This window comes from Serinus canaria, chromosome 7, assembly GCF_022539315.1.
Source record: "Serinus canaria isolate serCan28SL12 chromosome 7, serCan2020, whole genome shotgun sequence".
In the NCBI taxonomy this organism is placed as follows: Eukaryota; Metazoa; Chordata; class Aves; order Passeriformes; family Fringillidae; genus Serinus; species Serinus canaria.
In genome coordinates this window covers 14,257,465-14,401,034 of record NC_066321.1, presented here as the reverse complement: position 1 = coordinate 14,401,034, position 143,570 = coordinate 14,257,465, and the positions used below count along the sequence as shown (strand labels likewise).

The window sequence follows — 143,570 nt, the reverse complement described above, 5'->3', positions numbered from 1 at the left end:
TCATGCACCAGAACAAGATTTTCTCTATCTCAGGCTCTCTGGGAGACCTCAGTCAAGACTTACCCATTACTAACTCTCATCTCCCAGCTGCTGCCCTACTTGTTCACAGAACAATGACCATGTTATCTTAAGTTTATGCCATCTTTATGTTATCTTCACCTAATAGACAATTCCAGAACCTGTGTAAGCCATCCCAAATGCAGAGGTGGGACCATCCCTCTCAGCGGCAGACCTCTCATCAGACTGCATTTTCCTAGACACAAACCCTACCAGAGTAACCCAGAGCTCACTCACAGTTTCTTTGAAACCCTTGATAGGAGAAGAAGGAGAATTTAAAGAATCCCCAGACAAGCTGAAGGGGTATGTTATGCTCATGCTTTAGCAAGAGACACCAGGACATCAGGAGTCCCTGCTATCATTTGAGTTTGAAACATTTTGATAGTAAACCATGACATAAAACAGAGGGAAAAGGAGGGAAAGTGAGTAACTCACTCCATATTATTTGTTGCGTTTCTGTTGTGTCAAGTCATTTGAGACTGATTTAGCTTGACTGGGGCGATTTTGCATTTTTTACACAAATTCTTGCAGCCACCACTCCTTTAATGGGCACACTTGTACCCCTGACTGACTGTCTGGGAGCTTTGTGTAGTCTCTGGGATGATCACAACAGAGGGTGCTTCCCTTCACACACGGAATTTCACAAAGACCAGAACACTAGTTAGCTATTTTAGTATGTTCAAAATCATATCTTTCCTACTTTTACATTTGCTCTCCCTGCAGAGTTCTCAGAATGTGTGGCAAAGTTATCAGGATCTTATTGTCAGGGGAGAATCTTGGTGGGGAAACTGAGGCATGGGCTTAGCAGGGTATGCTCTACTTTACAGGTTGGTGTCAGAGCTGGGAAGAATCCAGCTCCTCGCACCCTTGTGGGTAGCAATAGTCAATATTTCCTGAGAGTTTTCTCCATGGCATGCCTCCAAATGGAATCCTCTCAGCAAAGTTGGACTCATACCCCAAAATAAGTGCCGATACCCTCAACGGAGTCTGTAATTATTCTCTTTTCTGCCTGGCTGCCCTCTCTCCTGCCTTCCCTCCGGGCCTGGACACCTGTGTTGAACTGTGATCGCCTCCTCGTTTATGGCAAACAAGTCTGGATTATCCCACTGTATATTTTTAAGGCATTTTGAAAAAATCTGTTTTCTTTTTTCTCTGATTTTTTTGCCTTGCCGTGTGTTTTTAATTGGATCCACTGCCCTTCCTCCCCTGCTTGTTAATGCTTTTCTTTGGGGAAGCACAAGTTTTTAACAGCCCTGCAAATGCTCACTCCTCTTGGCTAAGCCAAGTCCATTTCTTGGGGATAACCTGTCTCTGACCTACTTTTAAGTTTTACAGCAAATGTTCTCCTTTCAGCTCAGCCTACTACTGTCCAAACCCAGACCATGCAGACACCATTCGTACACTTGCAGGAGAGCAGAGCAAAGTCACACCTGGCAGCTGGTCTCTTCAGGAAGGCTAGGTGCTTCCCTGGAGCATCTTCCCTGGAGATCACCCACCCATCCACCCACTCCTAGAGTACCTGCACTCAGAGATGGCTCTTGCTGGGGCTCAGGTCTCCTTTCATGCCTCCATGCAAATCTTTTTCTGCAGTGCCTCCAGCCCAGAGCCAGGCACTGGTGTCAAGGCTTTCATCCTTTTCAGTTTCTTGGTGCCCCGCACCCGTTTTCTTCAGGGAACATTCCTCTGGTTCTAGCCAGGCTCCTTTCCAGGGGGAAACGATTCAGGTGGCTTTGCTCCCTTTGTCTTTGCCAAAGGCTTACATTCCTGCTGACCAGGGTGTCACAGCAGGGAGCAGGGGCAGGAGGCCATGGTCTCTGCACCCTGGCTATGGTTACAGGGCACTGGGCATAGAGCAGCCAAGCAAGGACAAATTCACGTGGCTTTCACTGAGAGATCCAGCAAACACATTTTCTACTGATGACTGTGTGCTAATTAGCAACACTGCCCAGCCCAAGGTAGAGGATGCTTTGACTCATTAACAATGGTAATGATTAACTAAATTTCCCATCTTCCAGCTGGAGTTCAGGATCTTGCCTTCACCTCAGACTCCAGTAGTGGAGGACATATTTAGTGGCTCTGTCCATGCTGTTCCAAGACAGGGTTGCTGCAGAAACACATGCAATACCTTCCAACTCCCATCCCTCCTCAGGAAAAAGGACAGACGTGCTCAGCAAGTCCCCCTTAGGCAGCTTAATGTTCTTACAATGGGAACAGGAAAGCAAATTTCTGCCCCATATACCTTAGTACCACTATGGTCTTGGTTTGCGGACCTATGATGTCTTTGCCTTTTGCAGCTGGGCAACAGAGATCCAAGCTTTGGACATCTTTGAAGCTTCAAGAATAGGTTTGATGGTCTCATTCAATCTTCTGAACTAACCCACTGCCACAAGTACGGTGATTTAAGGCACAGTGGGAGATAGCACACAAGAGAAGGAAAAAAACCACCACAGGTTATGCATGTGATCAGTAGCCTCAGGAGCTTTCTATCCATTGCAACCAGATCTGCAAGGAGCATTTCCAGGCCTCCATAACGTTGCCTTGCCTGTCAGATCAAGAAAAAGTGGTTGCTATGATACCACAAACCATATTTCTCAGGCTGAGATGTGCCAGAATTTCAAACAGATGTGGCAGTGCAAACAAGAAGCCCCCTTGGGAGCCTGCCAGGAGGCTCAGACAATGCAGCAGCATCCACACATGGTTAGGAGCCACGCCGAGCCAGCCCAGCAATAATGGCCTGTGCATGTACTTTCTGGCCTTCCTTGCAGCTGAGCCCAGAGCAACTCAGCAAACAGTGGGACTGGAAAGCTTTGAAAGAAAACTGCTGAGCAGGGAACTCTGCTGAAATAGCACCTGCCTTTTTTTTTTTTTTTTTTTTTTTTTTAATCTGCCTTCTTTTCTCTCTCTCTCTCTCTCTCTCTGATTTTTTTTTCTTTCTCTTTTCTTTTTTTCTTTTAGGGCCATGTTTATAGCTCTTTTCTTGCTGCTTGGAAATGCTAACCCCAGGCCTGTTTGGCATTTGCTCTTGGCCTGAGCCTTCACATGAAGATCCTCTGTAAATGGGCTAATGTTGGTTTCATTTCCACTCTGAAAGCAAGAAGGGATCCTTCTGTTTCACTAACGCTTTCTTCTCTGGCTGTAACAGAGAGGGCTGGAGTGGGGCAGGAGGGGGGATTTGGCTGGAAATGCCACTGGCCAGATTGGAGAGGTTCTGTCTGCAGGAACAGGTTGACTTTGTCAAACGGTTCGCCTGAAAGCAAGGTTTCCCAGGGAAATGTGCCAGCTCATCTTTCACGTCAAAAGGTCAGAAACCCACTTCCAGCGAATTTGGACATTTTGAGGTTTCACTCAGAAGTGGAATGAATTATTTTTATTAGGAGTGGGTTTTTCAAAGAGAGGGAATACCTCTCCCTAGACTAACTAGGAGACTAAGAAAAACAAATCCACTTGGGGCTCAGTGGCCTTTCTTGGGGTCTGAAATGAGAGTGCACCACTTTCAGCTGCACACAGGTGGGAAACAGTTGTTCTCCACTTACTGTCTCCATGTCGGCTGTTTAGGCAATTTGAGGAAAGAGCAACCAGTCTCTGGGGGACAAAGGGAAGAGAGATTAGTGAAGACAGAGGGGCCAAAGAAAGAGTGTGAGACAAAGAGAGGTACAGGTAGATGAAGATGTTTGTCTCTGTCAATCCATAGTTTTTCTCTCCAGTTTTAGTATACTTTTAGTATACTTTTTTTTTTTTAACTATTCTTTTGATCTCCTACAGTTCTAGAATGTTACAGGGTATGGTCTGTAGCTCCTAATCTACACTGGGATTAGAAAGCAACAAGTCTGTTGCTCTGGGAGAAGGCAGAAAAATGCTGGCATAAGAACAGACATTAGACAATATTTTTTTCCTCTGTTTCAAAAGACTAGGGAAGCCAGTATGGACCCCAAAAGAGGTGTTAAAGCAACTAGAACTACCCTCAGTTTTATCTCAGCTGCAGTTTGCTGGTCATTGTGTTAAACTGAATTAGGTGGTACATGGAAATATCTTGACCCTAAGTCTTCTCCATTCCCAGCCCTTTCATTACCTTCTGTGGGAGTTTGGTATCAGGGCAAAGATGAATTTAGCTCTGTTGTAACATCACTTCAACAATTTCTGTGGTAAAGTGAAAAAGAATTGTTCACTTGGATGGTTTAATTCTGCTGCTGATGGTGCACAGAGGAAAAGGGCATTTGTATTTGAACAGAGTGGGAGATGAATACCTGGAAAGAGCGGGAAAAGAAAAACCCTGTTTTCTGTCTTGTGTTTGGGTCCCCAGGCAATTCTGAGCACTGAGCTCACTCCTGAATTCCAAGTAGTAGATGGGCTAATGCAGTCACCGGATCTCTGATTATTTTATTGAGAGCACTCATGAGAACAATCCATGGATTACAGACCTGTTCTTGGCATTTTTGCAGGTGTGTGGGCAGCTGAGGACAGGACAAAGGAGAAAGGAATAGTGCATGGTTGTGGAAGACCAGAGGGTCAGTCTGGGGAAGCTCAAAGGAGCTGCTTGAAATTTTTTACATTAAATACATTTCCCATAAGAAGTTCTTTTGACACTGAATGCTGAGGACGCCAGAAGCAGGGAAGAGGATGATTCACTGAGGCTGGTGCCTATTAAAAACCAAGGTCTATAGGGCAGCCTTCTCAGCTAGTACTTTGAGGAACTCATTAATAGGAATGGGAGGTCCCAATTACAGGATGGTTAGCACCGTAACTTTCTTATATTATTTCCCCAGGCAACTTGCCAGTGACCACGGAAGAAGAGCCTGCTCAGCTGGGTGGACATTTGACAAAATGCTTGGGAATTCACTGGCATGCCTCTGACACAGGCAAATGGGGAAGCAAAATGACTGTCAGGGGGTTACACTCAGCCAAGGGGACATTTTCTGCAGTGTTCTCTCAGAAACAAATTTATCAAAATGAGAACTAAAACACTGGGCTGGATTCAAGCTGGACTCCTCCACTGCTGTCCAACCCTGATGAGCTCACAGTAGAGAGATTTCACTACCGAGAACAGGAGACAGTGAGTGACAGGTCTCACAAAGAGCAGTTTGAAATTCTCTCCTAGGGAGTAAATATCATGTTTACCAGAGCTGTCAGCACCCACTGCCCAGCTTTGCACACCTGCAGATGACTTCCTCCTGAATTTGATTCCCCTCCCTCTGTCTTTCTTTAGATGAGCAAGGTGGGAAGGGTGTAATTTATTGTATCTATTTATGTATTTATCTATTTATTTGGCATAGTGCACGTAAATCAATTCCTCCTTTGCCGTCCTGGCAGGGTTTCAGGGAGGGAGCAGGAGGATGCGTGGGAGCGGAGGCTCCTGAATGGTTGCACACAACTCCCTGACTCTTTCCTGGCACGGAAACACGGTTTCCCAGCACTGGGTTTCCATATTGCTCTGCTGGAAGAAACAGAGCCGGGCATGCTCTCTCTAGGCCTGATCTTATCTGAAATCGCTCCCATCGCTGCATTGCGCAGATACGGGATGGCTGCGGAGAGCCCGACTTTGGCAGCCTTCAGCAAGATGTATGGGAGCCCTGATTTTCACATACCCTGCAGCACCTTTTGTCTCCTTCACATCTTTTTTCCTCCCTTTGATCTAAGAGAGACAGAGCTTCTGCCTTTATTCCCTTGGTAGGTTTCAGGCCCTGAAGGATTTATGATCATTGAGTCATGATCATATAGAATTTGATTCAAAGTCAGAGACCTCTTCTTCTGTCTGCCCTTATTTCTCTTCAAGAAATAAGTTTCCAACCTGAACCTGACCCAGGAGAGGAAAAATGATACAACCAGTATCAGGGCAGAATCTGAAATTGCCTGGCAGGTAAAAAGGTAATTTGTGTGAGAATAACATATTGGCATCTAAGCCCAACAGGCAATTACCCACCGGTGGTGCTCATGGTGGACCAGAGCCAGAGTGTAGACTCAGAGCTGGATCAGAACTCACCTCTTCCTTCACTAAAGTGAAACCACTGATTATTCTGTATCTGGGCCCCCACTAGCAGCGAGCCTGTGTCAGTTTTGCAGTAGTGTTCAATCTGGGAAACCTTTATCTGGAGCCATAAACTTAATTTTTGAGATCAAGCAATTAGATTGTGTCAGTTAAGAATGGATTTGCCCTACTCTCTTTTGTCTCTGCATGTTAAGAGGCAGGTGCCAGCAGCACTACTTAGGAATGCCTACTACTTAGGTCTGGGAGAGACAGAAGAGTGGAAAAAAGCTGCTTGGGATACATGTTCTTTGTATGTGTGCTCCTTTTCCCTTAATCCACACTTTTTCTGTTCCTTCAGCAGTTTTCCTGCTGCCTCTGCCTGCCATCCTCACACTCGAGCTTCATCACTGAGCCATTGCCTTGGTGGCCCAGAGAAGAATCCACAGGGCACACATCAGCAGGGCTTTCTGATCAGCTGCAGGAGCATGGCAGGATTTTCCTCACATCCTTTTATACAATGCTTTAGAGCAGCCGAGCAGCAGAGCAGAGCTGCAGCATCCAGCAAGGCAGTGCTGGCTCAGCCAGGCAATCTCTGGTCTTTTCTGAATAAGGGTCTTGTGGCTTAGCCGAGGCAATGACAGGTTTCAGCCATGATCCTGCCCCTTCCTAGCAAACCTACCTTCTGAACAGCAAATTGGCAGACCAGCCAGGTTGGCTGGACCCCAGGCCGTCCTGGATCCCTTCCCTGACTTCTCATCATGCGTGTTTTAAATTACTGTTTAAATCAAAGATGTCAGTGATTCAGGCCAAAGGGCTTTGCTGAGAGGTAATCTCATACTTTTTTTCTGGCATCCTTCCTTGTGCTGATCCCAGCACTGAAGGCTTGGGGATCATGAAGGGGCTGGAGGGGCTACCTCTCCATGCTCACAGAGCACACAGCCCACTTCTTTGGAGGACCAGAACATTTTTCTAACATTTCTTACTATAGGAAGGACACAAGTCAAACATTACATGCCAGATACTTCCTGGATTTTGACATGTTGCAAGTTGTAGCTTTTAGGCTTATTTGCGTGTTTGTTTGTTTGTTTGTTCTTCTCCAAAAGAGTTCCAGGGACTTGGGTTCAGGGTGGGTGTATGCAAATGTGTGGATGCTGCATGGACTATGAGAGCAAATTTAGTTTTGCAGTATTTGGCTTCAGTGACCCAGCTGCTCTGCTGTTCCTCTCCCTGGGAATGAGGTCACCTCCTGGTGCTGTGGCTGCACCCATGCCCCACCAGCAATCCCAGTGTGAGCTGAATGACACTTTCAAACTCACTGCAGACTAGAAGGAGCCTTTTAGAGCACTGCCCAGCTTCTCTAAACTTGGACTGTAGGACCTCAAAATGAGGGAGAAGGAATCTAATATCTGCTGCCAAACTCTGCAGGAGAGGGAAACTCCCTTCTAAGCACAGTGGATATTAATGTTTACTCCCTCCTCTATGACAGCATATCCCTCTTAGGGACACTACCTATACCATAGGTTATATCTGAATGGCCTCTGCTGTTATAGCTTCTCCTGTTTTGGAAGGTATTTCAGTAATTATCTGCAGTACTGAATTCCCTTGGTTGGACAGAAAGGGAAACATTTCCTTCTCTGTCACCTTTAATTGCATTGCACCTCCCCTTCATTTCTCATCCACAGCAATGCTAACGGGATGCCTCTGGTGGGATGCTTGGCATAGTGGATTGGTATTACATTCTACTCCAGGTTCAAGCAGGGGCTAGCTGAGTATGATTTGGGGGAGGGAACTGTAGAGTGTTAATCAAGCTGTACATTTGCCTTTAGTTTATGGATTAATTTAAAGTGTATAAATCAATACTTGCTCTGGCACAGCTCTGCCCCATCTTCAGCTTTGCCCAAGAAGTTATCTATCAGGGCTTATTTCTGCTTTACCCTCCTCTCGAGTTCCTCTTCTTGCCTCTGTCTTATTGCATGTCTATCTCAGCCTCTTCAGTTCTGGTGGAATTTTGTTAGACTTAAGAGTCTTTTTTACAAAAGTCCAATAAAATATGATCACGGCTTTATAAAGTGCATGAACGTGAAAAAGTGAAAGCCGTAAATGCCATGTCCATCTGAAAAAACCCAGCCCACAGACCAATACTCTCAGCCATGAGTGAAGCTCCTGGAGTTAGTCTGAAGGGCACAAACAATTCTATTTCCACTTCTGGCAAAATCTTCCATCTCAGCATCTCAGTAGCAATCTCTGTATCCCTTCTGCAGGGAATGTTTCTCCCAACCCCCAACTTGGCTATAACACAGCACTCTTACTCTCCAGATTTCTATCCTCACCAGTCCCTGCCAGGGATTTGTGTCCAGATCAATCTTTTCTTGCACTTTTTTTTTCTGTCCTAAGGCCTGAACAGCTGCATCTCATTCTGAGAAGCAGAAAAGTCCCCAGTGGGCGGGAAGGATGTCTCTTCATTGTGATCTAACCTACTGTTGTCTTTTGACACCTGATTGCTTCTCTTCCACTTTCTAAATGCTGAATCCCAATGGTTCTAGCCCTGTACTGTCAGTCATGTCCTGTTCCTGCACTGTTTCACAGACTGTACAACACTGACTTAAAATTTATAATCCAGCACTTAAAAAAAATTAAAATAAATAATTAAATATAGATATGTCAGTATAGGTCTCAGTTGGTTCCTTAATATTTTTTTGTATTAAAAAAATATATATATAAATGTTATCAAGCACTTGTCTCATATCTGTTTTCAGTGGCCAGTCTCTGCTTCCTGTGGCCTCCTAGGAACTTCCATGGTAATATTCTGCTTAATATCAACACCTCACTGGTTCTATGAGATTTCTGTGGATAGATACTGTCCAAGGTTTCTTGCAAGTCTGATTTTTAATGACATCTATTCAGACATGCATCTGGACATCAGCAATATTAAAAAACAATCTAGGTTTCTCTCTTTCAGCTAGAAGTACAATAGGAGGGGATGTTTATGTCATAGGGATATCTGCCTTTCCTGAACTTCTAAATCAGTTACTCCCATCAAAAATTAAATCACAGCCACCCCCAGTCTCCAACAAAGATTTAGTAACAAAGAACTGTTAGACAGATGTAGTAATAGGACAAATCCTATTACTAAGGATTTATCTGTGTACCAAAACAGGCATTACCCATTATTCTCTGGAATCTATTAAAATTAAACAGTAGATCCAACTTGACATAACTTTTGCAGATTTCAAGTTCAGAGCCAGAGAGCTAAGAAAAACTAGAGCACAAAGCCCAAACACCTTCCAATTTGAGAGAAGGCTGGAAAGAGGTAGGAACCCACAGTCACACGATTTTTAATCATATTTTTCTTAGGTAAGGACATATTCTCCTTTGTGAAGTAGACTCTGAGTGACTTGGGAGACCAGTTCAAGTTTATCCACTATTTTTCTTATTTAGTCTACAATGTTTCTGAGATTAGGTCGTTGGGACTTTCTTCTTTCAAGAGCTAGGGTATCCATGCACACACCTAGACTGTACATGTAGAAGGGAAGAGCCTGGTTCCAGTTTTATGCTCGGAAGAAAGACAGAGTACCAAACAAATTCAAAGATGGTGAGAAAATGTTGCTTTGTACATCTGACACCTGACTGAAGCACACCAGGGGGATTTTGTTCATTTACCAGGTCTTTTGTCCTATCAATGTTTCTCAGTTTCTTGGAATGGGCAATTCCAATATTTGAGAGCAGGCCATTTAGTGCCAATGGGCAAAGGGATATACTCCATTTCTGTTCCCCTGGGATATCCATTCTCCAAAAGAAGAGACCTGGCCAAGAGAAAATTGTGGACATTCCGAGCAGGCTAGAGCTTTATTTCTGGGGTTCACAGCCATTCAGTCAGCTGCACAGTGAACTCTGTCTGGGAGGAGATCCCTGCAGGAATGTCTTTATACATGGACAGTATCAATGTCTACAGTTTCTGCCTGACACCCTTTTTCTTGGATGACCAGGCACCTCCAGCTCTTCATGCCATCAGTCTCTGGACCCTTTTCATATCTCTTTCCTGAACAAAAGAAGCAAACTAATGATACTATAATGAAAGAAACTAGAGGTGATAATTAATGAAAGAGCAGAAATTAAATCCGTGTGAGGCAAGGGCAACTTCATGTAATGCAGGTCTAAGGGATGATCAGCTCCAAAGTCCAGAGGTGACCTCAGAGCTTCTGCAACATCTTTCCTCCAAAATAAAAGACTTGAAAACTACACTATATTCGCAGGGGTTAGTCCTTATTTTAAGGTGCTTCCCCTCCCTTCAAAAACACAAACAACCCACACCTTCATAACTTGAAGAGTTGAGTTTGTGGAGGAGAAGTTCAGGTTTTATTTTGTCCCACCTCTATTTGAAAGGTTCAGCCATGGGTTAACCTCCATGCCCTGTAACATTTCAGAGCAATCAGGGAAGACAGACAGATGGAAACACCGGGGGATGGAGGGAAGCTGATTTATATGCAGCTGAAACACAGCCGTGGGGCTGCTGCCAAGCCATATAGATGTGGTGGCAACACAAACAGAGACACGCAGAACAGCCTGTGCAAATATAAACACTGCCACACGTGATGAGGGTTCACTAAGTTCATGCAAACACCAGGGAAGGAAAAGAAAAAAGATACTTAACTGGGGAGGCAAGTGTAAAGATTATGTCAGGCACAGGAGCTCTGTTAAACAAGAAAACAAAAAGGAAGTGCCTCTTTTCTTGTTCTGAAGAAAATCACGCAAAGATAATAGGAATTTGCAACAGATTTAAAGGACACAGGCTGTCTTCTTGTGTCATCAGGAGATATTCTTAACACTTCTGTCAATAACAGTTGCTACCAGTGATCAGTTTTCCTCTCCTGTCTAGATCTGGTGGTCTGGTAGTTCCTTAAATCGTATGTCTCAGATTGATCATTATGTTTGTTACTCTGTCACTTCAGGACTGTTTCGAAATGTCGAAGGCTCATTACCAAAAGCTGGCCTGGCACTTTCAGTATCACTCCAGTGAACTGGCATTTCTTCTCCAGCTTTCCCATGTGAATCTGCACCAAGCTCAGCAGAGAGTAGAAGTCATCATCCGCTACAAGGGGCCTGCATGGAAGAAATTTGTGGAGCTGGGTATAGTGCCTAGAGGTTATGAATTGCAGGGTAGAAACCACTAAAGTAATTATTGCTGACTGCTATCCTAGGACAGAAGGGACATGGAAACTAAATACTCAGCCATATCTAGGACGTCTCCTCTACCACCACGAATCCTCCTGGCCACACATGTAATAACAAACCGTATTCTTGCTTTGGGCTATCGTGTTGCAGAGATGCCAGTGCAGCATTTTTTAGCAGCACTAAACTGCAGAAAATATTGTATTCCAGATAATTTGTTTTCCAAGATAGTCTGCCTTTCTTTCACAGAAAAAGCAAGTCCAGCACTTCTTCTTCTGCGCATACCCCCTCTTTTCATATCCCAATGTCCCTCTAACGCCTGCCTCTTTGCTGCCATCCTTTGGCAGCCTCCAGGTAGAAAAAGGACAGAGAATCACAGACTGCCATCTGTGAAACCTTCAAATATCCCCATCAAAAGCTAAGCACTCAACAAACAAAGCTGTGGTGTCTTACCAAGGGCCCAAAGGGACACCGCAATTTCCTCTGGGCTGGGAGATTAGATGGTTAGAGCGCAGGACTGCAAGCCAGAAGGCTTCCATCCAAGCCCAGCCACTGACTCAAAGTCCATAACCACCTACAGGCCTTTGCCAAATACAGCTGTAAGCAGAAAGTTATAACCATGAGACTGATGAGACACAGTGTCCTCTTGTTTAGTGCTGTCCATAATATTGACCTGAACAGACCACACTGGTTAGTTGAAACTGGTTGAGATATCCTTGAACAAGGGGCCCTCCCATCATACCCATAGCTGCAGAGACACTCTTGGCTGTTGGCACCCTCTGTTCACCCACAGAAATCAGCTCCGAGGATGCTGAGAATATTCCAGCCTTTTAGTGAGCCTTGCCCTTTCCATGGAGTGAATCTGCCCTGGAAAAAAAAAAGGGTGATGAGATTATGATGCTGAAATTCCATCTATTTTATATCCTATAGTTTCTTGTTTCAATGGAATGTTTATATCCATATGGGGTTACTTGGATACTAACCATTTGCATTCTCTCTTCCAGATGGATGAGGCTGTGCTGGAATCGCTCATGTGCTAATCAACCCACCTGCAATAATATATAAACATACACTATTTCAAGATCTCGATCTATCATGGTGCTTTCCTTCAGACTCTTACTTTCTTGCTAGTTCTTTCCCTTTTCTTTGGTGTCTTAACCTCTCCAAGTCTTTCCCAACAGTTGTTAGACACCGTTGTTAACTCATCTACAAGACGACTGTGCCGTTTGCTCTCCAGACAGGTTGAGAAATGGAAATGAAGTGACTATTGCTTTTTGCATCATATTTTTTGATAAGGAGATGGAGTGAACTCTAAAATATAGCAGCATGAAAGTCATTTGTCTTTTCAAAAATGCATCAAGATGTCTCCACATCTGTTTACATTCTCCAGTTCTACATCTCATCTCCATAGGGACTGAACAACTCTGTTTGGTCTCACATTAAAGTCTGGATATTTGTTCTGACTCCTTGTGAAGGCTGTACAACCCAAAGCACAGTCCTTTTGGATGCCTCCCCATTCCAGAAAGATCACATTTCACTTTTTTTTTTTTTCCTTTTTTGCGTTTATTAAGTGCTCTCCATAGCGTGAAGAAGGTTCAGTTGACAGCCCTGGAAATGGAGGTTCTCTGCTTAGACGTAGTAGATGCAATATAAGTATCACCACCCCACCCACTGGAAACAAGACTTCATCTTGAAACCTCAGAAAAAAGAAGCAAATTAAGTTCACTCTCCATCACCAAAAGTTAGCTCTTCTGCTGTTGCAATACATAAAAGTGGCAGTTTTGAAGAAAAGGAAGATCTGGCCAAGTCTTGCTTACCCTCTTTGGATTAGATCACAGAATCATAGAATCATTTCAGTTAGAAAAGACTTTTACATCCCTGGTAACTCCTGTGCAAAGATCCTTCTACCTCTTTGAGACAGGTGTACCTTGGGTGTTGCCAGCAGGCCTGCTGTTGTCTAAACTGACCCATTATCAAAAAACCCAAAATTCTGCTGGTGACACCAGGCTCAGAGCCAGATATTGATCTGCTGGGCTCTTCCAGTTTCTTTCCTCATCATTCCCTCCAACTGGATGCATAAAGAACACCAGTTGCACTCCTGATCTCTTAACCAGTCACCCCAAGATCCTGAAGTATCTCTTGATATCACCTATTCTACCTCTTCCATTAACAATCAGCCAAAACCTCACATTTCACCAACTTTCATTGGTTCCAGAGAGAAACTCTGCCAGCAATGAATCAGATTTGCTTCCAAACTAACCACCAGCATCAACATCAGCCCATGCAGTCCTTTGAAGATCTGGAAGGCCAATATGAATCCACATTTCTCCTGGTCGCCTTATGCATACTGTTCAGTTCTGGCAATTCCCCAGCTCAGCTGGAATTCACAGCCGAGCCAAGACTAGTGCCAGGATGCACTGGGCACATGGGAGGGCCAGCAGTGAGCCTGGCAGCAATCATGGCCTCAAATAATTTAAATGTAAATAAATAAATAAATAAATTATGAAAGAGAATCAACTGCTGTATAAAGCTTTTTCAGTTTTTCAGCCATCTCCTTTCATATTTTGTTCCCACATACATTTAAGGACTCCACAAGGAATATACAAATTTGTGATGCTATCCCCCTTGAAATCTATCTTTAAAGCTTCCCTTCTTTATGACATGGAAGGCAGCCTCAGCACTTGTTAGAGCTCTGAACTCCTGAGGCACCTGACAGTCACATTCCACAGTTCTCACTGCTCAGAATCTCTATGCATTTTTCTGTCCCTTCTCTTTACAAGGGTTATAGTTTTGCTTAGGAAGTTTATTGAATAATCTAATGTTGACTTATGAAAGAACTTCATGAACACCAATTAGTATAAAAAAACCCATCCATTTTAAACATGATGCACTTATTCTCTGTCTCACTTTCAAAGAGAGAAGATCTATTCTGTGGAAAAGGTAAGCCTGGGAAATGTCTTTTAAGGAATAAGATGGGCAGATCAGGCTGGGAAACAGCTACAAGTGATTCTCTCTTTCCTGGAAATAGCCTCTAAAAGGCACTAATGTTAGCAATGATGCTACAGTTCAATAAAAGGAGGTCTTGAATTGCCCACATCACTTTTCTTTTTTTAAGAATTGTGCCTCACACATAAACCATAGAACAAAATAAAAGCTGAAGGAGGACTCTGAGCTGTCCTCCTCATGCTGTATAACTTCTGAAATCCATTGGATCTCTTTCCCTCCCAGAATCATTGTTTCAGTAATCAGAAAAGAGTGAGGATGGTTGAGTGGTATTTACAGCTGTCAGTGATTTCACGAGCTGTTGTAAACATCCCTTCCCCTTTAAAGCATGTTGAGAAGCATGTTGAGAATATATAGATTATATATATATATGTATATATATATATATATATATAGTGTGTCATGAGAATATATTGACCATATACTGTCACGGTCAGTGCCATTTTAGTAGAAATGAAATTGTATTTAAGGCCCCGTGGCTGACTGTGAGAGATTGGTTTCCATCATAAAAACTGAAATGCTTTATTGATAACATGTTTTATGAGCCTAGCTGTTAGCCTTGGGGGTGTCATCACACTGTAACCTTCCAGCTCTTTCCCTCTGGAATGAATCGAAGGCGGCTGGAGCACTAATTTATTACAAAGACAGGTGCTGGAGCAACAGGAGAGAAGGCAAGACAGCAAGAAAGAAAGGAAGAAAAAAAGCACAAGCAAGATGGAGAGACTGACCAACTTAACTACAGGACAGTATTTGCCTGGGCTGTAATTTGTTTGCATGCCAGATGTCCACACCGTTAGGCTGACAGCCTTGCAGAGGGTGGGAAGTCCAACACTGCCCAAAGCCAAAACCAAGAAAATTTAAAAACATAAACCCAAGAATTACTTTGCTGTTTATTTCCTTCACCAGTGAAAACTGTGTCCCTCCAGATTATAGCTGACCATCCCATACACTAACACTTTTCCCTGCAAACATGTGATTGGAGTCCTCCTCTTTAGCCAGACCAGCTGAAAAAATGGATTTTAATGTAGTAGGGTGAGGGAATTGTAAAACACACCTCTCTAATTAGTTTATGAGTTTGAGAGTGAAGGACTTGGGTGAAGAAATGTCATGATGTCACTTCTATGATATTTGAACAGGCTTATTTATATACCTCACCTTAGATCTTTTCCTCTTGCACCCATCTTCCTTTCTTCACCTCTCACTTCCCCCCCACCACCACTGTTTCTTTCTTGCTTCTTGCCAAGTCCATCACATACCCGGGGTCAAACAGACAGCTCTGCAGATGGGTTGATGATACTGCAAAACACTCAGGATGAGATGTTTCTGTCTGGCCTACAGATGGGAGACTCATAAACACTCGATACACCCAGTCCCCCATTACTGGTTTAACAGCTTTTCTACTGGAAAGCCAAGAGCTTCCCCAGGCAATGCAGGGAGTTGCCACATGTTCAGAATAGTAATAATTCCTTTAAAAGCTCATGTGTTTTCAGGCTAACAGAAGAACCAAAATTCTTTTCTTCTTAGTATGTTTGCAGTCGTTGCAAAACGATCCATCTGGATGGGCTCTTGTGTGGGTACTGGCAGGCCCTGTCAATTGGATGTATGTGAGTGTGAATGATGCTTTTTGCCTTAAGTCATAGAGATTGATTGCACTTAAAATATTCTTCATCAGGATCTTCTGTCCCTGATGATCCCATGCCACAGCTCACCAGAGATGCCACCACTTCCTCTGCCTGATTTTTCAGCGCAGTGTTTCTGAGAGGTGCCTATATCCCTGCAAACACCAGGTGGGGAAAAGAGGCTGTTCCATACCTCCAGAGTGCTACTCCATCCTGCACAGAGCAATGGACCTCTTTGAAACCAGAATGTCCTGGAGCAGGACATAATTAGGAGCTTCCTTTTTTACTGTGAGATTCCAAGTTTGATCTTAGGGCATCCACATTTGTCAGAAAGTCACAGGAGATTCTTCCTGTGTGAGGCCTAGAAGTGTTTGAGTATCCTGCTGGAAGAATCAGTCTTCTTGAATTCCTTTGGCTAACCTGAAATTGAGATGGTCAAACAGTGATCAGGAGCCATGAGGAACAGTGAACATGATAAAATAATCCTTTATCTACCTTACTTTTTCATGAAGTGCCAGGAAGAGAACACCTTGCCTCTGTCTGATGACACCCCAAGGACTGAGGGCTTAAGTTTAGACCACATCAGTCTGCGACAGTGAAGGATTCCAGTCTGCATTTAGTAGGAAAAAGCTCATTAGCCTTGCTTGTCTGGCTGAGTTACTGAGAAGAGAAATTGCATTCTTCTTCCTGAATCCCTTTTGTGGTTTGAGTTTGACAGAGCATCCTTCTTTCCACACCAGAAATACTTAAGTAGTGTTGTTCTGTACCACCTCCTGTCCTAGCTATAGTCATATTTTTTGTATATTATATATGTAAATCCCTAAGGAAACTGTAAAAAGTTCAGCAGACCTTGGTGAAAGCAAACTGGCTTCTCAATGAGACAGAAATGAGGTGTGCTGAGAAAAGAACACCTCTAAAGGGAAATTCAGAGAGTTGTTCCCTGAGTCTTGTGCCAAATTCTTTTGTAGCCTCAAGGTCTTGGTGTCCAACAGAGACTACATCACTCTTAGGAAGCGGCTAGAAAACATAATTGAAAGTGCTAAAATGCCATTGTGTACACAGCCTCTATCCCTGACCTCAAACATATTTTGAATCACCAGCTCTCAAAAGATGTATAACACACACAAGAAAGATCTAGAGCAGAAACATGGAAGGATTTCCTCATAGAAAACACTTAGAAATAAACCCTCTGATTTAGATCACTGTCAAATAAGGTAAAGAAAGGAATATAAAACTATGACTGAAATGTACCTAATGTCCTCATCACACTCCTAGAAGGAGGGATTTTCACCTCTTTCTACAGCACATGTCTAGCTTGAAATTTGCAAGCTGCTCTTGTCACATCTTCATGCGAACACCTTGGATTACTCACAAGGTTTAAATTTTGGCACCTTGCCTCAGTATGTTCCTGAATCAATTCCGCAGTGTGAAGAACTGCAAGAGGACAGGACTGCCCCGTTCAAGGCAGTGAGGCTCTGTGGAGAGCAAAGCAGCTGTTGTGATATCCAATCTCATTCACTCACTCATCCTACCTTCATTCTTAGAGCCATAGTTAGTTCAAACCAGAGAGTGTTATTCCTTAAGCTGAATTCAATCCCTGTGACACTGGATCCAGGCCATCTATGCTTGGGATGTCTCTCTGTCCTTCCCTCAAGAGCATTTTAGACAAAGCTGTGCTACATTAAGCAAACTAACAGCCTCCGTTGCTCCAGACCCCACAGTGGTCCCCGTCATTGACATGAACATTTCCAGAGAAAATCAGGGTTTTATTCAGAAGAAGCTGATATTTGCTGTAGGACTTATGCAAAAGCCATTTGTGGTTAGATATTTGTATATTGAAGCTGCCTTTAAAAATTTTAGTTTCATAAAAGGCTTTGTCATCTCCAAAAAAAATACTGACACATTTACATTAAAACCAGAATTCTTGGAAAACTGTTTCGTCTTCTGTTAGCTGCAAATGAAAGAAGAAAAAGTCCACATTGGTAATTCTTTTGTCAACAATACAGCACAAAGGCCTTGGTGTCTTCTGAAGTCTTGTCAAGTACTTACTGTTACTCACATGGTAGAAAACAACTTTTTTATCTTCTTTAATGGAGTACAGAAGAATATTTATGTAATGAATCAGATGGAGAAGACTGGAAGGGCTCTTTCTTATCTACATTGATGTTCATCCCCCCAGCTTTAGCCATTTGTAAATTAGATGCTTAAATTAAATAGCTGTCTAGATTATTCTGTTCATGAAGAAAGGTAGACATTTTCAAGCAGGAATAGCCTCTATCTTTGGGACAGGCTGGGATGAATATTCCTTAGAGACACACATCTTTCCCCAGTGCCTAAACTGGAATCTGTATAGAGTGCTATAGTAAATACCTAAAGACTAGACCAGAGGAGATAAACCATATCTTGAGACTGCCCTCCAATATAACATTAACCAGACCACTCACTGGATGACCTCCTTCATTTTATCCTGTTTTTTAACCTTCTGGGTCGTTCTCTCTCTGGCAAAGCTGTATCAGACACTTATGGGACAGCCGAGGGATTTTGCCAGCCTATCACTGTGTTGATAGATCTTGTTGTTTCATGTCACCACAAGAGCAGTCTTCTCCCCTTTCCACATCTGTCCCTTCTGCACTCTGATTGAGTTCTGGGGACTTTCCCATCCTGTGTCACTTCATCTGGTCACAAAGCCACAACCCTCGTTTGCCACAGCCTTGTTTGCCAAATATGTTGCATAAGGTTCAACTTTGTGGGTTTCCTCCAGAACAAGAATACAAAGATCTTCTGTGGCAGCAGAAACAATTTTCTCTCTCAGGGTGCACTAGATATGGGCTTTGGCCTCTTTATTTCCTAGGGAAAACAGAGTTTAAACTTGAGCAGGATCCTGGAACAGGAGAAAGGTGCTCAGAAATCCCTGAAAGTACTAAAAGGAGATTATTTTAGTACTAGGTTCTGAGGTAAGAGCCAGGGTATGCCTGGAGATACTGCCAGCAGTCTCTCCTAGCCGCCACTCCAATAATATCCCGGATGAGGGGCTGCTGACCCTTGCTTGGTGCAGGTCACATTTCCCATCTCCCAACACCTGAAATCCCTGCTGTGTCCCCACTGTTCTCCCTGTACCTTTGGCCATCCCAGCAGGGCCTCTGCATGGCAGTGACAGGACCAATAAATGAGCCAGGGTAACTTATTCAATTGTGTCTTGCTCCACACCTACTGTTAAGCAGGAGACTCTGGATTAGACACAGCTGCCTGGAGAATGGACACATCTAGTCTGGTGGGAGCAAACTACCAAAAAGGTACTGAGGCTATGCAGCCTATAGCAGGAAGCAGCCTTTACTGTACACACTTTGGACGTGAGGAACCAAGGGAGAACATTTAGCTCTCATGGTTAGCTGTGTTCCCCCAGTGTGTTCAAGATAAAATGTTCTGTGGACAACATCTTGGCTTATCACTGAGCAACATTTCTCCCCCTCATTCTGTTAATGGCAACCTAGAGGGAAATATTTGGTGTTCTCCCTGTGCAGTCATGGCAGTTCCAAGAAGGGCATACTTAAGGTCTGTGGCCTGCCCCAGGCGTTGTTCAGCTTAAGGCAGCTGTCAACGAGCTAGAAGATTGTATGAGAACATTTGGCAGCTGGGCTGGGTCTGAACACATCTGGCCCTGCAACCTGGGGAAAGCAAGAACAGGGTAAGTAATTATGCTGTTTCCCCCATGTTATCTAAACATGTTACCCTCTGCAAATTTATTAATCCCTAGAGAATTTCTTCATTAACTCATCCAGAGTTCCCTGGAAGCTCATCTCCATCCATGTCCATCTACATGCAGATGGACATACAGTCCATCCAGATCAACTACATGCCACAGGAGGAACTGCCTACTTTTGTCTGATTCTGACGTGGCCCTCCCAACCCCATTTGGTGTACACCTCACAAGTGTCTTCCTCTGTCCTCCTGCATGCTCATGGATGGTTCTGCATCCCCCTGCACGAGTACCACTCACATTTGGTAGCTGTGACCAGTGAGCAGGGGCCTGTGCAGTGAAAGAGTTAAGGTTCAGCTCCTTGTCCATCCTGCTCCAGCCCCTCTTTTGCAGAGTTAATACTCCACACATGGTCTGTACCAGACAGGTATTTGAGACAAGATAGCGATCAACTGACACATTTGGAGTCACAAACTGGCTGGGAGTGCTGGTCCCTGAGCTCCCCTCGAGTGCACAGGAGGAAAGGCACTGAGCGTGAAGGAAGGAGACGGCTCAGCATGTTGGAGCATGACGTCTGCTCCTGCTTCTCCTCGGCACCACTCAGGAGGAAGCAAGTAAGCTTTCTTCAGGCTTTCCTAAATCAAAAGTGTGTGAATAGCTGAGGCTGGGGAAGAACTTGTCCCCTGCCAACAAATACATACACGATCGTTTCTTCCATCCATATCTCCTCAGGGCAACTGAGTTTCTGGTTGAGCCCAGTGCTGAGTCATTGAGGTATAAATTCAATGAATATAAAAACCTTCCTCTGTGACAGCAATCCAAGAAAACACAAATGAGCAGAAGAGATGGAAAGAAATAAGAAAGCTAAGAATGTATCAGGGATGACAGCCCCAGAGAAAGTCCTACAGAAGATATCTCAGTACCCTCTCTCTGCAACAGCCCCAGCAGCTCAGAGTCATCCCTTTCCTGAAATCTCCACTAAAACTAATCCAAAATATTAATGCTTGTTCCAGAGTGGTGCCAAGGAGCCCTCCTACTTATATCAAGAGACTGCAGAGAGCTTGCACCTGGCAGGATGAGGTCTTTCGGGTCTCGGAGGGGAGATCCCACTTTATGGCTGGAGGTGAATGACAGCCACCTGAGCCCTTGTCCCACGCTGTGAAGGGTGGCAGGGCTGCTGTCTGAGCTGCTCTGGCCAATTTTTACAATGGTACCATTATCCATCAGCCATCTGGCAGGCGTAGCCTTTATTTTTTCTGCATCCAGCCCTGTGTTGGCAGATGTTAGGTGAAAAGGAAGGTTGGCAGGGGGAGACTTGACATCTTGTCCCTTCTCCCCTTTGCTAACATTCCTTTGGCTTGTAAGTCTGATAAACCAGTGATGGGAGAAGATTATCATCAGATAAGTTCTTTGCAATGGCACAGTTTTTAATTTCTTTTAAGACTTAAATGGCAACATACAAGTACATTTCCCAGGAACCAGGAAGGAAAAGCCTAACTGTAAAAGCAACTAGGGAAAACCCTGGTTTAGGGTTTTTGTTCAGTTGTAGGTAGGAATGTCACATCCTCCAAAATATCTCTGAGGGTCACTGATGTTCTTGATTCTTAAAAAACCTCTCACAAGTGCCAAGGGCAATGCAGGGGGTGTAGTGCAGAGGGAGGATGAAGGTCTTCAACAAATTACTGTCACACAGGTTTCACAACCAGTGTGCTGACAGGGGCTAACCTGCTCCACAGACTCATTTCCTGGAAGACAAGAGTGCATCTTCCCCAAATATGGCTTGACTGCCTCAGCTGAAGATGCTGTTATTCATTACTTCAAGACCCAAAGCAGGGACTGAGGTCCCATTGTTCTCAGCACTGTATTAACAGAACGAGGACGAGACGGGCTCTGGTAACCAAACCCAGCAGAAGAGGGGCTCCATCACACCCAGCCCCACCACTGGGTGGTCTCAGCAGAGCTTGTGCTCTTCTGGGGAGATGGCTTGAGTGGCCAGCATTTCTCTGAGTGGCTCAGTACTAAAAAAAAGTGAAGACAGAAGTAAAACCCGGCAGGCAGCGGAGCTGCCCAAGGCACTTGCCTGCACCACAGAGCAGTGCTCCTCTCCAAAAGGGCTCAGTGGCTTCTGCCAAGGGCAGACTCATCGAGAAACTTGTCCAAAGACAGCGTGTCTCGCTCTCCGAGTTTAACGTGATGCCTTTTGGTCTCTGCAATTCCCCTAGCACCTCTCAAAGGCGAATGGATTTGATTTTGGCAGCCGTTCAGTGGGCCACATGTTCAGCTGATCTGGATGATGTGATTGTTTTTGGGAGGACTTTCCAGGAACATTAAAATTGCCTGGAGGATGTGTGTAGCTGGCTGGAGCAGGCTGGTCTGAAAGCAGGAACCCATCCAGCTGTGACGAGTTACGGTCCCAGGTGCCGTCGGTTGGTCCTGTCGTGTCTTCAGCAGGGTGTGCCTCCACCTCCAGCCAGGACAGACACCCTGGACACACACAGCCCCTGGGAATGGCAGCTGAAAGGAGACACTCTGGCCCTGCATGAGCTGTGTGAGTCCTGACTTTGCTCCACATAAACGAGTGAAAGAGAAGGAGCAGGGCTCAGCTTTCAGATGTGGGAAGGAAAGGCAGGCTGTGTCCCTGCTGGAGCAATTTCAGAGAAGTGGCACAGAGCTGCACACCCAGCACTCAAAAGGGCTCAGAGGAACAAAACATGAGGATTTTTTTTGAGTTAGCTGATGGTGAGGAAAGTAAAGTGCTGCTCTTTGGAGTGAAATGCAGGGCACTTTTCCAGCAGAAGGATCTTGAGCCTGAACCTCAGCCCAAGGATCTGTCATGAGTAATGGCTGGGTGTCACACTGGCTACTGGCAACCAGAGGCACTGAGACCCCTGGTCTGGCAGGAGCACATTCAGATCAGACTCTGCTCCTTGCAGCAGAGACTAAAGTAGATAATGCAACATAGAGATTTCCACTATCATATTTATCTGATAACACAGCAAAAATAGGTCTCCTTGACAGGATACCTTTTTGTCCTCAGAAAAAATAAAAAGCAGACAGTACTACACCAGCTTCTCCAGAGAGTATGGAAAAACAAATTTTAAAACCTTCACATTTGACTTGTGAGATTTAAAATGACCAGCAAGTGAAGAATTTCTAAGTAAGGACATCTGAGTAAAATGAACACAGTCCCAACTGCCTGATCTTTCACCTAACAGTCAAGTCCTTACTTCAGGAGACTTTTTCTCAGAAAGCTCCCTCCTGTCCATCTCTCAGCACCCACCTATAGAACTGTTCATTTGGCCACCTCAAAGGAAAGGCACAGACAGACCTTTCAGTGGAGGAATACTGAGCTCACATGAGGACACCTTTTAGTCTTTAGTAATGCAAACCTTCCCACACAAACACTCAACACTTCCTCGGAGCCTCGTCACATTTCTTCCTTATTTGTAATGGGCTTCAGCAAAACTCATTGTCCATCAAATCCATGTGTCCAAGATCATGTAGTAGGAATCCTAGTGTGTGTGAAAGCACTTGCATTTTGCTGCTAGATGTCTTAGCTAAAATGCAAATTAGCTGTCACTCTTCAGTAAATTATGTGGTACTAGGATTTACTCTGCTTCCCTTTTTTCCCTTGTGTTACAAATAAACACGAGGGAAGGATGGCCTCTCCTACACATCTAGAGATGCTGATAGCTCCGTCAGGCAGCAAGATTTGGCTGGGCCTTTCTGTTTATAATAGCTTACAAATCTTGCAGCTTAAAAACTACAAACCACATGAACATGCAGCTTAATCACTTAGCTCCACATGATTGAGGGAACCCACTAAAACCTAAGCACAGCAGAGGAACTCAACAGGAAACAGACGTCAGGTGGGATACGAAAAGAGAACTGACAGTCTGGGGGGAGCTGATCCCTCTACAGCTAGAAATCTATTCAGAACTGCCTCAGGTAGGAGCCATAGCTCATTTCCTTAAAAGTCTTTGCTAGAGAGATGCCATCTTTCTTTGTTATCATATGCTGGTTTTAGCACCCTCAAATCCAGGGGCACTTGAATCTCAAATACTATGTTCTTCTCTGATGGGTTGCCACAACTGCTACAAAGACTGCTTGCATCTTGCCCTGCGACCTTCTGATGAGTGGAAATAATGTTTTACTACCAGTAATTACAGCAAGAGAAAACGAATTACTCGTCACAAGCTTGAGCTACAATAAAGCAGTTGATGCTGGGTCTCCCGAGACAATTAATACAGCTCAGCTTGGAGAACAACATGACTGTGAGAGCTCAAAGCCAGCTGGAAGACTGCAAACAGACCAACAAAATGGCAAAGTCAGCAGTTACTACCTTTTCCTGGCTAGTTGTGTATCTCATGCCAAAGAGAGGTGACAACCTGCAGTCACTTTATGGGCTTTAATCACAAACAGTGCTCTCAGCAAGAGAACCCAACAACCCACAGCTTCCCTGCTGCAGTCCCATAAAGCACCAACCCAACACGGACAGCCTGCCAGCACCCCGGCTGCACTAAGTGGGTGTATCAAACATCAGCTCAACACTGTTTCTGTGCACAACAGGACATTTGTTCCTAGGTTCAGTCACCTCTACAGCTTGATCCAGCCTTTGAAAAACATGTGAATGTGGTATTATCACTTGGGCTTGAGCATGACCTCAGGCATGAGGGAATCTGACTGCTGGAAGGAAGACCTGGAGCCAGCACCAAAATCAGTGAGTGCAAATGGCTGCAATAGGCCTAAACTCCAGAGAGATGCTGGGAAAAAAAATTGTCAAAATCTCAGGCTGTCTCATGCATATCAGCCAGCAATTGGTGGGCAAAGCACCATTTCTCAAGGCTGCTGGTCCTTCTCTTTGGCCCTCTGTCTAAGTGTGACTAAGTGCTTGCTGAGGAGCTCTGCTCCTGGGGTCAAAACCTGAGATATAATGCAAGGCAGAAACATAACACACGGCACAACTGTCTACCAGGCACATCTGGATGCAGTGTAAATCTCACCTCTTTGTCATTTATTGCTCCCTCTGGGAAGTTCAGATCTGTGCAACAACAACAAAAATCAAAACAAAATTGTGATTAGTGATGTGGAAATGTTGTTGCAGGTTGAGACCCTGCAAAATATGGACTGGTTTAGATAATGTAGGTGAAATGCCCAACTCTCTCCAAAACAGAAGACCTCTTCAAGCAGGTTTTCCTTCCTCCAGAGGAAGGAAAAAAGACACAATGAACTGTGAGACTTTTCTCATTGGAGATTACCCCACCTGCTTTTTCCTGGATAAAACCCTGCAAGTTACTGTCTTCTATAGTTTCAATGGACTTCCCATTCTCCTCTCTCCATTCTTGTCACCTCTGATGCAACAACTGTGACAGCTTCTCAGATCTCAGCTTAGCAAATATTCCATATCCCCACCAATACATCTTCTAAATTTCCCCACTGTGTCCTTTTCCAGCTGTTTTGCTGGACATGATGTCACTCACATGACACTGTCCACTCTCACCCCGCCATAAGCATCCCAAAAGTTTATCCTACTCTCCTGCCATCACAGTATGTTTCACAAGAAGCTGACACCAGGCTCTCCTCTCCTCACGTGGCCCATATCTAGCAGATTATGTATAAGCACAGATGGCTCTGCACTGGCGGCTAATTAGGGATTGTTCCTTTTCATCTGGTCACTGGGGCTTGTCATGGGCAGGGGCTGCCTGACTCCTTCCTCTTTGATTTCAGAGGGTTTTGGAAGAAGTTACCAGGCAGAAGTGATGGTGGATGAGGTTTTCATGAATGCCTCATTTTACATGGCCTGCAGGGTGATCTGTAGCTGTGCAAACAAACCCATCATTCTTCAAGGATCTTCTCCTGTTTACACCAGGCAGCAGGGCTAAGCAGAATGTACAGAAATGTGACCCAAATCTCCAATCCCCAGGACAATGATGGAAGTGGATTTAGAGTAGGGATGGCTATGTTTCTCCTACCAGCTCACTGGCTCTGTCAAGTCCCTGACTACAGTGAGTGAATAAGCTCAGCATGTGACACAAGCCAGTGCATAATGAGACATTTTTATCACCCCCTTCTCAGAGGTACATCACATCCAGGCACCACTCTGCCCTGCTGGGGATGATGCACAAGAAAAGTTCAGCACAGAGCAGCTTATGCCTCCACATAGACACTTTCTCCATCACTGCCTGCCTGTGGCTGTAGAGCATGGGCCAGAATGGTGCACACAGATCCTTTCTAGGTGCCTTTGAACAGCCTTTTCAAGCTACTACAACTTCTGTCTCACTGCTCTGCTTCCCTCCCTCCCCCACTTAGCCTCTCTGGCTGAGGTAGCCTAGGCCACAGAGATGGGGCAAACAGTGGGCAGCAGGAGAACCTAAAAGACACCATCTATATGGACAGAATGCCAAGAGTGGACACTACACTAGAAAAGCTTTTTTGGAAGTGTGGGGAGAGCAAAGAGAGTGCCCCAAAAGCCATCAGTGTCACAGTGGTGGAGCAGTGCCTCCCACAGCAAAGGAGATGAGAGGAGGAGATGATTTCAAAGCAACGTCAAGCTCCAGCTCCACAGGAGGACCAGCTACAGGACGAGCAGACTCCTCACGCACATTAACCCCGTAGCAAAGAGCAGGCTTCACAAACTCCTCAGCACATCTGGTCACACTCTCTAATCTAGCATGGCTCATCCCACTGCCTCCATTCCCCTCGGGAACACGGTCTGCCGGCAGTTCATGGGAGGGCTGAGCTGATGGTGTGATTCTTTCCTACGTTAGCCTTTAAGAGGGAAAATAACCCTCAACTGGGATATCCAACACCTAATAAAAATTACCTTAAAGAGACTTCTGACAATATTCCTTAGACCTTATATTTTAGTTACATGTTTAGTTATTTCTGGTGGCAGGGGCAATTCCTGTGCAAGTGAGGCATTTTCCAATGTGGAAACACCTCTGTGGGCAGAGGAATGAACTGTCTGGTTGCAATATCTCACGCACATATTCCTTAGACGGCCATGACCAAGCCCCTGCTGACTTGGAATAAGTGAGACAAGCAAACAGACCTTTAACTCTGCTGTGGAGTAGCATCTCAGCAGGCGAGTGCTCCTTCGCCCTTCCCATGAGCATCCTGGCATCTTCAGCATCCCTGGCGTGCAGAAATTCTTCCTCATCAAGAACATGATCTCACTGTTTCAGCGGTTACACAAATGCAGCAAGGAGATGGCCTCTGCCCCCAGAGAGTCTATAATCATGTGTAAAATGCTGGACAGGGAACACAGTTTGATTGAAAGAGAGTGTGAAGGAATAATAAGATAATACTGTAATATGTCCTTGGCCTGACTCCCTTTCCTCAGTGTGTTACTCTCTCAACCCTGATGATGTGGTGTCTCATTTACAATTCTGGAAATGCAGGCCATATATATCCTTGTAACTAAAAGATCAAGAACCATAGGACCATACTCCGAAGTCTGCCTGGCACAAGTCAGTTCAGCTTGGCTTATAACTAAATTCTCTTCCCCCCTCCATCCTGTGGTAGTCATCTCCAGAATCCTTACCAGGAATGAGACATGCTATTCCCCAGGCCAAGCTTCAGAAACAGAGGTATGAGCTGGCCAAGTAAAAGGACATGTTTATCATGCCTAGTGTCTAAGACTAAGAAGTTGAAGCTAACACTTGTCTATGACTGTGGGGAAAGTCAGTGTCAGAGACTAGGCTTTCCTGTCCAGGGACCATGCCAGGAGATAAAAAGAAGTGTTTTTTCAGGTTAGGATTAGTCTTTATTGTATACCTGTTACACTTTTTAGCACATCATTCAGAATTAGTTGTCACCTAAGGCTCAGCTTTGTGAGAGTGTGCAGGCACATACATAATAATGTCCTGTGCTGTGTGCACTTGTGAGTCTTGACGAGGTGTGAGGCGCGTTGGCTGCACATGCAAACAGCCCCCATCACGCACAGGGGAAGCCTTTCCAACAAACATAAATGTTCTTTTTCAACCAGTGCATGGCTGGTGCTGCATACAGTGTCCTGTCAAAAATGACCAGTAGAAAATCACTGCAGTGTTCAGCAGAGGGCTTCTGGCACTGCGTGCTTGAGGAGGATCAAGCTGGCTCCCGCTGAGACACAGACATTCAGCCACAGCTTCTTATCCTACACTCACTACCAAGCTGGAGAGAAGTTGATATCTTCACCAGTGGTGTCTTTGACCACTTTTGAGTTACAGCTTGAAGGTAATCCACTGGAGGCCTTTATCTTCAGTGCCATGGCTTGTAGTCTGAGGAACTTGGATCTGGGAGGCCTGGATAGCCCAGGGTTCCTGTGAGTCACTACTCCTCTGAATTATGAGGTAGCAATTATAATTAGCAACTTCCAGTTACATGATCACATTGCCCAGACGTGTCTTTACTGTGAGATGCTGCAATGGCAGAAATGTCACATTTGTTTGCTTGCGCTTCTGTCCTTCCCCTCTGCTGCCGTGGGATGTCTGCAGTGAGAGCAGGGAAAGGGGTTTATTTTTTTTGGGTGATATAAAGTGAGGGGGGAACAATGAGACCAGAACTGCGGATTTGACCTTGAGTGCTGGGAGAAAACATAACACACAGTCTGTATAAAGTTTCCTCTTGAAGAAAAACAATAATAATAATAAAAATCTTTTTGTTCCTCCACCAGAGAAGACTGTAAAAATTTGCTCCTGCAAAGCTGAAGTGAATTTCACAGCCAGATCGAGGTCATTCAGAAACTGTTGCCAGGTCAAGTTTTCACTTTGAACATTTTCACAGTTAAAGGAGGATCCAGAACGTGTGAGAAAACACAGCCCCAGATTTTCAACTTTAAACTGCTTGTTGCTTTAACTATAAGATGCAAAGAGAGGAGGATTGGGGACACTGCAGTGGCAGGGCTTGGGTAATTTGTTTATCTAGAAAATTTGTGCATCTGCTCTTCTGAGTGAAGTTCTCACTGGCTTTTTTTTTTTTTTATCTTTACTCAATTTTCCAGCTGTGTAGCACAAAGCACGAGCAGGTCAACAGCTCTGCCGAAGATCACAGAGGGAGTCAGTGGCTCTGGAGAGATCAGAGCCAGGACCCCACTGTGTGCCAACTCTTTGTGCTTCCCTCTGCTTTTAAAATTCATTTCAACCCCAGGTGCTAAAACAAGGTGAAACAGGACAAATTCCAGACTCTGACTTTGGCAGAAGCTTATGAAGGACACAGTTAAAATGCCACCACAATGCTGTGACACCAGACACCACAGACTGAATGGTGCACAGTCATATTTATTCTTAAGGGTATGGGCATTTCCACATCCCCATGACTTTACAGTAGCTTTTCAACCCACTGGCCCATTTCAAACTCAATCTGACAGCACTGCAGGGTGCTCCAAGATGCAACATTTCTACAGTTTTCCTGAAAACTGGCAACCAGATAAAGAAGAGAGCTGGAGATTAGTAAATCTAATAGGCTATAGGAAAAAGGGACTCATTCACAGCATTGGCCACCAGCAAACCATCCCAGAAAGAGCAGGGAGGGTGCAGGGGGCACAAACCAGAGGTTTGTGACTGCACTTGCACAAGGAAGCTAAAGAGGGCTGGGGCTCAAGCATTGGCATGGAACTGTGAGCACACTCCCCAGCACAGCTGCCACGGCATCTGCTAAGCCTTTGGATAGGGACCTCAGGCAAGAGACAGGCCCAGGCACAAGATGGGTTACATTCTCCTCTTTTGGGGTGGGGACACACACTCTGCAGTTCCACAGATGTGATCTGTGACTTGGGATCCTCCAGACTGACACTAAGTGTTCCTTCTTTTTCCTAACTGGACAATTAACCCATTAAAAGTGATCTCTGCCTTTTCCTCTAAATTACTATTTCTTTGTGCTCAGTTTAAATCTTTTAATTTTTTAAATGGATAGGGAAAAAATTATTTAGAGGGCCGTTTTGAGGTATTTGGAGAAGAAAAAGCCAAGCTTGACTATTTTGCCAGCAGTGGATCTCGATCTGTTATTGTAGGGTCACTCGAAAGTAATGGCTGGCAAGGGTGAAAGTAATTTGCAAGCCCAGAGCTACGCTGATTAATTGTGGCCAAGCTGCGCAGCAATAGTAGGGTCTTTTATTGGGAGGTCACCAAAGGGTACAGGGCTGAACAGAACGGATCATTACTGGAGGGCTGCTGGTTAATAGGAACTATAGAGCTGTTTATGAACAGGGGGCTCGGCTGGTCTGAACAGGATATTCATGAAGACTGTGCTACAAAATGGTTCGTTGTTGTGGTCATGCGCTCTGGGCTGCTCATATTCGTGGGTGCACTTGTGTGGGCATGTTCGGTTTATTTAGAAAATAAGGGCATTGAAGCACTTGTTTTCTGAGGAGGAAAAAAAAAGTACAGAGTAAGAATTACTCCAACTGTGCAAATATTGAAGAGAAAGAAAGGAGAATGTCTCATTGTCCATTTTACAAGTCTTTAAATGACAAAGCAAAGATGTGAAACACTGGGCAGAGCTGTGCTTGCTATCGCCTGGGGTCCCCAGCACAGCAGAGGGCTGCTAAACCAATAATCTTGCTTTCCTGACCTTGAAGCCTTCTAACAAATCTTTTCTACTTTAGCAGAATTGGTTTCAGAAAACTAGGCTGTGTCATCTGGTACTCTGGTAATGTCCTCATTTAACAGATGCAAGGCCAAATCCTGCTCATGCCTTCACTGGCAGAGTCCCATTACTTTTGGTGAGAATGCTCTGGCTGAGAGCAGACCATGACACTTTTCCCATTAATTTCATTCCCCCTTCCTACTGTGTCTGATTTTACAGTGCCCTAGAAACTGAGAAACCTGTATGTCTTCAGCCATTTGATGTGCAGGAAATGTAGTCTCTTAACTAATCTGTTCCCTCAACAGAGAGGGTTTTTTTGCGTGGTTTGTTTTGTTGAGTTTTTTGGTAGATATTGCCTTTCAGGGCTTATGGAAACTGGTTACGGCAGAGAGGAAAAAGACTAGTGATTGTAACGCAGCAGCCACATCATGCTTGGTTAAAATGGTTGCCAGGCAGCCTCAGTAACAGAATTCACAAGTCCAAACTTTATGTAAGGCCACTCTCCAGCAACCTCTTCAGGCAGAAGTGGCCCTTCTGGTTCATCCACCAGCTGGAACAGATGCAGTCATGACTGAGCCTAAGACATCCCATGCAGGGTGCAGCTGTACCAGGGTGACTGCAGCCACCCGCTCCTGCCTGGGCCCTGGAAGCTGAGCAGCCATCAGCCAAAGGGCTCACAAGCCTGCTGGAAAAGCAGTGGACTCCAAGGCACAAAAGCCAGGCTGTTTTAGAGGAACACTGCCAACACTGAAGCAGTCACCACTTGGTCAACTGACCCTGGAAAGGTCAACATCCACCAAAACTCTCAGATCTGGGAACATCTCAAATCTTCCACACCTATCTGGGAACATCTCAGATCTTCCACACCTAACTTTAACCACGAAAAAGCTCCACAACTACTTTCAACCAGACAATCAACTTATAAACGCATAAGGACAGATGTGATGGAGTCTGCAAGGACAGGCTGCTGCATTCATATTTTTCATTTCTTCATGACAAGGGTGGTAAGGCATTGGAACAGGCTGCCCAGAAAAGTGGTGGCTACCTCAGCCCTGGAAGTGTTCAAGGCCACAACAGGGCTTTGAGCAACCTGGTCTAGTGGAAGATATCCCTGCCCATGGCAGAGAGTTGGAATGAGATAACCTTTAATGCCTCTTTTGACCCCAAAAATTTTACTGTGCTATGCCTCTATGAGTGTCAGTAGAGGATGAGGTGAAGGTTTTATACAACTCTAACTGTGATCTCCTCCAAAATTTTCCACAATTAGACTTGAAATATGTTTGGGCTTTGGAAGGTTTCAGCAGAGAGTGTGACATGGTTTGGAAAGATGAGATTTTAAGAGGCAGACAAGAAGGACATCAAGAAAGAGATGGGAAATCAGGCAATGTGCTATTCACAGACTTGGAGACCTCAGAAAAGCATCAAGGATCTGGCAACAAGTAGTGACTTCAGGCAGAGCTAGAGCTAGAGCACAGAGAATAGCTACAGGAGCCAGTCACCTGGGAAAGCTGCTACAGTAAAGTTTATGTTGGATCAGACTGTCCTCAGGGATTTCTGCAGGAAGATTGAAGAGTCTGCTGAAAACTCCGGAAAAAGAGTGCAAATGGGCTATAAAAATGAAGGCACGTGGGAGGAATGATTTTTTTCCTTTGGCCGAAACTTAATGCAGAGACTTTTGTTCACAGATAAAGTTCTTGTCCTGAGGAAGAATCCATCATTCTGGTATATGAATGCTGGCAGAGACGGCATCATTACCAGAATGCTTGTTAATTGTGGTCCTTCCAAATGTGACCAAGAAAGGGTTCTCCAGCTCCCTTATGTGACAGGAGAGGGAGATCCCTGCTCCTCTTCCTAACTATTGTAAATTGCTTGGTCTTCATGGCACTGTCCTCTGAGTCTACCCTGTCAAGCTGGTCTACATTTGACTTGAGCCCTCAACCACCTGTTGCCCATTTTGTACTCACTGGTTCAATCTCATGTTCCAATCTGTAATGTGAAAATTAACTGCCCTAGAGGAAGCCAAATATTTTAAGGCACCGTTTATACCAGACTTGTTTCAGACAGAGGGATGGTGACCAAAGGTCCACAGATTCCAGTGGAATGTACAGCCCACAGCTGTGAAGCAGGTCTCCCAGAATTTTCTTTTGTAGGATGGCTGTGCTTTCTTGCCCTGTTGCCTTCACTGTCCTCTTGCCAAACAGCACAGAGTTGGCTGGCATTTTCCCAGGACCACTGTGAGAAGTGCCCTCAAAGACGCGATGTCACGTGTGCCAGACCATGCCTTAGGTCTGAGCGAGTTCCTGTCAGCCTGATATGCAGGGGAAATGCTGAATTAATTCCCGATGCCGACACATGCATCCCAACACAAAGATGTTACCCGCTGGCACGAGTGTTTTGAGTCACAGCATTTCCCCAGGCTGCAAAAGCACAACACTCATGTGCTCATATCCCAGCAAAGATCCACAAGGGTGCTGGCTCCTGCTGTGAGACCCATGTGCTTCATTCAACCTCCCAGTGACTCTCTGAGGAGTTAGGACCAATTCAAGGCATAAGTTGCTCTGACTTTCTCTCTCCCTCTCTCTTAGACTACCACAGCACAGGTGTGAAAGGAAAATAGGAAAACTGCAGAGAAAGCCATATGCCCCAGGTTGTGAAACTTGGTTGATAGGAGGCAGTGGAGATTCCCTCCTCAAGAAAAGAAAAAGGGAGGAGTGCAGGGGGGAAAAAATAGAAATGATGACTTGGACCAAGTTCAGGCTTTTGATGTGTGCTCTGAGTCTGGGAGCCCAAGAGACACTTGTACATTGAAGGCCTCACTATTTCTGTGCTGGGCAGAGACTCTGCTTTCCCTCAACTCCTTCCTGGATTGTTGCATCTGCTCTAATTTCAACATGCCTTTTTAGGCATGTGCTCTAATACTCCTTTTTATGCATCTAATTTAATAGTACTTATTATTTCCTTTAACACTGAGTGAAACAATCTTTAGGGCCAGTCTCAACCCTATGGACCAGTGTGTCCCATGGCTGTTCATCAGATGGCGGCAGGGACTCTTGCTGGGGTATACATGAGCAATGCCAGGCAGCAAGCAGGGCAGAAATGGGAGTTGGGATGCTTCCTAGGGAAAACAAGGGGAAGAGATGTGTTGTTCAAAGGGTGAAAATGCCTCCCCTCACCAAGGAGGTAGGGGAGTTAAGGTGGCAGACTGGCAGTGAGGCCCTTCAGTGCTTGCTCTGTGCTCTTTTGCAAAGTGCACTTTCGTGCACTTACTGCACAAGTGAGAGAACAAGTGGACCACTGCTGCAAGCCATCTGCCAGTAGTGCCAGGGAGATCTGTCCCTGGCTCACAAACACCACCCGTGTCTCTTTGCTGTGATGGCCATGCCGGTCTATCTTAAGGGAGCCAGCAACTGGAAAGCAGAGGAGGAAGATGGAAAAGGGAGGTAAAAAAATCTGTTGGTCCTGGATGGACATACAGACAGAAAATTATTGCCTCTAGAATCCTGGGGGACAGGTAAATTGCAGGGGAAGCTATAATATGCCATAAAATTAATATCTCTAGTTGAGGCTGTGATTTGACACAGGCAGGAGAGTTACGAATTTTAGTCCAAGAGTCAGTATTACTTTAGTTGTCCCTTGAGGATCAGGATTCACAGGCAGGAGGCAAAGTAGATGTTGTATAAAAATGTTTCCCCACTAGTAAGAGGGTTTTTCTGTTCTTCACTGAGGGGCCTGCATAATACACAGTTTTAGGAAGGGCATTTGGTAGAAAACATAAAATCTATCACATTACAGGTGAGACTATGTGGGATCCAAAGTTTTGATGTGTCTGAAGTAAGACAGCTCTGAAAATTAAGATAACTGGGTCAATGACAAAATGTGTTTAATACCTTTGAAGTTTTGCTTCTGATGAGTATTTGGGTTCTCAGCCCTCTGACTTTGGATAGGAGAGGGGGTGTCAAGCAGGAAATGTCAAGCAAAGGCAATGAGAGCAGGGAATAAACTTGGCTGCAGTGCAAGGCAGACACTAGTCAGGGATTTCAGCACTGCAGGAGACTGGAAAGGACAGTGGCCTCAGAAAGAGGCACCAGAAGAAGGAGCTGGTTGGAGAAAAGCCAAGGGCCTTTTGACATCTCTGTTCTCTTCCCTAATTGCTACACCCCTTTAAATAAATAAATAAATATCCTCTGACACATGAGGAACAGTCTGACTTATGAGAGCTACTCCAAATTGCTCTGTTTATCCACTAGATCCACCCATGCAAGAGCATGCTCCCAGGAGATCAGGAGGCATAGCTCAGTCCAGAGCCACAAGAGAGCACCCCTTAATACTTCTTTGCCTTGAGCAACAGCTTTAGACAATTATCCGCAGTCCTGTGTCCTGCACCCCACCTCTGCTGTGCTCCAGACCATCAAGATTAACAAAACAAGGCACTGAAATTCAGCCTCAGAGGAGGTGGCAAATTGGCAAGCCAAGATGGGACCTGCTTGTGGGAGCAAGCTCTGTCATTGAGGGAGTGAAGCCATCTACCCTCCCTGAACACGCATGTTGTCCTCTTCATCACACTGGGGACAGAGGTGTCCCAGCAACAGCTGCAAGTCACAAAGGATTTGTTGTAGAGGAAAAGCAAGGCCAAAATACACACACAGGTTGCCGTGCAAGAGCTGATCTTCTACTTGTCAGCAGTGTAACCGTCTGGAAAAGTATAATTATTATAAATGTAATTAATAGTGATCTGGGAAGATTATAACTTTCTCTCCCTATTCTTCTTTCTCCCTCCCACCCCCCCTTCCAAACTTTCTGGTTGTGCTTATTTTGGCAACCCTAAAATAGTAATTTGATGCAAACCCTGGCCACAAATCCAATGGAGCTTGATAGGCTTTAAATGAGGGGAGGGGGGATAGGCAGGGGTGATGGCTTTAATAACTGTTCTTGGAGAAAGGCCATTGATGTGTTTTCATTACTCAGAAGAAAAAGAAAGCCAGAAAGAAAACAAGTGGTAGGACAGGCATTAGAAAATAACTATGAATAATTATAGAGTGGGGGTAAGAAGTCCAGGGAATTACTTCAGGGATATAATCATGAGCCCACATCCAGGCCAGTTACTGGTGGCTGAGAAGAGGATATATCCAAGCAGGGTTTGAGGGCCTCTCCGGTTTGGGACCATCTCCATCCAGTCTTGCATGAGCCCGCAAACGCATCACAGAACCTGCTGTCCCCAGAGTTTCAGAAGGACCCTGAAATGCTTCATGCATTTCTGATCTTACAGCACTCTGCAGACCTTCAGGGATGAGGCTCCATGCATGTGTCTGGGATGGGACAGTGACAGGATATTTTCCTTTCCCATCGGGTAAGCTGAGGCTCTATGCTGCAGCCTTAATTTGGTGAGGACCTTAATTGTCCTTTGAACAATGCAACTGCTCACTGTGGGTATTTAATGAAGGCAGCTGCACAGAAGCATCCCACAAGCAGAAAGCTCTGCAAGAAATCAAGGTGTGATAGTCACAGGCAGGAGAGTTCTCCCTATTTAAAAAGAGTATAAATGGTAACAGCCAGCACTTGCTATCCACAGATCCCAGAGTAGTTTGGGTGTCCCTGGAAACTTCTGCAGCACCTCAGCAGAAGAGACAGGAGGGTTTCTGAGAACTCTTCAGAATCAGGCTATAGGGACTATGTTTTGTCATCCCTAGAAAGCCTCCTAACCATCCATACTCACTTCTGTCAATGGTGCAGCCAGACACCCATCCATGAGTCTCTCCATGACTATTAAAGTCCCTGCCCTTCAGACAGCGGGTTTGGTGTGTTCCTGGTGGTAACACTGATTCAGAGAAGAACATTTTAAGGCACATGGCATCACAAAAAGAGATGAAAAGCCTATATCCATCTTGGCTCATGCACAGAGCAGAAGGGAATCCAGAGTGGTTGAAAGATGAAAAAAGAAAAAATGAAATCAGCAGGGCTCCAAGAGGGTATTTTCATGCCAGCTCCTCAGGCACTATGCAAAGGTTCAGGAATGAACGTGCACAGAGCAGGCTTGGAGGGAGGTCACAGTCAGGAGTCATCTCCTCCAGGTAAAGTACTCCTCACTGCTCTTCATGAGGCCAGCGGCAGGTATATGACCACAGAGGCAAAGGACATCCCACCTCCACCCAACACACCCTGTAAGGGACTTCAAGATCCTCAGTCAACTGCAAACATATTTTCTACCTTGAATCATTATCCAAGTACTCAGAACATGTAAAACCTTACACAGGCAGAAAGTAGTATCCTTCTTAGGACAACTCCTTCTAGGAGATGCCCCTCTCCTGCCACAGCAACAATCTATTGCATTTCTGTGTCACCCATCACCATGGCACCCACACGCACAGCAAGGTTTCTAGAGCACCTGAGTCTGTGCTAGAGAGACAAGGCAAGCCCCAGTATTTTATTTCACTACAAGGTAAATAATTAGCCAATACCTCCAGAAGACAGCAGGCTAGGGCATCTGTTCAAGTTTCCCAGAGACCATCTGAATTTATATTCTTTCTTTATTTACACTACTTTTTCTCCTGGTTATTGATGATGTTTCTCATTTGTTTTTATTAGATGCAGGTGTTTTCTGCACTTCAGCTGGGAGCACTTTCCCTTTTCAGCCAATTTCGGATCTACTTTGTGTCTCAGCCACCTTTTGACTGTGATACTGGAGAGGCAGAAAAAGAGAGAAGGAGATACTGAGTTTTGCTGCCTCAGCAGATGTGTGTTAAAGTGTTTTAGTGATTCAGCCAGTGTGTCTGCCTGAGGCCAAAGGAGAGGCATTGTCTGAATCTAAAACAATTAATAACAAAAAAACAATGTGGGCAGCAAGAAGCGGGGGAAGGTGGAGGTGGAAAGCGAGTGAATCACATGGATATTTCCAGCTTGCAGAACACCTTGACAAGATCTCCAGCCACTTACAAAGACGGCCCTTAAAGTTCATCCTGTCCCCTCCGAGACACAAAAGCCTCAGCAGTCCTGTTGCACAGATAAGGGAAATTGAAGCTTCTTTTGCAACTCATTCCCAGTCATGGAGCACCTCTCCCCAGAGCCAGACTGCACTTTTCCAATGCCCCAGGGAAGCAGGTACATAAGTGGCACCATGGCCACTTATGTACCTGCATGGCCCAGCAACAAGTGGGGCAGGAGACTCACTCACAGCCCCACTTGTTGCTGGGCCATGCACGGTGCTGCGAGGGACACTGAACTGCTCACTCCATACTCAGGTCCTTGAGAGAGCCACCAGCAACACAATGACCTCTGCTCTCTGCCCCAGCCAGGAAGGTGCAAAGGGGAACCTGTATTGTCTGCTCGTGATGAAACATCTGTCTTTTCCCTCTTAGCAGAAGAAATTAACTTTATCTGTGCTCAGGCAAGAGGAATTTGTCCCCTGAGCTATTTCTCCCTCTATCATTTAAACATCCAGAGCAGCCTTTATGCTTCAGTCCTTGTGAAAGTCTCTAAGGAAGGACCTCCTGATGCCCAAGATCTGATGTCCCTCGCTTACTGAATCTCCCCACTTTGCACCCCAAGCTGACCTGTGTGGGCCACTGGGAGGTGGAGGCACCCCAGTCACCCGTCACCGCTGGAAATCTTGGCAGCTGAGCCCTGATAATGTGAAACAGAGGCAACACGGCCCCGCAGAACACCCAGGCACTGATCTGGTGGGGGGAGACTCCATTTCTACATGCGGTTTAAAATTGATACCCCCATGAGGCATGTTAGAAAGCAAAACATTGATGCTGTCTTCACTGGAAGCATCGGTTGCTTTGTTTTTTTAATGACACAGAAAGCTGCTTGCAAAGAGATAATTTCATTCAGCCTAGCCCTTGCTGGATGTGGAAGGAAGTCCTTAGAGGTGACTCTCCAACGTATCCAGTATGCCACCTAGCCCTCGCTAACTCTACTACATCCACTGCTGTGGGATGGGCTGCGGGATCCTGCTGGAAAGGGGCTCCCAGCATGAAGCTGCAAACACTTTTTGGGGTTATCACGGCAAGCAAGAAGGCACTGTCCAAGGGAAGAACAAATATCTTGGAAAGAAATCACATTTTACTTTTACACTCAACACAGTCTCCATGCAAAGTGAAATACTGTGCTGATATCTGCACCTCCTGCTGGTGCTCATCTCTCCTTTCTGCACTTCTGTCTCCGACTTGTCCCATCAGTTCTACTTCTGTTGCTTGTCGTTTTTCCCTCCAAGCTTTGCAGAAGTACTGGCTTTTTCTTTTTTTTCAGAACGATGCTTCAGGTACCTGATTTCACAACTATTCAGTGTTTTTTAACGTTTGCTCATGAAAAAAAAATTATACATTCTCCTGTATAAGCATTATTTTGTTAATGAGTTTCATATTAGAAAAATCGGACAATGGTTTTGGAGGGAGAAGAAAAAAGTATCTTACTTTTGTATCTGTCATTCAGCTCCTAATCTTTCTAGATAGCCTTAACATTTTTTTTATGTTCTAAGTGCTTCCAAAACACACAGATTAGCCCAAACTGATTAAAGTATGTGTTCCATCCTCTTTATCATACCCAAAAAAGTCAGTGCTTTTGCATATTACTGAGATTATCATAATGAAGTGTAACATATCTGATATGTTACGCGCAGTAACTGCTTTCCAAATAATTATTTCTCTTTTTGCAGCAGAGCTATATGTAACACATAGAGTCTATAGCAATGAAATACATGAGAAGACACTAACAGAAACGTTGGTTTCCTCTCAACGCTCTCTGTTCACTCCCTCGAAATAAGAGAGCATGTCTTATAAACATAAAACATGATTGTGATCTCCCTGAAGAGCACAAGCCAGGAGAAATGTGATCTTTGTTAGTTGCAGGCTCTCCCACAGCTCACGGCCAGCCATTCGCTGAACACCGTCCTGTGGCTGTCTTATGCTGCCAGGGTAGTGGGAGTTTTTTGGTGTCAGCAGAAGATGCCATAAAGACAGACCTTGTGAAAAGCATGGAGAGAGCACAGACCAGGGGTCATCTGCAACTCCATCCCAACTGCTGACCTCGGTGGTTCAGTACAGGTGGCAGCCCGAAGATCCCCATAGCTGAGACTACTTTCATAAAATGGGGGGAAATCTGCCAAGAGGGCACCTCTCACAGCTAAAATATTGTCATTTCTTTGCTGAGGATACAACTCAGTTTCCAGGCTAGCTTTTGTGGATGAGTGTCCTCACAGGACAGCACAGGAGTGAAATGAGGGTGGCTGCAAGACAACTTCACGTGACCTGGGTTTTGGCCCAAGAGAAATTTCCCGGACAGCCCTAAGTTAGAGCAGCTTCCCCTGGGATCCCTCGCAGGATCTCTGCCCCGTGGCAATCCAGCCGTGCCCAAGCCTCCCATGCCAGGGCTTGCAGCTGGGCTTGATGGAGGCAGTTCTCTACATGCCTCACCATTTTGTGTCTCGCAGGTAGGAGTGGGAGTGAAACCTCTCCTCCACCCCTCAGACACTCTCACTGTCTCTGTACCAGGTATTAATACGGGGCACTCTGTTTCTTACAGGGCAGATGAGAGAATGAGGAAAGCCATTTTCCTCCTGCCCTAAGCCCTCTCACAAAGTGTTTCCAGATCTCCAGGTGAACAGTGCTCACTTTCTGCCTGGTGGTATTTTCTGCAAAGCACCCATTCAGACCAGTGGCAGATTCTCATAAAAAACAGTGGCAGGATGCAATTAATATGCTCTGAAAGCCCTAAGTGTCAACTGGAGAAACCATTTTAAAGCACTTCAAGATAAATCCCAGGGTTTTTTTTTACCTTAAAGGTGCCTCTTTTTTTTTTTTTCTTTTTTTTTCAGTTAACTGCAATCTAAGCAGATATTCAGGTAGTAATAAATAAAACCTCTGGAAAAAGCTCTTGGTAGAAAGAAAAGCAAAAAACCACCCAACCAAGCTTAGCAATGTTGTTTTCTTTTTTTGAAGGGCAAGGGGTAAGAACAGAAGGAATTTGATCTTTACTACTGAGTCCACATAGGGTAGAAAGGCTGTAAAACAAGGAACACCTGAGAGGTGCAAAGAACGCCTTAAGCTGGAAATTTTGGAGAAGAAGGAGTTAATGCTTTTAAGCAACCATCCGTCCTCTTACCATAGATAAGGGTGCATTCTAGTGGCAAAATCCGTGCAATGCAGCTGCACAGATGACTGATCTAAAAAGAAACCTGGGGAATATGAAGCTTTGGAGGAGTGTGTGCCTGTGTAGAAGGGGGGTTGACTTGAATCGCACATAAACCTCACTCAGAATTAGCTGATCCCTTTGAATTTCCCACTGCCCTGGTAGATGCCCCCGTGCTTGAGCTTCTGAGCAGACTCCCACCCTTGGTTCTGCTCACCCCCCTGCTCCAGGTGTAACCCCTGAGCACAGCTGCGGGGGCTGCACACCCCGCTTTTGGAGATTCCCTCTCCTACGCTTCCAGCTTCCTTGCTCCTAGAGATGAATGAGAACTGAGGGAGGCAAGTGAGAAGGACCAGGGCCGGGAGAACAGTAACCCTGAGGAATGCAGCGGTGGAACAAAAGACAACAAACCCCAAGCTGCCCAGGACAGGGGATGAGCATTGCAAAGCGCTTTCTTTTTTTTTCCCTTTCTTTTCCCTCCCCATTTTGTGCAGGGCAAGAGGCAGAAGAATGAGCTAAAACGTGCAAATTGGACTTCACATGGCAAAATTCCCCTTCTTTTCTGGCATGCCCTAAGCAACAGCGAACTTTTCCAAAGAGGAATCTAACACAGTGCTTACAAGCAGCCCAGCCCTCCCTCTGCTCACTGTCCGGCCGTGTTAACCCTTGCTGTTTAGGGGTGTCAGGGGCGCACCCCGGCACAGGGCAAAGCCTCGCTGCGGTTTTAAACCTCGCCCAGGGGCAGAGGGAACACGAGAGGAGGGCTGGGCACCCTGCACACACAAAGGCTCCTTCCTGGGCCCGGGCGGGCGACAGTAGCTCCCTGGCAGGCACCCAGCCATCTCCTCCTGCGCTCACCTTTGGAGCGCACGGGTGTTGCGCGGGCTCCCGGCCCGCGGTGGGGTCCGCACCCCACCAGCACAGGGTACATACAGCACGTAACATCAGGCCCTGCTAACTCAATCTCCCATTTCCTCCCCAAACTCAGAGCCCTGACCTCTCCCATCCAGACTCACTGCAGCCCAGGCTGCCCTGTAACCCAACGGCAACCACTTTGCTTTTTTTTTTTTTCTTAAACCGTGAAGATCTGAACTTTCCCCCCACCCCCCCCCCTTCCAGTCCTCGGCTTCCCCTTCCCCCTCCTCCTCCCCTTGTCTCTCCTCATAATATTATCCTTGATCACTGCCCGGGGTTTGAAGCCCAGAAGTCAGGAGCTGCGCACCCCACCCCCACGGCCCGAGCGCGCACTGATAGGGCCCTCGCTGCTGGCACCTAGTCAAGCTGAGGTGTCATTGGGATCTCAAATTGCAGCGAGGGGCTGGCAGGCAGCCAGAGGCAGTCTATTTAAAAGACAGCCTGTTCTGCAGTATTCAGTCTCTTTAGAAACTTCTCCAGGGGAAAAGTGTTGGGAGATCTACAAAGTGGATTTTTTTTCCTCTTTTTTTTTCCTTTCCCCCTGATTTTTTACCGCTCCTCTGCCGACTTTGCAACAAAACACTCCAACTTTGCAGAAAACTTTTTTTTTTTACTCTTTTGGTCTTTTTTTTTTCTTTGCAAATCTTGGAAGAGGAAAGCGGGAGAGTTGAACAGAGCCGATCGAAACACAACTTTGCTTCATACCAAGCTTCCCAGCAGCTCGCTGCGTCGGGAGAGACTTTTCCTCCTGCAGAAGAAAAGGGAGGGGAGGGGAGCTTTGCATCCCCTCTTCCTTCTCCTGCGTTTTCTTTTTTTTTTTTTTTTTTTTTTCCTCTTCTCCTCTTGACTGCTTTGATGCATTATTAGCAGGACACTGGTTTTCAAGGAACTTTGCTCCCTTCCCAACCTGCCTCCTCCCAGCCCTTTGGGAAGAGTGTGTGTGTGCGCGTGAGTGAGCGAGTGTGTGAAATCGCCGTCCCACCTCCCCAAACACCCCTGCTCCCCCACGCCTCCCCCTGCAACCTGTAGGCTGTGCTACCCCTGCAGGCTTCTCTCCCTTTCCCCCCTCCTTCCCTCCCTCTTTTTTTGCGCTCCCGCGGATCGCGGTGCGAATTCCCCCTTTCGAGGCGAGAAAAAGCTGAAAGGAGAAACGGGGGGGAGGAAAAAAAAGACAAAAAAAGGAAATCTAGACGTCCCCCCTCTCCTAGCGCCAAAAGAAAAGCAGGAGGGTCTCGCACCCCAAGAATAACCCCCAGAGTGGGGCGCCTGCAAGCAGGGGCTGCGCTTTCCTTTTTGAATTTTTTTTTTTTAATTCTTTAATTTTTTTCTTTTAATTTTTTTCTTTTTTTTTTTTTTCCGACCCCCGAAGGGGCAAGCGGAAAGCCAGCGCCGCCCGCTCCCGGCAGCCCCCCGCGCCCCGTCCCGCAGCATCCCCGCCGCGATGCTGCTGCGGCTCCTGGTGCTGCTGGGCGCCTGCCCGGGGCTGTCGCGATGCCTGGGCTCCTTCGTGCAGTGCGAGCCCTGCGATGCCAAGGCGCTGTCGCTCTGCCCGCCGTCGCCGCTGGGCTGCGAGCTGGTGAAAGAGCCGGGCTGCGGCTGCTGCCTCACCTGCGCCCTGCCCGCCGGGCAGCCCTGCGGCGTCTACACCGAGCGCTGCGCCCGCGGGCTGCGCTGCCTCCCGCGCCAGGGCGAGGAGAAGCCGCTGCACGCCCTGCTCCACGGCACCGCCGTCTGCCTCAGCGAGAAGAGCTACCGCGAGCAAGCCAAGGCCGGTGAGTGACCCCGATCCTCCATCCGCAGCTCTCCCGGATGCTTATCCGCCTTGCCGGCTCCTTTTCCACCTTTCCGCCTGCTTTTTTCACCCCACCGCTACTCCCGGCTGCGTTTTCCCTCGTTCCGGGTGCTCTTCCATGACCCTCCGCTTGCTTTTCCGTCTTTCCGGCTCCCTTTCCATCTTTCCGCTTGCTTTTCTGCTCCCTCCCACTGGCTGCTCTTCCCTGCCCCCGCCGCTGCTTTCCCATCTCCGCCGGCTGCTTTTCCATCTTCCCAGGTGCTTTTCCATGCTCCCACTTACTTTGCCGCCTTCCCGGCTACTTTTCCATCTTTCCGCCCCGTTTTCCATCCCCCCTCCCCCCCTCCCCTGCCGTGTGCTTTTTCGCCTTCCCGGCTCCTCCATTCCCCTGCACCACCACCAGCTGCTTTTCCATCTTTGTGGCTACTTTTCTGCCTTTCTTCCTGACTTTTCTCTTCCTCTCACACAGTTACACACCCTGGCTGCTGTTCCATCTTTCTAGCTATTTCCCCATTCTCTCTCCTCCCCACCCCCTCCACCAGCAACTTTTCCAAGCCCCTCGTTGCTTTTCCATCATTTCTGTCTGCTTCTCCACCACCAGCGCTTCTCCCGCCGCTCTTTCACCCCCCCCCTATTGCTTTTCCACCTTTCCAGCTACTTTCACATCTTTCTCGATGTTCTTCCACCCACACCCACAGTTGCTTTTCCATCTTTGTGGGTACTTTTCCATCCCCCTAGCTGTTCTTCCATGCCCCCTGCCACTTTTCCCATCCTTCTTTCCATCTGTGCTCTGGTCAAACCTCCTGTTGCATCATCTCACAGCCCCCACCCTGCCTTCCATCATCTCCTCTTGATTGTCCCATCTCCAGTGGAAGGGTTTTCTTTTCCCCCACTTCCCAGATGCACCCTTTTAGTCACAACTGCATCCCAGTCCTTCCCCCACTGTATCTTTTACATCTTTATTGCATCCCTGTCTTCAACCCTCTCCCTGACAACTTTCTATCACCATATCCTCTGCCTTGCTCTGGGGCCTGAGCTGATCTCTGCAGATTGAAGTGCAGAGGAAAGCAGGGCATCTCCTTTCAACCAGCAGCCTGTTCGCAAAGTCCTCAGCCACCCCCAGGTTTGTTGCTCTACCTCACACTTCCTCCTTGGAATCACTACAGCCTGCTCTTTCTATCTGCCAGCTGCTGGACATCTTTGTTGGGCAATGGGCTTTAACTCAGGGAAATGAAGAGAGCAGGTGCATTAGGGACAAGATACGCCTTTGCAAAAAATAACGGTGGTGTGGCTAATAAGGGGCAAGAACAGGTTAAAAGCAAGCATGAAGATGAGCATGGCAGTACCAGTGCAAGGCCAAGCATCTGAAATGTTTGTACCTTGCACGTGACAAAAGCATGAAAGAAAGCGCTCCTTCATTTTGACACTCATTTGACTCCCATGTAGCTCATGTGAGGACAGATTCCCTGTATTCCTCCAAATACATCCGTATTTCTGCCATGGTGTGAAGGGAAGGTAGGGAGCATGTCTGCATGTCCAGGAGACCACTTGGCAAAAAAGCCAAAAAAACCAGAAACCCTCACTTTTTTTGGTCCATGAAAAAGTCATTTCTACTTATTAGCAAGTGTCTGCTTATACCCATGCAACGGGAATACATTTCTCCTTTCTAGCACCTAATAAATTGTGATGCTTTTATTATTTTTCCCCTTTTGCTGCTTGCAGGCAGTGGTTGCGTTGCTACACACCATCCTTCAGAGCAAAACCAAATTCTGTGTGTAATAGATTCCCCCCTCCTTCAAATGACATCAGATGTCCAAACTCCCTTTAATCAGCTAGAAACAGCAAGGCTGAGCTTGGTTTTCTGAAGGGCAGCTGTAAGATATGAGGGATGGGAGCTGACCTGCACAGGGAGCAGAGGGTGAGGACAGGAGCCACGTTCCTGCTGGGGAGCCCAGGAAGCTGGGCAGTAACCACTGTCAGCAGAGATAGGCCAAGTATCCCAGAGTGCGTCATCCTGGTGTTTATTTACTCTGCACGTGTGTGTGCGTGGCCAGGGACAGGCAGTGTGGCCGGGAAGGCAAAGCCATGGAGCTGAAACCCAGCAGGAGAGCAGGACCCGTTCCCTCTGTCTGTGCTGAGGGTGCCCCATACAAACACCTGGAAAAGCTTTGGCACTTGGCTCCCAGCATGAATATCCTTCCGTTTCACCTGCCTCACACTTCCCAAGGAAACTGGTCCTTTAGCAGGTGCTTTGTGTGAAAACTTTAGCCAGGGCCCTTGTAATTCCACTGTTTTTGATTGTCTTGGGATTCAACACCCATTGAATGAACAAGGAGAGGGACAGGAAAGCAGTGGCAGGTTTGTTGTGCAAACCAACCCTGTGGCACTACCTGCACTTCCAGTTTGGACTCCCCAAGTGCCGCAGGGGCCTCTTTTCAACAGGTTTTCTTCACAGACAGCAGATGAGCCTGGATTGGAAAGGCTGCTGCAAGAAGCCACAGGAGACCAGCAGGCTCCTCTTGAGATTTATGCAATTGCAAATAGAAATAAAAAATAAATCAGGAATTCCTGAGGATGGGAGAGGGGAAAAAAAAGTCACTTGGCATTCAACTGGTAGTGTGTGAGAACAAAGTATATTTTCATAGGCACGTTTCTAAGCAACAGGGCAAGAAAAGAAATTAAGTTTGACTTGAACTTTCTGGCCTCTGCCAGTTTGGCCAGCAGCACAGGGACCATGCACTGGGGAAGCTGGCCTGGCCCTCCCATCTATCAATGACCAAAATTGGCCCTGAGCTGCGAACCGCTGAGAAAAAATCAGCACTCTGCAAAATAAACTATGTGACAGTGGTGAGGATTAGATCAAACTGCATTTCTATCTATTTCTGCCCTCGTGCTGGCCAAGTTTAAAATTGCAGATGCTTTCCTCCTTATGGACAAGGTAGAAATGCATTGAGCAGCACTGCAAGAGCCAGAGCCTGGGAGGCCAGACTTAGCTCTCCTGTAGAGAGCAGATGTCTTGCCTGGGGACAAGATGCTTGCAGGTAGCATGCCTCAGTTTCTTCATATGTGTTCTGGGCAGTGGTACTGAGGAATGAAGAGGTAATGAGCAGAATGTCCTCCTGGTTTGTGCAGAGGTCTGAAAGGAAAGCAAGTGTGGGATTAAAGAGCCTTAGTAGGGCTTGTTTTAAGTAGATGGATATGTAGGTACTGACAGGATGGTCCCTGTAGTCCTTCCTCTCACAACAGTCAGACACTGTCCTTTACTGAAAACCAAACATCACGTCTGCAATTGACTGTTCCTGGTAAAAAAAAACATGAATGAGCTTCATTTATGGCACAGGCTGCAGGATTCTGGGTTTTCTCTGTTTTGTTTAGGTTTCCTTTGAAATATACCATGTCTTTCCATTTTTCTCCCCTGTGCTCCTGCCAGACTTCCTCCTGCTGAGACAGCAAGGTCAGGCTGAGCACCAGGGAGTGGAGGGCACAGATTGGAGCCTGCTGCCCTAAAAACGCTCATGGGAAAACAAAGGTTGTCAAATATTTCCTTCTCTCTCATTCCTGCCCTCTTTCTAGAAAGCGAGCAAGACTTGGCAAGTTTCCTTATGAAACCGTGAGCCAACGATAACCAGGAGGGGAAAGGGGAGGGTTTGCAGAATTAGCCCTAAGAAAATCATCTTTGCAGCGTCAGCTGAAAGGTGGAGGAGGAGGAGTGCTGCTGAGCACAGATTTCCTGCAGCTTGTGTTTGGTGCTGTCCTTTGTTGCTCCCCAACATATTTTCCCCCACCCCACTCCCCCTTCCCGTACTCGCCTGCTCTGCATTTGGGGATGCAGGGCTTCAGGGGAGAGCAGAGGGGATGTGGGGAGACAGGTGGGCAGCCCCATTCGGAGCTCGGGGTGAGGGTGAGGGCAGGGGTCATGGGAGCAGGGTGCTCGGGATGCGCTGGCTTGTGCACATGTCACTGCGGGAGGGACCCAGTTGGTGCAAGCTGCAGGTCCATTGTGCAAAGCAGCTCCGAGCTGTCAAGGTGAAAGCTAGTATCAACAGGCCTGCAAAACCTCAGACACAAAACAGGAAAATCTCCATTTTTCTTTTGATCTGGAGTTTCAATAACAATATATTTAAAAAAAAAATAGAGAGAGTGAAATCCATCAGGTGCCAGCAAGAGAGCTGGGTTTCTGCGGTGAGTGTGTGTACGGGGGAGGAAGGGATGGGGTGGTTCAAACAGGAAAGGAGGGGCCTTGGCTGGAAGGTTTTTTCAGCAGCCTGGTTTCTAAGGAAGGAGAGAGAATATTAAGTAGTTGATCCAAATGAAATTCCTGCCGAGTGCCAGCAGAGTTCACCGGAGAAAAGACGTGGTTCTGTGTATGCGTGCGTGCATGAGTGATAGAGCTGGCCCCGAGCTTCCACACAGCCCTGGACCCACTCCAGGTCAGTGCAGGAGCCCCTCCAGAGCTTGCACCACCACAGCGGAGAGCAGGGGCTGGTCTCAAACAGGAGCCTCTGCAAACTTGAGGGATGCTGGAGGAGGCCATTGTGCCTCCTTGTGTCATACTTAAGCAGCAGCAGCATCCTGAGGCCAGATGATCGTCGCGGCTTTGGCACGTCAGGGACTTGAGCACAGTCATGTGCGACTGGAAGCGTTTGCTTCACTGCGGGGTGTCCCCTCAGGCTTGACAAAAGGGGGCAGGAAAGACTGGGTACCTTCTGTGCCAGCTTCACGACATCCCCCAGAGTCTCCTGTCGCTTAGTTTGTCACACGTGTCGGGGCAGAGGGGGAGGAAGAGGAGGAAAGGCGGCACCCGGCGCTGCCGCACCCGGAGCGCGGTGCTCTGCTTCCTCCTAACGACGGCTGGAAGCGCTGCTCGCCGCGGGCCCGGGGAGGCGCAGATGCAGGAGCAGTTGCGGGAGCTGCTGCAGCAGCAGCGCTTCCCTAAACTCTTCATGCAAACTGAAAATCTTGGGAGCAGCCTGCGAAGGGTGGCGGGAACCTCATCCCCTCCGGGCTTGCCGTCCTACTCTCAGCTGGGTGAGCTGCTAAGAACAGTTGTAGCTCGTTTTCCTGTGCTAACTCACAGGGCAGATAAAAGTGCCTATGGCCCAGCAAATCCTGCCCCCTTTTTTTTTTCTTCTTTTATTTATTTTTTTTTTTTAACCCAAGCACTTAGTAGTGCAAATTTAAGGCCAGACATAAGTAGAGAATTTGGCTGGAACACACCTGCCCCTCGATGTGGGCTGCAGAGCAGCAGCATTAATATGCACAGGGAAGATATGCGTGTGAGCATATGCACACACGTACCCGTGTTCACACGCCCACACACGCCTGCATAAACATTTAATATGTGCAAGCACACACACGGAGCATTCTTGTCTCTGGAGGCAGAATGGTTTCCAGGCAGCACACACAAACCTCTCTTAGATGCAGGGGTTCTGGTTATGACTGGCACATCGTATTTTGCCATGAAGATCAGATACTGGCATACAGATCAGCCTATCCTGTCCTCCCACTGAGGGCTCAGAAATGAGATACACCAGGTGAGCATATCAAACAAAGGGAGGTGAGGAAGGAGATAGATACAAGATCTATCCTCCTCTCAGCCAGCTGTGTGGATCCAAACTCACCCCCTCTGTTTGGAGGTGGCTTGTGTTTTCTGGCTAGACTAAGATAATACACTGAGAGATTTCTTGAGGGCAAATTTTCCCATGTCGAACAAGCAAATTCTTCCCAGTGAAGGTGTGAAGTTGTGCCTTGCAAATGACAGGCAGTCCACCTGCCAGGGCAGTGGTAGGTGAAGGAGATGGTGTCAGGGGCACTGAGGTCTCTGGGATCCTGCAAACTTCTGCATGCCCAGGCAGCAACTACTGGCCTTCAGGAGGGTGTGAAAGAAGAACTGAATTGGGAAAAAATGGCACATTTGCTGAAATACAGCAACTGAGAGCAGGAGAAACAGCCTCCAGCACTGAGCAGAGGAAGCTACAGGACCCAAAGACATGATGCTGCAGAGGTCAGAGATGATCCAAAGATCATCTTTAGCCTGTGTGAACTCACTGGCAGCCAGCCTGATAACCACCTAGTTGTTTATAAGGAGGCTTTTTGCAGGGAAAACGTAGATATTTTCTGTTTATCATCAGGACTGGAATAGCCAAAAGTATGAGGAGGCTCTGCTGGTGAGAAGGAGAAGGATACCTAACCCCCCCATGCTGGAATCTCCTTAGACCTGGCACACTGGGTCCAGTGAGCATGAGCCTCCACACTGGGTCTCCCCAGGGTGATACAGAGGGCAAGGACATAGAATGGTGTAACAGTTGTGCCAGCACTCCTGGATCTTGGGGCTGCCCATTTAAGAACACTGGGCACAGTTCATGATTCATGCCTCAGGTCATCCTGGAAGGGTCCCGTCGTATCTGGTGACATCCCCCATCCCCTTACCACTCAACCCCCACAAGACACTGTGTTCCTTCAGCTGTGTAGCCAAGGCAACTCTCAGCAAGATGTTGTTATTGAGGTGGCTCTTTGATGCTAGTGATCTGAGAGGACCCCTTAGTGTTCATGTCAATCCACTGCTTGAAGTTCATCTCAGCAGGAGCCAGCATAATGTGTTTGCAGAAATTTGGGGCTCTTGGTGATTTGCTGTGAGCAAATTTGCTCTCAAGGAATCCATTTCTCAGCATGTTTTGGTAAGTCTTCTGTCTCTGATGTTTCCAGGACAAGCGTGAGAGAGAGGCTCTGGTCAACAGATTAAACTTTAAGAAGGCATGTTAAATTTATCCTTGTGAAGTCAGTGGGCATTTGTTGTGTGCAAGTGCACAAGGCCTTGCTCTCACTATTGCCCTTATTCTCCAGACCCCTCTGATATTCCCATCATTTTTCATTGTAACTCCTCCCCGCTGGTACTGTCTCTTCCATGCAGAATGTGGGAATGGGGGAGTCAATATCTCCCCCAGCAAACTGGCACACTGTTCCCTGTTAGCCTGGCAGACCTTGATCCTGCAGGATGCTGAGCACCATTCCTCTAGGGCCAAAGAATCAAAGGCTTTTGGGCACCTCTCCCCTCAGTGGGAACCAGCTGCCTCAGTCCTCGAAGGACTATGGGGCCAAAGCTAAGGCTGTTGGCTTTGATAGAGCTGGAGAGCTCTTTGCAGCTTTGAGCCTGGAAGGCTGTTGTTGCAGTTTGGTTTGTTTGCTTGTTGGATGGACACAGCTGGCTTGATGATGGAGATGATTGTTATGTTGATGGAGATGACTTGTCTGGTTGCTATTTAAGGGCAAGAAAGTAATCCTCACAGATACTTAGGGAAATGATTGCCTAGCTAAACAGAAGAAGGAATGTTTCTTAAAGGTAACTTTGGGGGCAAAGTTGGCTAATATTCATAATTAATTTTTTTAGAAAAACAGTAGAAATATTTTATTTTTCTAAATACAGATGGGATTCATCAGAGGACAATTAAATCAACAGAGCCATTTATTATTCATTCTTAAGAAATCAGATGTTATGTGTTAGACTAATGATGAAAATCTGTAATTAAATAACCCAGTGAAAACTACGGAACCTGGCTTTCACTTCCTAATTTAAAGAACATGCTGGAAAAGAGAAAAGTTTTTTCTAGGGAAGAATTGCAGAAGAATTGTCTTATGCCTGTCCTATAGCTGTCCAGCGGCCAATTATGCTGCTGCCACAACTACACTTCTTAAGATATTATTACATGTCTTAAAATGTTTTATCTAAATACAAAGTGCAAAATACTTACAGTCATTGCTCTTACTTGTGTGCCCTTCTTTCATGATGAAAGAGTAGATGTGGGTGAAATTTTACTACATCATTTCATAACCATTTCAGTGGCCAGTTATTTGGTTTTGTAAAAGCAGCAGTGGCCTGAGGTTGCAGGAGAAACAACAAAGTGCAACAAGGATTTTATCATTCCAGAAAGGCTCTAGAACTGTGGCAAGGTGTGATCAGCTGTCTTTCATGGAATTTCACACCCTAAAATGGAAGTCTATATCCTTTTGTCCATAGAGACCCATGAGGATTTTTTTAACATTCAAAAGCATCTTTGCATCGTGTTGGACCAAAAGAAATTGCTAATGTATGCAATGGTACAGGGTGGAAAATGGCTAAGAGAGGCAAGAGTCACCCATTAGGATCAAGGTTGGGCAAATTTCTCCTTATCAATATTGTCTGAGTGTGAATGTCAAGCTTCTGGTACTTTTTTGTGATCCTGCTTAGGTGGACTGAGAGATTAAATAACATCCCGGCCTACTGTAGGCAAAGGCTCTCTGAGAGAAGGAGTCCTGAGGGCAGAGGTTGGAAATTTCATCCCTCAGAGGAGGTAGTAGTCAGGATGGACGGTACATGTGATGATGTGTCATCTGGTGCTGACACAGAGATGAGCAATGGATGATCTCACACAGCTTTTCCATCTGGTTTAAGGCAAAACTGTGAAAGTGAGGCTGAAGACCTAGAAGTTAATCCAGGCTAGGCTGGAACTCGCAATCACAGCTGCATACCTGAAATACTTTTGGTGCTGTAACAGTTCTTGTCCAACACCTCACACAGGTGCATCTCCACACTCCACCTTGATGGGCCTTTTCCTGTCTCTTTGTGGTGAGCAAGGGACAAGCATCCTGGCAGCACCTGCTTTTAAGTCCAGATTTCTTGATGTCTCATGTATATTGGTACCACTCTTCACCTGAGTTTTAAAGATAAGCCCCATGGAGTCCAGGAGGGCAAATTACTTATTCCATCTCCCTGGTTACACTTCTTCCACTGCTGATGTTGAGCTACCTGCATCCAAAAAGTTCTCCCTGCCTGCTGCTTTTTCATGCAGTAATGACAGTTGATGGACACATCACACCTCCTTCATTTCTGTGGTCACAGGAAGATTTTTTCCAAGTCATCTCAGGTGGTCAGATGATCAAACAACCTTTTGTTTTCATTCAGAAAACCTTAAAGCATGTGTGTTCTCATCTTTTTGTCACAAATAAGCCCCATGGAGAGACTGCTGGTAAACAAATCAATGATGCCTTGCAGGAGCTAAACCAGATTTTCCTCACCCTTAGTTAGGCAGAGACTGTCATGCAGTCTCCTCTGAGTTTTTCTTTTTTAATCTTTCCTGCTCTTAGTTTCTTGGCAGCTTGGTATGGGTTTTGCCTCCTTTATTGCAACCAATGAAATCTGCTGCTCTGGTGGATATTTTGGAAAAGATGCGAGACTAAGAAAGTCTGAATTACTTCATCCTTTCCAGGAAGGAAGAATGTCTTGGTCACTCTGATATTGAAAGATGATTTATTTAGATTTCTCTGGGTCGTAATTCAGCTCTCAGCTTCTTCTGCAATTTCAACATATGGAATGGTGAACATCTGCAGTCTCCAGATGATGTGAAGGAAATACGTTTTATCTTCCTATCATCAGGGCATCAGCAACAGGAGCTTCTTGATATAAATCTAATCCTGCAATACTTCCTTCCCCTCCACTTGCCAGTTCAGTTCTCTGGAAGATAACTTTGTTCAGGAAATGTCAGGCTGATATAAGCAGCTGTCTAGCAACAGAGTGTCTGCAATTTTGCAAGATGATGCACATCAGCATCATTTAATTGAAATGGATGGATGTTTGCTCATCATCTTACTGGAAGGTGAAACTCTGGAAAGTTTCCCATTTCTTTTATTGGTTAGACATTTTGGGCTCTCTCTTTGACAGAAATCATTGCCGTGAGAACCCAGAGTCTCTGGCTATGCTGCCTGTTGACTCAGACCTTCACCGGGTCTTGGTGTGTCTTGCATGTGCACTGCAAACTCCCACACCTGCATGGAGAACTGATTGTAAACAGATTTGGGAAGTCCTTGGAAAGAGACAAAGACAACACCTGTTCAGCCACAGTCTTTATTGTTACATCTCAGGGCAGCACCAGTCTAGCCCACCAGTAGGTGCCCAAGTTCGCCTCTTCCAGAACAGCATGGGTGCTTGTAGACTGCTGAACTAACAGCTAGCAATGTGTAGGGAAGGAGCTTCCATCATGAAACTCCCCATCTCCAAACCTGCTTTTCTCCTTGCTCTACCGAGTTACTCTCAGAGAGTTTTATTTTGTGACTGCAGTAAAGAAGGGCAACTCAGGAAAGTACCATGTGCACATAGCAACACAGATCCTTCCTTAAGCTTCCAGTTCCCATAGCTGTACCTCTCCCACCTCTATGGCATTTGCTGGCACTGCGAAGTCATGCTGACCCAGAGATCCACTCCTGCAGATAGCTCCTGCACTTCCAGAGCAGACCAAAACATGAGCTGGTTCCCTTGAGATCTCCTTTCCCACATGCTGAGCTGCATTTCTTCCCCATCCAGATCTGTATGAGGACACAGAGGTCATCAGGATGATGATCTTCCTTTCCCATGAATCCTGTGTGAACCTGGGGGCAGCCCAAGCACCTGATATTCACGCTCTGCAGGTGAGCCCTGGCTGATACTGCAGAATCTGTATCCACAGGTTTCTGCTGAGGAGACATTAATCACCTGAGAAAGAGCTGGTCTTCCAAGCTAGTTCAGCAAAGCCCAAACAATTACTTAAAAAAAAAAAAAACAAAAGCCACCGAATAGCACATCCCTCTGCCATCAGTGCTTGTCCTCTGAGGCTCTTCAGGTATTCTTGAGCTGTTCCCAAGCATCCTCCTGCCTCTTGGCTTAAAAAAATGGAGATAAGTCCTAGCCTTCCAAGCCAACTCTCTGAATGCTTTTCCATCTCTTCTCTGAGCTTGGCCTTACTGATCCATATCCTTCCCTTAAAAGGTGTCTCAGTGGAACAAGGGAGTGAGGTCTCATCAACTTCCAGCATGTTGTCACAGGGGTATAGGATACTGGAATACCCTGGAGCCTCTCTTCCAAAAGCTTGTGTGGCTTTTGAGCCATGGACTGATTGGATTCTGATCATCTGTCTTTGGTAGGTGACTGGGTGTGGTGGGGCAGAGTGGGTGTTTCTGGGAGCACTTCACAGTGCTTTGACTGCTAAAGACTTCCTTCCACACTCTGCAAATCACAAAAGTGTTTTGCTGCCTTTGGCAGCTATTGAAGTTCCTAATTCCCTGGAAATGAAATAGGGACTGTGTTTTCTTACTACTGCTCCTGTGTCTGTAAAACAGCATGGCCCATGGGAACTACATCACAGGCTTCAAGGGGACCAAGACTGAGGAGGTGGTGGGAGTTACCTTTCTTAACTTCAGACCTTTGGAGGCCTAAGTGCAATCACTGGAGTCACAGGAGAGGTTACTGGACTTTAGTTCCACCCTAAAATCATAACCCAAGCCAGATGATGGGGCTGGTCACAATTTGGAGGGTGCAACATCTCTGCAATGACTTACACATGGAGTTTGGCCATTCAGAGCACCTCAGTGTTAGCATTTGGGTGTTATGTGACATAGATTTAAGTGTCTGTTGCACGTCACTGAGACTTGTGAGAGGTGGGGTGGCAGTCCCAGCAGGCCTGCTGTTATTCTGTCCTTCTTGGTGTGTGGTGTCTCATTTGAGCCTCTCATCACCTGCAAGCATTACCGGCATGCTCCCTCACCAGTCCCTGCCAGACAGACTGCACCGGCTTGATGCCAAGACCCCACCAAAGCACAAAAGTTCGTTCAAAGTCCAAGGCACATTGCAGCTGGCTCTCCAGCAGACAACACCCTGGGCTAGTAGAGGAACTGGCTGGAGCCTCCATCCTCAGCCCTGGCTGCTCCGCCTCCAGTGGGTGCCAGATGGCCTCGGGCTGGGCGGCCTCCTGAGCTCACTGCCTGACCTCACCAGGGCGGTGGTCTCAGCAGTGACCCCAGCACAGGCGCAGCGCCTGGGCCGCTCCACTGACCACCCCAGCAGGGCTGGGGGCCGTCACCACCACGCTGGGGGCTGTGCCTGGGACAGGAATGTAAGCGAGCTGTTCTTCATTAGGCGGGTGAGAGCTCCTGGGCTTCTGCCTGGGCTGAGCCTGGTGGCCTCTGGGGAGCTCAGGAATGCTTTTGCTCAGTTGTACTCTCCAGCTGCCAAAGGGTGCAAGATGAGATGACTCTCTTCTGTTTGCATCTCTTCCCTGCCTGCATTATCCCTTCCCTGCCTGCATCTTGAGAATGCAAGCACAGTGGCTGTCTCTGTGTGCTGACCAGCAAGGAGGAATTTTTATTTTCCCATTATGGCCACAGGTGCAAGTCCAGGTCAGGGACAAATTTGCCTGCCAGTACCAGGAAGTTTTGATGTTGGTCAAGCATGTCCCCTCCTCTGGAGTAGGCAACAAATGGGAAGGGCAGTTGGGGAAAATACTCAGGGTTTTTTCCAGCCAGGATCCTAAAACGGAATTCCTGTATAAGCCCCATATGCAATGAGCACCTCTGAACAGAGATGGCTGAGTTTGGGGCAGAGGAAGGACTGGACAAATTCTCAAAGTCTCCACAAGTGACATATGTGTTGTTCCTATGCTAGAGGTTTAACCGAGATCCCTATTAAGTCTTTCTCCAACACCTTCCTGCTTAAGTGGTGTATTTTGTTAGTGCCTGTGCTGTAAATAATAATGATCATGATAATAATCAAGAGGGCTGTTTAGCAGGGTTGTGCTGTGGTTGTGCATGTTCTTCTCTGTGCATGTGGTGGTGTTGAACAGGACAGCAAGTCCTCTAGCAGTGGGCTGTGGCTGTAACGAGCACGGTTCATTAGGAGCAGCAGTCAATAGATCCTTTCTGCCAGAAACCAATGAAAATGTGTTACAAAAATTTGAGCCTCCCAGCCATTTGGAAAAAGTTTTGTGTTCCACTGGGTAATGTCAGCAGGCAGGGATGGAGTGTTCTCACACACTCTGCTCCCCCATGTGAGTGCACCCACCACCTTATGGGTCACATGGTGCCAAAGCATCTGAAGCCCAGGAGCACCAGGCTGGGTTTTGATGCAGGGCAGAATGATGTGTAGTCTGCTCTGGGTGGTATCTCTTAAGGACAGCAGGAAGCCAGACAGGAGCAATTTGTGGCTTCCCAGAAAAAGTGCCTGGTATTTTGCTACTCCCCTTCCCTTCTGCAGGGAACAGTTGGAAATGGTTCCTGTAAGGGATTTTCCACTGGCTAGTCTGGAGTGGGGAGAAGACACTGTGCCTCAGCCCAGGGCATAGGACATCCCATGATCTGCTGTGGGTATTTTCTGTGTCCCAGGGCTCATCAACAGCACAGTCCTTTTGGCCTGGCCTGGGTCAAGAGCCTTTCCAGATGTTTGCCCCTCTTTCCCTGGGCAACAGTGGGTCAGACATGACTCCATGAAGTGGCTCTGAGTTGAGTTCAGTCTCCTGCCTTGGCTGTAGGGTCAGCCCCCCCTTTGAGGGGGCTACAGCCCATGTCACCTTCAAGCTAGCCCAGCATCCTCAGCTTGGCTAGCAATGTCGTTCTTTCATGTCATTTTTCTGTGCCAGTAAGCTTGGGACCTCTGGTGGGAGGTGATCCCCTCCTGAGTTGTGGAGAGAAGGAATGGAGCTCTGTAAGCCACCCACCTTCTGTTTCCCACTGTCCTTCGTCTGGGGACACCGTGAGTAGGGCCTTCCTGCCCATGCCCTAAACCCACAGGGATGCAGCATGTTTTGCCCATGCCTTGTGTCCCCAGACAGGCAGCTGTGCCTCTGCAGGTGGCCACCAGGCTGGCAGGCAGATGGGAGCAGGCGGGAAGGGGCTGTGTGGCAGGCCAGAACCTGACAGTGAGGGAGGAGGAACTCCAGCCTGAACTCCTTCCTGAGTCTTCCACACAAGTAGGGCTCATTTGGCAAAAGTGGGCATTGCTCCTGCCAGCATCTCCTCAGGCATGGAGGCACAGCGGTGCCAAATGCTGCCTGACATGAGCCAGCCTTGGGGCAACAGAGGGTAATGAATGAGCTGGTGGGTGAGGATGGGCAGGTGAGTGCAGGAGCTCTGGGGATGCTGATTTGAGTGTCTGGTCTGGCAGCAGTGGGCAGCTGCAGGTTAAGGTGGATGGGTCAGCCAGAAAGAGAAGGGAGGGGCTGCATGGGTGCTGCATGCCCCAGTTCTGCCTTTCTCTCTCAACTTGGCACTGAGAAGGCCCCGTACCAGCTGCCCAGAGCCTGTCATGTGTTTCTGTCAGAGACCTCTGCCCTTCAGTTTGCCAAAATTGGCTTGTAAGAAGAAGGGGCTGCATCAGCCTTGTTGTTGAAGGAAATAAGCCTATAAAAAAGAAAAGAGGATGGAGGAAAGGGATCCCTTCAAGGCATCCATGGAGTTATCACTGGGATATAAAGACCCAAACTAGACACCACTGCTGAGTCACAGATGAAGGAGTCCCATCACTTCTAACCCTTGTTGCATGATATCCCAAGCAAATGTTCCCACTTCATGGGGAACACATGCATGCCAGGGAGAGCAAAGGGGGTCAGTTCCAGGTGCTTTTTCAGCCCTGCAGAAGGCACCAGACTCGGGTTGGGATCTGGGCAGCTTTCAGTGCACATCAGTGCACTGTGCAAGAGCACAGGGCTCCTGTGGCTGCCATCTATCCTTGCTAAAAGGGCTCCACATTAGTCCCCAGCTCACTCTGGTTTGCTCACAGCTTGCAGGGAGAGGAGGGATAAGGTGCTTGCTAGAGGGTAAACCTGCTGACCATGTGAGCAGTCTGAGCTGCTGCAGACACCCATTGCATGATGAGTTCTGGGGATTGGACACTATGTACTGTTTTTCTGACTGAATCCTCACTGCCTTGTATTCTTTATTTGTTACTTGTTTTTATTTGTTAGGATTGCCCTAAGAAGCTGTGCCTCACGTATTTGTTATTGCAGAGGTAATGAGTTGTGCCCCTCCTGTGTTACTGGGGGCTTGCCAGCACCAATGTGAAACTTCCCTTTATTACTGTAGGACAGCCCAGGGAGGTACTCTGGCAGCACTTTCTCCAGCCCTGGACGTGGGTGCCAGAGGGGATTCCTGGGACAGATCACTGCGTGTTTCACTTCTATAAGAAGGGCTTAGTCACTGCAGATGCCTCTGTTCTTCTTTGAGACCTTGAGTTGCCAGAATATTTTTTGAGGCAAAAGATGTACTTTAGCTGCACCTTGTATTGTTTCATTCTCTGGGGAGTAATTTCCAGTTTACTCAGTTTCTTCTCTATCCCCTGTCTGTCATCCTCTTAGAGCAGAGGAGCCCTGATCTGTGCAGGCAGTTGAGTCCTGCAGCAAGGAATAAAAACCCAAGCATATAAGCATCATGGGGTAAAATGGCAAAATTTTCCTATCCTGGGGAGCCACATGAGTCCTGGGGATGGTACAGGGGATTGTTTATGTTGTTCTTGTTAGTTAGGAGGGTGTAGAGTTGGGGATGCTCATCCAGTGCTGTTCTTGTGGAAACAGAAAAAACAAAGGGCCACTTTATAAATAAGTGGCCATGTGAAACTTTCAATTTTTTGCTGGGAGAGTGCAAGGTCCCCTTGGCAAGGAGTAATAGGAGACTTGTACCTGTAGTTGGCTTGGGCACCCAGTGACCCAGTGACACTCAGTCACCTCCAAACCCCCCAGCTGAGGTGTATGTGACAGTCTGGCACTGCCATCTGCCACTAAGCGTCTCGTCTGTCCCCCCCACTGGGCATCCTCAGGCATCCCTGGGCAGCAGTGGCATCCTCTTCACCTTTCTCCCTCCTGGTGCTGCATCTGGGCTCCAGGAAGCAGTCGGTTTGCAGAAAAAAATCCTGCTTGCCTTGTTGGGGGCGTATATCTGGTTTTATTTTAATCCTGAGCCTTTTTCCCTCCTGTAGGAGGGGATGATCTGGGTTCACTGGCATAGAAATTGCAAGAGATGCTGTTCAGGGACAGATTTCAGCTACTCTGATGCTTTTTTTCTGCTGCAATGAGTTTCCTCATGGTCACTTGCTGGTCCCAGCGCGCAGCGCGGACTTGTCATCAACACCAGACAGCTGGGGACCCAGGGGTCAGGAGACCAGGAACCTTAGGACCTTTAAACTGTATTCAAATTTAGTTTAGAAATAACCCTTTTTCATTCTGGTGGTTGTACTAAATGTCACAAGTCATCTAAGTTTAGACTGTCACCAGCTTGCTCCTATATATAACTGCTCAGGGCTCCTGACTGCATCCTGACAGCAGAGGTTGTGCTGGGTGGTCTACAGGAAGATGGGTGCCATGGAAAGAACCTAAACATGTTCCCCCTTTGCTGTCAGTACCATCAGTGTCAGTCAGGCAGCATTACTTGGCAGTCTTACCCTTGGCTTTGCTGGCTTCTGGGTTTGTGCCAGCAGATGGGAGCTGGTTTGATCCCATGAGTGGGGCTGCAAGCTGAGGACCCTGGAGATCCCAGCACTTGTCAGCCACATCTTTGGTATCACTGCTGAAATGTCTGCCCAGCCACGTGGTGGCTGTGCTGTGTGATTGACCTTGGCTTTGGAATTGTCTCATCTTCAAGCATTCCTGGCTTGTGCTCTTGCCTTCTTAAGGCAGGGTGAAGTATGAACTCGTCACTTAATCCTCTCAGCATGGATAAACAGGGGCTTCTGTGCCTCATTTATGCGTCACCTGGCCCTGGAAGTAGGATGACCCCCATACTGGTCCTTCTCCACAAAAAAACAGTGATAGCCCTTGTATGTAGAAATGCATTCTAGACTTCTGACTCCTCCATGCTCTCTAGACACCTTCCTGTCCCAAGCTCAGAGGTCACACAAAAAACTTGTCCCACACAGTGGGATAAAGCCAGGGTTGTAGGCAGCAGCTGGGAAAGGGATTCCTTTGGTTATTCGTTTTCATCCTGCCTGGTCCAAAGCTCTCTCTGGGGCTGGGCAGGAGGGTCTCTGTGCAAAAGCAAGCCGCACTCATCTCATGGAGACATGACAGTTTGGTACCCCATCCCTTGCAGAACGGGAGTCCCGGGAACATGAGGAGCCAACCACATCGGAGATGACAGAGGAGACCTACCCGCCCAAGTCCTACCGGCCCAAGCACGGGCGCCTCTCTGAGCTCAAGGCTGAAGCCCTGAAGAAAGACCGCCGGAAGAAGCTGACCCTGGCAAAGTTCGTGGGCATGGCTGAGAACACGGCTCACCCTCGCGTGGTCATCCCCGAGCTCCGGCAGGAGTTTGAGCTGGTGGGTGCCTTCACCTTCCCTCCATGAGGCTCCCATGGGAAGGTGACTGCGGAGGGCTTTTACCCCAGGGAAATGGGTACTGTAAGGAGGGGGGGGCGACCTGGGGGCTTTTGCAGCTGGAAGGTTATGTGATGTGCTCCCTGTTCTCACATTTGATCTCCCTGTGTGCAGGGCCCGTGCCGCAGGCACATGGAGGCGTCCCTGCAGGAGCTGAAGAGTAGCCAGCGGATGGTCCCCCGCGCTGTCCATCTCCCCAACTGTGACCGCAAGGGCTTCTACAAGAGGAAGCAGGTAAGATGTTCCCCACCCAGGAAGGCTTATCTCTGCCACTGCCCTGGGTGGGAAGGATGGAGGTTTTTCCTTTGCTGGGTTAGTCTGGCTGGTGCTGCAAGCATCTCCAGACACATTTGGTGGTGGGTGGCCTTGCTGATGGCTCCAAGTGCCATCTGGCCTGAAGCAAGCATCCTGAAGGAGCTGGTAAGGGAGGGGAAAAAGTCAGAGAACCCTGGGCTGGGGTAGCAGCAGGGACAGGGATGTCCTGAAAGCAGAGAGCAGGAGCCAGATCTTACCATGGGGATGGCATCGGTGGTGTGAAAGGGCTGAGGCCTGATCCACAGGGAGGGAGCCACACAGTGTCTGGTGGCATGCTTCTGATCTCTGCCCTTGGGTGTCTCCCCAGTGCAAGCCCTCCAGGGGTCGGAAGCGTGGGTTGTGTTGGTGTGTGGACAAGTATGGCATGAAGCTGCCGGGGACTGACTTCCTGAGCGGAGACCTGCAGTGCCACGCGTTCGACAGCAGCAATGTGGAGTGAAGCCACATCCCCTCCCTCCGCCCCATCACTATCTATCCAGACTCCCTTCCACCCTCCCCTCCACACCTCCCCACGCCCCGGGACTCCGATTCCTTTCATCTCATGTAAGACGAAAAAAGAAAGGAAAGAAAAAAGAGAAAGGAAGAAAAATGAAAAAAACAGAAAGGGAAAGAAAGAAATAAAGAAAGAAAGAAAGAAAGAAAGAAAGAGAGGAGAGAAGTAAGGAAAGGAAAAGTAAAAAGAGAGAAAAGACAGAAAAAAGAGAAAAGAAAAAAGAAAATTAAAAAAGAGAAGAAAAGAGAAAAGAAAAGAAGAGAAATGAAAGAAGAGAAAAGGAAAAAAAGAGAAGAGAGAAAAATAAACCCTGAAGAAACTGAGGACTCGGAATCTACAACAGCCTTTTGACAACAAGGTCTCAGCAAGGAAAGGATAGAGCCAGAGACAAACCAGCCATGGCTACTCTGCCATCCTGCACCTCTCCCCAACACTGCCTGCACCCCTCTGCCACAAGCAGAGGTCACCCTGATGTAGGAAGCTCTCCAAGTTGCTGATTCTCCAGTACGGGTTTTGGGCAGGTTCATTTTTATTTTTATATTTTTTTTTGTGTTAGCTAGTTGATTTCTGAAGGGTCTTGAGAGAAAATCTTGTGGCCACCAGCGTTCCCCTTGCAGTCCTCCAGAGTGTCCTCCCCATGTTGCTGGGACTCACTTGAGTTGATTTCCGTGTCAAATGACTGCCCCCAATCCAGGCAGATTTCAGCAAGGGAGGAGACGTGGAACTGTTCACTTTGTGTCTGGAGATAAGCTGGGGAGGGAAACACAGATCCTGCAACAGCACAAATACCCCCAGAAAGTATCTGTGGTCTTCAAAAAAAAATTATCACAAAAGGAAATACAGTCTCCCCTGTCCAGTTCATCTTGATTGGAAGGTCAGAAATTTTCTTTCATCCAGGTGTGAAAGTGTTCATCGCCTGCATGCACTTGTGTGTACATTGATGTGGCTTTCCCTCCTTGCAACGCTTCACCTTGAAATCTGGAGGTTTCAATGTAATATGCAATTGGGGGATATGCTGCCCCTCCCAAAAACAAATAATGACCTGCTGGATTAAGCACAGAAGCAGAGTTATGGAGGGGCATCGGTGCCTGTGGAATCAGGGCCTCATCAACACTGAGGACTGCATTACTGTTCAGACTGAAGTATCCCTACATGGGGACAGGGGAATCAGGGCCAAAACTCTTCACCACCCTTTGCCACCACAAAGTTGACCAACTATGGAGATTTTTTTTTCTTCTTTTTTTTTTTTTTTTTACAGCAGAAAATGTGGTTTGCTCCAGGGGGAAAAAACCCCCAAACCTCCACTTTGTTTCATCTTTTTGTTAAGGCCGGTTTTTGTTTTTTGTTAAGGCCGGTTTATAGCTTTCCCCATGGGTAGGAAAATGACATCCTTTTGCATTGAGGATACTGCTCATGTTGCCACGGCTGATTCCCACTACCCTGCAGTAAGATCCTGTGATGGGCCCTTGCCTTTAACCTGGGGCCCAGCTCCTTGTTGAGTGACAGCAGCCACTGCACCATGGAGACCCACTGCCTTGGGCATGCTGGGACAGCCCTCGGCTGCTTTCCTAACTCATTTCTTGTTTTTAACATTTGCATTTGATTTTGGGACTCTCGCCTCTTGCTTATCCCTGACAAGGGTCTCCACAATGTTGGTGCTGGGAGGAGATCCTGCCGTGAATGGAAGGAGAGAAAGAAAAGGGAGCTGTGGGGTCTGGGTGCTGTGGTGGGGAGACACACCCACTAGGAGCCACATCCTGCTGCCACGGCTGGAGGTGGCAGCCAGCACTGGCCAAAGGACACAGCTGATCTCAGGTGGAAGGTTCCTGAACCCCCATATCCCTTTCAGCTTCCTGGACCTGGGCAGAGAAAAATGGAGGTCCACAGCACCACTGGTGCCCCACCAGTGGGGATGGGACAAGGGGGTTCTGGTGAAGGCTTCTTGCCATCAAAGGTTGGGAGCTCTCATAGCCTCTCAAGAGATGACATTACTCCCCTAAGCATCCCATGGGCTCCCCACTAGGACGTTACCCTGATGGAGGGCAGGACTGGACAGCTGTGGTTAATTTCCCTCCAAATGACAGCGGGAGCGAGTTTTGCCTATGGACTTCCATGGAGACACAGCAGAAGATATTTTGTCCTGGGGACGAAGCACCTTCCCATGTTGAAAAGAAGGAAGTGTGCTACCAGTGTAGATGTGCCCCCCAAAAAGCCTGTTGGAGTGGGGTAATTCTGTGTTGTTGGAGGGGAGCATGATGGGGGCTGAGAGAGGGACCCCTCCAGGCTCTGCAGGGCTGATGGAGCAGGGCTGGTTTAACCAGAGTGGTGGATTAACGCTGGGGTGCAAGTGGAGTGAAGAATGGGGTGAAGACAGCAGGAGGAAGAGGAGCTTGTGCTAACCCCAAGGGCCACTGGACACCATTGTTGACACTGTCCGCTTGCTGATCCCTGTGCAAAACCTCCTGACTGTCATAGGCCAGTACCACCTTTCCCAGGACCCTTCCTTCCTTCTCTCTTCCTCTTTCTTGCTTTTTTTTTTGTTTGTTTGTTTGTTTGTTTGGGGTTTTTTGTTTAATTTCCCAAAACTTGAAAGCCTTTGGCTGCAGAGAAAGGAGACATGCCCCCGGGGTGCAATGGGAAGGGCATCAGACCCCCATGGACCTTGCCTTTTGGTGAGGATGCTTTTGCAGAGAGAGGGTTAGCTCACAGGGCCCCATGGTGGTGTCACAAAGAGGCCACCACAGCTACTGGGAAGGGACACAGGGCGATGCTCCGTCCTCTTCCTACCAAGCAAGTCTACGTGACCCTGGGAGCCCAGAGTACCAAAATCCATCCCACACAGCCTCCCTCACCCCTACACACCCCATGCTGGGATAGCATTGCCTGTTCTGTCCCCATGAACCTGGGGGAAAGGATGATGGACATTTGAGGTACACCACTGTCACCCCCCAGATCACCTCAGCTCCCAGGATGGGGCACCAAGTGACCCCCCCCCCAGCTGCCCACTCCCGTAAGGATCCCCAGCAGGACGAGGCTGTTTACAGGCTGCACTAATATTTAGGACCGGGGTTGGAGCCTGGGTTGGGCTGGGATTGAGAGTGACTTCAGGAGGGCTTGGTCACCCTCTGAGGTGGCAGTGATGAGGTGCTCCCATTCTCAGCACCCAGCAGCACCCCTCTGCATTTAGGATGAGAGAACCAGAAGGAGCAGATTTGGAAGCTGGGGAGGGTTGAGGCACACCAGGAGATGCTGGCAATTTGTGCATCGGGGGGGTCATGAGGCTCAGGGGTCTCTGGCTACAGTATTTGTGCTGAGCCCACGTTGGTATCTAGGATGCGAGCTGGGAAGGAGAGGACAAGGATGGCTCAGGACAGCCCTTCCACCACATCTGCCCAGGGAGCAGCGCTCAGTGGCTGGGCTGCCCCTTGTCTGTACTGCAGTGGACTTTGAAAACCACTAGTACAAGAGCATTTTGCACTATTTCTCCGCTCTCTCCCCCCTTCCCCTTTTCTCCGCCTTCCCCATGAAAATTCTTTGCTGTTGGTTTAGTTTTCTTTTTTTTTTTTTGCTTTGTTTTGTTGTCATTGTTGATTTTATTTTTCCCCCAAATGGAGCATTGTATATTTAAAGAACTGTCAGTTCACCTCGCTTCCAGACCGCTGTCCTGGCCCTGGCTAGGAGCCCTGCCAGCTGTGGCCCCCTCCCCAGCCCCACCAGCCACCGCCACTGCCACCGGGACAGACGTCACCATGCACGTTACCCACCGTTGTAACACAGTTGTTAAAACACACCAGATTCCGAGTTTCCTGCCTGGTTTTTATCTTTAAGCAATACTCACTACACATTTTACGGTAGCTTTTTATAGCTTTACATACATACGGTAGCTCTGTTGTTTCGTTTTGGTTTTGTTGTTTTGTTTTTTTTTTCCAGTAAACAAGAAATACTCATAATCTTACTGGTGGGAAAAAAAAAGCAGTTTGTGAAAAACTGACAATGGAAGAAGAGCTTAATGCTCTGTTTAGCATTTTGTACTTAAAAAAAAAAATCTCACATTTTATTAAAAAGTGAAGATTGCTGTATACTATTTATTCAACTTATAATTTATGTTACTCTTTGATCTTTGTCTTTTCTCATGACAAAGCATTTATTTAATAAAGTTATGCATTCAGTTAGCTCGTGCCTGACCCTCGTGGAGCATCTGTGTGCCAGGGCCTGCCAGCGAGCTGCTCCAGCCCCAAGCATCCCATGGCCACCTGTGTTGGGTCCCTTGGGGGGCTCAGCCAGCTGCAGAAGGGTGCTCAGGGAGGTACAGGACATGGGGTAAAATGGTGGCAATGCTTTAGGGGAGCTTTTGATACTAGAACAATCTGCTAGGTGACTGGTGAAAGTTGCAAGCTTAACTTTACTGCTTCCTGCAAGCAGAGCTATAATTTTTTATCTTTTTATTAGAATTTTCTTTGCATGGATGTGGCAGTGGGGCCCAGCACACACATTCAACCAGTTTACCCGGGCAAAATACCTAGCAACCAGTGACGTTAAGCCCCTAAATGCTATCTCAAACTGAGCTTCACAGCTTGGGACGAGAAGTGCTATTCGAGTCTCAGACGTCTTGGGGCCGCTGGAAGATTTGCCCAAATGTCCCAGCGGCAGGAATATCCCTGGAGCTGCTCAGCCAGGCCAGGCCCTGGTCCCCAAACACGCTTGGTAGCTCTTGGTGGCTCATCCCACTGCCCTTCCCGGTGCTGGATTTGACCCTGCCCCACCGCCCAGGCAGCCATCACCCTTCATTCTCCCACTCCCCCCGATCTCCCTCCTCCTCTGCCCCTCTTCCCCTCCATTCACCCACCAGTATCCCCGTGCGCCCAGAGCAGGGCGGGAGGCGAAATCACCCCTTTGCCCCTGCACTGAGGATCGCGGGTTGCCAGGGCTGCGCTAACAATGCAACCCGCAGCTATCTCGCAGCACATGGAGCTGGCACAGCCACCCTGTCCCCGATGGACACCCTGTCCCCGATGGACACCCCGGACACCCCACACGGCCGAGCCCGACCCCCTCAGGCAGCACCGGGGGCCGGAGCCGCGCGGCGCCGCAGCCGCCACCAGGCGGCGCCACGCCCCACCCGCGTTCCCCTCAGGGCCCGGCCGCTTGCAGCCGCAGAGGCCCTGAAATGGAGCTTTCCGTGCAAAAAGTTAGCGCTGCCTTCAGCTACGGGCTGATAAATCACATCCCTAAGGACAGCTGGAGCTGTATACACCTGTATAAGTAGCTACAGCTATGCACAGATACGGTCATAGAATTTTACACCAAGGATGTTCTTTATATTAAATATCATTGTTTATATTGTACTGTTGTACAGGTTTTACACTAAAAATACTAGGAAGAAATTCTTCACCGTGAGGATGATGAGGCATTGGAACAGGCTGGGCAAAGAAGTTGTGGATTCCCCAGCTGTGGGAGTGTTCAAGGCCAGGCTGGCTGGGGCATGGAGCAGTCTGGTACAGTGGAAGGTGTCACACTCTGTCACACACAGGTCGTGTTTGTTCCCCTCCAGCCCTTGAACGGGAGGGTGGCCCCAGGCACTGCGGGCTCTGGGCACCTCTGTCACCCCCAGCCCTCTTTGGGTGGCACCTGGCTTGGAGCACCCTTGTGCCTCACCCTGCTACTCAGCATTCCCCCCCATAGCATCAGCTGAGCCACCTCCAGTTCACCCCAGAGGCACTGAACAGGACAGTAACTTTGCTACTTTTCCCATGTTCTTCAGCCTACATCCTGCCCCCGATCATGCCTGTCCTCTTTCCCCTCCCCTGCAGCCCCCTGCACTCTGCCTCCTGCGCCCAGTTTCCTGGTGCTCCAAATCAGAAGGGGAAGAAGCCCAGTGCTGCCTCCCTTTGGGCAGTCCAAAGGGAAAAAAACAGCAAGCTGGATGCAGGATGTTAGGGCCAGCAAAGTCTCTCCTTCAGTGCTGCAATTTTAATTGAATGTATTGTGGTTTGGTTTTTTTTTATTTTATTTTATTATTATTTGCCTCTCTGTGATGCCCAAACACTGAGCTCTGCTGTCACACCCCCTTTGGTAGCACTTCTCACCTTGGGAGGAGGTGCTGGACCTCTCTCCACAGCTGCATGAGTGGACCAGCTCTGGTCACACACAGAGCCTGTACCTCCCTGCACTTCCCAACAGATTCTCAAGGACCCATGTGTGTAGCAGGAATATAGCCAGGGAAAGGAGGAGTGACACCAGTTCCTGCCTGCCCACATGACGAGGGCCAGTAACAATGAAAAGCTCAGCTCCTGTTACTGCCTGCCATGGACAAAGGATGAACAGGGACAAATCTGCGTGTGATAGGCAAAGAAACGTTCTGCGAGCACTGTGCAGGGGAAAGACAACAGTTTTGTGGCATCCTATTTAATTTATTCAAACTTTATGTAGCTTGGCTTTCTTAAAAGGGAAGAAGGCAAATAAAAAAACTTCCCTATTCCTAAACAAAACAAAGTACAAACTGCAGATGAGAGCCAGCATGTCCAAGTTTTATATGAAAAAGCAGAACACCCTCAGATGTTAACAGACAACAAGTAGCATTATTTTTGCAGTCACTTGGTTTTGCATGGAGGTGTGTTTTCTTCTTTCATTTGCTCCCATTCATACACATCCACATATGCCCATCCCCAACTTTCCAAAGGGGGCTCTTCCCCAGTCTCCTCCACTGCCATGTCCAAACCTCTGCAAAGGCACGAGGGCCCAAATTTAACAAAGCCCAACTGCACCCTTCACACTTCAGATCTGAAATGTTGGTCCAAGAAGGGGGACAAGAAACAACAAACCATTTAAGAAAAGCCTGAGACATTTACTCCAAGGAGAGGGTTTTTGCAATTGCTCTAATAAGGACATCCATATTAAAAAAAAAAAAAAAAGAAGAAGAAAATAATAAAACCTCCTTGCTTAGGCAATGGGGAAGTTATTTATTCTCAGCATCAGTGTGTTCTGTACAGAAAGAAATCAACAGGTGAATTAACAGCAGAGACACATCTCTCTTCAGCATGTCCAGCACAAAACTTCTCAGAGCACCTGGAATCACTTGGATTTCATCTATACAAATGTGTATATGGGCAGAGGACTGTGAGAGTATGTGAGAGTGTGTGTGTGTGTGTGTATGTGTGTGTGTGTGTGTGTGAGTGAGGGCCTTAACAAAGCAAGATATATACTGTAATTTACTTACAAAAAGAAAAAGTAATGTGCTGAATAACAGATGCTCACTTCAGTCCCAAGCAAAAATGGAGGGACAAGGGCAGCTGCTTGGGAACGCAGGTTTTAGATGTTTTGTTTTGTTTTTTCCTATCTAGAAATAAAGAAAAAAAATGAATGAGAGAAAGAGAGACATTCCCTGGCTTGTTATCCTAAATCTACACACGCATCCTTCCACCCAGCCTCGGCAAGTTCATTTTAGCTCCCTCGGCATAAGCTGATCCTAAGAAATACTGTGCAAAAGCCCTTCAAATCCCTTGGAAAAACAAGCATTTAGCTTTGCTATCACCCAAAGGCCCCATGCTCCCACACCAGTGGCTGAAGCTGGGCCCCTGTGGAGTTGGCTGTGCCCCAGCACAAGCAAAGGAAGCACCCAAGAGTTGTTGTTAGGGGGCAAGGTGGCACCTGTCTCATCTTCAGCCCTTTTCCTCACTGCTGCTTCCTTGAGGAACACATCCCAACTGTGGTGATATGTTCAAGCTGGGAATCCAGGGTCTTTCTTCCTTTCCTCCCTCCCACACCACATCCCATGCCAGGACTGATGGCTGGGCTGCGGCACAAGAGACTGACTGGCAGGACACAAGAGGCAGGTGACAGTATTTACAGTCTTTGGTCTTGGGGAAGAGAGAAAAAGAGGGGGAAAGGCTGGGCTCTTTCAGTTTTTTTACCCTCTCCCACTCATAGCAAGGGGTTTTGTCCCCTGGGAGGGGTCAGGGAGCACATGGCACTCTGTGCTGGAGGGTGTAGAAAGATGCCGCAAAGCAGCAGGGAGGGCAGGGCTGCAGGGCGAGGAGCAAAAAAGACCAGTTCTCTGGTTTATGTTGGGTGAAAGACTAAGAAAGCAGTCCCTTCTCCTTGCAAACCCCCCACCACCTTCCCCTCCCCTTATCCCTCCCCTCCCCAGGAACCAGGCAGCTGAGGAAGGAGGGCAGCACCCAGTCTCTTCCAGAGCCTTAAGAGACACGCTGAAACCCATGTAAAATCCAGCACTGGGGCCACAGTGAGCCACCTCCAGCCAGCAAGATCACATCTGTCTACTGGCTCCGCAGGGCGTGTGCTCCCCGGTCCTCTTGCTCATGGGCTGTATAGAAGAGGTGGCACTCGGGGTCCCCGCGGATGGTGGGTGCACCCTGGATCACCTTCCCATGGATGGGATCCACGCACCAGCACTCGCCACGCTGCCCATTCACCGACATCTTGCACTGCATGGAGAGGGACAGGACACGTGTCAGAGTCAAGAGAAGGACAAAACAAACCACTTCCCAGAGGTCACCCAGCCCATAAGCCCCACCACTGGCAGAGCTGGGGTTTCTCTGGTGATCTGGCACTAGTTTAGATTCAGGCAAAATCCATGGGATGCAGTACTCAAACCCCCCAGGGCCTATGCTGCACCAGCAGTATTACTCCAGCAGTCCAGGGTGAGGGCTGAACCTCTTTCCCCAGGGGCTGTGCCAGGGGCCAAGAAGCCAATTCTAATGAACCCAGAAGGACAAGTGTCCCTGAAATACATCACTCTCTGCCAACTGTGCATGAAAGCATCCAAAGAGACAAAGATCCCATGGGAAAGAGGGGTGAGAGAGACTGACAGAGAAGCTGTATAAGATTCTTCTCACCTGCAGATGAGGCTAAACAAACATCAGATCAAGCCAGACTCCAAAGCCAGAACAAACAGAGATTCACTTATCCCAGAACAGAGGCAGGGACCATGGTGTATCTGAACCTGGCCTCTGTTCTCCCAGTCTTGTGAGAGAAAAGTTTCTTGGTCTCAATAGTTATCGTCCTCCTCTTGCCCTGCAGTGCTGCAGGCACTTTGAACCTGATGTTCATCCCTCCAGCCCCAGCAGATACATTTCTGAACAGGTTGTAGTGGGAGATGCAGAGGTTACTCCAAGCAGGCCAGTGCAGGCTGATTTGTTCCTCAGGCACAAGGAGCAGCAGAGACTGTTTTTATTTCTGTGGCACACAAAGCATCACCACAGTGTCTGGGCTCATTCTCCAGACATGGCTCATCTTACAGGGAATTTGCCACCTCTGCTCCATCTAGCCCTTCCAAGTGTTCTCATGCTGGGAGATCTAGCCAGCCCACGGGGCTCTTCAGGGGTGGATGGGTGAGGGCCCAAGTGGGACAATAGACAGGAGAATGGACAGAGGGAGATTCTCTCAGAGCATCCTGGGTTTTGGGCCTTTTTAATTTAATGCATCTGATGAAGTGGTAGAAGTAGCCCCAAGTAAAAGGCCTAGCCATGAAAACAGCATGGGTCCACTCCAAAGGCTCAGCTAGAAGGAATCCTCAAATCCAGGTACTATTCACAGATTACTCCAGCCAACCCTGCACCAGCTGCTGTTCCTACTGTTTTTCTCGGCAGTTTTTTCCCATTCCTCAGCCACTGACACCTGGTGGTTTTGCATGAATGAAGCCAGAAGTCAGAATTCAGACACACAAGTTTTCTGAGTTCTTCTGGGTCCCTTCAGAAGAATAAATACCTTCAGAAGAATGCTGCATCCAAACCCCCACCCTGCCTGGAAGGAATCCCTGGAGCTGTGGGACCAGCCTTGACTTGTGGAGGAAAACCAGTAAAAGTACAGTAGAAACCTTCCTGACTCCCAGAAGCGCCTTCTGCTTTGCCTGCAAGACTGGTCAGTATTCAGTCCCTCTCTGCTTTTCTCCTGCAGCAGGGCCCAGACAAGACAAGATCTGGCTCAAAATTCAAGAAAATAGACCTGGACAGATAAGCAGGTCTTGTGGGGAAGAAGAACTAAACTGATTCTCCATCTCTGGACTGCCCACAGCGGATGTGCAGTGGATGTGAATTTCATCTCCGCTTGCAAAGTAGTGGCTGCAGATGCATATGGGCGTAACTAAACCTGTCCATGCCACGTGCAGCATTTTCTATTTACCCCACACCTCACATCATACACAGGTATCAGCCCAGCCCTGACCTATGTATGTTCTGTGACTGCACATGGTGGGGACAGACAGTGAGCCACAGCTGCTGCTGGATGCACAGACAGCCCCAGAGCCCCAACTCTCCCCACTTACCTGTTTGAGATTGTACAAGCCATGCTTGTCACAGTTGGGGATGTGAAGGGAGTAGAGATGCTCCAGGGGCCCTCGCTCATCTGGCAGCCGCATGGTGGAGATGCGTTCCAGGACCTGATCCAGCTCCTGCTGACAAGGGGTCTGAAAACAGCCCAGAAAGCAGAAAAAAAATGTATTATCAGGACAACGGTACCGTTCAGCATCAACACTGTGGACAATGGTAACACCAGTAGGGATGAACACATGTTCATCCCTAAAGACACAGGTTTGCCACTGGGTCCTGATCCAGAGTTCACCTGGAGGCACCCAAAATCAGAGTTGTGCATAGACATGCACGTCTCCCATATACCTGATGTGGCCAAGAGCCAACATAATACCAGGTCCCAAGTCCTGGATACAGAGGAAAAATCTCAGAGAGGCTACCATGGCTCCCACTGGTGGTGGCAAGTGACATGAAGCAGGGCTAGTCCGGACAGATCAAGAGCGTTTCCATAAGCACAGCCCAGAACACACACCTGTGATGTAGTTTTGGCCCAGAAGTACAACTCAAAGGCATGTGAGACTCCATGGGAGTGGAGAGAAAGACCTGGGAATGGGAGTACCCCAAGCCAGCCTCTGGAGGCATCCTACTTGCTCCACACCAGCTCCCAGACAGGGCTTTCAGCCAAGGCAGTGTGGTTGAAATATGTCGGATGTGAGCCCAACTGAGTCCACACCTCTCTGCTTTTGCAGTGGGTGAGGTTTTGGGGTTTTTTTGCAAAGGAGCAGCAGCAGCGTGTGAGCTCTTAGAGTTGATGGTGCCTACATTTTATTTCTAACTTCTGTTTTGCCTAGTCTTTGGAAGGCATGAGGACTCTTTTAAAGCTACTTTCTGTCCCTGTGCTCCCCAGATATTAATATTCTGTATGTTTACAGGAATGTACATTGTGGACCCTTTGGGGTGGGTTTCAATCTCCATCCCCATTCCCATCCCATCTAGTTGCCTTGACCAAGCTTCCCACTAGAGGGAAGCCGCGCCCAAGAACTGGATAACCACAGGCACAGGCAAGTAGACTGGGAGGTCTTAGAGCACTCTCCCTGCCACAGGACAGCCACTCAGGTCATCCTCGGGGCTTGTGGCCTCCTTTAACCTGGACTGGGGCTGCCCTGCAGCAGGCAGACAGCCCTGCTTCTGGCCTCTCAAATCCTCTTGGGCCATGTCTACTTAGGGAAAAAGGGTGTGAGAAAGCCAGTCCATGGGCAAAGGGCATGCCTGCACCCCTGCAGAGGTGGGTGTTGAACCAGCAGAAGCCCCCCTTGAAGGCAAAGCTTCAATGAAAATAATGCCTCCTGACCAGCATGTCAAAGTTCATTAGATGGTGTGTTCAGCCCCAGCATCAGGCCAAAAGTGTTTGCTTCTCCTCTTCTGCTTCTCCTCTTCTGCTTCTCCCCACTTTTTTCTTTCAATTTATTTTTTTCTGTTTTTAAGACAGTTTATTACAGATGCCACTTAGGATTTGCAGTCAGCATTTCCCAGTGAGCCCACAGCTGCCCCCCTTAGGTCCCCACAGCCCTGCCCTCTCACCCTGCCTGTCGACAGCCGTGACTTTTTGGAGTCCTCGTGGTTGTGATGGGCCTTGCTGACTTTGCCCATCTGCCGCTGCTGCTCGTTCACCTTCTCCCTCATCACTGCCAGCTCCTTCATGCCCGTCTTCATGGGCTTCCTCCCTCCAGCTCCACTCAGGATCCCCACGGTGCCATCCACGTGGTTCTCAGCAAGAATGCTCTCAGACCGGTCATCACCATTATCTGCAGGAGACGGGGCAGACAAGGAAAGTGTCCAGCTCAGTCAGGCGCTGCCTCACATGTTCATCCTGCCTTGGATCATTTTCAGACATGGCTAGTTACCAAGCCATAAAATCTTTGCAAAAATTTTAAATTGCATTAGCCCTTTCATCTGGAAGGTGAGAATAGATTCTTTCATTCTGGAGTTATTACCACTCTAAAAGACAGTTTAGAGTGCAGGGGAAATCGCTGCTGGAGAAGTTCTTTCTGGCTTTTCTGTGACCTTCTAAATTACTTCCCAAGAATGCAATTTTCCCATTAGAAGTCCAGTTGGATTAGAGATGCCAAGTGTACTTCAGCTCCAACACTTAAAACCACAGTGATTAGTTACAATACCTTGAGTCCATCTGTCATCCCCCAGAGTATCTCCAGGAATACTTACTCAACATTCATGTGCTAAAATAAATTCTCAGCTCTGCTTTCAAAAATACCTCACCTCTGTACTGAGGCCATGTGGCCACCCTAATATCCTTTGGAGATGCTGCCATTTCAGTGATCATCATCCTTGCCATACCATCTTTCCAATTGTTTCTCATACACTGTGTTATTCATTTAGCTTCTACCTACTATTGCATTTGGCCACTTCTGCTGACAGTGGAATAGTCACAACTCTGCCCCTGCTGAGCACCACAAGATTCCAGCTAGTTCAGCCATTTCAAAATCAGTTAGGGGAAATGTGGGGATTTCTGGACTTTTTCCATCTCCTCTGCTCTGTGCTTTATGCATTTTCCCAATTCACCAGGAATTTGTGAGAGCAAACCTTGCCACAGCAGGACATGATGGTCACAATGCTGCAGCCACCAGTCTCTCTTTGGACTTTGCTGTGGCAATGAGGACTGATCTCAAGTCTTCCTGTTTGCTTCAAACACCTAGGAGGTGACAGCTGATCACTCCTTTTTGCCTGCTCTGATCTGGCTAAGCAAGCACATCTAGTACTGTAGCTAAATATAATACTGAAGCTGAGCCTGAATTAAGCTGTGACTTGAAGCAAGACCTCCAGAGGTCCCTTCCAGCCCAAATTAGGATTGAACCCACATATGTACATCACCTCCCAGTGCAATAATCCAGGCCAGGCTTTGTATGTCTCTGTATGTATCTCTCTACACAAAACCTCTTCAGCAGCTCCACAGGTACCATACCAGAGAACAGACCAGGCTGTTCTGGTGATGATGACAAACAGGAAGTGTCTTTCAGTATTGCCAAGGAAGAACTGTAGCACCCAACATCCCAGCACCAGAACTCTCTCTGGCACCTCCAATTTCAGCTTTCCAGCATTAGGGAACTCAGGCATTTAACTAGAGGTAAAGAAATCATATCAAACTGTGCACGATGCAGGGCAAGCAATGCTTTAGCTCATGTAACAGTGCTTAATTTATGGTCTCTCCTGCTTCTCGGAGGACCAAGCATACAGAGCATTTACAGATGTTAACAGTTCCTTTTTTCAGAATCTGCATAATGATGTTTGTCCTTACTGTCAGCACAGCCCTACTGTCATGACAGAGTAAAAAATCATAGAAATATAAAGTGTTTTATTTCTGCCACAGCTTTCTAAGCTCTTTTCAGGTATTACAACCCCAAGCTCACAAAGAAGAAACTGCAAGAGGAGTTTTGTCTGAATTTACTCAGCAAACATGCAGCTGCCTGATGCCAAGATGGCCCAGATGGGCTGGATCAAGGAGCCATCCAGCCCAGCCTGCCATTCATGAGAGACCATCAGCAACTGCTTGGGAGCAGAAGGACCATTCCCAGTCTGCGCTGCAGACCAGCAGTAAGAGCACTTTCATGGCTGAAGACTGCATCTGACTCACAGGATTGAAAAGCCACCAAAAGACCCATCCCTCAGTGGATTTGTCCAGTACCTTTTTGAACTTCTTCATGATTTCCAGAATACTAAATGCATTTGGTCTGCAGGTTTTTAGCTGCTTAGGTAGCAACTGAAAAGCAAACATGGGGCAAAACCAATCTGGCAAAGCCCATTACTTTCCTCAGTTCTGGTTCCAGGTGAGAATTGAGACAGGGTTTGATAGCCAGATGGGCGAGCTCAAAGTTTAGGCTGCTGCCTGGTGATTGCCATCTGGCCATCATCCTAGGAGTCAGACAAGCAATATTTTGAGCAGGAATATTCTGTTTATACACCAGTCTCCCCATTAATTAGAAACACATAGTGAGAAGAGAGAAGGCCATGAGGCCGCCTTTAGAGAGAATCAACTAAAAAAGCACCATTAACAGATAGGCAAGGCTGAAGAGGCAAGGCTGGCTTAGGAGAGTTTTAGCCTTCTGATCTCTTTTGTGCTCCTCTCCTTGGTGCCCCCCACATTGTCAACAACAGCAGAACAAGGGCAGCAGCAGGGTTCTCAGACACACTGCAGTCCTCTGCTTCATTCAAGAAAAGATGGTACAAACTGACAGAAAAGCAGCAAACTGGAAGTGATGTCTTCCCCCATCCATTCTCACTCCTTCCTGCCTCCAACTAAAATACATAGACATCTGCCCAAATAAGCACTGTGCTAGTAAATGCAGGCGAGCTGGTAAGCCTCTTGTCGGCTGATTCATTCACAAAACCTGCTTCTGATAATATTTTTGTTCATTTTTCTCACTTTCCAATGCTAACAAGTATCAGCCCAAAGAAAACCACTGATGGGAGTGGAGTGTGCAAGTCAATGTGCGTGAACACACCCAGGGACAGGAGAGATTGGTCTTGGCTCCCCAGGCACCATCACAGGAGCAAGACTGGATCAGCAGCCAGGAAGGTCTAGCTGCTATTGACTGTAAGCTCTCCTCTCTAAGGCCAAGTCAGCCACGGTGAGCCATGCCTTTGACCCTGCTGCCAAGCTGGACTGGTCCACCTGGGGCTGATGGCAGAACCCCATCGCAGCTTTTCCCTCTCCCAAATCTGGTGCTGCTCTTAAGAGAAGCTATCCTGACTTGGAGCTTCCAGAGGTGGCTTCATCACAGGGGAACAGAGATGAGACAGAAGGGTTTGGCCCCATGTGAAGAGCACCAGCATTTCTTTCAGGACAAGCTGCATGCACAGGAGAAGGCTGAGCACCAGGTGTGATGGACGGCATTTGAAAGACCAAAAGGACTAGGGAGCAAAAAGAAGAGTGGAGAGATAAAAACCTGAGGTCACAACAGCAGAGAGCACGCAAGCCAAATAACCCCTCTTACAATGAGATAATGCTTTCTAATGCTGCCCAAAAGCTGCAAGTCATGCTTGTTTGTTACAATCCATGAACTAATGAAGCCACCTACCATCCCTACTAGCATGGGATGGGCAGGTATGTAATAGCCTCAAGACACAGAGCCCTAATCTGTCTGTCATCCTGACCAACGCCTTTTTACTGACCAATTTCAATTCACACTAAATATATCTGTAAGGGAGTGGCACCAAACTCCGTAACAATTGTTTTATAGTTCTTTCTTAGGCATGTGGAAAACATCTCCTGTGTTATTTCAGATCAAAAGGTAGAGAGCTTTGTGCAGGGTGGGACAAGTGGGGCAGGAATCTAAGCAGATAGCTGAAGTTCTCCTGAATGCTGATGTAGAGTCCATGAAACACCTCTCTACTTGCCAAGAAAACGATTTCTTTATGGCCTTTTTCAAGGAAAATTCCCATTTGCTTCAATGGGGCGAGGACTTGGCTTAGGAAAAAGCCTGTTCAAATGGCCATCAGTTAACGTCTGTAGGGAGCTGCACTGTCTCGCCAACATTCTCAAAAGCAACTACCAATTTCCAGTGCTAAAATTTTCGGGAATCTGGTTTGAGACCTCTAGGCACCTTTGCTGAGACAGCTGAGAAACAGAGGGGCTGAAAAACAACTTGTCACTTCCAAAGCTACAAGAAAAAATGTACCACACAAAAAAAGGCAGCTGCCTCAGGTTAAAAATATATTTTTATCCCTTTGAAGAGCCCTGAAGCGTATCTGGGCAGCAGAACAGGATGGAGCCAGTAGCACTCACTTAGCACAGGAGAGCCAGGCTCTATCACGGGGAGCACACACCATGCCAAGGACTGCAGCCGCCCTTGCCAGTCCGCTCCTGCTCTCTCTGCACTTCCTTTCCTTCATCAACAGCTTGCCCAGAGGGTTTCACGTGCATTTGCTTATCTGCCCAGGGTGTTTGCACAGTGTTTAAATGCTGATTAAGGTCCCAGACTCACAGAAAATTTCACCCAAGTAGCCTTCAACACCCTGCCTGAAACCCCACTATCTGTGGGTCCCGGCTGTGTCCTGGGCTGGATAGGGCTTACATCTCCCTCCTGCAGCAATCACAGCCTCCATTGGCCAGCACTTTCCTTCTGCAGATGTCTAAGGGCTTTCCAGTTCATTAATTACCCTAAAGACAGAAAAGTGTTCATCATGAATTGCACATGGTTAAAGAAAACCAAAAAAAAGACACAGAAATATTTGAGAGTGCTGCCCAAAGCCATGCATGGACTATATGGGCAAGTCCAGAAGCTCAAGTCCTGGCCTGGCACTGCACCATGTACAGGAGTGAGCACACTTGGGGTTGCAGGAATGCAGCATCCATGAAGAGATATTTCACCCTGAGCAGTGTCATCTGTCCTAGGTTTGGCGGGTGTTTTTGCATGTTTTAGCTTTTTGGGTCTGCAAGTTCTATCATTTCAAGATACTTTAAATGTCTTATTGCTTGCCACATTTTATTTTGAAGAGCAGAGCTGCCTGTCCCATGCTGCCAAGAAGCCAGTGCTTGTCCTGTGCAGCCTGAGAGCAGACAGAGCCTTTAAGCCTGACTTTTCATATGCGCAACAGCCCCACTGGAAGAATTACTTGTAGGAAGGTAGGTAAGGAGCAGACAAACCCCAACCACAGCCCCAGTGACCTCTACCTCATCAATCTGCAAAGTACTTCAAGAAGAGCCCTAGGCAAAGGTCCAACAGCTCTGGTGTGTGTGTTATGACTTGGAACTCAGAAACCTCAGAAAAACTTTGCCAACAAGGATTATACTGGCATTGCAATTTCTTCACAGCAGGAGCTGCCAAGAACAAAGCCCACCCCTACACCCAGGATCTCTGGCCCACACCCTACCCCCAAAAAGGACCCAGGGTTTGCTAAATAGCACTGCCAACCTGTAAAGCACTGAGCCGTGGCATAGCATCCATCCACACTCAGCTGGCAGCAGAGGGAAAATGTGGGAGCACCGGTACATGGTCTGGCCCCATCATCATCAAGCCAGTCTGAAAGCAGCTGTCCAGAGGCAGATGAAACCAAAGCACCCACTCAAGTTTCACTCTTCACTTTGCACAAAAGTGCATCTGAAAATGCCACAGAGAGAGCATAAGCAATGGGCTGGGTAGGAGAGGGAGCAATGGGAGAAGGGTACATATCAGAGAAGCAGTTCACCTGCCCTGGAATAGCATCTCTCACAGAGGGCAACCATGGATGCTCAAGCAGAGGACAATTACAGAGCAATTCTTCCACTGCTCTCCTCCTGGCCATCAACAGTTCAGAAACCAAAGCTATTTCATCTAGACTAGGTTTAACAGCCATTGACAGACCTAAGAGGGAAAAGCTGTGCATGACCCCTTCTGGATTCAAGCACAGGTACACCCCCATATTGCTTGCTGTCCCCTCTCCTCAGTCAGCAGCCTGTTCTGCTTAGCCTCATCCAGTTCTGCACAGGGAACATGTCATGTTTAAGCTGTTGATTTGGTTTCAAAGGACTTACAAGTCCAGAGGTGTCTGTGCCACCCAGTTTTTGCAAGGACCAGCCTGAAGATCAGTCATCCCAATCTCTCAGAAACACAACCTACCATCATGGGACACCAATCACTTCAGAGCATCTCTCCATCTGCTGAAGAGCTCCCCAGGACTCTCTGCCTGCCTGCACTCCCAGGGTTATTTCATCACACCAACTTGCTCAGTATCAGTGAGGAATTGCACACCACAGCCAGAAAATTCCCACATTAGTCTCCAAGAGCTTGCTTTACCTCTGTGATAAGCCGTCCACAAAGCACTCTCAGATCTACTGGGGCCAAAAGCCCTAAGGGCTGTGCAAACACCTTCACCTTTTTTTTTTTTTTTTTTTTTTTTTTTTTTTTTTTTTGCCATGAGATCTTTTCAGCCCATCTCTACTAGCAGAGAAGGCAGGACTGGGGAGGGAACGGGGAATGGCATGTTCTGGCCAGGAGTTGCTTAGCAAGCTCCTCTTCCTACCCTGAGCAGCTGGCACTGAGGGGTGATCCAAGGGGCACCCAGTGCTTTCCTTTGACTCTGGCATCCTACAGGAAATGCTTTATGCTCCTCCAAAGTGCTAGGGACACTGACTTTGGGCAGCAGAGCTTTCAGCAGCTTGCTTTGCTCTCTTTTCTCTGCCTATTCCTGGTGGCTGGAGAGCTCAACTTTCCCTCCTCCATCCACCTAGGTCCAGAGCCAGAGGAAAACCTCTTACCACTGCACAGTGTCCCATAGCACACCCGTGCACCTCTGTACACAAAGACCTCCAGGACCAAGGGGGAAGCAATGTTGAATGAGCAATCTTCAATGAAGCTGATGTCAGAAGAGGATAGAAGAGGGACCAAGATGTCCCTTCCCTCAGGCTTTTCTTCAAACAGCCTTTTTTTTTTTTTCTTTTTTTTTAACCATGTTTGTAGACTGGTTTCCCAAGGATACAGGACTTGTGCAATTACACAGCCTCTGTGTTTCTGCACGTGTGTATGTTTGTAAGACTGCCTGTCTCCCTATTAGTTCTCCTCCCCCTCCACCTCTCAATATATCTACAAACACGTCAGCAAATGCCATCTGCATCTCAAACAGGAACACAATTCACAAAAATAGTAAGTTTCCACCATTTCATGGAAAGGTGCAACCAGGCTGAAGAGAGACAAAACAGCAGGGTTTGTTTTGTTAGTTTTCTTTCCAAATTATTTGACTGAAGGGCCGTGTAGCATACTATCAGTCCACTCTGTGCAGACCCAGCAAAGCACAAACCACCACTGGGGAAGGTCTGCTCCAGCCCTCCTCCGGCCAGCAGTGAGCCTGCACGTATTATTTGCAACATCCTGCTCTCTCCCGCACCAGCTGTTCACTGTGTGCCAAGAATGGTGAGAATGCTGTTCAGGACCCTCAAAAATGCAGGAGAATGCTTCAAGTCCCTTCATTTACCAAGCTTCCACTTACAATCCTGCTTTTCTTTCACAACTTCTCCTGAGCATGGAGCTACTGTGCATCCCAGTGCACACCTACAGCAGAGACACTCTGGACTTAGCTAAAAGCTGAGGCTGAGGAGCCAGAGGGTCTCATCTCATGGCTGATGACAGTTTTTTTGTGCAGGTACTTAACCTCAACACGTGTGAAGGCAGCATGCTCAGGGGAAAGACCTTTATCGTGTTTGGAAGGTTTTGCTGAGTGAAGCTCTCTAAGCTCCCTGCCACCATAAAAGCATTCCCCCTTGTTAGTGAACCGTATCTCAGCCTTTTCAACACAGTTCTACAATTAGCCCTCTGCAAAGCTCCAACCTTCCCAGCAGAACCAAATGAATTAACTTGAAAACACTTCCCAGCTTAAATTAATTGCACTGCAGCTTCCCAATTTGACATTGACCCTGTCTGTAAAATCCCCAGAGTAGTTACTATTTAGTCATTAGGGGCTTCTGCCTGAATGAAAGAAGCCATTAATCCTAGCAGACGAAATCTCTGCTCTCCTTCCCCGCTCACTCACGTGCATCTGTGTGGTCTTCAGGCACCTAAAAAAGCCTGAACCAATTTCTAATATAAGATCAGCACCTAAATCCTTGGTTCCTATGAACTTCCAGATTAAAAGTGAACCACAAAATCACCTTATTCATTTCCTATAGGTTTAACTGCTGTGTTTGAATTACGTGTCTTTCCACAATGGAAACATGGGCTCATCTCTAACCCCAAGTCCAAATTTGTCAAGGGTTTTGCATCCCACAGTCCAGAGTATGCAAGCACAGGAGAGTTTTCCTTACCACAGCCTCCATGAGGGTGCCTGCATCTTCATTACTATCTAGATGATCTCTGTCTGGCATTGGGCTGCTGTACCTCCCTTTCCTGCAGGAGAGCCAGATGGTGCCTAAATGACAGGAGCTGTTAATCTCAACAAGGCTGATTCCCAGGTATACACTCTGCAGCCTGCCAGGAAGGACTGATGAAGGACTTATGATCTGATGGACACAATCACAAACAAGAAACTCTTCAAAATCATACTAAATTTTTCTGCTTCCATCATGTATTTTGGAAAAAAATATAGCATACACAACCTTTTTCTGATTATTCTTCTATTTTTAAGTTATTACCTTTATAGGTGCAGGCAGCAACAAGCAAATACCATGATAGCTGGAGACAGACTGCCAAAGATCAGTTTGAACCTGCAAGATATGGACTACTAGAGGAAGTACTCACATCTGTCCATGTCTCTTGGATAGGGTGCTTTAGCCAAATGCAAGACGTCTTGCTTCAAGGAGAGGTGGCTGAAGGAAATTTTGTGGGTTCTTTCATATAAGAAGCTAAGGGAGATAGTCTCTAAAAATGCCCTCTGCCTGTTCCAGCTCCTCAAGGATAGACAAAAGCTCACCAAAAAGATGTCCTCTGGCTCTGGAAGCCCAACTGCAATTCACTGATTTATGAGTAACCATTTGGTGCCTGTTCACAACCCCATCAGGATCAGTGGCTGGTGGGGAAGTGGCTCTGGACCCAGCATCAGCAGAGGAGCCTGTGGCAGAGTACTGCACCATCTGGGAGGGCTGTGTGCAGCACAGCCAGAAGTCTGACCTTGGACCCTCAAGAAAGGTGGAAAATTCCTCAAAACTAGGAATAAAATCTCCCAATCAAACAAAAAACAACCCACAAATAAAGCAAAAAAAAAAAAAAAAACACTTAAAAAAACCAAAAAGGTGCTTCATCCTGCCTGTGAGAGCCATCTCTCACCTATCTCTGGTATTGCTCTACTCCCTTCTCAGCCGCATTGGCTTCTCCAGTTATTATGCATACAAATGGAATGAACTTCAGTCATTTCTACTACTAGTTTTTAAATAACATCTCACTTTTCCAAAGTCAATTTTCCAGACAGCAGCTGAGGCCAGGGCTCCCCTCACCACCCACCCAAATCTCATTGCACATTTCCTAAAAGTCTGCCTTTTTCAAAACACTCTATTATTACAGTAATTTCTTCCTAACTTCTCAGAAACTCTGCCAGAGCCCTACAGCCAATACTATCAGTCTCACTTTAAGGTCTGCTGGACCCACTGTCCCCATGCAGCCCCTGAGCTGTGCACCAGCCCTTAAAGCCAACCCTGTTTGCTTTTTCCCCAGAAACCCGCCTGTTCTCCAGGCACAAAGCACAGGTGCCTCCAAATAAAACCAGAGCACTGAACTGTAGGTAGAAGAGGGAGTATCTGCTGCAATTTAGTTGAGCCTTTTTTGCCCATGAGCATCTCCCAGCTGCCTCCAGCACTCACACTCATTATCTTCCCTCCTCATGAGGGCTATTACTTAGTTGCTATATCCCACATTTAAGCCACAAGTTGAGCTGTTCCCAGATTGTGTTTTTTTCTCATTTGACATCCAAGCTAAGCAACACCACAATTGTTTCAGGTTATGTCAAAACACTTTGGCCATCTGTTCTTGGGGCAGTATTTCACTCAGTTTTGCAGTCACTTTGCTCAATTTCTTTAACCCTTGTTTTACCCTTCTCCCAGCTAGAGGCAGAGTTGAATTTGAACCCTTGTGTTCAAGTACTCCATGAGAAGGGACTGAACCAGGTCTTGCATGTGTATTTGCTACGCACATTTACTATTTATCTTAGTATGTACATTTACCAAAACAAGGCAACTGCCACTCTCTAAGGATAAAGTCTTCACTGATACAGCACTGCTACTGAAATAACCAGGAGCTTTGACAAAATTAAGACTTTGCAGATTCATCCCACTGCTGACCAGCACATGCACACCTGCAGGAACACAATGAAACGTTCAAACTCATGGACACTCTACCAGAAGGCAGCAGTTTGATCTGTAATAACTGTTTGTGGCATACAAGGGCCATGCACAAGTAATGCAAGGCACCTTTACGGTCCCTCAGTGACTTCCAACCTCCAGAGCCTAGAGCATGGCCACATCCATGGCACTTGGCCTGCAGAAGGGGAAGATTCCTCCCCACAGGTGTGAGGGAAGCAGTGCCAGACAGCCTGCTCCTTCACTCCGATGGTATTGCTTTAGTCTCTTGCCTTTTTTCTGTAAAGGGCTGGATCTCATTTTGTTTGAAAAAGACTCTCTATTTTGGGCCACCCATGAAGCTGCCCAAATTCAAACCTCGGGAGTTTGTAGATTCCTGCTGAGCAAAAGGCAGGAAGAGAGAGTCATAAAACTGTGGTAGAGGAAGGAAGAAAAGACAGGGGAACACCACTAGCTGCATTCCCAAGGAGGATGGAGGCATTGCAAAGCTTAAGAAACAAACCACCACAGAACACAGTGACTGAGACAAACGTGATAACCCAGCTGAATCACTGTAACAGAAGCTGGGATGTACATCAGTCATCTTTCCATATAAACAGCTCCAGAAAGCATTTTGTGTACAGCCGACCAGCACACTCAGTACTAAGCACCCTGGTGTGTTTGCTTTACACCTGATCTATACAGCACCCCTTTCTTGGCCAGACAATTTGGATACTACTTAAAGCCTTGGAAGAGATCCAGGCATGTGGCAAAGAGCACTTGAAAAGTGGGATCTGATAATACAGTGGGTGTGATGGCTCCCAAATTAGAGAAAACCACCCCTGCCTTTGTAAACAATCCAAACAGTGAAACACTGAGCTTCTGCAAGGAAGTGCAGGGAATCCCCCAGCTTCAAGGAGGACTGCTGTTCCCACGGAACTCACCCCAAAATGCCAAACACCATAAGCTGGCTTGTGGCATATGGATGTTTACATCCCAACTCCAAACCAGCCCTGAACATAATGCACACCTGACATAGATCAGCCTCCCCAGCCACAGCCCAGACAGATGCTCTGCAGCAAGAACGGCTCACATTGTGCTCTGCTCATGTTGTACAGCATGCAACAGGTTTTACCTGGCCTTTATCTGTGGTACTTTGGAACCCCCAAATTTTCAAAGCAAAATGCAACAGTCATTTAAGGCCATGTAAGTCCCCAAGCACAGGCTCTGGGGAAGGAGCTCACCAAGGGGGGCACTAAGGTGGAAGGCTGTCAGTAGGTAGATTGCCCAGAGTGCTGTAACTTGCTCTGCTCTCAGACAGATCACCACAACTGGAAAGCACTGTGACCACAGCCATCCCAGAGGAAAGGGGGCAGGAGCCAAGGAGACAGTGGGGAACAGTCCCCAGCAGCTACATACTCCTTTCATCAGTCCCCAGAACAAAAGCACTGCTGCACTATTCCCCATCAGGAAGCAATGGGCACCAACCTCCACCACACTTGGTCCATAAAGCTCCACTTATTAGAGCCACTGTTGCCACATCTGTTAGTGTTTTAAAGCACATACATCTGGCTTAATTGAGCACTTGACTTTATTGCTGCTTTATCTCCATTTTCTGAACAGGCCTTGGAGAGAGGGTTTTGTGTGGCCCAAGTTTGCTTCTTTCTTCATTCTTTCTTTTTAAATTTTTTCCCCACTAAATTCCCACCTGAAGCAGGAACAAAAGCTACTGTGACATCTGCTCACAATCTCTGGGGCTGCTTTTAGGAAAGTCTCCTCTAGACAATAAACCCCATGCTAAATATTCTGGTTTATATGCTTCAAAGCTGCAGACTTAAACCCCACCAATCCTCCCTTTCCAATCTGTTTTCCCAGAAAAAAAAATCAGAATTAGTGGCAGAAGGTGGTACAGTACATGTCAGGAAGGAAGAAAAAGGATCTTGCTGCCCCTGCTGTCTCTGAAACTTTGCCTCTGCCAAGTTACAACAAACAGGAAAAGCAGAATCAAAACACAGGCCCCCTGTACCCCTCCAACCACCCAGTGCAGGCTGTGCTGGTGCCAGCTACCGCTCACAAACAATCACTCTGCAAGACTCCTCTGGCACATCCTTCCAGGTGGCCTGAACAACAGAAAAGCCCAGCTCAGGAAGCCTGCATTTGATGCATGCAGTGCTGGAATCCCTTCCAGAAAGTACAAGGGTCCTTCATGCCCCCAGACTGAGGAGAGGTTACCTGAAATGCCCTTTGCCAGCTCCTATATGCCTGTTTCCCTCTGAAACCAGAAGCCAGGCACACAGTAGCTGGGAACATAAAGGAGCACTGGCTGTAAAGTTACCTGTTTTCCCACTAGGCTACCCCAAGTATTTTGCAGTCACTGGGACACTGGGAAAACAGTTTTGGTGCCTCCTGGGGCAAGGAGTTTGGGCACCTCTGCTGGCCTGTGGCATCCTCACAAGGGCCCATGTCCAGCATCCTTCCACAGCTTTCAGGCCATGATGTGGGATGGGCACCATCCCAGATTGTTTCTCTCCCTGCAAACTGAGGCTGAGATTGCTTAGCTGGCCGCCTGTCATTTGGGGCACCAAATGCACACAAATACATTATACTGCTTAATACTACCACAGAATGCAACCCACACAAGCAGCCTAGGAGCTCTATACCTGCTAAAAGCAGAATGACCTGCGGAAATCAGGACTACTGCAGCTTCAAGGTAAGTGGCTGAAGTGATGCTTCATCACACCACCACACGTCATGGCTGTGATGCAGCAATCCTCACAATCTGTTTCAGGCACCCAGAAGGAAGCTCCTCAGTTACACCCCCTCTTGCTTTTTGTGCCCAGCAGATACACTCCTCACTCCCACCAGTCATCTCCCAAATGTCCTGCCCTGACCTCAGCTCCTTGTTCTCCTGCCTGCCACGTATAAGAGAATCCTCTTCAGCCAGTGTCACACCTTGTGAACTCTGTGGCTTTCAACCTTTCCAATGGAAGCAGGCATCAATGTCCTGCCTGAACCCCTTCTATGAGAATAAGATATTCAAAGCACTGTCAGCTCTCCCAGTGCTGTGTTCCAGTTTGATTTCATGCTGCAGTGCTGAGTCCAGCCATCCTTTATCCCTGCTGCCTGGTATCTTTCCTCCAATGTCTAAACACAAAAGCCACCCTTGAAGCGAGCAAAAACCAAGGCGTATTAACAGCAGCTGAATGAGCTCCCCTGCTCCTTCCTGTCCCAGTCCAACAAGAGTTCAAACCTAGGAAAAGAAATATCTGAATAGTGAAGGGAAAGCAAGTCAAAATGTAATTAAAGTCTGCACTTCCTATCCCAAACTGGCAATGGATATTCCTGTGCATTTGATAATTACTCAGGCACTCTTGTTTCACTAGAGAGGAAAATAGACCTGTCTTAAACAAGACGAACTTCTGGATTCCTTGGGAGGAAGGCAGTGAGCAAATCAGCTTTACAGTTGAACCCAGCTGGACTCTACCTGTGGGAACATCAGCTCAAATTACCCTCCAAAGGACACCCCGTCTTCTACAGTTAGGGAAGGCAGAGAATTTAGGTACTGCTGTACAACCCACACTGACACCCCCTTCAACCACAACAGAGAGAGGGGACAGCAGATCAGCAGACAGCTTCTGCAGCATTGCTTCCCAGGGAAACGGAGCAGTCAGGGAATGAGCTGCTCCTCTGTGACCAGCAGCTGACATCAAGAGGACTGTAATGACTGATCATCTCCTCTGCTTTGGGAAAGCAGTGACATAGGGACTTTCCAAGCCAGAGGCTGCACATGGCTCATCACATTTCTTAGCTAGCCAAACAACTATCAATTTCTATATTTCCTTTTAGATGCCATTTATATATCAAGACCATTTCCAACTTCTTACAGGAGTGACCTTCATAGTTCAGCTCTGTGCCCTGCTTGATCTTTTCATGGAATGCCAAATGAAACTGAAAAATAGTGATCTTCTTGTTCCTGTTTTATAGCTTTCCCTCAACCCACACGAACAAGTCAGCAGAAAGACCTAAACATCACAGTGCCAGCCTTTATACTCTGTTGAGACAGGCTTTGAAGACCCCTTAGCCAAGGGGTGACCTTCAGAATGCGAACTGCACCTGCTGTGTGTCATGCATGCCTCCAAAATCAACCACAGCCCTGGAGAGGGGCTAGGAGCCAGGACACCTCTTCTTTAAAAAGAAAGAAAAATGCCCAGCCTTTTTGCAACTACAGAAGGCCTTGGCATGAGCTAAGGGCACAGGAACAAAGCCAAAGCACATGGAAAACAGCAGCAGCAGTTCTTACTGCTGCCTAAGTGGAGAGCTGGGACACCACCCTAGAGGAAGGAACTCACTGTAAGCTCCTGATGAGCTGCACAGAGTGCCCTGACACAGAGACCCCTCCAGTGCCACCCCCAGTGCTGCCCCAATGGCCCCCACCCATCTCCAGCCCATCAGCACTCACTCTTGTCACACAGTGAAACATGTTGGCTGAGGACCAATGAAAGCACCTTCTAATGGGATTTTTCAGGTTTCAAGGATATCAGTGTCTGGCACAGTCTGAAGTAATTAAGACAACTTCCAAGAGACAATCTGGCATTGATTAACCAGCTATTTACCACTGAACATTACAAGTTCCCACTCAAACTCTGCACCAGAAGAAACTTGCTATTTCCTAATTGTTTTCTCACTTGCCCTATTCCAGTGTCTCACAAAGCCCAGCTGTGGCCTCTCACACCCCTCCCTCAGCCTCACCATGCTTTGCCTTGCTAAACAAACCATGATGGTGTCAGCCAGTCTAAAGCTGAAAAGCTTCCTGAGGGTTAAAGGGAAAAGCAAGTTGCTCTTGGCAAACAGATAAATCCAGTTTTCACTGAACAGGTCTCAAGATGGACAGCCACAGCCACATGTGCTTGCAATCATCATATTTACATTTGAGTCTTCCTACTGAATACCAGTAGGAAGAATACCAGAGTAAGAAAAGCCCTCGATTGATCTCATTTCTACCAGCTTCATTTGGCTGATCCCTACACAGCCACAGATCTCTTCATCATCAAGTTCCCCCCCACCAAAAACATCCCTAATGCCACAAGAGCTGAGTTAACACCTCATTTCACTACTCCCTCCTACATCACGTAGAAAGCACGCCTGGAGGAGCAGCAAACAGGTAATGCTGGAGGGAGGGGTTTGTAGTGAACAGGGAAGAGTTACTGGTGGCATTAACACCTCACGGGAGGGGTAATGCAAATTTTGCATTCAGACAAGATTTGTTACAGGACCAGAGAAGGTAGAATGGGTATGTCCAGTTTCAGGGAACTTTCACACTCTTTCCATGTGTAATACCACCAGCTGCTATGTCATCCCTTCTTTCCCTTCTTTGAAAGGGAATTAGGAAGGCCTTCCATCACCAGTGAACTCCAGAAGAATAAAATACACCCAGCCTTTGCAGTGAGTCCTTCCCTGCAAAGCTGCATCATCTCTTCTTCTAGTGCCTGCACAGCAGCATAGAAGGTACATGGGAAGACAAGAAATCAGCAGGACAGGACTTTGCCTCTTTTGAGGTCTGTAGAATACTATGTAAACTGATGGGGCAACATAAATATTTATTATTACAGAGGTGTAAGAGAAGAGGAGAATGGAAACTGCTTATCAATAATGAAAAGCAAAAGTGAATAAAACCTGTGGAGATAATTCCACACAAGCCTTCTTGTTCCTAAAATATATAGCGGAGCACCACAGAAGAAAGTAGGACAGATTGGTCAGATAAGATACTAGAAAGGAAAAGGGCAACCAGGAAAAATTTGACTACACCTATAGTTAAATCTAGGAAGACCAAAAGAACTCTTATAAATATGCAGCTTTTACTGAGATGAAAATTACTGGATTAGAGAAACACGGACAATCCAAATAACTGGTCGCTGGTATAGTTTACAAAAGGGTTGTGATAGTGTATCATGTTATGAGTGATTTTAAAGTCAAGACCAAATGTTTTTTGTAGTGTTCTAATCAAAACAGTAGTTCACATAGCAAAAATATGTGGTCTGAACTGGACCAGGAAGCAGGCTTGAGAACGGGACACTGTCCTTCTTGCTGTAGAGGTGTGAAAAATTAACCTGGGAGCATCAGAGATGGATGCCCTGAGAGATGACCTGACACTGTGTGGAATGATCCCTAAACCAAGAAACTCCACCAAAGAAAAGGGCAGTTCTCAGATCACACCTACTGCAGTGGAGCAGGGATGGAGGTCTCCCGATGATGATTCCTTACAAAGTGGCCTTGATCGGTTGCCACAATTCACAAAGTCAGCCTGAATCCTTAAACTGGACACAAAATGGAGAAGCACCTATACAATAAAACAGCCCCAGAGACAGACAAAGGAACAAACTCTTAATACAGCATCAGCTGGTGGAAAATGTGGGAAGTCATCAGAGAAGTCATCCAGAAAAATTAACTTGGAAAATGGCAGAAGGCTGATGAATATTTTGCATCAAAACAGCCATCAGCCTCCCCGTGATGTTCACAGAATGAAACTGTACAACGAGCCCTAAATAGTCTGGAGTGCATCTTGCTCCTTTGCCCCAAAGGCAGCATGGCCATGCTGGGGGAGCTTGGAAGTGGAGAGAAGCAAATGCTTAAAATCTAACCCTCACTGAGTCACAGGAATAAATGAGTCTAGAAAGGCCCACCATTAGCTGGGGAAGAGCCTTTTGGAGGCCTTAAAGGCATGTGACACTTCTCAGTTTCTCCCCTACCAGCCTTTGTTTCATTTGCAATTAAAGTATCAGAGCTGCCAGCTATCCTTTTCCCCGTTTCTGTCAGGGCTGTCGGCCTCAGACAACATACCTGATACCTCCTCCTGAGCAACCGATTCTCTATCTCTGTTCCAAACTTTACCACGTTATCTGGTCATTGGCATTGAATAAAGCCTTCCCCTGCTTACCCATTGCAGCTTTCTGATCACTTGCTCCATTTCCAAAATCCCCTTTCATTTAAAGTGTAAGGTTACAAAGTATAGATTTTCTCATTTCAACTCCCCCCAAAGCTGGACTAGTTTGGCTTGGCTGCAGGGTAAACTCTAGAGCCTAAAGAAAACAAACACATAGGACACTTCTGCTACTCTGAAAGGCTGAGCAATAAAATCTCAGTAAATAAATAAATAGATGGAAACCCGCTTTGGGTCAGAGAATGTCATGCCACTTGCGTTGCTACAATTTAAAATAAAATCAATTTTAAAAATCAGGTAGACCAGGGACCCTCACCTAAAAAACAGTATTAACAACAGCAAAATGATCTCTCCATTCCCTTTGAAAATTCAGAACAGTAAAACATTTTGTGAAACAGGAATACTGCTTCAGCCTCAATCCAACTGTACTGTGAATGAAACCCCAAACTCTTCTGAGCACAATTTTATTTTGAATTTGGTCTTGATCATCATTTGGTCACACTGACCTTTAACAATCACTCTCTCATGACAAAACCTGCCTTCTGCCAAGCTGAAGGAGCATTACTGTGGCAGGGTAAGCATTACGTCCTGTGTGTTGACAAAACCTGCTGGGTACATGAAGAAAACTAAAACATTTTAGAAAATTATTCTTTTAAGGAAAAAAATCCTCCCTGAGATTAGTTCAAGGGCCTCCTGAACCACTGGACATGAGACTTGCTGGGAGCCACATCACAGCAACCTCCTTGGGAGCAGAGAAGTATCTGCCCTGCCCTTGAGGCATCAGATGCCGTATTTTCTAGACAGGATATTATTAGGGTGAGTTATGGCATGACATCCTCATGCCAACACTATTTTCTCGCTCACAGTGCTCTTTCCCCTCCCTTTGTTCTCCTCCCGTAACTCATCACAGCTGCCAAGTCCTCCCCATGGCACAAGCTCCCACTCCTCTGGAGCCCTTCCCTGCACCTGTGCCTGCCTACATCCATTTTTCCGGCTCATGGCTGCTGCTGAGGGCTTGCCAGCTTTCCAGGGGGCTAACGCTTCCCTCCCCATGAGACACTTCTCTGTGGTAGTTTCTTCAAAGCAGGATGGAAGTCCCCTTTCCCCCTGGGATCAATTATCATGTGCAGGTTTTAGCTCTCCACTGGCAGATTTCACTAGCAGAAATCCCATTCATCAAAGTCTTCAATCTGGTCTTTCACTGCCCATCCCAGCACTCTGTTTTATTCAGCTTTATCTCACTCCTGACTCTCTCAATCATCCACATCATTTATCCTAAAGAGTTTTTCTGGACTTTCTCTCTTCATAACAATGAGCCTAACAGTGCAGCCACAAGTATTCAACACCTACAGTTTCCACCAGGAGTGGTGCTCCTACCCTCTGACTAATTTCAATCAATTTGATTTTTTGACTTTCAGTTCTTCCCCTCAGTTTCCAACATTTCCATGTCCTCATCCCCTCCAACTGTATTTAACAACAAAGCAAAATTTGGTTAATACTGGATCCATACCTACATCATCTTTGATCTTCCAGTTAGTCTTTGCTGCACAGCAGCTTCAAGTCTGATTTTATTTATGTAGCTGAGAAACCTGTTGCTATTTGTTTTAATTTCTTTTGCCAGACCTAACGCAGCATGACTTCTGGCAATTCTCATTTTATCCCTACCCTTCCTGACCTCTAAGACATTGCTTTTTTTGCCAATTAGTCTTTTTTTCCATTCCTTACAGACTCTGTTTAATCCCAGCTATCCCTTTTAAGGTGGCTATTCACCAGCTTTCAGCAAGGAGCCCTTTCCTGCCCTGTTTTCCTCCTCTGCCTAGGACCCCTGGTCCAGATAGTTTCTGCACCTCTGAATTAGAGGCTCTGTATCCTCTGCATTCTGCATTCACGATTCTCTGCCCAGATGACTTCACCCACCAGGTTTTTTCATTTTTCAGAGTTTGTCCTTTCAAAGACAAGTATCCTAATTCCAGATCTACTTTTGTTTAGGTTTCTATTTAATTTAAATGGAATCCATTTTATGAGCACTAGGTCCGAGATTCCTCTGTACAATCAGGCCCTCTTAACATCAACACTAGTTAACAAAACAAAACCTAAAATAGCACCTCCATTTGCGGGTGCTCTATTTAATGAAAAAGCCTGGGCTACCACATCCAGGCATATCTATGTTTTACCTTATTAATAAAACATATTTGTTAATATGTATTCCTAGATATTAAGGTACATTCCTAAGTTCCCACAAAAATATTATTTTGGAAATTTTTATCTTTCTAATAAAATTACAGCGACATTTATCCACATGATTACTGCCACCCCATGGAATTTCCTTCATTTTCTTAATTTTCCTAATTTTCATTTTTAATTCCACCTTCCCCACAAAGGTTGCCTTTCTCATCTCTACACTGCTATAGCTAGGTTAGCATCACTACCAGTCCATATAGGCCACATGCCAGTGCTTCTGGTATCACCAGTTCTGGGTCCTTGACTTCTGATCACAGCCACCCAGACCTTCCCCCTTTCTGAGGATACTATAAAAGAAAACAAAACACACCATCACAGAAAAACACCATCACAAAACCCAGTCAGTGCAGAACATTTAAGTCTGCTAATTGTGGCTTCATCTTTGGTCTGTTTGAGATGGGAGTCAGTAGTGTTGGCTCAACATGAGGGACTGTGAATGGACTTGTCATGGATGTCACAGGGTCTGGCACATTTCTTCATCAAAACCAATGTTGGCCAAAAAAAGGGGAAATGCAAATGAAAGAGGATGAATTAGCCCAAGACAAAAATGGATTCTGGTAGACTAAGAAAGTCTCAGTGCCCATTCTGTTACTGACTGTGGGACCAAAGAGTTTTGTTTTCAGTACTTTCTTTGTTCCTGATCCCACTCCAATTTTTGTGTGCTCTGTTTCACAGCGAGGTCCTTGAAAGCAACTAATGTGGCCCTGGCCATAATCTGCTTAAGGTAATTTATGGTGGTACAATACAGCTGACTTCAGGGAAGTCAATCCTGACACCAGGAAGGTCCCATAAACAGTCTCAGAGCCAAGTTCGTGAACTACGATTCAAGAGAATTGGATTTGAGCCCTCCTACCCTGCTGCTTGATCCTTAAGAGACCTTGAGGAATTAACTGTATCACTCTATCCAGCAGTACATATCTCTAAAAAAGGGACCATAAAAATCCCATCCTTGACAGAATGACTGTTAGCATCAAGCTAGCAGACAGAAAAAATCCTTGTAACTATGGCAAGAACAACCACATAGCTAAAATGAATAGATAATTTAGGTGTGTGTCCCTTACTCTGACACTGACTATGCTTTTAGTCCCACATAAATAATTCCCCTTTATTTTGTCATGCTTTTATCACTGAACATGCAGGTTAAAGTAAAAAGGGGCACGGGATTGGGGGAAAACTTTGATGCCTTTCTCTCTTTAGCCCTGCAAAGGCTGGAGGCGTTCAGCAAAATCTAAAAAAAGGATTGTGGTAATTACCTCACCTGCCTTGCTCCAAAAATTGCATCTTCACTAAAAACCTCATGCAGTGTAGCTCTGCAAACTAAGACAACCCCAGATAATAATCCTGAGCTATGCATTTGACTTGGTTTTTTTTTCCTCATGCTATGCAGATTAAGCAAAACTGACATTATGCAGAAACCCAGGAGATACAGACAATTAACTCTGAATACTTACCCTAACACACCCCCCACTCTGGACCACACAGCAGGGTGGGTGGGGGAAACACAGATGTTCCCCCACAGCACCAAACACAACTGACCTCACTGTTACCTTCTCACCTGCTGAAAAATTCCTATTCTTGCTTGGCATCAGGCACAGGTGTTACCAAGCCTGGCAGAGGTTGGACACTCCTCAAACTTGGAAATTTAAGCAAAGATTTGGGTGCATCTTTTTTTTTTTTTTCCTTCCTCCCTCCTATAACAAGAATCAGCAATTTTGCAAAAGTGATTTGCATTTTCTCAACCCAATCACTTTTCATATCAAAGAGGTGTACGTGCCAAAACACATGTGAGCCTAGGCATGTAAGAGGCAACAGCAGTCTGCAACTTGCCCTTGAGAAACGTCAGGCAGTAATAAGCTATTCATTCATAGTGCTGCTCCCAGGCAGTGAAGAGCTTCAGAAGGGCCAAGATTTGGTCCTGAAAGAACTGGGACCCTGGGAGCAAAGGTCAGACTCCTAGAAGTGATAAATTTAGCTCTGCACCTGAGCCACTTGATCAAATGCTATTGTTACAATTTAAAATCAGCGTGTTGACCTGAGGTCCCTCCAGAACAACAGAGTCCCAGTACACAATTTGCTCAACAGGCTAATTTAGAGATAATCTTGTCTCCTAAACACTTCTTCATCAAAGAACAACACTCAGGCTCCAAGGGAAAGGATGAACATCCCAAATCCCACTGCTTCATGACTGGATTAGGTAATATGGATCTTCAGATCCAGAAGCTGAAGCTGAGCTCCCTCAAATCCATCTGCTTCTGCTGAACATCCTGAGGCCTGGCTGATTCCAAGACGGCAATAAGCGGCCACATGATGAAGTCCTCCAGCCCTGAGCCTTTGCTCTCCATAAATTCATCACAGTTTATAAATTTCTCTGAAATCAACACTGCAACATCACAATGCTTAGCCCTTGTTTGTTCCACAGTGAATAACATAACTCCAGTGTTGGGCAACTTGACTTGCAAAAATCTAGACTGTCTGCTCCTCCCACCCTAAGGAATGCTCTTGCCTGCTCTCCATTGTATGGGCTGGATGGCCATGGGTTTGGAAATAGGACAAAGCAAAACAAAGGGACAATACAGCAGTTTAAGACAGCAGCCTGGTCTCTCACGTTGCTATCACCTCAGCTGGTTATAATCTCCTACACAAAATGTAATAACAAGCAAATGTCTAATGACTGGAAGATGAGTGTGCCTTGCTGAGGCAACACAGCAGGGTAAAGGACCCTTGCCAATAGCAGTGAGAATCTTATTTTGGTGCTTCCATGAATACAACTGCCATTTACCTATCTCCCAGATCCCAGAAGGCCTGTGGAATGCTGCTGCAATGAAAAGGAAAACTCCTGTCCTCCTCTTCCACCAATTAATGCCCCCAGATCACCTTAGCTGCTCTGAACCCATTTTCCCTTAATGAGCTAGGCCATCCTGATCCTCAACCCCCACAGCTGTTCACAAGCACCTATAAGAGATCTCTCAAGTACCCAGAGAAAGCAGCATGAACAGGATCAGCCAGGAAATCCCCAGATGGCCCAAGGGGAGGGAAAAAAGGCTGCATGATGCAACCTTGTACTGAAGTAAACCTGCCCTAACCAGTTCCCATCCAGAGTAGTTTCTTCCCAGGGCAAATGAATTTCTTCCCAAGACAGCTGTTTGTTCATGCGCAGATGTCCAGAGGCATCTGCCTCCTTGCCTCGTCTCCGCCACTTATGCCACATCATCACTTATATTTCATGTTATTTCACTCCTTGCTTTGAGCAACAGCAGCTCTCCTTGCAGGTATGGACACACTTCCCCCTCTTTGTTTCCCCATCTCAGACCAAGCCTTCATTGTATCTTCTGAGAGCAATATTAACTTCTGACAAACCCTGTTCTTCCTCACACTCTGATGGAAAAAAAACAGTAGTTCAAACCCATTCCACCACCAAAATTCTCACGTGGAACCTCTGGGGACTGCACTTTCTGTGGCAGCTTAATCTGAACTTGAGGGTTGTGCTGTGCTGCATTATCAAGAAACACTCTGAGAAAGGGAACTGGGCTCAGGGAGCTGGGGAAGGAATCAGGAAAGTCCAACAGACATCAGCCTGCCATCAGCAAGGGTGTAAGCAACAGCTTTCAGGAGGTTGCAAACAATAGGAAAGGCTTGACAAGCCAGAAAGGAACAATTGCATTAAAATGTCAAGATTTTGACCAAAATACTCTGAATTGGGGGAGGATGAGGCCAGCTTTAACATCTCTTTTGCCCAAAATGACAATGGACTGAAGTATTCTCCAGGGAGCAGAACAAGGAGGTTGTCTGTTCAGGGGACTGGCATGGATGAATTCTTTCCATTTGGCTTTCCAACATCAAATTTGTAATATTTTAAGTTCAAAAATGAAAAGCCTCTCTGCCAATTTTCATTAAATGAGTAACAAATAGTTTGAATGGCTCCAAAGGTTATTATACCAGGCATGAGATGACTGAAACATGGGAAATGTCACCACTTATGTTTTAAAAAACACACTGAAAAAAATCACCCATAGGACCTGACTCTCACAGTCAGTCTAGAGAGACTGACAAGTGACTACACATTTGCTCACCACAAAATCTTGTCCAGCCTAGCATGGAAATACCCAGAGACACAGCTGGGCTGGAAAACCTACTGGTGCCAGACAGCATCTGTGTGCCACTGCAGCTGGCAGAGGAAGAAAAAGCCTAATGATGGTGCAGGACTAGCCAGTAAGTCTTCAGTGATTGTCTCCCTTCTAAAGAGACCTAAAGCCCACAGGAAACATCAAACACAAGGTTGCCCTTCCAGTGTCCCCTGCTTTATCTCCTCACATTCACTGTAGAGTATGTGACCTTCACAAAGGGAGCACAGACAATGCTCACCCCAGAATAAGATCCAGGAAGGGACAGAATACAGACATCTCTGCAACAGAGCCTCAGCAACTCTCATCTCCCAGATCTCGAAACAGTGACTAATTAGAAACATCTTTAAATCCCCAGCTGGGGAGGCGACTGTAAAGAGACAAAACATAAGGATGATGATGATATGTGCAAGTGCTGTTACTTGTTATCAACTCAAAATGTTGACAGCATCTCTTAGCAAGCACACACCAGTGAATAGCTTACATGCACTAATTCTCTCTCAAAAAGCATGTGCTTAACCCTCATCAAAGACAGCACTTCTCCATTCCACATGAAACCTCAGAAATTGCCAAAATGATTTAAAGCCCTAGCAAACAAGAGCTCTTGGAAGTGATAATCAACCCCCTCTTGCCCACACGTGACTCTCAAGGTCTGTTTCTCATGTTCTACAGTTTCCAGATGGGACCCATCAACAAGCTATCAATTGCCCCTCACATGCAGATGAACGGGTAATTAGTTAAATGACCTAATTAATATTAATACACTTGAGTGATATAACTAACAAAGATTGATTTTTAAGGAGTTCTATGTGTCTTTCCTGAGAGTGTGCTTGTGAATACATTCACAATGTTTCTGGTTCTCTGATGTATAATACTGCCTGAGTTTCTGCTTGAATCCCTAAGGACACATGAACAAGGTACAGTCCTACCACCCAGCAACTATTTCCATAAAAGCCATAGGAAACCAGTATCTTAGAGCTCAATCCCTCAACTGAATTTTCCGGTTCAAAAGTTTTCAGGGTAGCCATAGAGACAAAGATAATCCACACGTGCCCACACACAGGCTCATCTGGAAGAAAGCCAGGCTCAAAATGGGACAGCCAGTGCATTACTTTAAAGCGAGAAAGAGAAGTCTTTACTGAGTGCAAGAGCCAAACAAGGACCATGTTTGCACTTTATTGCCCAGATGCCCTCTCAACAGAGTTAATATGGCATGGCAAACTGTAGAGGCGTTAAAGGGGAGAGACCTGCACTTTGACTGCCATCAGACGCTCTGGAAGCATGAAGTATGCACTCCTATGATGGGGATTAAAAAAAAAAAAAAAAAGGTAAGATGTGGACGATTTAAGGGGCAGGGGAGACAAAGAACGGGCACAGTGAACTCAGCCTCGTAAAACACATGCAGGCACTCGCCTGCACCAAGCGGGGACGTGGAGCGCTCCGGTGCCAGGTCCTGGAGCAGCACAGGGGATCCTGCCCGCCCCATCCCCGGGGCTCCGGCGGTGGCACAAACGAGCAGGGACAGACTCGTTATGAGCAGCCCGCAGGGAAGCACGGAGCCAGTTGCTCACCTCGCAAAGCCTGCGGGCAAGGCTTGCTCAGCGCCTGCCCCCAGCTGCTGCACAAGGGGAGCCAGGGGACGCGGCCCTGCGCGCTCGGCACAGCATCCCACTGCAGCCCCACACACAGGAATGGGGGGTTCTGCTCCAGACACCATCCAGCCTGGGCGTGTTCTGCATCTCCATGACTCCAGCAAATCACACATGGAGGAAACCCAAGGACAGAGCTGGATCAAGCAGGAGAAAGAAAGTTTGAATTCACTTAAAGTAATTTTAGGACCCATATGAAATACAGCAGGCCCAGGGGACCCTTCTGTCTGGCTGGGCCAACCTCACCACAGCTAAGGAATTCAGGGGTACCTTCTGCAGCAAAGAACTCCTTCCAACTCCAGTCTGCCAGCAGCAACATCTGCCCCGGTGCCCCATGACCCAGGAGACCACTGAACCACTTAGTAATTCAAATACTCCACAAGTTTTCTGCTCTGTCCTGGTTGGGCCAGCTTTCAAGGGACACTGTCAAGGCAGATATATCTCTAAAAAATCCCCACCACACACATTACACCCCCAACCTGAACCCTTCAAACAGTGAGAGGGAGAGGAAAGGAAAAAGCTGTGTCAGGATGGAGGACACAGCATGAAGGGTGCAAGCACAGGCACATCAACAGCTCCTGGGAAAGAGAAGGAGGTTGAAACACAGCCCAGACCTGCTGCTTAGCAGCTGGGATTTAACACTTGTTGCAGCAAGAGAAATTAGTAACAGAAATCATCACAGAGAAGCATGGGGGTGTCAGGTTCAACACAGGCCTGCACCAAGGGAAAGCAGCAAAAGTGATCTTCTGGGAAGTGTTGGTTGGGTTAGTTCTATTTTGGTTTTTTTTTTTTTTTTTTTTTTGTGAATAGATCTTCATACTCCTGATCACAGTCCTAGGAGTGTTTATCCTCCCTTAGATCTTCTTATTCCATCTTGGTGCATCTCCAAGGCATGAACACCCTGGAAACATGAACAGCAAGTGAATTTTTATTATTTTCTCTGCTGGAGCTCTTAAGGATTTGAAAGAAAATGCCTTTGTTAATGGCAACAGCTAGCTTTATCAGCTGTAATTCCTACTGCTGATCCAAACAGAATTTTAGGAATGGGAGGAGTAAAATGAAAATCCACATCCCACAAACATTTGCTTCACTAAAGGTGCTGGTGCTGCTCAGGCATCTCTCACTGCATGGCTCCTTCAGCACAAGACCACCCCACTCACCCATTCTCCTCGGGGAGAGGGAGGGGGCAACATGTGACAGTGAATGTGAGACCTCAGGAGCCACACTCACCATTTTTGCAGGACAACCCCATCCCCATACTCCTATTACAGATCCTCTGCAAACACCAGGCCCTGCAGGGAGAGTGAGTGGACGGGAGGAGCATTCCCTGCCATCCCACCTGGGTGCACATGCATGAATTCCCTGACCTGAGAGCAGCAGTGGTGTAAGATTGCTCCCTACTCTTATCTCAAACCACAAGCCTTTATTCCTATTTTCTCTCCCCTGTCCAGCTGAGGAGGGGAGCCATGGAGCAGCTTTAGTAGGCACCTGGCATCCAGCCAGGACCAACCCACCACAGATGTGCAGCACACACAGGCTGCTCTTTAAAATTTAACTGGTGCCAGCAGCAGCTCATGTTCCTGTTGCAGGTGGCAGAGCTCCCTACATCAGGATGAGCAGGCAACACCTCTATCCCACATCTGATATTGTTTGAGAAAAATGAAACATTAGCTCAGCTACCACACATCTGAGCAGATACTCATGAAGTGAAGGCTCTGAGATTTCCCCCCATACCTGTGCACTTCAGTCACACTTCAGGTTGGGACTGCAGCGGATCACACAGTCCTCTGCTTCCAAGATTTCTTCCTGCAAGGAATGTGAACCACTTGGCCTTCCCACACAGATGAAGGAAGGAAAGCCAAGACACCAAGCAACCACAGGCTCTCAGAAAAGAATTCATGATGAAAAATGATGGCTTTTCCTCTCAGAAGGTGCAACCTTACACTGGGAAGAATCTAGAACCTCACTGTGCACTGCAACCCCTCACTCCATGGAGGGCGGCTGGATCAGGACTGCACCTACACATTAGAACTCTTGCTAATGCATGTCACTCAATTAAGAGACTCAGCAGGAGCCTAGTTAGGCTGGTGGACAAAAGGGAGGAGGCAGGGAAAAACTGTGACAAATTGAAAATTCATCGTGAATTGCGTAACTGCATGAATAATTCCTTTCAAGCCAAAAGAGATTCCTGCAGAAGAGGTAGCTTGCTGCAGGTCCCTCAGCTCCATTTAATGAAAGAACTCCCAGAGAAAGGTTTTTGATGGGGTTTTTTTGTTTGTTAAAAAAAAAAAAAAACCAGAAAAAAAAAACCACAAAACCAAACTCAATTGCAAGATACAGCTGATCTTCTATCAGCAGAGAAGAGCTGGTGGAATCAAACAAACAGGTAACACTGATAGGTTTCCCCACCCTGGCAGGACAAAACTTTTTTCAAAATGGCAAAGATTCTTATTCCCTTTTGCTAGATACAATTTTTCACTTGTGAAAACAAAAGGGGGAAAAAGGAAGATATGAAAAATATTTTCTCTAAGCCACTGATGATGCCTCAGGTTTTAGCTTTTATGTTTTTTGGATTTTGTACTCCTTTAGTGTGTAGTTCTGAGCTTCATGTTAGGGGATGGTAAGTTCTCTTCACAGAGTAGGGAGACAAAACAATTCCTTCCCTAACTGGGGACCAAGGACAAATTATCCAAATCTCAGGCCCAAGAGCATAAACCACAGCAGAATGAAGTGAGAAAAACAAGAAGGACGGGACTCCGTAACCTAAAACTATAATTGGACAATTAACTGCAATATACAAATGGACCAGAACTTATAAAAGTGAGAGACCTCATGACTGGTCATCTATTTTGTGACCATTTTGGTTCATCTTGGGTGTAGCCCTAGCTGGGCTCTTGTACTGCCCAAGGTGGACCCGTTGAGGCCTTTTAATAAATACCTACTTTATTTTATAACTCCATCTAGCCTCTGGTTTAGGTCAGCCTTTACAAGGCATCACTGAGACTTATGAAAGCATCAGAAAAGAGGAACTGGTGAAAAAAAGAAAGGGACTGGAAAAAAGTCCCAACAGTAAATATACTTAAGTTACTGAGTGTCATTCCCAGAAGCAGGGAAACCCCACATCTAAAATTACAGGATTCAAATCTGGAACCACCTAGCTCAGGAAGGGTCCCATCCCCTGCATCTCCCAACTGCCATGGAAGGGTTAAGCTTTTTCCATATGCCAAACAGAATTCTGCAATAATGTCTTCTGGCCCTTCTTGTAACAAGCAATGGGACAAGAGGAAATACCCTTAAGCTGTAGCAGGGGAGATTTAGATTGGATATCAGGGAAAATTTCTTCATAGAAAGGGTTACCAAACATTGGAATGGACTGCCCAGGGAAGTGGTGGTGTCACCACTGAAGTTATTTAAAAGATATGGCACTTAGGGACGTGGTTTAGTGGATAACTTGGTAGTTTTGGGTTTATAGTTCAACTCAATGGCCTTTTCCAACCTCAACAATTCCATGATTCTGATGCATAAAGTGCCACATTTCCTTAAGACAGCCAGGCATCTCAGGAGCAGTATTGCCAAAGAGTGCATCTTGGCCCTTAAGCACCCACACAGATGTCCTGATGTCTAATATTCCAGTTGAACCCGAGCTGCAGCCTACCTCTCCAAGTGGACACTAACAGGGCTTTTTCTTCTCTATCTGGTAGTTTATTTTTACCAAACTTTGAAGATGAAAATCGTTGGTCAGACCTCTGCACCACCCCACCAGCAGGGAGTTGGTCAATGAATCCAAAAACTAGTGGGAAAGAGAAAACCTTTACAGAAAGCCGACTAAAATCCATTCGGTCCTGTGGGATCTTTAGGAGCCAAGCCCACTGGCTTTGGAGCTCCCTCCTTGAATTCCACATATTTTACACTATTTGCCTAAAACCAGATCCTCAACTCTCAGCCAAGCCCTCCTAATCCATCAGCTTTGAGGCCAGGACTGCAGCCCACTCCACAAGTTCCTCCTTTCTTCTGTGCAGCCCCAGCTTCTCCTCCTCTTCCCTGAACACCACTCCCACAACTGCTTATTACCCATTTTACTCCTTCACCTCAGTTCCCCTCTTCCCTCTTCTTGGTTCCCACACGAACATCATGAGCTCCAACTCCCTACCTAGCCGATCTCAGGTCCCATTTTTTTCAGGAGAGTCTGTGTACCTGCCATGGGCTCCAGGACCAGGCAAGAAGACCAGAGAAAAGAACAGGGTGGCAGGCTGGGTAGTTTGTGGGTTGCTGCTTATTGGGAGGGTGGGAGAGCACTCACACTTTTCCCCTGGTTGGGAATAGGGATGTGTGAAAGGGGCTCAGGATTGCCTCCTTCTCCAGCCCCTTCACTGGCATAAGCACTTTGGCAGCTCAGCGTTTCACACCCACACTCACACCCAGTGCTCTGAGCACCCACATTCCTACCAGGAGACGTTGCTCCACATGCTCTCACCCCAGCCCACTCCAGACAGTGCTCACGTGGCAGAGCCAAGCCTCTGCATCCTCCTGTCCAGCAGGGCTTGGGCATGAGCAGCGAATCCCACGGCTGGCCCCCAGCTGGGGAGCAGCTGTGCTCCACAAGTGCTGACTCAGGCGTGAGCAAGGCCAGCACAAGGGCATCGCCTGCCCTTGGCATCCAGGGCCAGACAGCCGGCAGCCTCAGCCCAGAACACGCTCTGCCCTGGTGAATCACACACCAACCCCGGCAAGTCCTTTCAAGACCCATCAGTCACCAGAGGGGAAAGAAAATTACATGCACACAAAGTAATTAGAGGTGTAACCCTCTCCCCTCCCTCTGTGCAGGCTTAATGCTTCCTTTGTCCAGGCATGTTTGCCTTGCTAAGTCATGCTTCAGGACAACTTTCTTGACAGAAAACAAAGGTTAATTAATATAAAAAAAAAAAAAAAAAAAAAAGAAACAAAAAACCACACAGAAACCCCTCATTAAAATGGCCACCCTCTCAGCTCAGCTCTCTACTCTCTCTGGTCCTTCTTGGAAACAGAGCGCTGACCCATGGCAATGACCCCTGCAAAAAAGCCAAACTGCACACAGTCACCTCAGGGCTGTCTCCAGTGATGGAGGGGTGGGAAATCAGCCAGCAGAGGAAGGGATACCAACTCCACAGATACAGAGACAGATACTCTGCTCCCATCCCTCCTCACCTAAGCAGCTGAAACCACAGTGAAGTCACTTCCAATTTACCACCTGCATTATCAAATGCTTCATCTCCGTGGTGGAAGTCCCTCATTACAGCACACACATGAGAAAAGCAGGTAGAAGTCTGCTTCAAACCGGTACTCTCCAAGTGTAAAAATATCTCTTCCACATACTCCTCCAGTTCACCTCGGACACACATAAGCACTTCTGATCCAGCTGGCTCAAGAGAGGTGGTGAAAGCACACATGCACACGCATGCTCACCAGCCAGCTCATTAAATCTAATTAGACAGTCTTCCACAGGGAATTTTGAAATTCATATCCAGCAATTACTGTGTCCTGTTCTTTCCTTAACCCTCTGGATGTGTGAGCATGATTATTCACCACATGAAAAATAAAAATTAATATGAAACTTCAGAGAGTTGCCATATGTGCACATTATCAGAGGTGCACTGTAATTTAATCAGTGTTCCTGCTTAGAGACAAATATGGTGGCAGCAACACAGCAAAAGAACACTTGAAGCCTCAGCTATGGCTTCAAATGTCTCCAAGAAACTGACAATATGGAACCATAAGTTTTCCTAAGTAACTTCATAAAAAATTTGTCCTGCTGACATTGTGGTGTGTAAGGTGTGAAGCTACACATGCACAAGACCACCAGCAATCATGAAGATAACTGAGCCAAAGTGCAAAGGGACTGATCCTTGATGACTCAAGGAAAATGTTACCGTCATTTCCATGTGTGTCCAGAACAGGTAAACTGTAGTTTAGGAATAGTAAAATTTGTAGTCCTTCTCTCCAAAACCCTGCACAGGACCAACCTCACCAGCAGCAACAGTTGCAGCCTGACGCTTAAGGAGCAGTTTTACATGATGCCACAGAGCCATCAGCCTGGGGAGCCAGCACAGCCCTTCTGCCACAGTGCAATGGGATCATCCCATGCAGCCAGATCGATGCACACAGACATTTCCGTGCACACAGGGGGTATAAGTGGCTGTGTGTCTGTCTGGGCATGCAAACTGGTGATTTCATGTCAGCCACTAAAGACAGAACACAGATGTGACAGCACAAAAGCTACCAAAACTCTGTTCAAGAAAGAAACTGCCATAGTCTTTCTCAGATATACTTTGGGTCAAATCCAGCTGCAGGCAAGGATTATAGAAAGGCTCCCACTGGTCTTCTGGGAGCTGCATATGATCTTCATGTAGATGCACTTGCACAGGGCACAGCTAGTTCAGTGCAAGGTTGGCACTGTTCAGTGAGTTTGCAAGCTCAGCTAGTGAAGCCAAAGAGTTTGCAATTTCCATAAAGCAAGTTTTTTCACCCTTGCTCTTTCAGGTCTTAAAGACATACGCAGAAAGGAGGGAAGAAAAAAAAAAAAAAGCCAACGAACAAAAATCCAACCACAACACTAATAAAAAAAAAAAAAAAAAACACAATAAAACCCTCCTACCTCAAAGCAGAAAAAATTATGGAATACAATATTATGAATGCAAGCATCATTTATATGGATGAATGATGAATATTCACAGCATTTGCCTTTGTTTTCCTTGCTGATTAAGTATCTAACTTAGATTCCCACTGTTGACAGAATTGCAAATCCTAAAAACTACAGGATGACAAGTATCCACCTAGGGTTAGTGCACACAGCTACCCTGACCAAGCTGCTTAGATTTCATGATCTAATAGCAGAATCTTGTCAAGAGAAACTACAGTTTCCATTTTAAAAACATAAGAAATTAACTGTGAACTGCAGCACACAAAGTTAGCGAATAGCTGTCAAAACAAGAAAAAATCGAAGTGACCCAAAACAACCACACCCAAAACATTTTCACCACTAAGATCCTTCAGAAAATCAAGAGTCCTGCAAATTCATACAGCCAATAAGTGACAGAAGGAAAACTGCACTAAAAAAAAACCCAAAAAACAAAAAACAAACAGTTTTCCAGAAGTTTGGCGACTTTACATTAGATGACTTTTTGTTGGTCACAATCAGAACAGCAATGACACACTTCCAACTTTTTTCCATTTTGGTCTGAAAATTGGGAATTATAGTAAAGACTTTTACTAAAAGGAGAACCTGTAAAAATTGAGACCAAATGCAGCTAAATGCTTAGCTGTATTACAAAACTGGCTTTGCTCCGTAAAGTGTTGTTTCAGCAAGAAAAATAAAAGATAATAAGACATTTATTCTGGCTACTGAAACATACAGATGTTAGTCCTAGATCATATCCTGTTACTTACAAACAAAAGCTAAGGGAGGGGAAGAAACTTTTAAAAAGTACTGGAGTCACAACAGCTTTTTCACAGAGACAGAGAGAAGCAACTTGAATATAAATAAGTGTCCAAAATAGGTCAGCACTCTTTTCTTGGCCACTGAAGTCTGATACTTTTCACTTGAGGTTATCCTGGCTGGTGGTGGCACACACTACAGGGACAGAGGCTGAGGCCAGACACGGCCCCAAGCTCGCAGCGCCCTGCAGTGAGCACTGCACGAGCCCTGCCAGGCACCACCAGTGCCCACACACTCCATGGCAATACCTGCATTCACCCAGGTGGAGTTGTTTCCAACCTGCCCTCACTTCTCTCCAGGAGTGAGGAAATGCTCTGTGTGCACAGTTTTGACCCCATCAAGCAAGAGGTGTGATAAGAGACAGGGTGTTTTCCACGGCCCCTATGGAGACCTACCAGCTCCATGCATTTAGCCCTGAGCATCCCAGGCACTGCCTGGCAGGAAGCTGCTCTCTGGGCCAGGAGAGGATTAGGCCCTGCACCACCCAGCTATGGTGTGTGGGCAAAGCCACTGGCTTCCCACCAAAGGTTACAGTCCCTTAAACCAATGCAGAAAGCAGTTTTAGACCCAAAAATCAGGCCATGAGGTGCAGAGCATGCACCTCAGCTGCTCTGCCAGTGCTTCCATGGTGAAGCTGGTAGGAGCATCAGGCTGCAGAAGAGCCACAGTTCTCTCTCCCTCTTAAAGGGAAAAAAATGAACAAGTTATTTCTACAGCACTGAGAGGCAAGCCTGCCAGTCCAGCCTCGGCAGCATTCCTGTCTAACTCGGCTTGTTTACCACCAATAAAAAGCCCATTAGTTGCACAATGAGCCTGTTTAAAATAACTAAAAAAAAAAATCATCACTGGCAAATTAGTAAGACATTAGGACATGCAGACACCTCAGCATGCTGTTATGGAAACCACAGAGGAGTCAGACTTCCCTCAGGAGCTTTTCCCAAGGAAGACAATTCCCTAAGATATCTCTCCCTTTGAGTGGACCCATCGAACTCTGAAGGGCTCAGGACCAAATGCATCAGTCACCCAATCAACTGACCCAGGGTTTCCAATCAAGTGACTTCCAGAGAAAGTAAAATCCAATACCACAATGGCCAGTGACCCACTCTGCTCTTCCCTACTGCATCTCATGCATCCAGAAGAGTTCTGGGGGAGAGAGCAGGAGAGGTGACTCCACTCCAGCAGATCTCACACCAGACAAGAGTACCACAATTGTCAGTGCCCTGGTGCTGCCAGGCAGCACGCCAGCACAAACAGTGTGCAGGTGCTGCGGCTGCTTCGATAGCATCACAACCACATCCTTGGGGTGGATCCATGCCCTGCCAGCTGAGCCACATTCGACCATCTCTGGTGCTCATGGCCATGGAAACTGAGCTTCAGTTTGCCCTTCTTAGGCTGGTTTGGGGTGCAAAGCCAGCATAGGGGAGGTGGGTGAGGGTGCAGTCCCCAAGAGTCTGCAATAAAGGAGATCTGTGTGGCTGTTGAGTGTGAGGTCTCCTGGGAACAGCCCTTTTACTGGGCTCCAGATGCTGTGGAGTGATTGCTTATATGAAGGCGGGGGAGGCCTCTTTACTGTTTCTCATTTCCTCTTTTTTTTTGCTTCCCCCCCCCCCATTTCCTGGTTTTGTTCAGAAGCACAAGAGAGTCATTCATCATTTTTCTTCCAGCACAAGGAGCGCTCTCACCTCCCCCTCACCCCTAAATCCCTCCCCACCAGGAAAGGGCACGTGTTCTCCAGCCAAAAAGGCTCGCAGCAGGGAAGGCAAAGCTCCCCAGCTCCAGCAAGCAGCTCCGGCACAAAGGGCCACATTCTCAGCTGGGTTCAGTGGGTGCCAGCCCCCAAAGGGGGAAGGCCAGAACTCAGCAGCAGCAGAAATGCTAAGTCAGAGAACGGATATCAGCGAGGAGGAGAGCGATTTGCACCGGCTGGAATTATGATGCAAAGCAGAGAGGAATTACATGCTGAGAAGACAGACAGCACCTCAGGTAACGGGAGGAAAAGAGCCAAGACATAAAGGTCCACATATATCTCCGCCCACACGCCATAATGGTCACTCAACTCACTGAAACCTGGGAAAATCTTCCTTGTGGACTTGGCTCCCCCACTCTCTGGAAAGTGGATGGGCACTGGTCCAAGTGCAGTCCAGGCACTGGATTGGCACCACTTTACAAGGCACCAGCCTCAGGTTTGGGATTGGCTTCCAGCAAAGCCCTGTTCAGTTTGCAGGAGGAGATAAAGGGGTGGCTATAGATGCAGACATTTAACCCACGCAGAGGATCGACAACACCGCCAGGAAAACTTCATTGGAGAGCTCTGCTCCTAAGTCCACTTTGGTTCTCAGTCACACTGTTCTTTTCACAGCTTCCTGATGGCTTCTCCTTGCCTTGCCTTGGACAGAGACAGTGCCAGGATAAAAATATCTCAATACAGATATAACAAAGAGGATCTCTCTTTGAATGCCCTTAAGAAAGAGAGCGAGTAGGTAAACCCCAAATTCTTGCACACATTTTTATAAAGGAACCGTGCATTTTCATGAAAAGAAGGATAGTGCAAACACCTGGGGTCTGTTTGGGGCTGTTTGGTTTGGCTGATGACCTGGAAAAAAAGGGAACTAAAACTGGACATACAGAAAACATTCCAGGTTTTGGTTTTGTTTGGGTTTAATCGCAGCAGTAACAGCAATCAAGTCAAAAAGGCTGGCTTATGGTCAAACCCAAGGGTTCTTTTTGGTCCTTTTAGAAGGAAAAGAAATAGAAGACTGTGGTCAGTTCTGGGGCCAGCTGGGTGGAGGGAGGCTGTGTGCCAGCAGCTCCACCAAAGAGGTACGTTTGTGGCCCAATTTCAGCAAGAACTGGAGGAGCAATGACAACACAAGCCAACAAGAGTTTGGCCATTTGGGACTAAAGTCTTCCACACCCACTGAACCAGAGATCCCGCTGGCTCCTGCAGTTGCTGCTCAGGAGGTTCATCAGGCCCAGAGGGATCACTGTGCTCCTCCAGGCTCTCCCCTAAACACCACCAGCTGCTTTTGCCAACTGAAATGTCAAAGTTTTGCAAAACCCATGTGTTATAGTGTGGGAGCCCAGACAGCCCAGGTTCACCTCTCAGGCATAGGAAGAGCTTGGGATGACTTTTCACACATCCTTGGATCACTGGTGGCGTGTTCTTTGGCACTGCTTTTGAGAGTGTGGACATTCATTCCCTTTTCTTTCTTTAAAGATGCTCTCAAGTGGTGAACTTCTTTAGCTGCTTGTCTCCCTAAATATCTCTGCAAGCTTGTTTTGAGGTTCCTTTGTCCTCCCAAGGAGAAAAGTCAATATTGCAAAGTTACCGGAATAAAACCTTAGTTTTACCTTTTGTTTTCTTTCAAATGGTTTGGCAGCCAAACCAAAAGAATCAGTCCCAAGCAGGAACCAACACGTGGCTTCCATCATACTCCAAACCCAGAGTGTCACCTCCACAGCTCCCAGACATGCTTGTGCAGAGCTCTGCCTGACCCTCCCAACCTGGCAGGAGCACTCGTTGACGGCTCTTCTCCCTGGATCAATGAATGGCAGGTTTCAGCAGGTCTTCACTGAGCCAGACAGGCCACAATAATCCTGCTAGCACCCTGCTGAAAATATGCAAAGTAAATATGAGACCAAGCATGGGGAGAGAAGATGAGGCTGGCAGAAATGCAGGAAGAACACATGAGGAAGAAAGAAAGAAAGCACAGCACCTCATAGCAGGAAAATAATAAACTTGCTGACAAAAAAATGCAATGGGAAAAAACTACAGAGTTCTAGAGAAAGAAAGAAAGAAAAAAAAAGAAGCAAAGGAAAAAGGCAAGAGAGACTGGGATGAGCATGCTGGCCTGAATGCACATGGTCAGCATGGGTATAATGATGCGTATTTTCTTCTTGGCACTAAGGGGATCCCAGAGGGCCCACAAAATACTTTTGCAAGTCAAAGGACCAAGCTCTTGACTACTCCCAGGTGGGGCAGCTGCTGAGTCATCCTTACCCATCAGGCTCTCATCCCACAAAAGTCCAGACTTCTGCTATTGCAAAGAGTATTAAAAGAAATTTTTAAAAATCCCAGGGAATTTTGCACTGGAGCCTTTTCCATGTTTTCCCCTCCCTCGCATCTTCAAACTAGGCAACACGTGGCCCAATATCATTTCTGTAGTGCTCATCACTGGAGCAACTAGCAAGCTGTTCAGTCTAAGGAACTTACTCTCCTAAGGTACATTACTGAATCTTCCAGGACCAAAGGATAAGCACGCCCATGAACAACACACTCAGCTGTACCTGCCTCAGTTTCCTTGACTCCCAGGTGGAGCTCTTACTGTGCAGCAGAGGCTAAACAGCCAGTCTGTGCCTGGGGGCTGCAGAACCGTGGTAGGGGAGGAATGAGATTAATTACATGAATAACAAAAAGCCGGATGCCAGCCACCAGCTCCCACCCCATAGAGCTCAGCAGGATGTAGAAGGGAAGCAAGCAGCTCAAAATCCAGAAGAGCTCCCAAATGAGGCCAGTCTTATCCTATTTCCAGCTACAGACCTGCATCTTGGCCTTCACAAGGGCCAAGAAAAGCCCTGCACATTTTCTTTAGAAGGAGCACAACAGTGAAAAGCCCCCAGTAGGAGAGTTTTCCTTTCAGTCTGACCTGGACCGTCCTGTGCATCCGCCACAAGGGCACAGCCACCGGGAGCCAGCTCGCCCGCTCGGAGAGAAGAAAAGGGAAGTTAATTTTTGCAGCCAAAAGAAAACAGGGAATTCTTTTCAGATGGCAGGAATGTAACCGTGACATTTAGTCACTTGCTATTTCTGCTTCCCAGCTATGTCTCTCCACAGGAAAGCCCCTGGACAGAAGCACCCTCCAGGCAGCATTGCAACATGTGTGTCCTCAAACTCTGGTGTCTAATCAGTCCTGTGGCCCCCACTTCAGGTCCTTGGGAAACAGGGGTGGTTTTGGGGAGATTCAGTCTCGCTCACCCTATGCCTTCACTGGCTTAACCAGATGCATGTGTCTGTCTGGGAAAAGGGCAAACCTGCAACTCTGGCTCAGGGTCTGACCCCAGCTGAGAACAGCATAACTCCACTCTCTCCAGGACATGTCAGCCAGGACAGGATGGCAGCACTGCCCTGCATCGGCCCATCGGCCCCTGTGCTGGGCTCAGATCAGAGGGGAACCAACACCACCTCTCCAGCTCTGAAATGCACCCGTTGACTCTGTCACAATGGGGAAATCACATTTACTCCGGGTTGAGCTGTGATGATGGGGGACCCTATCCAATGGCTTTGCAGTAGGCCCAGCCTAACTCCACCACTGGAGCAGTCTGATCTGTGCTGTCCTAGTCCCTGCCAGGCTCTGGCTACATGTCCTCCAGGCATAGTGCATGCTTCCACAGCTGGAGAAAGGAGAGCATGCCAGCTGGGGTTACTCCAGTACAGGGTAGGTTGCACACCTTGCACAAGGTACTGGTGTCAGGCAGTCAGCCCAGCTCAGGTCATTACTTCAGAGATTTCCAAAGCTCAGCCCAGTATGCTTGCTGCTCACAGAGATACCTTTGTTACTGTCTGACTGCGCTAATTCCAGCCTTGCATTGCAGGCTCTTTCTGCCTCACAACCTGAAGTCCAATCCATCCACAGCTATTTCTTGGGCAAAACTTTGGTAACTTCCCTCATCTAATGGGAGTCCACTGCTTCCGCAGCAGAGTTGCAAAATCTTAATGCAGGCTGCACACTGGTTGTCAGGATGTGGTTAGCATGGCAGTGGGCAGCACCTGTAGTGGGGTGTAAACATTCCCACAGGAGCATTCACACACTCAACACTGAGCTTGATATCCATCTTAAACATGATGATGATGGCAGACAAGCAAGATGCATAATTTAACTGCCAAAAATGCCATTTCATCACAGGATGCCATGGAAGGGATGTGCATTCAGTTGATTATCCCCACACAGGCAGGGAAAAGTAAAAGAGAAGAACTGGGGAAAAAATGTACAGCAAAACACACACTCAGTTAAATATTTATGGGGGCCACTGCATTTCAATTACAAGCAGTTTTTTAGGTCAGCTGAGACATTTTAGCTCTGCTAGGGCAGATCAGCTCCAGGGGACAGGATACTGCTGACAACACAAGCCAGAGGCTCAACCCTCTTAGCACACCCCGTAGCTAAGAATAAAAACAGATCTGGGCAGGGCTGTTCTTCCACTGGGCACAGCCCAAGCAATGAGACCTCCCTTCTCACCACAGCTGAAGCCTCAAGACACAGGACTGATGTACACAGACATCACTGTGGGTTTGTCTGCCTCCCCAGCACTTGAAGTCTCACTGCTGGAAGTCAGGGCAGCTTACCAAGTAATGAAGGCACCTCTGTGAGCAGCCAGCAGACCAGGCTGTGCTTTGGAAATCCCTGAAATCATGGGCTGAGCGGTATCAGCAGCATGATGGGTTTCCATAGCACTGTTCCCACCTCTCAAGGCTCACTCCACACTCTTAAGTTCCAAATTTGTGCATTGCTGGCTGTCGCCCAAGGCCAGATTATGAATGTGACAGACATTTGGCCAGCTTCATCTACTGCCCTGTCATATCTGCACTGTCCAAGCACCTTCAGTGCAGTCTGAATTGGCAAAGGTCAGTTTCAGCATGTGCAGGACCAGCCTAATGGACAGGAGTAAAGTAACAAATCCTTAAAACCAGCGTGATAAACAGAATAAACAGAAAAATTAAGGAAAGTAGTGAATGAAATCCACAACAAACATTACTAGAACAACAGAAGCTTTCCACTCCTCTGAGATTAGAAAAAACTATGTCTGCATTTGCATTTTTTTACTCTTTGTATAGGGCACATTTTGTTAATGCTGGAAATTCTGCATTTCAGTCCTTGTTAGCTCATTTGGCCATAGTCCAGGATGAGGGTCACAGTTCTCAAGAGAGCTGAGCAGAAACCATACCACTCTGTGATGTGGGACCTGCAAGAACTTTACTACCTGACCTCATTGGTCAGCCTTCTCATGTTGAACTCACTTCATCCAAAAAAACAGCAGTCAAGCCTGGGTCACAAAGGTGGGGCTGAGCAGAAAAGAGGGGTCAGACTCAAAATGAGTCTGTCCAACCACAGTATCTGAAGCAATGTTCATAAAGCAAACACTGGAATGACCAGCAAGCAGAACACCTGCCCTTAAACAGCAGGGCAAATCTCAAGACAACATCAGCACTTCTAAAAAGGGATTAAAATAAAAGCACACTGAGTCCACCCACGGCATTTGTTTAAAAGCCATGTGAGAGGTGGTAAATTTCTGCAGGCTGACCCCCCACAAACATAAGCAAGGGAAAATTATTAGCTCTGGGTTCCCAAAATATTTACTCAGTCTTACATTACTCTGACTACACTCAATCAAACATTTCCAAAGTCCCATGCCACCACAACTCAAGTGCAGAGCACCCTTTCACAAGAGTATTTCCAAGAACTTCACTACCATAAAAGCCAACAGCGTCCTTGCAAGGTAGGAAACACATTCTAATGGGGAGAGGAGGCTGAAGTGCACAGCCATCACTGTGCAACATCCAGGGGTCAGATCTGAACACTGCATCAAACTGAAATTGTGTTAGTAATTACAAAGCCTAGATGAGCAGCCTAAACTGAGCAGGGAATAAGAGGATGAGAGAAGACTGAGTCTGAGTCGTGCAGCAGGCGGGGGGGGGGGGGTGTGTTAAGTGGCTGCAATTGATCTAAAACTGGGGTTTAGATCTCATCTGGCCAAAAGCCACAGCCTGAGAAGCACATCTGGTGGAGCATGTCAGTATACTCTGTGTGTTTCCTCACAAAGGCTTGGAATACCAGTTCTTATTTTTAGTACTATTTCCATTTCTTCATGTAATGAGTTCAGTGTTTCAGGCAGCCCTGGAGGAGCAGGAAGGACAAGTCCTGTAATAAAACTAATTAATTCATGTGGAATTTCTAGCCACTATTGTGAAAGTGGACAAATTCCTCACTTCTGAAAAGCTGCCCAAGTGGCCATTAATCTGGCTGTGGTCACAAGCAGGATTCCTGTGGCCTCCTGCAACACCCAACCAGCCCCCGGGACAGAGCCTGCAGAAACCAAAGTGGATGTTGTGATTTCCTCACACCGACTCCCACAGCCCGAGTTTTACTTGACAAGACAGTTGCTTCAGAGGGCTCCATGCCAAATTCCTCCCCATGCCCACAGACCAACCATGCCTCAGTTATGTACAGAGAGATCTAGACCTTCCTAAACCTCCAAAATCAGCCCGAAACAGGCATTTTGGCTTTATTCAAAGCTCAGTAGACCAGCAACTTCCCACCTGCCCAGTCTTGGCCATGCTCTCAGCAACAGGTGCCCTAAAAGGAACAGGGCACCAAGTTTGTCCTAAAGACATCAGAAGCTGTGTTCCCACCACCTAGCTGGCTGTGCGAGGAAGTTGAGCTTTACAGGTCCCATCTGCAGGCAGTGGGAAGCTGGGCTCCTCTGCAGAGAAATAATCTAATCAACCAAAATCCCTGGATAATGAAGAATTAATGGAATCTGAAAGCTTGGGGTGACAGGGTCTGTGGGGTCTGGCAAGGAAAAAAAGGAGAGAAAACACTGATCTTAGTTACTAAAACCAACAACAACAAAATGACTCAGAATTCCCACAGTGAGCTGACCTGTAAGAAGGCACCATTTTGCTCTAGGCTCACTTTTCTCTCCCAGTTCCAGAGTGCTCTTTAAATTCAGTGATGGATTGGTGGGTTAGCCTCTAATTAGTACCTGTACTGCTGACCCAGCATCCTGTCCCAGGAATGGCAATATTCCCTAAACACCAGTAGAAAACCAGATCTTCTCCTCCAAATGATCTCTGTAATAGTCTGCAACAACCTGGATTTCTGCTTAAACAAAATCCTCCCCAAACCACGCCTGCAGAAGCCATAGAAGCAGTCCTGTTCATTATAGCCAAAAGAAGAGGAACCCTACCAGTCAACAAACTCACCAGTCACCTCAGACTGACCAGCAAGCACTCTTGAAGAAATGGATGTCAGATGCTCACCCTTTTCTACTTAGAAAACATCAAGGAGAAAATAAGGGAACGAAGGCTTCAATCTCTTCACCAAGCCAGGAGAAATTCAACAGCTTGGACCAAGCCTTCTACTACTAGCCAGGAGAGCTGAGACCAGACTTCTGGCTGAAGTCTGACCAGCAACATCATACCAGGAAATCTTGCTGTAGTCTGGAGCAAAAACACTGGGCAAAGCTTTATGAATTTTCATTATATTACAGAACATGTAATCCCACACATGTTGTTATGCAAGTGAGTGCAGTGCACTGTGTCAATGTTGTAGACATCCTGCACCACAAGGACAAGCTGCAAGGAGGCACAAAGACACCCCTCTAAAATTGCCTCCAGCCAGTAAGGTGTTGAAAATATTATAAATTTCAAGGGGAGAGCATTAGAAATACCCTCCTCCCACCTGAGCTGGTTTATCTGCAGAAAACAGAAAAAGCAGGGATTTCAACACAGTCCAATTCCCACCAGTGCTTTGTGTCACTCTCAATTACAGTCCAGACTGAAATACCAAGAAATCATTCCTTGCAGCCGGCAGAATTAATGGGATCTTTGACTACAGAGAGCACCAGGCAGTGAACTTGTTCCTTCACCAGCCAAGAGGCACAGTGCAGCTTTCTTCAGAATAAAAGCTGCAATGTCAGAGGACAGTTCAAGGCTTATAAAAGTGACCTGATGTCTCCCAGTATTTCAGTCCATAACAAAGGCATGTAATTCCTGACCCTTTCCTTTCTTAAACAATTTATTTCTACCATAAGCTGATGCAACAAGAGACTTCATCTTTCCACTGGTATCTCACTAAATGATATGTCTGGCAAAACACTGAGCAGAAATCAATCAATAATGCAATTACAAAGAGCAGTCGAATGCAGGGCTGCAGCAAAGCTCTGATAACTGTTCAGTAACCCTTTTCTCCTCAGCCTTTGCCTAGGATAGCCATCACATCACGTGTTCTTGTAATTAGGTGTCAATTCAACATTTAATAAGGTCACGCTTGGCCAGTTTGTGAATGAGAAACACCTTCCAGCTTGCAGGCAGTGACTGCTGAAAGTAGGCAGAGATGTTTCAGTCAGACTTGGTCTACTGAAGGTAATTTGTCTTTGTAGAAAGAATAATAGGACTAGATTTGAAATCTGATAAATTGGCAGAAAACTCATCCTTCCAGAAAAGTGAAGACTCAGTTGGGTATATTTCTTACCATGGCTCTGTGGGTCCAAACAAAGACCAAGACCTGTATGACAGAGCATGAGAATGTGCATGGGGAATAAAGTGGCACACGGCTGCCACGACATCAGCTCAGCAGAATGATCTGCACAGTATCTTAGAACCACTAGCAAGGATTTTTCCTTCTCTCCCAAGTCCACAGCAAGACCATGCAGCATGGTCAGCCTCCCAGTCCCACAGCACACAGCACCCATGAAGCACCACGTTGTTGCACACATGTACTACAGCTCCCTCCCCCGGGAAGACACTAATGCAGGCCCCAGTACAAACCTGTCCCTTCTGGCAGACTCAACCAGTCAGAGAGGACAAGTTGGAAAACCAAGCACCATGTGTTCAGTATGTGCTGCTAGAGGACACCGTCACAGGGACACTGATTCCGGCAGCACCTCCCCAGAGGAGAGTGGGATGAAGATGGGTGGAAGCCACAGTAGAAGTGAAAGCAATTGCAATGGATTTGCATCTCTCTAGTACAGAAAGGGTCTGCTAAGCAGACACTTGATCACAGTTACATATCTCACCCCAATTTAAGGAAGAAAACAGGAATTCTTATGCCTGAAAACTCAGTACACCACCAAGCTCAGCCTTCCTCCTGTAACAGAAATGCTTTATACAGCACCTTTACATTCTACCTTGGCCTTCCTCTTACTCTGTCTGCTTAGAGCAAAAGATCCTCCCTGAAGGAGTCCCAGCAGGAAAGGCAGATGACACCATGTTCAAAAAGCTTAGAATTGTCCAATCCAAATAAAAATGCAAAAAATCCACCAAGGAAACTACTGTTTCTCCTAGCTCCATAGCTCAGAACATATGACCAGGAAAAGCAGGTACAGGAATGCTGCTGGCTGCTGGGATGAAACCCTGCCTTCACAAATCCAGCCGTGTTTGTGGGTAACGGCGACAGCTGCCCATCGGGCAGATAAATTAGACCCAGATGACACTGCAGCCAGGTCTAGTACAGAGCCATACACAAAGACACCTCTCACATTCCAGTTTTCACTGTTTTGCCTCCTGAATTATCTCAGCTCAATTCCTGGATGTGGATAAAACAAACGACATGGACTTTCTCACAGACGAGGCTTCTTGCTGTTCCCTTGACAAATACCATACTCAGTGAGTATAAGCCTGAAATCCAGAGGAAAGGAAACAACTGCAAAGGGCAAGAAGGAAACAGATCATTTGCCAAGGGACAGCATGAAAACACATTTCTGCTTTGGGTCAGAGCCTTGAAATCTTCCCAGGCTTCCCTCTCCCTCCAAACCACCATTTTCACACCAGCAGCACTCTCACCACGGCAGACTCCGGTGGGACTGTGGAAGAGGGTGGCATTATTTTCAATAAACTGCTTCACAAACGTGTTATTTATTGTCTTAATACTTAAAAGATGACTAGGTTAGCTCTTGACCAGACACAGCTGCCACAGACGAGCATGAAGACCTGGTCCACCTACTGGCAAAGCCCCAGAGGCAATGAGGACAGATGAACTGTGTGGTTTTCTCATTCACCTATAATCCCTACAGCTGTTACTAATTGCATTTGACTTTTAATAATTTCTTCCAAGGCAAGGAGCTGTGCAGATGTTCAGCTTATCCTGGGCAGAGCCACTGTAGTGGCTGTGGACATATTAACACACTCCTGTGGATCTGGGTCTGGTACTCAGCTTCCCTGGTGTGTGGTAATGTCCAAGCTTGCATAAGCCAGGCTGAAAGCCCGATTGCTGCACTCATAACCAATCTTCCTCTTGCTCATGTGCTTCCAGCACAGGATGAGGGGGACACTCACAGCCTGACTCTCCTCTGCTCCTCACCCATGTTTTAGCAACATAGTACTTTTAGGACATCCACTGCTGCACTGGACCCACCAACTTGACTGACAGGGTCAGAAGTTGTGGGGGCGGAATACAGATACACACATGCACATGCAGATCATGACGGATGCTTCATTTCCTTATAAAAGCAAGAGAAAAGCAGAAGTCTTCCTGGCAATTCAGTAGAAATAAAAAATGCATTCATAGCATTACTGGCATGGTTTTCAAGTTGCTGTTAAAATTCCAGTTACATTATGCTACCTCCAACCTCAGAGTCTTCTGTGTTTTCAAGCAATACATTTAACTGTCTTTTAGCAGCTGCCTGCCAAGGGGAAATGAAGGTTTTGACATCTGACCTGTAAGGAAGGATGTGTGGCATTTGGAGCTACCCAAATAAGGATTTTAGCTGGATGCTAAAACAAGCTGTGTTTTTAACAGTTAACTATTTTGACACTGTTTTTGTGTCATGGGAGTTCAAAGTAGAGACCCTGGTCAGGTGAGTAAGGCAACTCCAGCCCATTAAGTTCAAATTTGCTTGCAGCCACATTCTTTTCACAGCTCTCTTTCCCTTTGGAAAAGTTACTTTGCACTGGCATGGACTGAAAAAACACATTAGTTTTAATAAGTAAGTGAGATTCCAAAGCAGGACTCATTAACTAGCAGTGGCTTCTGAAACAGATCCCACTAAATTAGTACAAGTATCCCAACAACAAAGTAATACTACAAACACAATAAAACTGAATTGGCAAAGGGGAAAAAAAATTCTCTCAACTGGTCAGCTTTGAACAGTGGCTCAAGAAACATTTTTTCAGAGTGGAATAAGTTTTATTCCTAGGATCTTGTTTCCATTAGGAGAAAATATGTTCTTCAAATATTCTCATGGCTTGGGCAAGACAATCTAGGGCGTTTGCTGACATCATTGAGATCTGCCCTGCTCCACCTCTTAGCATAAGTTCCCACCTGGAAATAGCACTTGGCATCCTGCTGGGCACCCTGCTGCACCTTGAGCCAGTCTGGGTCATTGATCTGACACTTGTTTTCTAGGGCTAGCTTGCAGCAGGACTATCTCCTGAACCAGCCTGCTCTGACATAAGGTGAGTGCTGAATCAGCAGAAGGAAGGGCAAAGGACATGGGAGCTGAGAGTTGGAGAACATCACAAAAGCCCTTGATTCCAGTTCATCATGGCTACAACAGAAGGCTCCCCAGCCTCTGGCTGAGATTGGAGGCTTTGAAAGACCCCAGTGCTACCTAAAATGCCTCTCAAATCATACTGTGTCTACAAGACCCATATGGCCACCTTAGGCCTGTTCTGAATAGAAGGTGGCTGCAGGGACTAAGATATTTTCTGCCAGGACACAGACTAACAATGAAAAGACAGTCGTCACTCTGCTCCCCGTGTCCTGGAGGACCTTCAGCACATCATTTACTCCATCTGCAAAACACTGTGATAATCTTGCTGAGGTGCTGAGAGAATAAACACAGTCAAGACCAGCTCTGCGTGCACAGTAACAACTCTGTCCCTAGCTCAGGCGGTTCCAGTCAGATACAGGAATTTGTTACAGCATGACCTGAAACCAACTGCAGTGGAACGTGGTCCAGAGGCACCAAAACTACCTAAAAGGCCCTGATCCCTGTAGATGCTGAGTCTCCACCTCACTCCCACCACTGATGGGGGTTGATGCACTCGCCTCCCCAGGGAGGGAAGAAGTTCTCAGACTGATTTCACAGACTGCTGGTATTTTGTTCCAACATTCCCAACATCTCCAAAATACCCAAAGCCTCTTGTGCAATGAGCAACATCCCTTGCTCCTTAGCTACATGGTGGTTTATGTTACTTTCCGCCTACAACCATTTCAGGATTGGCTTTACAGACCTTAGTGGAAGACTAAACAATGCCGGAGCCATAGCAGGAGAATTTGCAGAGTTTTATTCCTTGTTTCATTTCGGCAATCCTTCTGCCTCTCATCAGGGACAAAAAAACTTGCCAACCTCTTAATTTAGGAATAGCACGAGCTCTGCATTCCAGTCCTGAATCAGCCAAAGGAGCCTTTTCAAGCTGGAAAGGGGAAAAAGGGTAAATACCTTTAAGCACATTTAAAAAGGAAAAAAAAAAGGCACTACAAAACCAACCACACCAAAAAACCCTCAACACCTGCTTTTTGCAGGCAAAAACTTGCTCTTGGGGCACTCTTGAAACTGGCTTAACATCAGCATTTGAAAGCAAATTCCAGTCCCTGCTCTTTTGGGTGCCAGAGTGCTCTCCCTGTCACTGCTTAAAACTAAAAGCAAACTCAGCTCCCTCATATATGTTTAGCAAGCAAGTGCAGATGGAATCAAAGATGACAGTCTAAAGGGAAGAGTATCAAGTGAAGCCGGCAGATTCAGATTTTGTTTTTGTTGTATGGTTGGAATTTTTTTTCCTAATGGCTACAATAACCTGTTAAAAATTTTGTAATCTGAAGAGCGCAAACCCTTTTCTGGATGTTCATGCTCCTCTGCCAAGACATGCTCAACTGTGAATATTCCAGCTGCATGTTTCACATCACGCTGGTTAAAGATGTGCCAGTATTTTTATTATTCACCCCCTATGGATATTACAGAACACCACATACATTATAGGGTTCTTACAGTGTGCTATTTATGTGTGTATTATCCACAGAGATATAATCAAATAAATCACACCCATTGTAAAGGAATAAAGATATTCCAATCAAGCAAAATGCTGAGTGAAGTTAACATAATTCTTAATTTAAGTCTGTAAAAGAAAAAAAAGAACCACTAACTCAGAAAATCACCTCTCAGCCCATCACTGCAATGCCCTCCACCCACCCCGGCTTTTTGTAAAAGCATAAGCCTGGAAGTCAGTGCCAAATTCCTTAAATCTAAATGCCCTTGGCTTCTTCTGGAGAGTCTAAAATTCATTCCCTTGACACTTATATTCTGTAGTCAAGGAAGATTTTGCATCAACATTGTTCTCCAGAGTACTGGCTCTCCACAGCCCTTCACAGCTGGGCAAGGGAGCAAGGACAGGAGAGGGGACAGGAGTGGGGACAGCAGCAGTCGCAGCCTGGCTGTGCGAAGCAGCAGCTCGGAACGAGCAAAGTTCTCCGTGCTGCTCTTTTTCCTTTACTCCACTCTCTCCATCTCTCCTCCTCGAGCAGAGCAGCATGCACAGATAGCATGAGGAGCATGCACAGGTACCTGGCTGCATTCCCATCCTCACAGAGAGGGAAGCATAGAGGTACAGCCTGGTTCAGAGCTCTTTTAAATCAAGCCTCAAGAGGGAAGGGAGGGAATTCAAAGTCGCGCTGATGAACTAGTTATGCAAACAGGGTCAAGAACCCAAGTCACAGCCAGGGGAACAAAACCAGCAAGGCGGCAGAAGTCAAGGAGGGGTGATTACCCTCCTTTTGGAGGAGAAACGAGAAAGTGCTACTGTCTATTTCCAGAGCTGATTTGCCAATTCTCAACATCCCACGGAAAGGGAAAGAGCTTGCAGTCGATCCCACGGGAGAGGAGGCATTAATAAAACCCAGCACTGCTGTTCCGGCAACCCGAGGACCGCTCCCTCCCACGGCAATCACAGCAACAGGTCAGGAGCCTGTTGGTGTCCCTGTCCCCGGGGCTGTGCTCCCGGGAGGCATTCCTCTTGTCCCTGCACCCAGTTCCCGGAGCAGGGGGCCCTGGACCCCCACGGGCGCTGGCAGAAATCACCTCATCTCCAAGGTGGACTCTGCTGGAAGTGTGGCCCTAGGGAACAGGTTCCTCACATAGCAAGGCCCCTGCAGTCCCTCAGCTTCCCCCTTGCCACCAGGCAGCACATTGTCCTCCCACACCACCTCTCTCCTTATCTTCGGGGCATCCATACCCTTCAGGGTGGTTTTACTCCTCCACCAAACACAAATCTGAACGTTCACTCCTCTCTGCTCCCCATAGGAGCCTCCCCATCCCTCAGCTGCGTCTCCCCAAAGTTCACCTTTTTCTACTCCCATAGTGGATTTTTTCCCCTAAAAGACCCCAACCTCCAGCCTAAGCCCCGGGAGTAGTCCCTGCATTCTCTCCTGCGCCCCACCTCGTTACATTTCACCCCTGGGGTTCTTGCCCCACACCAATAAAACCTCTCGAACCCCCGAAATAACTGCACCCCCAAACACCCCATTATGCCCACCTCAAGGATGCTTTGTCCCCCCTCCAGCGCCCCTTTCATTCCCTCCCTCTTTGCGCTTCCCTGGACTTACTCTCGCTCCTCTCCCGCAGGGATACCTCATGTCTGCCCTCCCGCGGGGTCGTTCTGCCCTGGTAGGACCCTTGATCCCCCTTTAGGATTCCTTTGTCCCCTAGACGTTCCGGCACCCCGGTGCTGCCCCGGTCCTGTTCCTGAACGCCCGGTGTCCAGCGCCCACCTGTCCCCAGTGCCCGGTACCCGGTGAGCGATGCACGGTGCACTGTCCCCAGTGCCCGGTACCCGGCGAGCGAAGCCCGGACGGCGGTGCCCAGTCCCAGGTCCCCGGCGCGCAGTGCCCGGTCCCTGGCGCGCCGCGCAGAGCGCTCGGTGCCCCGTCCCCGGTGCGCGGCTCTCGGCGCGCCGTGCCGGACCCGCGGAGCCCGGGACCGGGCGCTGCTCACCTGCGGGACGCTCGGCGCTGGCGCCGTACTCGGCCGTGTCGCGGCGGCGGGCGCAGGTGCCCTGTCCCTGCACCAGGGCTTGCAGGGGCAGCTCGGCGCCGGGGTCGGGGTAGCAGCGCAAGCCGGCGGCGCAGCGCGGCGTGTAGACACCGCACGCCTCGGCCTCCAGGCGAGCGCACACCGGGCAGCAGCCGCAGCCCGGCTCCCGCACCAGCTCGGGGCAGGGCGGGCGGGCGGCCGGGGGGCAGGCGGCCAGGCGCTCCGCCGTGCAGGGCGGGCAGCGGAACAGCACCTCGGGCAGCGCCGGCCCCGCCAGCGCCAGCGCCGCCGCCGCCGCCGCCAGCAGCAGCCGCGGCCAGGCGGCCCGCGCCGCGCCGCGCCCGACCCCGCCGAGCGCCATGGCGGGACTGACGGGCGGCGGGGCCGGCAGGTGGACGCGCCGCTCGGCCCCCCTGCGGGGAGGCGCGGGGCGGAGAGGAGACGAGCGGAGCGAAAACAGGCGGCGTGGCACGGCCCGGCGAGGCACAGCACGGCCCGGTGAGGCACAGCACGGTACAGCACAGCAAGGCACGGCTCGGCTCGGCGCGGTGTCGGACTGAGCGGAGCTGAGCGGGGCCGGGCGCGCCGCGCCGCCGCTGGGTCCTAGAGCCGCCCCCGCGCCCGCCCCCGTTCCCCTGCGGGGGTCGGGGCTGTCCCTCGCGGAGGGGAGCGGCGATCAGACCCAGAGTGGGTTGGAGCCAGCCCACGCAGGATTGGGCATGACCCAGAGAGGAACTGGGGAGTCTGACCGACACGGGGCGAGGGCCTACTGTAGTGGGACACATGGTCTCCCTCTGGAGATGGGGCTCTGCCCGCTGAATAACAGCGGGGCTGAACACGAAGGGAGTCAAGACCCGCCTCACAGAGACACCTTGAACAGGGAGGGATGGAGATCCCACTCCACCAGAGGGCTGGGGATGTGCTTCACAGAAACACTCAGCACTCGGAGAGGGGGAACTGGGTGATCTCCACGCCCCCAAAAGCGAGGGGAGCTGGGGTGTTCAGCAAGCGCCGGCTCTCACCCTGCTGCCGCAAAAGTGCCAGGCCTGGCACAAGCAGCTTCATTTCAGTCCAGGTGCCACCGTGAGCATGAGAGCCAACATCTGGACTCAGTGCCCAGTACCCTGGGACAGTCCCAACACCCAGCTGCTCACCAAATGTTGGTCCTGGGAGCCACCCTGCCTCCATGGGAACAGGATCCTGCAATTGGGAGATACCTCTTGGAGATCCAAGGCTCTGTGCCCATGGAGATGCCCCATGTCTTCATCCTGGCTGCCCATAGGGTATTTTGCCTCCTGATCAAATTGCAACCGATTCAGCGCCTCCCGTGTGGCACTGCCTCACAAGGCTGACCAAAAGTGGGGTACAACCAGAGGCACAGAAACAGAGGTCTCTGAGCTTTGGGGTTTTGGTATGAAATGCCCATTTTAAACCCTATCACACTCCTTTTCCTGCTGTCCGACTGCCACAGGCTACACAGAGGATTTTAACTACAAGGGGTATTACATAGAGATGACTTTTTTTCTGTAATTTAAAAAAAATAGTAACAGCAAAATCAAGGGAATTCAATTGAGCTAATGAAGCTGGAAAATTCAGTTAATATATTTGTGGCGTGTATGGTTAAAGTCAGGCATTGAGGCAGCATGAATTTCCTCAGCCACAGGAAAAATGACAGCTCTGGAGCATTTAAAATTTGCTCGTGTAATTTTTTGTTGTTCTGGTTTTGTTTTTTTTTCAGATTAAGAAAAATGCAGAGTGCTGCTGTTGACAACTCGCACGACACAACTATTGGCACAAGATTACTCACAGCTCTGGAGTTATACAACAACATGTTTGTTTGTGAGATTGATGACTGCAGGGTTGGTTGGTTGATGGACTGCAGCATTCAGCGTGCTCTGTGATACGTCCTGGGACTGAGTATGCAGTCCCATCCCAGTCCCTTGGTCTTCCCAAACAATAACTCAGGTTTTACAAGAGCTTAATCAAGCATGGTCAATTTCTCTGTCTGCCCATGATGCTGTAGATACCTTGCCATAGAGTACCTACCCACTTGCTTTAGTTTTTAAAACACACCATTGTTTGTTTGTACCTTGCTTAAGCTGGACACTGATATTAACCAGCCGAATTTCACTTTGGAAAGTATCCACTTGGTTTTGGGGTCCCTGTGGCAGCAGCACTCATTTCTCTGAGTGCAGGGGACTCTGAAATTCCAAGCCAACCAGCATGTTCCCCTGAAATTACAGGCAAATAATGGGGAGATTTTTTATTCTACTTCATGTTACAAAACCCAAGTTTTAGCCTGGGTGACTTGAGAAAGTCTCTTCCAGAAGACAAAAAGAAAAATAAATGCAGTGAAAAAACCCAGCAGAGGATTTGCAATTGTTATTCCCACAAATCTCGAAGTGGGAAAATGGGATGAACAGCCCTGCATACCAGCAGCCCTTCAAAAACCTCCCTTTTAAACAGATTTCCCAGCAGATGTTCAATAGAAAATGGAGCAAATTATTTTCACTGCACACTTACAACTTCTCAGGGATAGCGGGAGGAAGGCTCTCGGTACCTTTTTTATGATCTGCTGTTGACTTCACTAATGACTCACATTTGGTTCCAATGAGATATTTTCATATGACTAATGAATCTATATTTGGAGGCGTAAGAGGGTTTGGCTAATTATCTGTTGCAGTCAGTTAAATATTCCAAGTATTCAAAGTAGGTTTTCTTCCAGTGGTAAATGTTATGCCCTCACAGTCTGTCTTCTGGTGTTTTAAAAGAGCCCAGAACTTTGACTCGCACCAAGCTGACATCTGGGTTTCTGCATGTGTAAGCACAAGAGATGGCCTGAACTTAATTATGCAGCAAACCAATCCTGTGTTTTTTAGGTGGCCAATAGGTCATTGCCCAAGGGACGATTTAAACCCGATTTTTCAACACGCACTTGATGCTTGCAGCGGCCCATTTTGCTGGGGGCATTTACTGGGGTGCCATTAATAACTCCTGGCAGGGGCAAATTCCTTCTAAGCGCCGTTGTGTAGGCTGCTTGTGCACAAATCATTTTTCCACAGGGAGGGCTCGAAATCTGATGAGAGAAGGGAAGGTAGAGAGGAGGGGGAGGGAAGGGGCTCCGCTGGCTCAGCTGCCTGAATTGCAGAAGGACATTACACATAATGATCCTGTAGGGAAAGAAACCGTACTTAGCTCAGATGTGGGAACGAGCCAGGATTTCCTGTTCATATGCCTCTTTAGTAGGTGCTCGGGCTGTTCTCCTTTTATCACCGTCATTTTCTTTGTCTGCCACTAAAGCAATAACACCGGTGCAGATACAATGGATCAGATGTTCCCCCTGCCCCTGCTGCTGCAGCTCTGGGCTGGGAGACCTCTCTGTGCTGCTCTCCAACTCCAGCAGAACAATAAAGAAGATTTTACAGCTGTTATGGGGATGGGGGAGGCGGGGAGGCAGAGGGAAACAGCTTGAGTGCCCATGGCCGGCTATAATTTCTCTAGTGGGTCTTTGCTGACAGTTTTAGGATTAACAAGTGAGCTCTGTTCCCAAGCATTTACCCCTCTGGATAAGCTGGCCTGTTTGTTCTCAAGGGTTTATTTTACCCTACAAAATATGGCATTGCCAAACAGATGTAGGCTTGTTCCTAGAAAGGCAAGTTATAGCTTAAGCTGCATCTCACACAGGCTTTAGTCCTTGGAATTGTTTGGAAATGCTACAGTATTCCTCCGACCCTTTTCAGGGCAGTTTTTTCCCACAGACGTGCTGGTTGATTCTTTTATGGCTCTGTCCTTTGTCAGGGATGAATTAGGAAAAATAAACTCACAAACAAAAAGTGGAGGCCTAGCACGGAGATCCTCTTGCTACCAATGATTAAGAAGTATTTTACAGCTCTGAGTGTGTGGGTGGAGAAAACAAAGTGCCCTTCTGCCTTTTTCTTTCCCTCATTTTTTCTTCATGGGTAATGGGGCACGGGGGAGGGGGGGGGGGGAGGAAAAAAAGTCAAGAAGATTAAAACAGTGTTTTAATTATTTTTAAAGTCTTCCTTTTCAGTAGACTGACACAAAGTGCTTTATGGTAGGTGCTGGAGAAAGTCTCCCAAGTCCCAGCTGGCATGGTGAGGGGCAGGTGATGACAAAGGGGGGGCTGTGAGGAGGAAGGCTGGGATTGATGTATTTGTACCTCCACTTTCTGTTTGTGAGTTTATTTTTTCTAGTTCATCCCTGACAAAGGACAGAGCTATAAAAGAATGTTGCCTTCTCCCTGGAGAAAGCTCGGCCATGAGTAAAAGGTATTGGGAGGTAAGAATTGCCTCTGTCTCACAGTGAAGCACATCAGAGTGGGATAACAGGGGATCTTCCCTCCTTCATCTCCATTTCTTCCCAGAGGGTGCCAGGGGAACGTGACCAAGGCCAGAGTCAGTAGCAGGGGCAAAAGGAGCTGTGCCCTGCCCTCTGCCCCTGCAGGGGGGACCTTTACTCTTCCTCAAAAGGAACACTAAGCCTTAAAATCCAGGCTGTTGGATCCAGCCATGGAATTGGCTCTCTGTCCCTCCCTCCACACTCCCCAGGACTGTAGGTCCCAAAGTTCCAGTCCCATGCTGCTTTGACCTGCCTTCAGCCACCCCAGTTCAGTAGCTTTGCTCATTGAATTGGGGTGGTGCGAGTGAGCTCGGCAGAGCCCTGCAGAGAGGAGGGAGGCACTGGCAAGACCCTCTTGTTCCATCCTGCCCACAGCTGCTCCCCAAGGCAATCACACCACAAACAGCAAGCTTTCGAGGAAATAAATGAATGGCCCAGAAATGAGTTCCCAGCATCACATCTTCTCTCCCTCAACTCATCAGCGTGTTTCACACTTCCATCAGCACTTGTTCTCTGGAGCCTGGCTGGCTCCCGTGCAAGAGTTTCAGGTGCCCCACAAGCTCCTGCAGCTCTGATCCACACCCATAGCTCTGCTGCTCCACAGGTCACACCAGAGATAGGTCTGCCCCAGGCACCCCTCTCCATCCTCATATTGTTTTCCCCAGGTGCATCAGCACAGCCAGGGTTCAGATGTCAGCAGAAGGGTCAATTTTAGGCCACTTTATTTACATTCACCCTATCTGAAATGTTTTAAGAGCAGCCCTAAATGCATTATCTTTGAGCCTGATCCAGTAATTATGATTGCTTAGGAATGGCCAGGCTAGTTTGTTTAGGTTTCTCCAGCACTGATTAGAGATTAGCAGAGCTGTACCCACCCATTAGCTGGAAGGCATAAAGCAGTGGTGATTCTCATGCTAAGGGGCCAGGTGCTCAATACTTACCCATGTCCCAGGCACCACTGCTCTCCTGCAGGGCTGCAGGGCAGAGAGGCAGGGTGTCACAAGTTTGTCTGGTGTGCAGTTGCCATACAGAGCAGAGGCTTGTGCACTTGGACACCCCAGTAGTCACTTCTCACTCATCCCTAAGCTTCCCTCAAAGATGCCTTCATTAGTTGCAGGTGTGTAAAACACTTTGAAACCAAGCAGCTGACCAGGAGGAGGTAAGGAAAAAAGGTTCAGTGTTGAACCTAGGCAGATGAGGCACAGTGGCTTGGCTTATAGGGGTGATCAAACAAAAGCTGAGAGGATTTATGTGGGGACTGTCATTGATTTCTGCAGGTACCATGGCTAATTGTTCTTGGAAGAGGACCTGGAGATGTAGCTGAGGGAGGGGAGGGAGGAGCCAAAGTAGGAGTGCATCTTTGCAGAGAAATTCCTACTTGAAACAAATCTGTCTGAGGTGGGCCTTGGGTGGCTAAAGGACCTAGTACTGTACACAGCTTCTTTATTACAGTTTCCCAGTGGCAGTTCTCAGGATATCAGCAGAAGGTGACTTCTTTACAAAGATCTGAATTCTCAGTGGCTTTACAGACATCACAAAATTCCAGCTGTAACTTAGAGGGAATGGGGACTAGTACTGTTCATATTTGGTCACTAACAGCTTGTACTTGAGGACCTGTTCTTTTGACCTCAGAGACCTTCCCTCTCCAGACCACTCCACCAGGATTTCCCTTCAGTAGTAGGAATGCTCCCAAAGACTCACGTGCCTGGGTGCAAGAGCTGCCACAATCCATACACCTACTGAGTCTTCCAATGATCCATGGTTTCCATGGGGATTTAGGTCCCAAGATAAAAGTTAGATTAAAAATCCCTTTGTTTCAAAGAGTCCAGATGCTAAAGGGTCCAGCTTCTTGCAGAGGGCTGGGACAGCCTCCCAGCCCCTGGAATAGCAAATGGACAATATCCCCCTGACAGATATAAGAACCCAAAGATCCTCTTGACATTTGCATTGACAGGCTTCCCATCAGTGCCTGGTACCCCTTGAGCAGGGCAGCGGGATGAAAGCATTTCAAAGCAGACATAGATGCTTAAGAATTTTGTTAGCAGCATCAGCCAACATTTCCACTTGCTTTGTATTTGCTGTCGGAAAAGTAATAACAGCTTTGGAGAACCTACTCAGGAGAGAAAACAGCTCTTTTCTAGGCACCATGCTGGGATATTGCTTTGAGTAACAACATTGCATGCAGGAATGGAGTGGAAAGGGGCTGCAGCCCCAGGGAGAGCAGGGATTGCTTACATGAGTCCACAGAAAGTGCTTGGATGGAACAGGATGAAGGAAAGGAAAGTGTAGTGTGACTACATAGTAAGAAAGGACTCCAGCTGCTGGTCTCTAGCTGCCTATGTCAAAGCCTCCTCGGGGAAGTAACTTTATTCGTCTCATGGGACAAATAAAACAAGTACTGGAAGAAACACAGGGAACAGTCGTGTTTTGGCTGGGGCAAGACAGGCCATCCAGATCTTGACTCAGTGCACAGAGCTCTCCTAGGGCAAGAGAAGTGTTTGAAGGTACGCTGACATTTATGTCGAGCACAAAGGAAACCCCAGCACTAAAAGTCCCCTGGCTGTTGAAGAACAGGAGCTACTCCAGGACTAGAGAGCACACAGGACTGCAGTGCCTTTAACCCCCTACCAACTTCTTAAACAGAATGTCTCCAGTCCCATTTCCCTGGCCCTGGGTCTATAGCTCTCCTGACTCATTTCTGGATATGTGGCCAGAAAAGATGGGCAAAGGAAGATGGAGCCAAGAGCTGAAGGGACAGAGCATCTTGCAGGAACAGGTCCTCATCCTACAGCTCTCTGGGACATAGATAAGCTCTATCCCACCTTTGACCCTGCTCAGTAGCAGAAACATTTGTAGAGGACCTTGAGGCAACACCAACTCTGCCCTTCTTCTTCCTTGCCCTCCTCAGCAACAGCATAGCAGAAAGACTGAGGAACCAGCCCTGTAGAAAAGTGTCCAGGGGCCAGCAGAAAATCACAGGGCCTCAACCCACGGTATCTCACAGTAATCATGTGCTTTAAAGCACACTACCTGTCAAGACAGGTGTGGGAGGGGATTATCTGGATGATCTCATCCCAGGGTAGCACAATGAGCCCTCCTGCACTGGTGCAACCCTGCTGAGACAGCCAGGCAGCCTGAGACACTCCTACAGCAGTGAGTCTTTCCATTTCTTCAGTATGTTTATATGCACCAGCCTAAGAACACAAGCACGGACATGCAGCCCACAAGCAAGACCCCTTCTGCAACATTCTCTCCAAGCATCACTGCTGGTTTCTGGCTTGCTTCTCTGGACCCTCGCTGTGACAGAGGAGGAGCTGCACTAACAAACTCTTCACTTTCTTGCTGATGTGGACACCCTGCCAAAGAAAAGGCATGACTCAAGTAAGAAGGTTGGGCCACCACTGCCCAAGGCTGTATATTCCTTTCATCCCAAGAAAAATTCCCCTAGTAACCCCACAAACCAAAGCTCCAGGAATCCCCCACCTAAAGCAAACAGATGCTGTGCAGAGCACGCTGTTCAGCTAGAGACGTACAGAGTTCCCCTTCAGAGCCACAAAAGGTTGCTCAGCATCTGTTCTGACCCAGTGCTGAGTACCTCCAGCCACTCTGGGTTTAACCACTCTCCCTCTGAAATTATTTTCTTTTTATTGAGCCAGAGCTTCCCTCACAGCAGCTTGTCCCTGTTGTTTCTTTTCCATTTGTGGTGCCTCTCTGAGGAAGAAACCTGCTCCATCCTCTCTGAACTCTCTGACTTTGGAGAGTCAAATACAGCAATTGGCTCTTGCCCTCTCTTCTTCATGTTGAACAAACACAGCCCACAGCCTCTCTTCATCACTTGCCATCACATGCTAGTAATTAACCAGACCTTTTGTTAAAGATTCTTGTATCTCATTCAGCAATAGAGCATGATTTTAGGTTTATAGCTCTGTGTCTAGTTCCAAGAATATTTTACTGGCCTGATGTACAAAGATGCTTAAACCTTAAAATGGAATAATCTCTGCTGCAGAGGAAAGCTTGCTAATTAACCCTTCACACAAAATCATTACAGCTAAAATCTCAACACATGAGCACCAGTATAGCTCAGTGGAAGGGCAGGGGGCTTTTAGGAAGAAAGCAGGAGGGATCGAGATCACAGGTTTGCCTGGACATCAGAGCTGCATGAGCCAAGCTCTATCATGTTGCTTTGAAAGCAAGCAGACATTAAAGCTGAGGACACTCCCACTCAAATAAACTAAATTTGGATTTTAAACACAGCCCCACTCTGCAAAGCAGCTCTATAAAAATGTCATTGTGGGACATCCTGTTTATTGTCTCTCACAGATTCCAGATGAAACCCACCCCACCAGAGAGAGCTGTTTTCTAATGAGCTTTCTGCAAGCACAGGTTCTCCTCCCTCACCCACAAGCTCTAAAATGGAGGGTCCAAATCTACCTCCCCCCAAACCCTATGCAATATCCTGGCTTTTGGGATATCCACCCAGCCAGAACCTGATCCATTTTCTGGATCTATGCTGTATCCATCTTTCTGCTGCATCCAGCTCTCCCTCCTGTCACTCTGTCCCAGTGGGCACTGCTGGTGTGGCTGCAGGGGAGGAACAGGGAGCAGTCAGGAGCAAACACACCCTTGTCTAAGGCAATAAACCAGTTACTCACTCTTACCTACCAGAACAGCTGTGAGCTGGAGTAAAGCCTACTTACCTTCATTACTGGGATTTTCCAGAAGAACCTAAGAGAACAAGGAGCCTGTGCACTACAAGCATTCAAAGAGAAATGAGTATATGATTTGCTTCAGCATTTTTAATTCTTGCAGCATGTTCAGCCCAGTGCTGACCTTTTACAGGAAGCAAATGCACAGCAACTGGTGTTGGTTTCCACATTTTAATTCCCTTTGATGATGCACACACACTAACTTGTGCTGAGAACAAAGAGAGAGCATCCCAAAATAAAGGACAGGAATATCTGCTTCTCTTCAAACTTGCTTTATTTTTTAATTTGCTGATTAAATCTTAAATCTTATCCTCAGCCAGGTGTAAGGGTGAACAGTGCACATTCCCAGAAAGGAGAGGACTTGATTAGAAAGATTCTGTCGTGCAGCACATGGGACTGTGAAGCTGCCAGCTGGAACCGTAACAGGTAACAACATGAATGTCTGGATGTACTATAGCTGTAAAGGAGCAGCAGGAGCCATTTGAGTAGTGTTTGTGCACACGTTGGACAGAACTGCTCCTTGCTTTTAGCAGGTTGGGGAAAAAACAGCTTCTCTGGGGAATCAGCTTTCAAGACCCCAGGGCCTGTGATCCAAAATGGACCCAAAAAAAGAGGAAGATGTCTTCTGAAACTGTAGGAAATAAACACAGGAAACAAAAAAACTTTAAAAAATATTTCCTGTATCTAGTCAGACTGAAAAATAGCTAAAAGTTTTGAATAGAAGATCATGCCATTCTCCCTCTGAAGGAGGACACCAGAGTAGAAAGAAATAAAATATGGTGTTACTGGCCAGGAGAAATGGAAAGATGCAGGCAGGTGAAGAGGGGAAAAAGAGGTTGGATACTGTAATTTTGTCTGCTGAGAGCCCAGAACAATCCCAAAAGATCTTCCCTTAGCAGGGAGCTTTGCAGGAAGGGGGGGACTGCAGGGACAGGATCGCTGTCTTAGCTCGCTTGCCCTCTGCCGGATACCAGGAGCTCCTATCAGCTCTTTACAGTCCAGTGCTGCCTTTCTGCAGGGCTGCATGCACTGGAAATGCAATGGGAGTGGGCAGGAAAAAGCTGAAGAGAGAGCTAGAAACTGCAATGGATACAGAAAATTATGGAAGGCAAGCTAAAAAAAAATTACAGAAGGATAACTCTTGCCACTTGTGGTTTTTTTCTTTTTTAATTGGCCAGTGTCTTAATGAAACACAATTTTTCTAGCTCAGGTTCTCAAGATTTGTGCACCTGTCTCCCTGAAGGACATTACCACTGCTTTCTAGTGCTGCATCAATATGCCTAGAAGAGGTTGAAGAGATTGTCAGGAGGATACTGCCATCCTTCTGTCCAAGCAGGACTACCTTGCCCCATGGAGAGGAGATGGGGGCACGGCTGTTGTTATAAAAAGATGTCCAGCTTTCAAATTCCTCCAACCACTGAGCCAATACAGAAATAACCCCAGCCCAATGGCTTTTGTGGGCCAGCCTGACCCAGCAGAGCATAAACACAAAAGATCTCCTAGGAAATAGCTTTTTGCATCTCTTAATTTCATGGGACAGGTCAGGGCAGGTAGCTGCATGGAAGCCAGCCAGGATTCCTGTATACCCACACCACCAGCAGCCTGCACATGAGCTCCCACAAGGTTTAAGTCATGGTCTGTGGGAAAATATCAGCCTCTCTACACAAACTATTTATGTCCAAAAAATCAATGCCAGTGATAAGGCACCTGGAAAGGTTTGAGAGCAAGCTCAGCATGATCCACATGCCACTGAGATATTGCCTGCATCTTCCCAGGCAGGTAGAGTCTTTCTTAGGACACCTTGAAAATTCCCCACTGCTGAGAATTCATTGGAAAACCCACTCTGGTGTGGCAGAGACAGGACTCAACCTTGTGGCTTCCTATGCTCAACACTGCTGCTTGTAAAATTACCACATTGCCTTCTATACCCACTTTTCTCCCACAAAAGCAAGTAGATGCTTCCACTCCAGCATGACAGTAACCTCTCACATGAAGACAAGGGGTGTCACTTCATGAATGTTGACATTGTGCCAATAAATACAGTCATTACTCAAAGAAGGGCAAAAGCACAGTGTACAGTATGAAGTGTTTGGTAAACCAGTTCACCACATTGGTCTGAACTGGGAAGAACTCTGAGAGATCCGCCTGCCAAATCCTCTGCTGGAGTCCTTCCAAATTACCCGAGCCAGCCAGGAGAGCACTGGCTGGGAAGCTGATGGGATGGGGTGCTTGCAGGCAGCTGGACTTCACTGTGTCTAGACTGACTTGGGGGTGGGGGGGTTTGTGCTCTGTGACTCACCCACGCACCTGGCAGCATGGCAGTGGCCTCCACTCCACCCAGCAGCTGGGCTGGAGGAAGTTGTGTGTGTGATCCCAAGGAGAACCACTCTGGAGCTGGGCCTGGGTGCTGCGCTGCCCTGGCTGGGCCCCAGGCAGTCTGGCTGCAGCTCCATGGCTGGAGCACACAAACCTGTTCAATCACTGCTTCAGTCCATGTCCTGTTCTGTGCCTAACCCATGGGATCACAGGGACATGACACTTCTACCTGAGCTTATCCCCAGAATGGGACTCTTCTGCTAGCCGTATTACTCACACACCCTTGCATGTCCCACATAGGGTCTGGAGCTCTGCAGCCAAGATCCAAGCTCACATGCTGTGGATCATCAGAGACACTGCTCCAAGACACCCAGAATCCTTTGGCAGGTTCCTTGAACGTGAGCAGGTCAGAGCTTATGTCTGCTTTCAAACCCACTCTGGAACTGGCAGCATGGATGTCACAGCAAGCTTGTGGCTGCCACAGCCAAGTGTGAGCCCAGGAAGACTCACAGAGCTGTACTTCTCACTGGGACAATAAAGCCACCATCCCCTGGAATGACAGTGAACTGTCCCCAGAAGAGAACAGTTGTGCTGGTGTAACTGCACTGGGGACTCCAGTAAGCTTAGCTAAAGTCACTCACATGTCACATCACGTATCACCCCTGACCCACATAGCTCTGTGGGTACGAGTCTGTACCAGTGCTCTGGCCAGAAAAATTAGACATAACAAATATATTTTTAAAGAAAGGGAGAGGAACATTTTTTCAGGCCTAGGGGGTAGAGGGTGTTGGCCTGAACTCCAGGAGAAAGTTCAAGGTCAAATCCTCCTGCATGCAAACCAGCTCCTCCAGAAACACTCTGCAGCACTTCCAAGTATCAACCCCTATTCTAACATCATCCATACAAGCACCTCTCTGTTTTAAGCACACTCTCATTTCTGAAAAAATGTCAGGCTGTAAATCAGTTCTGCTACTATCTGGTAAAGTCCTCCAGGTAAAGGCAATGTCCAGATGATACCTGAAAACCATGTGACAGAAAGCCAGGTGATGCTGCCTGGTGATGCTGCCAGGTGATGCAAATGCATCAGTCCATGCTTTTCATTCAGGATCTAAATGGAAGGTTTGGCCCTCAAAGCTCTTGTTCTTACCTCTCTTCCAACACGGGGACAGACAGGTGGACAAGCAGCTCATAACTGAAAGACCCTGGACCACTCTCAAGGGACACTTGTCCAAAACTCCTTTCCCAACACAGATTGCCCAAAGCCTTAATATAGGTAGTAAAAGTCCCAGCCAACCAAAAGGCTACTTGGTGGATTGACCTTCAATCAGATGAGCTAAAACCAGACTGAAGTCCTGTCTTGGGCCTCACTGCCAACAGATGAAGTTTTATGAGCTGGTTTTCATGTTTTGTTTTGTGTTTTTTAAAGTATTTCACTCTTCTCATTGGTAGAGGCAAGTGGTTGACTGTAGGAAGGAAGTGATGAAGGCCACCCCACTCACAATGCTTGTTGATCCCACTCATCTCTCCCAGCCTCCGCCACAGCAGAAACTGCACAGGTTAGATTTGCAAAACAAAGTTATCTCTTCAAATATGCTGACAACTCAGCAATTTGGTGAGCAGTATTTTCTGCAATGAAACCTCCTCTTGTAGGTATGATTCCTCCCCTGAAGATATGTCCTTGTGTACTGCAGATTAATCTCTGTCCCATGGGCATGGTATTCCTTCATTTTCTATTATAGGAAATTATTTTCAGGAAAATACTGCTGCAGATGCTAAAAAATGCATCTTGAATGGCTCAAAGCAATCAGCATGGTCATTTTTCTACCCATTTTCAATTCCTTGCCACCCTTAAAAATTATTGAAGAAGTTGTATAATAGAAGTTCAGCAATTTTGCCTTGAGGTCTTTACCTGTTCTTTAATTCAGTTAAATCCTCCACAGAATATTTTTCCAGTACCCATGACTTCAAAGCTTGTTAAATGCATCCTTTATAGTGTTCCTTACCACACAGGTGTCCCATGGACTTCACAGAGATTTTGGAGAGCACTTGGCAGCCCCTCCTCAGGGTTTAGCAGAGCCGCACAGCTGGAGGGGCAGCTCTGGCCATCTCACAGGAAAAAGTCAGCAGCACAGCAGCGTGCCAAAAATTCATGCTTCAGTTCCAAACAAGAAAATCCCATAACAGAAACAGTGCCATAGACATCTGTGCTCTTGCCTTGGCCAGGTGAAATGGGGTTCTAATTGGCCTCTCCCTGAAAATGGTCCAGAGGCAGCAGTCCTGAGGATTGTGCAGTACAGATGGAGCAGTGGTTGGGTTCCTCAAAGTGCTCCCATCCAGGCAGTCCTGCTCCTATGTGTTCACCAGCTGGACTTGCAAAGGGCCACCTTCAGGCCTCCTAGATCAGCCAGGGTCACCCTATCTCCACTGAGGTCTGTCAGCCCAGGTCTCTCTTGGAGGAGATCTGATGGGCTGAGCCATTTGTCCTCCAGGCTGCCCACAGAGACCTGCCTGGGGCTGTCTGGAGTGCAGGGAACAGATCCTTCCCATGATGGCTCACCTTGTCCTGCAGACACAGATCTCCTTTTGCTGGGGCCTGGTGATTAGAGAACTGCTCCCAGTGCCAGCTTCTCCTTTGTTTCCTGGCTATATGCTGGGACACGCTGGCTTCGTGTTCAGATTTTTCAAATATTTTGCATTGTGGTTTTCCATGCAGTGCTCAAGATATTTTGCAAAAGGCACCGTATAAATTGACTCAATAAATACACATAAAACACCATGTTTAATCCTTCCTTTCACATTCTTCTCTTCATTATTAAAATGTCCCAAACCTACTGACTTCTTCCCCACCCTGTGTTTAGGCCAGCCCAGTCCAACTTAAAATACTTTTGGCTTCCACAGGAAGACTGGAAAATGACTATTTTGTTTCAAGAAAGCTTGTTTTGGACTAAAATCAGACCTTGTTAATGGTCAAAGCAAAGAATGGCTGTACGGACTCTCACATCAGGTGCACAAAATCGTGGTGTTTTCATGCCAAGGGACATGCCAGTGCCGTACAGCAATGCCTCCACTCAGCAACCCTTCCTCATTGGGACACTCTGAATGGGAAATCATACATACAAAAGAAAAAATTCTGAAGGATGGAGAGGCTAAAGGAAACACAGACGTAGGGTGAGCAGTGTGGATACAGCCTTGGGGACAGTCAGGGCCTGCCACACCTTTGGAAGCATCAAAAGGTGAAATGGCCTGACTAGTGCATGAATCCTAAAAAGTGGGTTCACCCACTCCAAAAAGCAGGTGAGATGGGCCTTGGTTTAGAATTTACTTTAGAGGAAGATCCATCAAACCTGCTTTTGTTTCCTCATCTCATTTCTGTGATGTTTGCACTTTATCCAGCACCACAGCTGTTCAGCCATCCAACTCTCTGCTTTCATCAGCCTCCAGGGCCTGTTTTCTCCTTGCAACCCAGCTCTGCTCAGCACCAAGAGCCCATGGTTCAAGCACCAAGGACCAAGGTTCTCCATGCATTAAAAAATGAATGGGCCAAGGAAACAGGATGTGGTGAAGGTCAGATTGTGATGGTGGCATTTTATCCCGCACCGACCTGTGCTCTGCACCTCAGAGGTTTTCTTCAGCAACTGAGAGATGGAGAGCTAAGTATCAGAAGAGCATTTTGTGCATCGTGGGTAGTACCTGAGCATTCAGGATTTCCCCAGTCACCAGGGGACAGAATTTCATATGAAAAAAAGCAAACTAAGCTTTGCTATCTGCAGCACAGCCACAGGGCCCAGTAGGAGACTCACACCACTCCTAGGGGCAGGAGGGCACCCTCACCTGACAGGGCACAAGTCCCAGAGGAAGATATCCATGCTCTTTAACAAAACTGCAAATAAGGTTTCATCAGGTCACAGGTCTCTCGGAACAGCTGAGAGACCACACTAGCCCAGATTTTGTCCTGGAGCCCTAGCCCTGTGGTTTAACTTTCTTAAGAGATTTCTCTAAGGATCACAATGTTCTGGACAAAAGACCTTTGGGACCTCTTGGGTAAATGTGGGCATTTTTTGTATTCATTACCAGCCTCTGGCTGGATTAATACCTTAGCTATTTCATCACAGGCCTCTCATGCCTGTTAATATATCTTTTGGACTCATTTCAGCCCACAGGCCTTCCAGTTCCACAGTTCTGCTGTACAGCGTTGCCCTTTTTCAGAAGAAGCTGAGCGCTGTGGTCTGGAGGTTAAGGCCCTGGAGACTTGTGCATGGGACAGCTGGCTTCCATGCCTGGCTTGCTGCAGCCTTTTACCCTTTCCATTCCTCTGAGCCCAATGGAGGAATTGTGGTGCTTGCAGGAGCGGGAATTACCTGTGCATGAGCACATCCATCTGCATCCAACATTCTCGCTTCTTCACGAATAACCCCAAAACATCATGGTAGCAGTGAGGCCAGGCAGAACGCTGGCTCAGCCAGTCATATCCAATACTTGTAGAGCTTTAGTGCAAGACCTGAGTAAAAGAGAGATCAGGCTGTTTTGCTTGATAAATGAAGGGACAGACTTATCTTTTGACAAAGCTCTATTTAAAGATGGCCACAGGCCCAAATGGAGCTTTGTCTTCAACGTCTAAAAGGGAAAGTCCTTTTCACAGTATTTTTCTGGACTTTTCTTTGGAGAAATATCTTATTCCAGGAGGTCCACTCAGGAAGGGCCTGTGTGTAGAGCCAGAGATAGCAAACCCAAACCCATGCACTTAATGAAAAACAAGCCTTGAGGACTGGGCGTGATGATGACCTTCAGTGCCTTCTGTGGGAGGAAGATGGACAGAGCAGCAAAGAATCTGCTCCCTGTCCAGTACAGTACCTGCTCCATGAGCTCCTGGTGGTTTCCCTGCCCATCTCTCAGGACAGTTGGAGATGATACATGGAGGTTTTGTTCCTCTTCAAGGCTTCTAACAGTATTTTAATGAACAATTAGCAAAACTGTTCAGGAAGAAAGGTTGTTAAAATGTTGCTTTTTGCTGCTAAAATTTGTCATTATCCTTGACCTCTTTTTAACATGTTTCTCAGGTTTAACATGAAGAAATAAAACCTATAAGGTTTACAGCAAAGGCCCATAAATTTGATTTAAAAGAAAATAACCTCAGAGTTGGATTATTTGGTCAGTTTCCCATGAAAAATCTATGGGAAGAGTCCTCAGAGAGAGATGTACCCTGTTGAAATACTTAGTTTCACAAAAAGGACTGGTTTTCATAATAGGAAAACAATTTATGTAAGAAAATAAGAAACATATCTGATGAGAGAGTTCATACGGGTTTGGCTCAATAGAAGCTACTGGATCTGGTATTCTTATATTCTTACTCTGTCACAGTCTTTCTGAAACTGTCATTAAAGGATCTTGAATCCTATAACCAGGTAACTAAACAAGATTGACATGTCTTTGCTCTTCCCATTATAGGCATGGATTCTTTGTTGTTCTTGAAGGCCTTCATTTGCATTATTCAACAATTTAACAATTGTCCCATGCCTTCTGCTCAATAATTACATCAATGAAAGGAATGTACTTGATTTGATGTAGATTATATCCATCTGTGTCAAAAAACAACATGAGTGACACTTTCTAATATGAACAATGTATTCAGCAATAAGAAGAATGTCACAGTCCTTTCCAGGATGACAATAAACTGATAGATCTTGGAGTTTTTAAAGCGGAGATAAGGTAAATTAATTCAGTTTGTTCCTCCCAGTGCCAAGTCTGAAGCTGATGCCTTGCCAAATCTACTATAGAAGTGCAAATTGGTGAGGAAAAGCAATGAGAGATATGAACTTGTCACTTGTTTTCCTGTTGCTCCAGACAGTATTTCAAACCATCCACTTCCAAAACAGCTGCCTCTGTGGCACACATATCCTACCAACAGAGAAATTCTTGAAAGAAGTCTTCCAACATGGTCCACCCAAGCACTCCTTTTTTCCTCAGCTTCCACCAAAGAACAAGTACAGGTCTCTCCTGAGAGTGAGCTGCAGGTGATGACTTCAAGGGCCTTACCTATGGGTAGTAGCACAAGGAGGGAGGAACTGGACAGGATGTGGAGGCGCCTGGAGGCCCAATGAAACATCTCACAAGGCCAGAGGGGCAGATAAACTGACTTACTGCAATCCAAAATGTACAGCACTCCTGCCCTCACTTTTCAGGAAAGGACCAGAGGTGGCACTAGGCAGACAATGTCTGGTTCAAAAAAACTATCTGACTATGCTTTTACCTATCAGCAAGCTCACAGGATACCCCTATCTTCTTGCCTTTCTTCCCATAAATCTTGTTGTTCAGGTCAAATCACAGCAAATAGTTTCACAGTGGTGGCTCTGGAAACTTAATCCATTTTTGCCTAGAGGAGAAGTCATCCAGTTGAGCCAGCAGAAGATTCAATGCAGCCAGGAACAGAGAAAGAGGAACGTGTCTTTTACCAGTGCCCTCTGCAGACACATTTCTTGGGCTGAGTTTTGAAGCTGGGGCTGAAGTACATGGGAAAGAAAATGACTGAGGACAAAAGATGGAAGGCGAGGAGAGATTCTTTATGAGATCTACTCTTACAGTCCTGAAAAATTCTAGCTCTGGAACTGTCCAGAAGACTGGATCACCAGTGTCCCCTTCATCTTACCTGAGCCACTGCTCAGCCAGCTGCCGTGGACCACTTGAGATGACCAAGACAATCAGTCCATTAAAAAGAAATGGTCATCTACATTTTGGTGAGGGACTCTGATTCAGCACCAAGCTCCTGAACAATGCAGCTTGCATTGTCCAGGTATTGCTCTCCCTCTGTCTAACTCATAAGCTCAGAAACCAGCCAGAAGAGACTAGAACAATCACTCAGTCTGAACTCTTACACAAAACAGACCACAGAGCCCGCGCCAGTAATTCCTGCATGAATACACTGCAGTCCTCTGGAGCCACTGGGAATACAGGGATGGAAACAATAGCTTCGAAAGAACAAATCAAACTTATAAAACAAAACAAAAAAGGGGGGGTGGGAGCAATAAAAGTCACGATGAGTCAAGGAGGCAATTATGTGTGATAGCAGGGTTCCTTTGGCTGGGGACCAGCAAGAGACACTGTCTGCATCCAACCCCTGGGATGAGCATGACAGAGCAGTTTGTGCTGCAGAGAATTAAGTCTCCAGACAGGAGAAAGGCAGCCATCCGAGTCTGGGCCAGGCCTAACTCAGACACGCACAAGTCATTAAGCTAATGTCTCTTAGCTAATTGCACACACAGAGACATATCCTGCAAGGAAAACAGCCTGAGAAACAGCCTCACGGAATGGGCATTAAACAAGCACATTCAGCAGGGGAACAGTAATCCCTCCTCGGTGCCAGCAGGGTGTGAGGCATTTCTCATCCACAGGACCACAGCCATTCAGTCATGCTCAGCCCACAGGAATCCCACAGAAGCAAGACACTGCAAGAAGCAACAAGCCCCCCATCACTGCTTTGTGTACAAAGGCTCAGGGCAAAGAGGAAGAGATGTGGCTGATGATGCATGTGTGCTGTTAAACACACCTCCCTGGAAGGGACTGTGAGCCCCAGGTTTAGATTTAGTAATGAAATCATGAAATGTGAACAGGACAAGGAGCCCAAGACTTCTGGGTATTTGCAGCTCTGACTGTTTGCTCAGTGATTCAACACAGCATTACTGGGCTTCTTAGAAAAGGGCCATGAGTCATCCACATCATTGGTTCCTTCCATCTCCAGAAAGCCCCCAAACCAAGAGGGTGAACATGGGAGAACAACAGTTTTCTGAATGGAACCAGTTGGCCTCCCAGATTCCCTCATCCTTTCTCATGCCGGTTATCTGTGAGCCTCAATATCCTCCAAGCAGAAGTGGAGGATGCATAGCCTGATGCCCTCAGATGTCAGTGCTTGAGAGTTAAGAGCTGGTGGTTTTTAAAGTCAAGAACAGAAGAGACATCAGAAGGACATTCTGCTTTCCCTCCTTCAAACACTGACAGCCCTCCCCAAGCCACTTCTGACAAAAGCTTGCCTAATCTCCAACTTGGAACTTCCAGACGTGACATTACTATCACCTCACTTCATCACTGTGTGGCCATCCTTATTGCAGGGAAATTGTTCTTATCACAGAATTTTAGAATTTTATTGGTGGAAAGGACCTCTGGAAGTCTCTGATCCAACCCTAACTCAAAGCAAGGCCAACCAGATCTGCTTGGCCAGAAGATGTCCAGCCAACATTTAACCCGCTGCTGGAGTTTCAGTCATCTCTTCTTGTCAGGTCTGCGCTGAATACAGAGAACCAATGAGGCCATTTCACCTGACAGCAAAATATTTTGTGTATTTAAACACAAATGTTTTCAAAAAGGCTTTCCTTCTTCAGATCCTTTAGCCTTTTCTCATAGGTCATGTGTTTGGACTGATGATCTTTTATGCCTGCTTCCCACAAATAATTGCCAGTCTCCAGCTACCCAGATCCTGGAGCTGCCAACCTCATGATGGCTACTGTGACTGTAGATGGGAAGAGTCAGATGCCTCCATGCTTCCTCCATGGTGAGGAGAAACAGAAGAAAGGCTGGCACAGCAGAAACAGCTCATCAGATGCTCTGAATACCAGCCTTCCCTTAGCTCTCTTCTCCTCACATCTCTGACAACCTCAAGCATGAAGATGTGTGAAAACTCCTCATGCTCAGTTCAGCTGTTGTACTTCTTGCTGTGCCAACATTCCATGTTCCAGCTCTTCTCCAGGGTTAACATCATAAAAGAGTGGAAAACCTAACTCATGAGACCATACTGTTACTGCTCTCTAACTGGACCATGCTAAAAAACCCTCCACCCAGAGGAGAGCCCACGGGCCAACTGCTGACCAGAGACTGGGAGGAGAGACACTCCTGGCAAGATGTGTTCCTCAGGATCCAGAAAAACTAGGACCAGGTTTCCCTTGGCTGTAAGCCCACTCTTGGGTATCCCCTGCTCTGCAAATTCCTTTGTGGCATCACCCCCATCCTCTTCCCAGTCCTGTCCTGGGAGGTGTGCTTCACCATCTCTCCTTGCCTGTCCCTATCCCCCAGAGCACTTGTTACTTTCCTGATCATGAGAAACACCCTCACTCAACCTCTCTTCAATCTTCCCTGTGTACTCCCCACATCCTCCCCCTCCCCAAACACCTGCATTTTTGGACCAAGAAATTCCTCTGAAACAGGAGGTGCTTGAGGACAACAGGACTTTGAAAAGAAAGGGCCTTGCCATGTTAACTAGAGGTGCCTGCCAGCCTGCCAGCCAACAGCCCAGCCCCTGAACAAACAAGGAATTTTGACCTCACATAGTGAAATTTCCTAGAACTTTAAACCTTTGTTGTTGTTGTTGTTGTTGTTGTTGTTTTTGTTGTTGTTGTTGTTGTGTCATTGTCATCCTCTCTCTGGCTCTCTCTTGCTTTTCAATTTTCCACTTGGCAACCGCGTTGAAATGATGCAAGGGAGCAGCCGCTGCTTAACTGCAAATTATTAATTAGCTGCCAAGGAGTCTGTGCATGACTGCACGCAGGGCAAGGGGGGCTCTGTCCTACATTACAAAATCAACCGACTGGCTTGGCACTGCTTTTCTGCCCAGAGATATAATTTAGTGGTGAGTCTCCATTTGTTCCAGAACTGATTCCTAAAAGAGAAGGCACTTGCACAGTCTGCTGAGGGGGAGAGGGGGAGGATAAAACCAAAACAACACCCCGCCCTTGGTGACCAAGAACTGATCCTTTAGCTGTTGAAACTCTTTCCAAAGAGCCTCAGTTGCTGTTAGAACAAATACTAATTGTTCTCAGCTAGGAGCTGGCTATATATAGCCTGAACAGGCCATTCTGCTGAGAAATATCAATCTGATAAAATTGGCAACGACTTCAGGTGCTCAGGGCTGCTCAGGTCTCTAAGTTTTCCTAAGACTTATTGCCCCCCCCAGTAGGAGCAGACACCCCTCTGCTGAGACAGCATGTCTGGCCACATGTGCCCTCCTGAACTGCTGCAACACAACTGAGAGTAGGTTTGCACAAGCCGTGGCTGAAGGCACTGAGGTTTTCAGTGCTGTACATACACTTTGCCCTAGACACGTCTCTGCTCACAGAACCTCATAGTTTAAATACTGAAGACCAACAAACATCCCAGGGGGGATCTGCTCCAATGGGTA

At 47.2% G+C, this 143,570-nt stretch overlaps 2 protein-coding genes across 3 annotated transcripts; one reads left to right on the top strand and one right to left on the bottom strand.

The window, feature by feature from the left end:
* The first annotated feature begins 41,538 nt into the window (after positions 1-41,538).
* On the top strand, positions 41,539-65,023 carry IGFBP5 (insulin like growth factor binding protein 5). The gene is made up of 4 exons (XM_050976723.1): positions 41,539-42,885; positions 59,760-59,986; positions 60,158-60,277; positions 60,666-65,023. Exons 1-4 carry the CDS (start codon positions 42,555-42,557, stop codon positions 60,795-60,797), a joined length of 810 nt encoding a protein of 269 aa, XP_050832680.1. The 5' UTR covers positions 41,539-42,554; the 3' UTR covers positions 60,798-65,023.
* Positions 65,024-67,357: 2,334 nt separating this feature from the next.
* On the bottom strand, positions 67,358-122,391 carry IGFBP2 (insulin like growth factor binding protein 2). Of its 2 annotated transcripts, none has more exons than XM_050976966.1 (4): positions 121,992-122,391; positions 72,698-72,921; positions 71,134-71,274; positions 67,358-69,295 (listed from the first exon to the last, which is right to left on the bottom strand). In XM_050976966.1, exons 1-4 carry the CDS (start codon positions 122,389-122,391, stop codon positions 69,128-69,130), a joined length of 933 nt encoding a protein of 310 aa, XP_050832923.1. In that variant the 3' UTR covers positions 67,358-69,127. The 2 variants fall into 2 exon arrangements, with proteins under 2 accessions (XP_050832923.1, XP_030097710.1); XM_030241850.2 differs by lacking the exon at positions 121,992-122,391 and adding an exon at positions 93,602-93,647.
* Between the last annotated feature and the right edge of the window lie 21,179 nt (positions 122,392-143,570).

What these genes read in the sequence shown, in the direction of transcription:
- IGFBP5 (XM_050976723.1), top strand. Translation starts at nt 42,555, where the DNA reads ATGCTGCTGCGGCTCCTGGTGCTGCTGGGCGCCTGCCCGGGGCTGTCG. An exon ending in TCCGGCAGGAGTTTGAGCTG is followed by an intron (nt 59,987 to 60,157) that starts GTGGGTGCCTTC and finishes CCCTGTGTGCAG; the next exon opens with GGCCCGTGCCGCAGGCACAT. An exon ending in GCTTCTACAAGAGGAAGCAG is followed by an intron (nt 60,278 to 60,665) that starts GTAAGATGTTCC and finishes GTGTCTCCCCAG; the next exon opens with TGCAAGCCCTCCAGGGGTCG.
- IGFBP2 (XM_050976966.1), bottom strand. Translation starts at nt 122,391, where the DNA reads ATGGCGCTCGGCGGGGTCGGGCGCGGCGCGGCGCGGGCCGCCTGGCCG. An exon ending in CAGCGCCGAGCGTCCCGCAG is followed by an intron (nt 72,922 to 121,991) that starts GTGAGCAGCGCC and finishes CGTCTCCTGCAG; the next exon opens with ATAATGGTGATGACCGGTCT. An exon ending in CACGGCTGTCGACAGGCAGG is followed by an intron (nt 71,275 to 72,697) that starts GTGAGAGGGCAG and finishes GGCTGTTTTCAG; the next exon opens with ACCCCTTGTCAGCAGGAGCT.